At 39.4% G+C, this 135,550-nt stretch overlaps 10 protein-coding genes and 3 pseudogenes across 12 annotated transcripts in view; 9 read left to right on the plus strand and 4 right to left on the minus strand.

Annotated features, from left to right (window-relative positions):
* LOC143889501 (uncharacterized) overlaps window positions 1–1,294 on the plus strand; it is a 1,347-nt gene extending 53 nt beyond the window's left edge. Inside the window, exons 1-2 of the mRNA XM_077393744.1 lie at window positions 1–181; window positions 652–1,294. The exon at window positions 1–181 is cut by the window's left edge and continues 53 nt beyond it. Of these exons, the coding sequence (XP_077249859.1) occupies window positions 35–181; window positions 652–1,068 (564 nt within the window). The 5' untranslated portion in view covers window positions 1–34 and the 3' untranslated portion in view covers window positions 1,069–1,294. The remainder of the gene's footprint in view (window positions 182–651) is intronic.
* Window positions 1,295–2,546: 1,252 nt separating this feature from the next.
* LOC143890688 (Ran-binding protein in the microtubule-organising centre protein) lies at window positions 2,547–21,868 on the plus strand. Its single transcript, XM_077395370.1, has 12 exons — window positions 2,547–2,922; window positions 3,072–3,173; window positions 8,203–8,283; window positions 9,456–9,565; window positions 9,685–9,820; window positions 10,092–10,190; window positions 12,947–13,052; window positions 13,145–13,611; window positions 14,105–14,287; window positions 14,403–14,600; window positions 16,783–17,106; window positions 21,525–21,868. The coding sequence occupies exons 1-12, from the start codon at window positions 2,656–2,658 to the stop codon at window positions 21,615–21,617; spliced, it is 2,166 nt and encodes a 721-aa protein (XP_077251485.1). The 5' UTR covers window positions 2,547–2,655; the 3' UTR covers window positions 21,618–21,868.
* A 3,037-nt stretch (window positions 21,869–24,905) lies between these two features.
* LOC143890689 (putative carboxylesterase 2) lies at window positions 24,906–26,224 on the plus strand. Its single transcript, XM_077395371.1, has one exon. The coding sequence runs from the start codon at window positions 24,913–24,915 to the stop codon at window positions 26,023–26,025; it is 1,113 nt and encodes a 370-aa protein (XP_077251486.1). The 5' UTR covers window positions 24,906–24,912; the 3' UTR covers window positions 26,026–26,224.
* A 23,370-nt stretch (window positions 26,225–49,594) lies between these two features.
* On the plus strand, window positions 49,595–51,375 carry LOC143889503 (putative carboxylesterase 2 pseudogene; annotated as a pseudogene). The gene is made up of 2 exons (XR_013254845.1): window positions 49,595–49,611; window positions 50,141–51,375. The product of XR_013254845.1 is annotated as a putative carboxylesterase 2 pseudogene (transcript).
* A 3,273-nt stretch (window positions 51,376–54,648) lies between these two features.
* On the plus strand, window positions 54,649–55,599 carry LOC143890572 (putative carboxylesterase 2 pseudogene; annotated as a pseudogene).
* A 1,548-nt stretch (window positions 55,600–57,147) lies between these two features.
* On the plus strand, window positions 57,148–58,550 carry LOC143889504 (putative carboxylesterase 2 pseudogene; annotated as a pseudogene).
* Window positions 58,551–61,534: 2,984 nt separating this feature from the next.
* Window positions 61,535–65,625, minus strand: LOC143889505 (patatin-like protein 2). 2 transcript variants are annotated; one of them, XM_077393747.1, is made up of 7 exons: window positions 65,510–65,625; window positions 64,701–64,882; window positions 64,251–64,437; window positions 63,478–63,639; window positions 62,914–63,216; window positions 62,069–62,244; window positions 61,535–61,978 (listed from the first exon to the last, which is right to left on the minus strand). In XM_077393747.1, exons 2-7 carry the CDS (start codon window positions 64,799–64,801, stop codon window positions 61,900–61,902), a joined length of 1,008 nt encoding a protein of 335 aa, XP_077249862.1. In that variant the 5' UTR covers window positions 64,802–64,882; window positions 65,510–65,625; the 3' UTR covers window positions 61,535–61,899. The 2 variants fall into 2 exon arrangements, with proteins under 2 accessions (XP_077249862.1, XP_077249861.1); XM_077393746.1 differs by lacking the exon at window positions 65,510–65,625 and adding an exon at window positions 65,281–65,412.
* A 4,076-nt stretch (window positions 65,626–69,701) lies between these two features.
* On the minus strand, window positions 69,702–73,550 carry LOC143889506 (patatin-like protein 2). Its single transcript, XM_077393748.1, has 7 exons — window positions 73,332–73,550; window positions 72,753–72,934; window positions 72,302–72,488; window positions 71,523–71,684; window positions 70,959–71,261; window positions 70,203–70,390; window positions 69,702–70,112 (listed from the first exon to the last, which is right to left on the minus strand). The coding sequence occupies exons 1-7, from the start codon at window positions 73,461–73,463 to the stop codon at window positions 70,034–70,036; spliced, it is 1,233 nt and encodes a 410-aa protein (XP_077249863.1). The 5' UTR covers window positions 73,464–73,550; the 3' UTR covers window positions 69,702–70,033.
* Window positions 73,551–76,910: 3,360 nt separating this feature from the next.
* LOC143889507 (patatin-like protein 2) lies at window positions 76,911–81,238 on the minus strand. Its single transcript, XM_077393749.1, has 7 exons — window positions 80,813–81,238; window positions 80,216–80,397; window positions 79,766–79,952; window positions 79,002–79,163; window positions 78,439–78,741; window positions 77,602–77,777; window positions 76,911–77,511 (listed from the first exon to the last, which is right to left on the minus strand). Exons 1-7 carry the CDS (start codon window positions 80,942–80,944, stop codon window positions 77,433–77,435), a joined length of 1,221 nt encoding a protein of 406 aa, XP_077249864.1. The 5' UTR covers window positions 80,945–81,238; the 3' UTR covers window positions 76,911–77,432.
* A 5,792-nt stretch (window positions 81,239–87,030) lies between these two features.
* RBP47B (RNA-binding protein 47B) lies at window positions 87,031–96,309 on the plus strand. Its single transcript, XM_077393750.1, has 6 exons — window positions 87,031–87,389; window positions 91,545–92,019; window positions 94,443–94,510; window positions 94,602–94,732; window positions 94,852–94,948; window positions 95,941–96,309. The coding sequence occupies exons 1-6, from the start codon at window positions 87,132–87,134 to the stop codon at window positions 96,106–96,108; spliced, it is 1,197 nt and encodes a 398-aa protein (XP_077249865.1). The 5' UTR covers window positions 87,031–87,131; the 3' UTR covers window positions 96,109–96,309.
* Window positions 96,310–104,499: 8,190 nt separating this feature from the next.
* Window positions 104,500–105,730, plus strand: LOC143890690 (uncharacterized). Its single transcript, XM_077395372.1, has one exon. It carries the CDS (start codon window positions 104,581–104,583, stop codon window positions 105,568–105,570), a length of 990 nt encoding a protein of 329 aa, XP_077251487.1. The 5' UTR covers window positions 104,500–104,580; the 3' UTR covers window positions 105,571–105,730.
* A 14,698-nt stretch (window positions 105,731–120,428) lies between these two features.
* On the plus strand, window positions 120,429–122,097 carry LOC143889509 (PIF / Ping-Pong family of plant transposase). Its single transcript, XM_077393751.1, has one exon. The coding sequence runs from the start codon at window positions 120,564–120,566 to the stop codon at window positions 121,893–121,895; it is 1,332 nt and encodes a 443-aa protein (XP_077249866.1). The 5' UTR covers window positions 120,429–120,563; the 3' UTR covers window positions 121,896–122,097.
* A 10,881-nt stretch (window positions 122,098–132,978) lies between these two features.
* LOC143889510 (rosmarinate synthase-like) lies at window positions 132,979–134,722 on the minus strand. The gene has a single exon (XM_077393752.1). It carries the CDS (start codon window positions 134,545–134,547, stop codon window positions 133,183–133,185), a length of 1,365 nt encoding a protein of 454 aa, XP_077249867.1. The 5' UTR covers window positions 134,548–134,722; the 3' UTR covers window positions 132,979–133,182.
* Window positions 134,723–135,550: the final 828 nt, after the last annotated feature.

Consider the following 135,550-nt stretch of genomic DNA (forward strand, 5'->3'; position numbering starts at 1 on the left):
TACCATCTTCTTCTCTGAAAAAGATTCATTACTTATGAGTTATTTTGTTCATGAAGAGCATAAATCCCCTTCCATCCCTTGCAGATTGCTGCCTTCAGCTTTCAGGGATGCTTTTGCTCAATGCCGGTCTTCTCCGAGTGCAGATGATGAGAGTCCGGCCAGCGACATCGATGATCAACAAGTAGGGCCTCTTTCCTAAAAAATTATTTGCATGTAATCCTATTATGCATATGATGTTAGTTGTGTATAATATTTATCTGCAAATTATGATTATAGTAGTTCTATATCTTAGTTAATGACTTCCAAAGCGGCCTTGAAGTCCAATCTGCCAATAAGCTTATTTGCAAAGAGAAATTATATGATGCCGTCAAAATAAAGGGCGGAGAGAGACAAACCCTCTTCCCCTTGATTTTTAATCCAAGGGAAAGCACCGTTTTTTATTTTTCCTTGGTTTAAAAACCAAGGCAGGTTTTGTCTCCTTCCGCCCTTTACATTTTGATGGTCGGGCATCATATAATTTCTCATTTGCAAATAAGGACCAATTTTAGCGGTACCCAAGGAGGCCTGTAGTAGTCTTTCTTGTTTCTGCCTTGTTATATAATCTAATTTTTTGAAATTTTTACTTTTTGGCGTTTTATATATTTTTTTCAGGTGATTGTTTTGGCAATTCGACGTCGAGCGATCAAAGCGAAGCTTAAGCGTAAGGATCAGTTGATGGCAGAAAACCTCTGGGTTTGGTCTCCATCAAAAAGAGAAATGTTTATTGCTCCAAAGGGACTGCAATATGATGACGAGGAAGAGGAAGAGGAAGAGGAAGAGGAAGAGGAAGAAGATGAGGAAGAAGCCTTTTTCTCTGTAAGGAGTTGGCTTTCATGTTTGTCAAGCACGAGTGGAGTCGATTACGATTACGAGCATGCTCCGAGGCGCTCTGTGATTGAAGAGTTCTGTCATTGTGAGGGTTGGCCCTTTGGTCTATACCGGAAAGCCATGATGCTTCCACCATTACCATGCTCTCCATCCGAGTCTTGGTTGTGGTGCAGAAGGAATTCGATTGTTAAGATGTCTTAATATTGAGTTTTCTTTTCTTTTTTTCTTTTACTCCGTTTTACAAGGAATAAGGAACTTTCAACAGGCATAAATAGGTTGAAATAATAGTATGATGTTGATCTACATGGGTCATTAAGATCTTCTTGGAGGGTTAAAAAAATAATATTAAGAATGTATAGGGAATTTTCTGAATGAAGAGTGCAGGACATGTAGAATTCTAATGAAATTATTACGTGGTTTTGCTTCATCTTTTTAATTGAATGAAAAGCTGCAAAGTTCTGAACTTTATTTTGTTGAAATTTGAATATGGGTGATGGGTTTTGTTGGGTGGTTGTGAAGAAATGGGGACAAGTCATGGGTTCCAGGGGAATGAAATCATGGTTCCTACTTAATTTCCAATTAGATCTTATGTGGTCTCTTAGAGAATCATGACATAAAATCAAATATAAAAGAAAGGTAGGTGCAATGATGCCTTGTTCTGGTAATTACATTACTTTATCAAACCTTTCTATGAGTGGTTGTAATTAGAGTTGTAAAATGAAGAGATCAATGCCATCATTAGACCAAAGGATTCTAGATATCATCTTCTTAAGACTTGGTTCAGTTGCATTCGGTAGGTCCGAAAGCCCACCAAATGATGTGGCCAAAACAGAAGGAAAAAAGTAAAAATAAAGTTGTTGGAGAGAGAGAGAGAGAGAGAGAGAGAGAGAGAGAGAGAGAGAGAGAGAGAGACGTCAGGGTCACTTGAGTCTAACCTGTTATCAGTGGCCTTATCATGATCAGATAATCCTAGCCCTTCGATCAAGGTTGATAAGTGAATACGTCAATTGATCTAATTGGCCACCATGAGTCCAAGCTATTGTCATTGGCCTTATCATGATCAGATGATCCTATCCCTTGGATCAAGGGTGATAAGTGAATGAATAGGTCCATTGATCTAATGGGTCACGATGAGTCCAACCTATTGTCATTGGCCTTATCATCATGATCACATGATCCTAGCCCTTCGATCAAGGGTGATAACAATATTCTTTGTAGTCGTGGATTTTCTAAACGAGATCTCCCCTTTTAGAAAAGCACCCATTATCTCTCCACACAAATGTTGATCAAATCAACACACTCACATGTACTTCATCTCTGTCCATGTTCGTTGGGACAATTCTTGTACCCGAAAAAGAAGCCTTAGTACAAAAACATGTAGACATGGTGTAGGTCAAAAGCATTTAAAAAGGGCCAAATAATATATTCGCCCACTCTTTTTACTCGGGACAGCCCTCTCTACTGCAAATGGGTAGTCATAAATACACTAGAAAAGGCTGCCCCAAGTAAAAAAAGAGAGGAGACGAATATGTCAATTCCCTAAAAGGGAGGGCCTTTTTAGAAATAGACACCCCCCCTCCCCCCAATTCAAGGGGATTTGCCATGGTACGTACCACATCACACGTTTCACATATTGCCGCCTTCGGTGTATATAATACCGAAATCTCAGAAGGGGATTTTTATTTCTCCTCTTCTCTCATTTTTCCGCCTCTCTTTTTCCCCCTTCGATATCTCCCGTAAACAGTAATCGAGTAAAAAAAAATCCCATTTTTCTTTTTCCTGTGAGAAATGGAATCCATGCCTGTGAATTGGGAAGCACTTGATTCTCTGGTAATAGAATTCGTCAAGTCAGAAAATCTTGTGGAGGAATTTCAAAATTCGCCCCCCTCTCCTCCTCCTTCTCCATCTTCCTCCTCTTACCGCTCGCGTCTTCTCATCCGTCAGATCCGAAAATCTCTTGAGATCGGAGACGTTGATTTCGCCATCAATCTCCTTCGTATCCACGCCCCCTCCGTCCTCGAAGATCACCGCCTCCTCTTCCGATTGCAAAAACAGGCAATTCATTTTCCACTGTTTGGTTTGCAGGAATTTTCTGGAAATGTTTGGAAAAATTTTCCTTCCCTCATGAAATGTTTTTCTTCCAATCCAAACAGGGCCTTGTCTTAATTTTCTTTAGTTGGATTTTACCTTTTTTTTTTTTGCAGAAATTCATTGAGCTTTTAAGGAAAGGGACGAGCAGAGATCGAGATTGCGCGATCGAATGTTTGAGGACTGCTCTTGCCCCCTGTGCTCTCAACGCCTATCCGGTATTTTCGACGTTTTTCTATCTGTATGTAGGTTTTATGGGGTTTCTGTTGAATTTAATTATTTAGGGAATGTTAAAAGGATATGGAGATTTCGTAATTTGATGGAGAATAGTTTGTTGACAAAATAAGGCATTGGTACTGGTTACTGTATTCTTATTGTGGCTTTGGAAGTGAATTTATGTAATTTGAATAATGTAGGACACTTTAGATGGTTTGGGCATATCCAACATAGGCCTTTGGATGCTCCAGTGAGAAGAAGTGACTCATGCCAAGTTGATGGAGTAAAAAGAGGTAGGGACAGACCGAAGACAACTTGTGTAGGAATGCTGAGGAAAGACTTGATGGCTAGGAACATAACAGAGAATATGACCTTGGATAGGATAGAATGGAAGAAAATGATCCATGTAGACAAACCCAACTAGTGTCAGGATTAGACTTAGTCAATTTGAGCTGAGTAGATCCTTTCACCTTCTTCATGACAATTTTCTAAAGGATTCATTAGCCGACCCCAACTAGTTTGGGACAAAGGCTTAGTTGAGTTGAGTTGAGTATAATTTAGGACACTTTGAATTTATTACGGACATATGTGTCGTGTCGGATGCGCGTGTCCACATGCGTTGGCACTCCTTTCGGCACATTTAAATGTACTACTAGAAACGTCGGACTTAAATTGAGTGCGTGGGCACATTTTTGTACCTTTTCAAGTGTGACCTTCTATTTTATTACCAAATATTGTCTTTACATCTTTTATTATTAACTCTTCTTTTAGCTCTTCTTTATCTAATATTTGATGTTATATCCACTCCCCTAAACCTAAAACCCTAAACAAACTCTTATTCCAATATTATCTTCATTATATCCTATCGGTCCGTCTTTTTTCGCTGCATATTGGAGACTGAAGAGGACTATATTAAATTGATGAATGCGCTGTTATTTGATTATCTCATGTTTGTTTTAAATTATAGTTGATTAATTCTAAGATTTATTAGTTTATTAAATGAATATCGTATTTATATTGTTACACATTTCGATAGTAACCTATAATTTTACATGTATGTATGTGTATGGACGTGTCACAATTTCTTGATTTTTAGGGTTGTCATGTCAGACACCTCGTATCCATGTCGAAACTCAACAAACGAATCCATTTCCACAAATCAGGATTATATATACTTTCTTTTTTAGCCGTGTCCCGTTTCTAAATTTTTAGGATCTGCTGTGTCTGACACCCTATGTCCATGTCGACCCGCGACGCTCGTATCCGTGTCCAATAATCATTCTAATTTTTTTATTGTACTGTTTTAATGATATTTTTTTTTTGAAAATGTGTTTTAATGATATATTGTATTTGATTAGGATAATTTTGAGAAGCATATATTATGTCATAAGACCTATATTGTCTGAAGTTATGGATTCCGGCAATAATTTATGCAAAGGTGGTTGTCGACATGCTATGTCAGTCCAAGTGAGCTAAGCTGCCGAAGTAATTAAGTTTCTCTAGGCTGGACTTTTTCAATGCGAGCATAAAAATACTAAAGTGTTTAAAATAGTTACCTTGATGAAAATTTTCCACGCTGCTCTCGGTAGAAGTTTTATTCGTGGTGCTTCACATTGGACCTCTAACTTAACAATTAGAGTAATATTGCCCCCAGAGAGGATAGTGAAAATTTCGCCCTTCTTTTCTTAAGTAAAATATAAATCATAAAGGGTGGGAAACATATAACTAGAGTGCGCAAAAGAACTTTAGAAACTTTAGATGATGTAAATGAAGCCCTTATGTTAGATTTGGTCTCAAGGTTTCCTCATTAGAAAGATATGCAGCAACCTCATTTAATTCCATGTAGACATTGAATAGCAGTCAATTATAGGTTTTTCAATATGTCTAGCTGTCTATTAATCTCACGGAAATCTGTTAACAGAGGAAGCACATATTATTATTTTTCATTTGAATATTAGATATCACATATTGTAACATTAACAGATTTTCCTTCTGTTATAACTTATAAGAGTCTACGTTACATTGATTCTTCTGAGTGGGCGAAGAATCCGTGTCGGACACGTCTCAGATTCCAATACTTTTGGATGCATATAGACACTTCTCGGTCTCTTTTAATTGTTTTTTTTTCTTGAATATTGCTACGACAACCTTAAAATTACTGCTTGTTTTAAGTTTTATCCATCCTAAATAGTAAAATTTTAAATTTTCTATAAGAAAATAGTGACTTAATACCTATATGGAACCATGGTTTAAATTTCGACCGAAATCCGAAATTTCGGATTTCGGTGAGGAACAAAACGAAATGGTACCGAAACCGAAATTCCCGAAATATACCAAATTTCGTTCGAAATTTCGTTGAAACTTATAATAAAATAATACTTTTTTATTGCATTAAAGAATTTCAAACGAAATTACCGAAATTTCGGTTTCGGACAAGTCCAAAATTTTAGCCAAAACTGAAATTTAAAACCATGTATGGAACAACCTTGAAAATAGTGACTTAATACAACCTCGATCACAATTCTTAATTAATATTCTGAAATAACCTCCCCATTATGAGTTGGTAATCTCCTAGATTGAAATTTTTTTGGTATTGAGGTAGTCTCTACTCTCTACTTAAAATTTATAGATTCCCTATCCTTAGATATCTTGTTGGCGCTTATGTGAAATAAATACAATAAAGATCTGCTTGGGTCTAATGCCATCTGGACTGCATCACAAAAATAGAGGATCTTAATCGCACATGTTATTCAATACTGGGTTGCAGTTAGGTTTTTGGGTTGCATAGGAGTAATTGCTTCACTGTAATATTCATGATTGTTGGAACTTGGAAGTTGGAAGGCCATACTTATGAAAATGCTAATATCAGGGTGATGTTAAGAGTAAAGGCATGGCATGTGTAATTAGGCTTTGATTGATTCCATAATAGTTCACTTGAAGAGTTGCCATTCACGGGATATGTAGAATGAGTTTGATGATTTTAGGAGAAGCATTCTATTTGATATTCTTTATTTTTTCTTATTACTAGGTAAGGGTTGAAATCCCTTGTTGTTTGTTCTTTTATTGAAGTCTACATGCCTTTTTTTTTGAGTAGTGAAGTCTATTATATGCCTATGATTGCCATTTTTTCCCTTTTACTCCTGTCTTTTTTCTTTAGAAGTGTCCTTAGATGGTGATTGCTTCAATCATTGAAAAGATCCTTGGCCATCTTTCCTAGTTGTCTCTTTTCCATCTGTGTCAAATTTGTAGGAGGTGAACTTTAGCCTTTACCCTACTCGGTACCGGGTTGTGTCAACCCGGTTTTGAACCTGCCAAGTTTTTGACAAGCATCAAATTTGTAAAACTCATGGAGTCAAGGATTGATTCAGTACATACCACATTTCACATGTAATTCATATAAATATTTATACATAATACTACATTATTAAAACTAAGTGACATGCGTTGTCGTGTATGTCGCATGTCGCTCATGCCTAATAATTCAGTACATACCACATTTCACATGTAATTCATATAAGTATTAATGCATAATACTTACACCACATTTCACATGCAATTCATATAAAAATAATTATCTAACACATACTAGTATATTTTATCGTTAATACAGCTACGATTTTGGTTTCAGTATGTATTTTGTTTTCGATATGAATTGCGGTGGGGATGGAAACAAAAACATTTAGGTCGTTTCGTGTCAGTTTTGGTGGAAATTTAAAACCATGCCTTTTCATGATTGACTCAAGTCATGTTAGTCCATGTTGTTCAAGTCCAAGCTTTAGTCATGAAGTTCCAAAAAATTCATAAGGTTTACGAATCAAAACATATGTTTGGAGGAAGAGGAGAGACGAGATAGAGTCACAAGCTCACACTCCCTTATCTGAGTCTTTGATTCCAAGTACTATTGTTCTTCATCCTATTGTTTTTTATGATTCTAATATTTTTTATTTACACATTGCTTTATTTTTTTTAATAAAGAATTGACCTATTGCTTTATGTAAAGAAATAGATCCTGTAAGCTCATGCCATTAATCAGTTTGTTTCCTGTAAGTTCTTTCCTCTTATAAATCCTTTGTTGATGCGCTCTCCTCCCATAGTCCCCAAGATGATGTAAGATGCTCTATCTCAACCCCACTGGAAGAATATACTTAGTGCCATTAAAGGTAGGCCCAGTGCACACAGCCTTACCCCTGCTTTGCAGAGAGGCTGTTTCTGCGACTCGAACCCGTGATCACCAGGTCACAATGGAGCAACCTTACCGTTGCGCTAAGGCTCGTCCTCCATGACTTGGTGGATTTGTTTTTTCCCTTTGATCTCTTTCTCTTCTCCTTTTCTTCTTTCTACTTTATTACAACAAAGGCAACTCTCTTACAAACTTATCTTTATAAGGTATTGACCAGCTAGTAAGGTGTGGTTATATTTTATGGAAATATTAAAAAGCTAGACTAGCTTACAATTGGGGCAGTAAGTGGGTGGGTGAACTTGCCTTACTGTAAATGAGTAGATCTAATACAAGTTTTCATATACTTTTCTTGAACATAGCTACTTCTTATGTTTAATTCGGCCGATTCAATCGTTGACCAGACAGACTTGACTGGGAATGCCTTCTGCTGAGTTTAGCTCGAGATCGATTTTTCAAGCGTTGGTAAACCCCAAGTTACCTATTCAATTGAAAAGACGGAAAAGATAGCCATGGCAGGCAAACAAAGCGGTGTATTTATTGTTGATTGTATATTGCAATATAGTTCTTGATGATTTGGGCACAGCTTTGTCTGTTGTAATTTCTTCCTACATGAAGTACTTCCATTTCCTGATCTTGTTAATTCCTCCTAATAAATCAGTGAAATATTCTTAAATTCATCCATCTTTGCATCATACACTTCCATAAAATTTATGAATTGAGCTAGCATGCTTGACAGGTAAAAATAATTTATTCTCTATATTAGTAATACTTTATCAAATCGTTTTTTTGGGCTTACAATGTCGGTTTGTTCCGATGTAAGTTTTTGACATCCTCTTTTCTTTGTTCTTAAGGAAGCATATGAGGAGTTTAAGCATGTTCTTCTCGCATTTATATTTGACAAAGAAGATGAGACCTCTCCTGTGGCAAATGAGGTAGGCTTTTCTTTTGTTTGGCTAGATATCACTTGATAATATTATAGATTTTCTTATATATTATAGGATATCCATTGTTTAAATTTTTATAATCATGTTACACAGATTCTTCTGGATGGATGAATTGCCTGTGTCGGATCCCAATACTTCGGGACCTGTTATTATAGGATATCCCAATCATGTTACACAAATAGTTGTGTGGATCCTAATAGATCTCTTTTATCTGTTTTTTTCTAAATACTACTAGCACAACTTTACAATTACAACATGTTTTGGATTCTGTCCATCTTAGTAGTAAGTTCTTATATGAATATGAAGCATTATACCTAGTCAAAATGTCAATTTATACACATTATTATATAAAAAAAAATTAAAATTTAAGAATTGACTAAAATATTTTGGTGAATCCATGAATATTTCATTTTGAGGTTTACCCAAACTGACACTCGATATTCGTGTCATATTCTGACACATACCCGTACTGGTACAACATAAGCTTCATGTTGGAAGATGAAGGATCAGATATGAATTTGTACCCTATTAGAGAGATTTGTTTCAAATAGCTGTGTGGATCAAGTTTCTTGGAAATTTACTAGTTATTTATTACTCAATCAACCATGGGCAAAGTATCAAATTTGATTCTAATTTTTTTTCTTTTATGAAAATATTACAAAGAAAGAAGGGAAAGTTTGGTATTTTGGTTAGAAGAAAAATGATGTGCATTTTAAAAATCTGAAAGGGGTAATGATATGCGTTTGGAAAATGATGTGCATTAGATAAGTTCAATTTTGGGTAACTTCCTTGACTGAAGAAAAGGGAAACAAATCCCTATATAAAATAGTGACGCTGAAAATACAATTTGTGTGGCTTGGATGCCTCACACGATACATGGAATCAAGTTGCCAAGTGACGTTCAAAAAGCTCAAGAACTCACACTTAATAATGGCTTGAACCTAAGTTGAGAGAAGACTGGCCAAGTCGATTTGCTACTGGTTTGTAATTTTTATCAGCTTCTTAAATATATAACTGATCCTTGTTTTTATTTTAGCTGTTGTTTTGAAAAAAATTGAATTCATTGCTTTTGTTGTCACAAGTTTATGTTGTCATGACTTAAATATTCCCTACAAGTTGCCTTAGATATAAGACCTGCTGAGTTGACTATTGGATTTCAGTGGTCTGAAAGGCGGAGGTTTGATATTGCGGGGTTACTGTGTTCTGTTCTAAGGGCTCACCTACAAGCATACGACCCAGTATTTTCAATGACCTTGAGGTACTTGATAAGGTATTGATCAGCTTTTTGGTTGCTTCCTTTTTCAAATAATGTCTGGTCTACTTGTATATGCACACTTCTGTCAAGATTCCACCTGGTGAACTATTGCTGTTTCTTTCAATATTGTCCAGCATACACAAAGTATTTTGCTTTCGTCAAGGCATTACATCCCCCATTTCAGATCTTACTGAGAGGTTACTTCTTGAGGAACGTGATCATCCTGCAACTCCCCAGGAGAGTCTCTACGAGGCACCTCCATTTGATGAGGTAGGATATCAAGTGATTATGTTTATCTGTTGAGGAATGATAGAATGAAGGGTGCCCTTGCAAAAACCAGCTTCAAGGGCGCCCTTATTGGTCAATTTCAGCAAAAGTGGCTTCAGCAAAAGTGAAAGCCACTTTTGCTGAAATTGACCAATGAGGGTGCCCTTGAAGCTGGTTTTGCCAAGGGCGCCCTTCATTCTATCATTGCTCTTATCTGTTTGTACGATGTTGTCGTAGAAGTATTTCATCCCCTACATTTTGATTTCAAATTCAGGTTGATATACAAGCCCTTGCACATGCTGTGGAGCTAACTAGGCAAGGTGCAGTCGATAGCTTGAGATTTTCTAAAGGAGATCTTTTTCAGGCATTTCAGGTTCCTTTTCAAATTCTTACCACTGCAATCTTTAGTTCGAGTTCTTGTTGGAGACATTTTGCGAATTTTGGCCTTGATTTATCCACGGTGTGAAGTTCAAGATAAACCAGTGTGTTACAGTTTCCTTATAATGTCATAATGATTCATTAGTGTGTTGCAAATTCTATCAATAATAATGAACTTGCCAACAAATTATGACACATGGTTGCAAGTGTCTTTGAATTTGCGATACACATTTGTGTAATGTGTGCACAAAGGGTTATTCTGTTAATGTTAGTCCATTTTTCTTGCCAGCTTATTTAGTGCTTACAATTTGAGTACCTGTTATCTCAAGTCTCATTTACAAAAAGTCAAATGAGGGTGGTGTGGTTGTGAAGTTCATACCCCCTTTTTGTTACCCCTAGTTTGTGTTCTTACATATTATATGGGGGATTTGCTAGCATCCATCGCAGAAGGCATTTCACGGATGGTCTGTTGCATCTGACAGCAGCCACAGAGGCTCACTTTTCAGCAGATTTTGTCTTCATTCACGAGGTGGCTGCTGTCAGATGCAACAGACCATCCACGAAATCCTTTCTACGGTGGACGCTAGCAAATCTCATTATATAATGCTTAGGTGTTGACTTCTGTGTGCGTGCGTGTACGTGTGTGTGTGTGTGTGTGTGTGTGTGTGAGAGAGAGAGAGAGAGAGAGAGAGAGAGAGAGAGAGAGAGAGAGAGCAGTCCCTCTTACTGATATGAATATCTATGTGTGTGTGTGTGCAGAGATAGGGTTATACTCAGTATACCCTCAGCCTAATATAACTCATCTAACATTCCCCCTCAAGTTGGAGTGTATATGTCGTAGTGTCATACATTCCCAGCCTGTTACAAATATCAGCATGCTTCTAAGTTTCCACCCTCCCTCATTTGCTATTTGGAAAAGGAAATGAGTGTCTCTGAATGTCTTCTTCTTACAGCAACTTGTTTTTTCTTATTTTCGACATGTTATAATTTAATTGGAAAATGATTTTTCTTTTGCGCGGGGGGGGGGGGGGGGGGGGGCTGATCCTTCTAGAGGAAGGAGCGGCTTCTGTCATCTTCTCGATCATAGCCGAGGATATCATGGGTGATCCTTCTAGAGGAAGGAGCGGCTTTTGTCATCTTCTCGATCATAGCTGAGGTGATATCCCTCCTTTAAGTATGTTGTTGCTCTCCACTATGTAGAACAGTTTGCGTGCTCTTGCTGTGGAAGGACGCCAGACCATCTATAAAATTCAGCTTCACCCACCTGCCATCCCCATCCTCGGTAGTGCGGCTAGCCTGGATAAACAGAAAGAGAGGCACCTGCTTTTGCGACCTTAAAAAATAATATCTATTATAAAATGAATTTTGGGGGTTTTGGGTAGTGGGGGTGGGGGGTTGATCCTTCCAGAGTAAGGAGCGGCTTTTGTCATCTTCTCGATCATAGCCGAGGTGATATCCCTCCTGTAAGTATGTTGTTGCTCTCCACTATGTAGAACAGCTCGCGTGCTCTTGCTGCGGCAGGACGCCAGACCATCTATAAAATTCAGCTTCACCCACCTGTCATCCCCATCCTCGGTAGCGCAGCAAGCCTGGATAAAGAGAAAGAGAGGCACCTGCTTTTGTGACCTTAAAAAATAATATCTAAGATAAATACTGACCTGCTTTGACCTGATGTAAGATGGGTGGAAATTATGAAAAAGGGGGTCGAAATATCATTTCCCTATGCAAAAAAACCTTTTTCCTAAACCCTAAAATCTTATTTAGAGTACAGCCTTTTCTAGCAACATTAGACTTTCCGTATTCTTTTAGTCTCAACTCTTGATGTTCACGTTTTTCCATGTATGCCTACCTCAATCTCTTCCTTTTTTAATGATTATTCTCTTATTTGTATCATTTAATTGATTGGAAATAAAAAGTAAAAAGAGATTTCTGTTTTTGTTGAAAGAAAAGCGATGGGGAGAATAACTATCCCCGTGTCTCAAATTACAAATATATATTATAATACTATAAAGAATGAAAGGTGTAGCCTTATCTTGCATGTAAATATTTTTTTTTTCTTCGAATAAAAAAAGAAAAAAATAATCACAATCTAGTGTTAGAAATCAATTAAAAATTTGCCATACATCTCCTGAAACAGAAATAATTCTCCCTGTCTAAATTGACATACTCCTGGTGTTCGCTCACTACATCAGATATACAGTATTCAACTGAGCCAAAGTTGCTGTAAAATAGCAAAAATGCCCTTTCCTCATCTATTTAGCTTAGAGCTTAAATCAAATGTCCTTTGCACTCTGTCCACATTGTACTCTTCTCTGGATCATTTAGCCTAGATCTTAAATCAAATGCCCTTTGCACTCTGCCCACAGTTTTCTCTGGATCATTTAGCCTAGAGCTTAAATCAAATGCCCTTTGTACAATGCCCACATTTTAAACTTCTCGGGATCAATATTTATCATCCGCCCTTTTTCCACGTGTTTTCGATCCTGTGCATCATATTTTTTTCTTGCTAATCTAACCATTAAGAAGAGAAATTTAACCATGGGCCGCTTGTGGTATTTTGTTTGTGATCCTGAGGTTTTACAATGAATTTCCTATTTGAAATTACCTTATGAATTGTGGTCTTGAGCTTCTGCAATGAATTTTGCTATGTGAAATTACCTTAGATTTTGCAATTAATTTCCTATTTGAAATTATCACAGTGAATAGGTTTGTTTACGCTTACCATTTCTCTCTCATATTCTTTTGTCACAGAATGAATTGTGCCGGATGAAACTGGATCTTGCAATGCTTGATGAACTTGTTCACGAATATTGTATATATAGGGGAATTGTGGATGGTGCCCTTGTGTCACCATCAGGTGCATATTTATCATAATTATCTTTTTTGTCATCCTAATGCAATTTGTTGTTATTATTATTATTATTAATGCTTTTGTTCTGATTGCTCCAGCATCAGATGTGCATACCCCTAGCAGGTCTTCAAAAATAGGACAGCCAGATCTGGGATATAGTTCTTCTAGAGATTGCTCATGTCTCAACGTGAGTTGTGGAACCGGTAGACACTCAGATGGTGAGACATCTGTTAATAATGTTGACACAGACGGCCCTCGAGAAGTAAACACAGATAGTACAAACATACAAGGTACTGATGTTGAACTGAGATTATCATACGAGGTGACGAGCAACCGTGAAGATTGTAGTACCAGTGAAATACATGAGCCCAAAAATTGTTGTAGAAGGTTGCAGAGGAGCAGAAGTCATGCAAGTGGGCAAAGGAATAGACGCAAGAGATGGAAGGGGAGAGTTGAGACTGAGAGGCTACAAGTAGACCGTGATGTTTCCTTTATTGAAAGAAACAAAAGTCTACTTTTTCCTCTGTCTATGGATACCAGTGACACCTCATTGGAGGAGGAGCAGGTATCAAGGGTCTTGACTCTGCTAAATTTAGTGGCCGTTTCGATAACATCATTTTAAAATCTTGGATTGAAGAAATCTTGATTATTCAATCTAGGATTTTAAAATAGGCTGTTTGGATAACATACCATACTTTCCATGGTTTTGAAAAAGAGAGAGAGAGAGAGAGAGAGAGAGAGAGAGAGAGAGAGAGAGAGAGAGAGAGAGAGAGAGAGAGAGAGAGAGGTTTTTCCAATCGATAGGTTTTTCGAATCCCTGATTTAGAAATCTTGGGTTGATTTAGAGATCTCGGGTTCCGAGAGAGATTTTCAAACCCTGGTTTTCTTATGGTTTGTGGATTATAAAATCCAAGATTTTAGCTATCCAAACACAAATTTCAAGATAAAATCTGGATCTTATAATCCTAGATTCTAAAATCTGCATATCCAAATGGCCCCTTAGTTTTACTCTTTGTGATTCTATATCGAAATAATATTAAATATTTTCTGTTTTTCAGGTCTCCATAAAACGTTCCGCTTTAGAAAATGTTGATAGTGGGGAGGATCATAAGTTTGAGATTGTTCTAGAAATGAGGGAATTAGCTCGTAATGGAATGGCTGCGGAGGTTGTGGAGGAATTAAATGCTATAGATCCTAACTTTTTTGTGCAAAACCCTTTTCTTCTATTCCAACTTAAACAGGTAATGATTGCTGCAATTTTCATGATTTCATAAGCTCTCTAAAGAAATAGTTCTGACTGGTAGAATACCAATTGGTTAATTTTTTGTCACATTCTAACAATTGTATTGTTGTCAGGTTGAGTTTCTTAAACTAGTCAACTGTGGGGATCATGCTAGAGCTCTAAGAGTGGCGTGCTCCTATTTAGGTCCTCTGGCAGCGAGCCATCCAACTCTACTGAAGCCTTTGAAAGAGACTTTGTTGGCCTTGCTTAGGCCTAATGGGGATGCAATTGCAAAAGACGTACCCTTATCTGTTCTTGCAACTTCACTCCAGGTATGCTCTCGCTGGAAGCTGTTAAAATACTATGAATAATTGTACAGTTATTGTACTTTTTTCTGCTTTCTCTTTTTAATATGTACTGATTTTTCCCCCCAAGAAACTAAGCCAAATTCATGTTTCTTTTTTAATGGTTAAGCTGAGTTCATCTCTTCAAGTATTGCAGTTTCTTGACTCTGAAAAAACATTCATTAACATATTTTAGAAACACAAGCCTCGGATTTCCAACGTGAAAATGATTGTACTGTCAATTTTTCATGTGTCCAACGTGACAACTCCCACCCTCAATCATTGGGTTTTCTGTATTAGCTACTTTTATTCCAAATCAGTAAGAAAATCACCAGAAACATGCAGGAGTTTCGTATATTAGCTTTCGTATACAATCCCAATGGCTATAATGGCATTCACGTAATTTGTTTGAAAATAAATGCTTTTTTAACGAATTCTGGACGAAACAGGACATTCCGCCTGTTTGGTCTGCAATGCCGTTTTTTGCCGAAATTCCGGCCGGAACAAAATATATACCCAATTTGTTCCGGTTTCCGGACCGGAACAGAATTATCAGTCTGTTCTGGCCAGAATGAAACAAAATTTATTTTCTTCAGCATTTGCACTTTGTCCTCATTTGGCAAAGCATCGCATTCTCCCTCTTTTGAACATACGAAACCGAAAGAAATAGGAAAATATGAACAGCCTGAAACGACTCCACGTCGCTTTGAAAAAATCACACTTTTACCGTTCAAAAGGTAGTATTGGGAGAAACGGGTAACGTAGGTCAGGATTGCATAACACATTCTTCCCTAGTTTTTTCTTTTTGGTTTTTGTTCTCAGCACGAAAAAAGGGCAAAATCACTCTGGAGAATGGTTGTTGGACACTACCTTTCTCTTCTTTTTTTCACTAAAATTAGAAGTAGGTGGTGATTATTTCATTTTTTTATTTTTCAAAAAAAAATTATTTCATTTTTTTTAGCTGAGATTACAAGTAGGTGGGGACTGTGAGGTTTGAAGTTCTTTGTTTATTTTCTATGCTTACCCTTTTTTATGATAGCGACCGAATGTATGTTTACTATTATAAAATGTATATGCAGATAAATATTATCTTTGCAGGGTACTTTCTATTTTCCACCTATGGGGAACACATGTTCGTTTACGCACCCAGTCAAGCACGATGCATATTTTTTAGGGTATTTACTTACATCGAAGAGGGACACTGTGACACCCACTGGTATGTCAAGATACACATGAGTGTGGAACCTTGAGATACGAGTTGGGGCGTGTCAGACACAATGATAATGGAGACAACAATGACGACTTCATATTTGTCATTAGATCTTTGAGGTTTTGAGAATTGATATGAGCGCGTCTTTTATTATTTTTAAGATTGTTATCCAAGTTTGTTAGCAAGCAATTCGTATTATGATATTGAGTAACTAATCACGGTAACTTCTATTAATTAACGAATTTGAATGAAAATGAATAATATTTTTTAATTTATTTATAAATCTAAATGAATCTTATGATTCATGATACAACTTACGATCCAATACAATTTGACCTCTATTACAATTTACGATTCGATTCCGATTTTTATAATATTGTCAATATGAGTAACTAATCAGTCTGCAAATAATTGGAACTCCTCCAATTGGTAACAGCAAATTATGTAAATATAAAATAGTACCAAAAAGTACTGCAATTGGTAACAGCAAAATATATTATTATAATACAGTGCCAAAAATAATGGTCGAGTAGGATAAATGAAATGCTGAATAACACAACTCCAATAGGTGATTAAGAAGAAAAACTAAATCGAATGGGTAAGATGACTGAATCACATCAGTTCCCCCATATGAGAGGAAATAAAATGCCTTCCAAGGTGTACTTTTTTATTTTTATTTTCTTTGCATTTGGATTTTCCTTTTTTCCCCTTTTCCAACCATTTAAAAGGGATTTTATAAAATGCATCGCAAAGAATTAAAACATTTATTTGCTGGGAATCAGGTCTGTATCATGGCAGTCACTACTTCTACTTAATGTTTGGGATTATACACAATATTCCGAGCTTTCCCCTTCTGGAAACGATTTTTTTTTTTTTTTTTTTTCAAAAAGTGATTGAATGCCATTTTTGCTATTATTTAAAAAGTATTCTGAAACTTTGGATTACATTGATCTCATGTAGGTGGCAATGGGTAGGAGGCTGGGCATCGAAGAACCACAGCTGATGAAGATAATGAAAGCAACCCTTCACACTCATAGTGAGTGGTTTCGGCTTCAAATGTGTAATGACCGATTTGAAGGACTTCTGAAGATTGATTATTTGAAAGAAATCGATGCTCCCTTACTTATCGATTCTACAACCAAGACAAATGTGGATACATGCACCCATAGTTCTTCTCAAGTTACCATATCCTCAAGCAGTAGAATGCCAGAAGATGGTAGCAGTCCAAGTCAAGTATCTTCTAGGGATGTTGTTTGCGAGGAAGCTGCAATACTTAAAGTTATGGTGAGTTTATGCTTATGCTTTGCTCAATGCAGATGATCTTTTATTCTTTCATAATATCTGTTTACATTTAGAAATTAATTTCTTGTCACTGTTAACATGTTAGTTAATAATTACTATCCCCTTGCATGCACATTCTCGCATGCACACATCACAGTCTAGAGTAGATGCCTGACTGCCTAGTTGGTAACGCAGTAACCAATGCAGTGTTTTAGCAGGTTACTGCATGCTATCTATAGGGTAGTGTACTGATAATTATATAGTATAATTAGAAAAAAATAGACGTCAGTGATTCTTTAAACTATGTTTGGATGGCCTGGCTTTCGAAGTTGACTTAGTGAGCATATGGAGCTGCTTTTTAGTCAGCTCAATGGGTTTGGATACCTTATAATGGAACTGGCTGATGATGACCCTGCATTGAAAATCCTTTCTTTCATAAAAAAAACTCTCGCCTGTTTATGCACATGACCAGCTGTTATGAGATAGTGACTGGTCAAAGATCCAACTTCAGTAAATTGACCATGATGAGCATTTATGTAAGTGATTAGTAAAGGGACAGGTTTGCTTATTTGCTTGGATGTGGTTTGGGATAGTTTACTAACAGGCAGTGTTTCAAAACACGGACAAAGCAAATCCTAGTTGACTCGGCATCGTGCAATCAAGTACTCGGTTCACACGGCTGAGTACTCTATTGATACAATCCTAACTCCGGAGAGTTAAAAGGAGTTTTGATATACTTTGAAGGGCACAATGTGGACTCTGATAAGAATGTGGCCAAGGTCAAAGGGAGTTGACTTGTAGACGACGGCGCAGTGGAGTTTTGAAACTATGCTAACAGGTATCTGGCCTTCCCCTGTGGGACAAGAGACATATAAAATGGCTTTGGGACCATATCATAGGAAAAGTGGAGAACCGATTATCTTGCTGGATGATGAACATTCTTTCTGTAGGAGGTAGGAGGCAAGATCACATTGATCAATTTTGTTCTTCCTAACCTTCCCATTTATTACTTTTCCATGTTCAAATTCCCTGCTGAGGCCATCCAACACATAGAGTAGCTTCAGCATTAACTTTGTATTAACAGTTTCAATTTGTAGGAGGAAATTCCATCTTTTTAAGTGGGAGGAGGTTTGTTGGCCAAAGAAAGTTGGAGTCTTGGGCATTCAGATTCTTAAAGCCATTAATGGATCATTATTGGGTGAGTATGTTGTGGAGATTCAATGAAGAAAGATCTCAGCTTTGGATGAAGGTAATTGAAGGGAAATATAGGGTTAGCTTTGGCGTGTAGAATTCATTGACAATTACAGGAAACATTGTATCACAGTTTTGAGAGTGATCCTGAAAATTATGTTTCCTTTTCTGAGGAGAATTCGATTTAGTGTATCTAAAAGGGCGAGTGCAGTTCTAGTTTGACCCTTGGTGCAATGAGGTGCTCTTAAAAGTTTTGTTCCCCGATCTTTTTGTTGCGATGAATAAGAGAGATCAATGTCAAAGATTCTTTCAATCACGTTAATGGTAGGGTGAATTGGAAGATCGATTTTCGTAGGAACTTCTTCGATTGGCAGATTGAACGAATTTTCTAGTTTATGGAAATTATTGACTCGACTTATATCAGACGTGGGGGTTAGGATAAGAGGATTCGGATTGTGCTGATAATGGGTTATGCTTATTCAATTCTTTCTACCATCTTCTTATGCATGTTGCACACTATTCTGGCTCAGGAGTTGGAGGACACCTGCTGCACCTAGCTTGTGTGCTTTGAGATGGACCGCTTATTTTAACAAAAATTTGATGGTTCATCATTTGCGTAGTCGTAATGTTATTAAAGTTGATCATTGCGGTTTTTTCATTGAGGCGGAGGAGACCATCGACCATTTGTTCATCAATTACATGATGACCAGAGATATTTGAAATTTTATTTTAAATCTCTTTGGTATTGTTTTGGTTTTCCCAAATAAATCCGTTGAGTTTTTTGAAGGATGAAACTTTGCCCCTTGGCCTTTGAGCTGCAGGACTTTGTAGAACTTGGCCCTCCTTTCATTGATCTAGGCGATATAAAAAGAAAGTAATAGGTGGATCTTCAAAGGTTTGACCAAAGGCTCATATTCAATTTGCTAGCAGGTATTATTAATGATTGTTCTCTGGGTGAGTGTTCTTCCAGGTTTTAGCGAAAATTTTGAATCTACTATGAGAGGATACTGGATCGAAGTTTGTACTAGTAAGATTATGCTCAGTCCTCCTTCCCCTAAGTACTCCCCCGCTCCTTGCTACTGGGCTGGTGAAGTTGAACTTTGATTGTTGTAGCATTGGGGTTCCTTCCTTGCCCTTCTGGAGTTGGGGGTTTTCTTAGAGAGGAGAAAGGTGTTACTAAATCCATCAGTGTAAAAGATGCTAGTGAGGAGGAAGTGCAAGTGTTGTTGAATGCGGTTTGTTTGGTGGATTTTAGGGACCTTGATAACCTTGTAGTGAAAGGTGACTCGCTTAAACACAGTAAGTCTTTTCCCGTGAAGATTCACACTTACGGTTGAAGAGATCCTGGACTGGATCGAGGGTTATCCCTTCCTAGAGACGAAGGCTCAATTTGGAGATTTTTTTATTATTTATTTTTTCATTTTCTCCCTTGTGGCTGTTTTATTTTTATTTTTCTGCTTTTCTTGTTTTTGTTTTTATTTTGACGATCTCGTTCCCCAGGCTATTACCTCTTTTCTATTAAATCATTGCCATTCCTAAATGATAATTTATGCACATGACCATGTTATCTCTACCTCTAACATGAATTTGTGGAGCTTTGCTCACCACATGACACTTGTTATCCAATGATCCTACTGGAACAGAATGTACTTGATACCCAATGACCCTAATATAACAGAAATACTTGTTTCAATGTGCTATTTATTTAGAGAGATGATATATGCACCTCCTTGCTTTGATAATGACACTCCATTCTTTGCAAATTTTGGAATTGTGATAACCTATGTTGCATGAGTAAAGGTACGAGTGTTGGAATCCGACACAGATCCTAAGTATTGGATTCGGCTAACCTTAGAAAAAAGGATTCATGTATTTGCCAATATATTTTAATCAATTCTAATTTTATTTCTTTTACATGATGATATGGTTGTAATCAAGGTTTTAAATTTCGGTTTCGGTACCGATTTCGGACCCCACCGAAATCCGAAATTTGGTAACAGTTAAAAAATATTATTTAATTAATTTCTAAATTTCGGACCGAAATTTTGTAATCATTATTTAAAAAAAAATATGTATATACATTTTCTCGAAATTTCGGCCGAAATTAACGAAAATTTGAAATTTCAGCCGAAATTTGGTATTTCGCGAAATTCCAAATTTCGGTTTCGGTCCCAATCAAAATCTGAAATTTCGGATTTCGGCAGAAATTTAAAACCATGGTTGTAATAGGTGATATATTAGGAATTTCGGCAAGTTAGGTAAATGTAATGTTTTATTTCCATATAAAAATTTAGGGAAATGATACCAACACTAACATGTTTTAATAAGAGGCGCTCAAGTCTCTTGTCCTTTAGTATTTTAAGGGATGTCAGAAGTGTATTACAGTTTTCAAAAAGCTCTTTCAAGCCCTTTAAATACTAAACGACAAGAGACTTGAGCGCCTCTTAAAATAAAAATATATGAAACTCAAAACTTTTGATAATTGTAAATTTGTTATTGTAGTAGTTAGAAAAAAATAGATAAAAGAGATCTAGAAATGCCATAGTGAATCCTAGAGTATTGGAATCTGATGTGTCTGACACGGGTACATTGCCTATTCATTAGAATCCATGTAACATAGGTGATAACTAATATCTAATGTGAAAGGTGCGAAATAAAACCTGGGGAATGTGGACATCATTTCCCTTTTATTTATTACGTTTACATGCATGTTTCTGTGTTCATGCATATGCATCATGTGTTCATTGACATATATCGAAGTGCACATATGTTCATAGATCCGTGGTTTGGTTTGGTTGTTGATTACATTAGTTCTTTAATTACAATAAGTATTACATCACACTCTCGACAAAATTCATGCACGCTCATGCATATCTGAGCATATCGCACACAAACTAGTCATCTTGTATGGACCTTGCGTGATCTTTTCTTGTAAGGGGTGCTCTATGTCGTCCATATATAATATTAGCTGATATGCTAATCTTATTTATATTAAGATTTGTAACGAAGCTGATTTTATTTTACTATGATTTACATGATACACAGTTATGTACTTTTCTTTCTGTTTATCTGTTTGACTTATATTGAGGAATGACAACTAACAATACTCTTGGGCTTATCTCATGCAACTTTCTCTCTCTCTGTTGCCTATCTTTGATACTTTGTGGGTTTCTATTTTAGTACTCGAGTATCCAACATCATGCTTTGTTTGTTTTTCCAATTCGGTGCAGGAATTCCTTGCTTTGCCGAGGGCTGATGCAATCCATCTCCTTACACAGTACAATGGCAATGCAGAAACTGTGATCCAACAAATATTCGCATAGGTTTGCATATATGACAATAGTTTAGCTTTTATTTGTTTATTTATTCCAACATTTTTTTATTCAATTGTGCCATAGTAATACCCTTTTCTGTAGATATGGCTGATCCAGCACAGTACAATATCTTACTGCCTCTCCTTACCCACCACCCAATTCCTTATTTGTATAATTCCAAAAAATTATTTACTGTTAAGATCAAGCTTAATAAAACTGTATAATTATATGACAATCAATGTCTCTTTTCTTGTGTCTCAGTATATGAATGATGGATGTTGTAATTTTGAGGTGGTCACACATAAATACATGGGGTTAGATCAAACCCATTTTCTTGCCCAAGTTTCCGTCCAATCAGTGTCACAGAGATGTTATTTTCTGGTCCTTAGTGGGGCCTGCCTAGGTAAGGGGTGCAACTCGGGTCGAGGTCGGGTTGAGTTTTCCCAATACTGTCCGAGTTCAAGTCAGGTTCGGGTTGGGTTGGGTAAGTAAAGCTGAATGTCGTACAACGTGGTGCTGCCACACGGCAACCGCTCTTTCCAACCCCTCTTTCCGCCGTTTACTTTGAATATGAATTCCCCAACTTCCTTATTTGCACTAATCAATTTCCGAAAAAAACTAATTAGATATCTATAAATAAGTGGTACAATTATCAAAACGTAGCGGTAGAGATATAGTCCCAGTAAAAAAGGAATTTCCGAGAATAAAGTAGCTGATATTAATCTCCACTTCTATACTGTCTTATCGAAAATCAAATAATAACCGGAACGGATATTCGTACTACTAGATTTCGGAAATTGTCTCAATCAGAGGTATTTTTATATTGAGTTTAATAGACTGCTAAACTTTTGGTAAAAATAAAGTTTCGATTTTAATACAGAGCCCTCTCCGTCCGGTATTTTACTGTTCCCATATTCAATAGAACTCTTCTTCCTTTACCTTATAAATTTCCTTACTTAATCTTTCTCTAAAATCTCTCCCATCCTATTTTTGTTAATAGAATTCTACTCAAGTATAAAGAGGGATGAACACAAGTTACCTTCCACAGCCCTCATCTTTTTTGCAGGCTTTTGTACACGGCAGTTTTTTTTATTATATACGGGAGTGGAAGTAATCTAGATTTTTTCTTCTATTATTATTATTTTTTGGGAAATGTTATCAGCACTATTGTATTTTGATGAGGGCACTCCTCACTTTATTAAAAGTACGGTATGGCCCACACTATAGGATGATCCAAACCGTCCATTCGTCGGTTGTGCCTCAAAAATCATTTCCATGGGTTGATCTTAACCCTCCGATCTGAATGTTAGAGTGTGGATCCTAACCCTCTATAGATGGGAGAGTTAGGATCAACTTATGGAAATAATTTTTGGGGCACAACCTAATTAGGCTGTGGCCCATCTAATGGAAGGTTTGGATCATCTTATGGTGTGGGCCATACTGTACTTTTTAATAAAGTGAGAGTGACCTCAGTAGTGCTGATAACATTTCCCTAATTTTTAAATAATCAGTGAAGGTTATTTTCATGATTTTTCTTTTGTGTGGTAGTGTGAGGAGCTTATAATTTTACAAAATTAAAGAATAGAGATGGGTTTTGCTTCTTTGTTCATATTTATGATTTTTTGTGTAGCTCAACATGATTCTACAGCTGGAAATCGTAAGGCAAAAGAAGAAATGCTGAAAATTACAGGTTTATTAGATGTTGGTTGGGAATCATAAACATTGGTTTATGAAGATAATAAATGCGATTGTATGTTGGCTGGAGATGTTCCGTGACAGTATGTCTGCAACTAGTGATATGTGTGTAAGGGCCCACATCTTTCGTTCAATGTAGCATTTGAACACGTGGCATGTTCTCATTGGTGGGCTTTTAGGTCCCATTCTCATTTTCCTTCTTCAAAGAAGTTTTATTTCTATCAACGTGTCACACACGCAAAGCATTATACTAACACTTTCCCAATGACTCAGTCCAATAAATCAATCAATCAATCAGAAGAAGCCTTTGAAAACGAAATAGGCTATACGTTAAACAAAAATGATATAAAAAGACAAAAATACCCTTATTTTCAGGCTTAATTCTCAAAGTAATATTTCCCCTAGACTCAAATTTTTCCCGTCCAGTTTTTTCACCTATACATATTGGAGAAAAATAAAAAAATATTCAAAATTACAGGTCAATGCCACATTGCCACCCTCCTTATTTGTTCATTTTTTTTTGAACCAAACATTGGAATTGACCAGAATCAGAATAGGATGCCGATTCCAACACCTGATTCCCCAATTCAAACACCCACTTGGCGTAGAAAATAGCATTTCCATTCACTAGAAACTTTTTATGGGTATTTTTTCCGGAGTGCTAGAGTCAAAGGAGCCCTTGCAAAAAAACAGGGAGAGGGCACCCTCATTGGTCAAAACCAATTTAGGATAAGCAGAAAATCAAGGTCATAATTGCCATAAAGCAGTTTTGAGCAATGAGAGCGTCCTTTCCCTTATTTTTTTTGCAAGGGGCTCATGTCTAACATTCCTCTTTTTTCAAAATTTCTTTTTTCTACACTTTGGTCGTCATTTCGTTTGGTTGCTAGTAAAAAACAAAAATCCAATAAAAAGGAAGGTGGCATGAGCATTATTTTGGATTGGAAGTCTCCCATGTAATTTTCTAGAAAATGATGCTCTCTCTTTTTCTTCTTTCTCCACTCATAATAACACTTTAGTCTAATAAATGCTTGTACCTTTCCTTTTTCCACAAAAAATCAATGAAATTTTTTTTACTCGCAGCCAAATGAAGTTTTTTCAAAGAAAATTGAGAAATTCTACCACTCTCGTTTGCATAAGAAAGATCTAAAAATCTCCAACATACTCTTCAAAAATTGCCTAAACAATAGCATCTTCAACCTTATAAAAATTGCCTGAAAAACCTCCCACATATTCTCCAGAATCTCCAAGAAGATACGGCTAAAAAATATCTCCAACATAATCTCAAAAAGTCGCCTAAAAAATATAAAAATAACCTAAAAGTAGGAGGAGGGGGGGCGCATTTAGTCATTTTACAAGGACGGTTTCAACGTTCCTACCTTTACGACCTCATTAAATCACGGCGTTGACTATTAGCAGTTTGGCATTTCCATCAATCTCTACGTCATCAATCCAACGGCTATAATGATCCCATCAGCAATTTTCAGACCATCTACAACCTTCCACAAGGCTCACTCATTGATGGGTCCCACTTTTCCAAACATGTGCCCTATACTTACCAGTGAGTAGTGACGGCCCTTAAAAACAACCACTTTCGCCCGTAGTGGCATAAATGAGGGAAACAGAAAAACCCCACTACCTTCAATTCACTATAAAATTAAAACGCCTTTTGTCACCCACCACACCATTTAAGAACCTCACTTTCCTTCTCTCCCATCTCTTCATCTTTCTCTTCTTCTTTTCTTCTCTTCTCTTTTTCATGGATCCAAGCAAAGAAATTGCCCATGATTTCCCTTCTTTCCTTCGTGTGTACAAAGATGGGCGCATAGAGCGCCTCACAGGCACACAAGTAGTCCCACCGGGTCTCGATCCCAGAACCGGGGTCACGTCGAAAGACGTCGTCATTGTGCCGGAATCCGGTGTCTCGGCACGTCTCTACATCCCTAAACTTTCCGGGGAGACGCCGAAGAAAATCCCACTCCTAGTTTACTTCCACGGCGGAGGATTCATGATCGAAAGCCCTTTTTCACCACTTTACCACACTTACCTCAATTCCCTAGTGGCCGAGGCCAATGTTGTTGCGGTCTCGGTCGACTATAGGCTGTGCCCCGAGCACCCTATCACTACCGTCAATGACGACTCGTGGGCCACCCTCCTATGGGTGGCCTCCCACGGGCCTAGTGGACCCGGTGGGCCCGAGCCTTGGATCACCGATCATGCCGATTTTGATCGTGTCATGATTGCGGGAGATAGTGCGGGGGCCAACATTTCCCACCACATGGCAATGCGGGGCGGGCCCGATGGATTGGGCCATGGGGTGCACATTAAGGGTGCAATTGTGGTGAACCCGTACTTTTGGGGGTCCGACCCAATTGGGTCGGAAGGGGTCGACCCGTTGAAGAAGGAGAGTGTGGACGGCCTATGGTTATTTGTTTGCCCATCTAACTTAGGGTGCGATGATCCGTTGATCAACCCGGTCGCACCGGGTGCACCGAGCCTTTCGGGCTTGGGGTGCACCCGGGTCCTGATTTGCGTGGCGGAGAAAGACGTGTTGAAAGATAGAGGGCAGCTTTACCATGATGCTTTGAGGGAGAGTGGGTGGAGGGGGGAGGTGGAGTTTTTTGAGACGAAAGGGAAGGATCATGTGTTCCATCTTTTCAATCCGGATTGTGAGGAAGCTGGGGTGATGCTGAAACGTTTGGCTTCTTTCATGAATGATTTCTAAGTTGTTTGTTCCTTCATAGTTTGTAGTTTTATCATATATGTCCTTGTACTGTTTGGTGAAGGAGAGGTTGTTTTTTTACTTCTGTCTCTAATGCGCAGCTATGTGATGGTTCATTTTCATAGGATAGATACATATATATTTCAGTTGTCTTTTTGTAGCTACGTGGTTAAATTAAATTTAGTTTGTATTTTTGGTGGTATTTTCTCTCGGGTTTGGTACGGATCAAGTGGTCGGTTTTCTACCTTTCTTATAAGAGGAATGATAGAATGAAGGGTGCCCTTGCAAAAGTCAGATTCAAGGGTGCCCTTCAAACTGATTTTTTAAAGGGCGCCCTTTATTCTATCATTGCTCTTTCTTTTTTTATCATGCAAATAGTTTAAAAAAAAAAAAAAAAAAACAATGAGGATACTTGTTCTGTCTTTGTGCACAAAGGAGGATTGATCCTTCCCTTGAAGTGGTGATCTTCCCTCTAAGAATATCAATCGCGTTGCGAACCGATTTGGGTTCGTTACGCTAAGGCCCTGTTTGTTTGGGATTATGCACCATCCTATTGTAATTATATCAACCGATTGTTGACATCACCTGTTATTAATATAATCTATTATGCTATAATTACTTCCTGTTACAACATTTAATAATTGATTAATTACACATTCTATAATGACCAAAATGCCCTTTGATGCAAAAATTATTCCTTTACAAACAAGTGTTCAAGTGCAACTCCAAGTAGGAAAGGAAAAATACAACCACCGTTGGCATACCAAATCAAACTCCCCTTGACTACTTATATTGGCACTACCATTTTTTTTGTAACTGCACAAACTTAATTTGTCTTTTCTGTTTTATTTGGCAAAGGGAAAATACAACCATGGTTGGCATACCATGTCAAATACTCTTTGGCTACTGATATGTGCAATATCATTTTTGATAACTGCACAAACTTAATTTCTAGGGATGTTCATTCGGTTTAAACCGAATCGATTTACGCAAAAAAAAAACCGAACCGAAATATTTTGGTTACGTGAAAACATTAACTGAAACCGCAACCGAACTATTTGTTAACCAAAATTAACCGAAATGAAAATTCTATTCGGTTTTTCGGTTACTTCGGTTATAACCGAAAATTCAGAGAGAATACCCTAAGTTCAGAAATTTCAGAAGAATCAAACCTTAATTTCCTTTCATGTACAGCATACCTGGTATCTTCGGTTTGGTGGTATCGTCGGTTTGGAGCTCTGGAAAAAGGAGATTGACATATTACAGTAGGTCTTTGACTTTTGAGTGGAGATGAACTGATGAAGACACTAGATAGGAGTGAAGGACTAGTTGTCACGACAGACCGTGGTTGGGTCGGGTCGGAGATGGAGGTTAAATCACCGGAGAAGATGAAGTGGGTTTGCCGGTTTGGTGGGTTTGTCACTTTTTCTTGTGACAAGTGACAAGCCACTACCACTATTAGTTTATTACTATATTACAATTCTTTTACTCTTGACAAGTGACTAGTTGACCACACAGACTCAACTATTAGTCTATTACTAGTGACAGTGACAGGCTGACAACCCACTACCACTATTAGTTTATTACTATAATGCACATTGAGTCAGGGTTGACAAAGGGCCAAAGGGTAGTAAATATATCATTCACAACCGATGGATATTAGAAAACGAAACGGTGTTAAACGAGAAATTTTGGTTTTCAGGTAAACCGAAATTTGTGTTGTCGCTAATCGAAACCGAAAACCGAAATTTTGGTTCACCAAAAATCGAAACCGAAACCGAAATTTTGGTTCACCAAAAATCGAAACCGAAACCGAACCGAATTAACCATTTCGGTTATTTCGGTTTTACCCGATTAATGCACAGCCGTATTAATTTCTCTTTTCTATTTTATTTGGCTTTTGAGAGCCTAATTACAAGGGAAAGGAAAAATACAACCACTGTTGGCATACCATGTCAAATGCCCTTTGGCTGCTTATATTGGCACTACCATTTTTTTTTATAACTGCACAAACTTAATTTCTCTTGTCTGTTTTATTTGGCTTCTAAGAGCCTAGTTACAAGGGAAGGAAAAATACAGCCACCGTTGGCATGCCATGTCAAACACCTTTGGCCATTGATATTGGCACTACCATTTTTTGATATCTGCACGAACTTAATTTGTCTTTTATGTCTTTTCTTAGTACATGTCATATCCAATATAAGAATGAATTAAATTACAGTAAGGACGGGAAAGGGAACGGTACATGACTCCATAGTGGGACTTCACTCTTAACATGGTTTAAAGCAAACCTGCAAAATTGTTTGGTTTATCGGCTCACAATGTACTTCATTGGGCTCAAAAATAGGTGAGAAGATCGCAACTGGTAGAGACCCTGCAAGCCAATGAATCATCATGCATTTCTAGAGCTTAAGGATAGGCTGCTCGATGCAATAAAAGGGAACACCATAGATGAGCAAAATATGTGATCTTGTGATGTATAAAAAAATACAAATTGAATGGCACCCATTCCACAATCCTTTTACCAAGAGGAAAGAAGAAGCATAGAACCCGTCCAATGTCCTCTTTGCAACCTAAGGAAAGAAAATATTAAAAAGAGCAGAACCCTTGACATGAAACCTTTTACAATAAGGACAAAAGATCTGTAGAAAATTGTCCTAGTAATGGAAAGAGAAGGCTCCCTCCCACCCTCTTTCTAGGTTTTTGTTTGTGACCCCTAAAAAGAACAAAATATTGAGGAATCTGATCCACCTAAATGAATGATCCAATTCAATGAAAGAGACCACAATCCAAATTTTTAGTGGGTTGTGATCGTGCAACCAAGTTGTGGAGGCTGTCTTTTTGTGGTAACCATGGGGTAGTTGAATAGCAGGGTCAAAGTTTCATATTGTGTTACGGTCCTAAGTGGGGGCCCGCCTAGGTATGGGACTGGGTGGGACCCAGCCTGGTATGGGACAGGTTTAAAGGGCCTTTCCTAACGTGTTCCATCAGCTCTGGAGCTTTTGGCGTATCGGTAAGGTACCTAACATTTGGTATCATAGCAGCCACCACATCCCGTGTTCGAGTCACGGAAGGGGCGACCTGTGAAAAGGGCTACCTGGAAAAAAAGGCCAGAGTGAAAGCCGTCACAGAGTGGGCCGCCGAGGACAGCAAGTGCGGAGGCGTGATGGTATGTTACGGTCCTAAGTGGGGGCCCGCCTAGGTATGGGATTGGGTGGTACCCAACCTGGTATGAGACAGTTTAAAGGGCCTTGCCTAACGCGTTCCATCAGCTCTAGAGCTTTTGGCGTATCGGTAAGGTACCTAACATTATGATGTGGCCATATGTGTGGGCCCATATTCAAGCACGTAACATTGGGATGTTACGGTCCTAAGTGGGGGCCCGCCTAGGTATGGGACAAGGTGGGACTCAGCCTGGTATGGGACAGGTTTAAAGGGCCTTGCATAACGCGTTCCATTAGCTCTAGAGCCTTCGGCGTATCGGTAATGTACCTAACATTTGGTATAAGAGCAAGGCATGGATGATTCAAGGATCAGGACGGTTGGAAGCTGTGGTGCGTTCTCTTGCGATGGGACAAGAGAGAATGATTAAGGAGACGGAGGTGATGTTTTCTGCTATGAATGCTTGGTTTAACGAGATGGCGGCTACGTATACGTGCGGCCATGAGGAAAGCTCCAACAACCAAAATGGTAATGGTGGGGGTAGATCTTATGGCCTTTATGCGACATGCGTTTCGGGTTTAATGAATTCTTATCTTCCCAAGTACAAAAAAGAAAAAGAGAAAAAGCCGCAAAAGAAAGGTGTTTATCAGCGTTGCCAATTTCGACAAGGTCGTCGTCGGAAAATCCGTCGTTTTTCTCAACCTATCCAACGCCACCGAGAAGATCCTCATCCACAACCATCCGTGCGTAAACATTTCAATCATTTCGAAAAAGCACAACGATGGACTTTTGATGAACAACGTGGTTAGATTGGTTTGAAGATGGAGTTGCCTCATCTGTTGATGATGACATACTTGACTAATCCCAAGACGAAGAGGAGAAGAAAGGGGGTGCGAAAAAAAGAAGAGCAGAGGGAAGAATTTTGGAAGATCCTACGCAAGATCTCAGTTCCCACAACGCTTAATCTCCACCCTTGAGGACACGGGTCTTTTCTAGGGGGAAGGAATGTTACGTGCTTGAATATGGGCCCACATATATGGCCACATTATCACTAATAATTAGGAAAGGTTGGGTCTGCGTGGGTTGCCTTGTGTTTATCTTTTATTATTATGCTAGGATATTAATTAGAAGTTAAGATAGTTGATAGGAGTAATTGCTATTTAATAGGGATTTGATAAGGGAGATACCTATTTAATAAGTGAATTGCTTATTTTGGGGGGATTGCGCCTATTTTCATGGGAGTAACACAATTGTAAACAGTATTATTTCAATCTTGTAGAAGGCATTGAAAGGGAATGAATGAAGAAAATTATTTCTAAACGTGTCTTGTGCACAAAGGAGGATTGATCCTTCCCTCGAAGTGGATCAAGAGGCCGATCTTCCCTTAAGAAGATCAATCACGTTACGAACTGAATCGGTTTGTAACATATTGGCAACCTGTTTCCATGCTAGGAAGTAGTGAGACCTAACATGGATACATATCTCTCTCATTGACTATAATTTGTTGTAAAATAATCTTGTAGATTCAGTCCATATCTCTCTCATTCACTATACATCTCTAGGACTGTCAATCAGGCCGAGCTTGGGCGGGCCTGAGGTGCTCAAGCTCAGCCCATGTCTATACAACAGGCTATGAGCCGAGTTCGGGCTTGCCCAAACTCAGCCCAAACTCCACAATGGGCTTCGAGCCGAGTTTGGGCTTGCCCATCACCTCTTATTTTCTGCACGAGAAAAGACTACAAGGCAAGCACAGAGTAAGGAGACCAAGGACCAGCTAAAAGACAAGTTAACAACCAAAAACCTGTTGAACATTCCATCCCAAAAAAAACATGTTGAATGTATTCCTGTTTAAGTGTTGAACTAGAAAACCATTTAATATCATAAAGAGTAACATAGAATGTTTAAGTACCTATTTAATTAATATCTATTGTTATTTTTAAGGGCATAAAAAATCCTGAAAAATTATATAGTAAATATATTATCGGGCCCGGGCCTATAACGGGCTGGACGACCCTTGATCAAGCTCAGCCCAAATTGGCTTTTAGCGGGCCGAACGGGCGGGCTTTGAGCTTGCCCATCACAGTCCTATACATCTCTCATATTAGAAAAGCCAAAAAGGGAGCACAGAAAGATTGAAGAAGCCAAAAAGAAGATTCTACAAATATCTTAAAAATCTTTTAATGGGCGGTTTGCAAGTGAGGGAGAAATTCGTTTCTCTTCTTCTTTTTAAGCTGATGATGGGGAGAGAAAAGAGAGTAGAGATTTTTCTTTTTAAAATGCCGGTATGTGGCTAAGAATCAGCTGATGAATTGGATATTACGAAATTAATCCTGTGTTCTTCGATATTTTATTGGGAAAAACATCTTCTGTGAGGATACCACGTGGACTGTAATCTATTCCAAAGAAATTGTTGGCCGCCCATCACAAATGTGGGCTGTTGCATTAATAGGATGATTATTGGTTCTAGAGACCATTGAAAGCACTATGACAAAGGACGTCCTGAGAAGCACTATGACCATTGAAAGCACAAGTGGACCCACTAATATCATCTGATTGAAGACCTAAGATTAGATTCTAATCAACAAGTGTTCTCCACAACATTTGGCTGGACTTGTGGTCACCTGTTCGAATCGACAAACAAATCTGAATCATTTAGCCTAGAGCTTAAATCAAATGCCCTTTGCACTCTGTCCACAGTTTACTCTTCTCTGGATCATTTAGCCTAGAGCTTAAATCAAATGCCCTTTGTACTCTCTCCACATTTTAAACTTCTCTAAATCAATATTTATCATCCGCCCTTTTTCCACGTGTTTTTTATCCTGTGCATCATATTTTTTTCTTGCTAATCTAACCATTAAGAAGAGAAATTTAACCATGGGCCGCTTGTGGTATTTTGTTTGTGATCCTTAGGTTTTACAACGAATTTCCTATTTGAAATTACCTTAAGAATTGTGATCTTGAGCTTTTGCACTGAATTTTGCTATGTGAAATTACCTTAGGAAAGTTACCATTTTGACCGTACTCTTTGTCTTCGAATTTTGTACTAGAAAAGGAGAGTTGACTTTTTTTTTCTTTTTAGATTTGGGCCTTGAAACTATTTTTAATAAGAGAAATTATATGATGCACGACCGTCAAAATAAAAGGCGGAGAGAGACAAACCCTCTCTCCCTTGATTTTTAATTCAAGGGAAGGCACCGTTTTTTACTTTTCCTTGGTTCAAAAACCAAGGCAGCAGGTTTTTGTTTCCTTAATCCCTTTACAATTTCATGGTCGGGCATCATATAATTTCTCTTGTAATAAATCCAAATGGGGGGTATTCCGTTATTTACATGTAAATCTTAAGTAAATGACATTTACTTAAATGGTTTACATGTAAATACTAAGTACAGGAGAGGAGAGAGAAGAAGCAGGACGGGTTTATACCATATAAGAGAAGCAGGACATGTCGGGTGCGCGTGGGTGCGCACCCTAAATTACATTATCCTTTTGCTAGGGTTTCAAAAAACTTGCATCAAAGGGTATTTTAGTAATTTAATCAAACTTTAAAATGTAATATAATCAGTTGAAATGGTGTTAGTACAACGGCAGTTTTGTGATGATCGGCATAATCGGTTGCCATAATCACCATCAGTTGTTCCATAATCCCTAGGGTTGCAACTCGGGTCGGGCGGGTCGGGTTTTCAAGAACCCTACCCTACCCGAGGAACTATCCCGGGTCGGGTCGGGTCGGGGTTTTTTTTTGGAAAACCCATGATTCTTAAACCCGGCCCTACCCGATATAGTTTCTCGGGTCGGGTCGGGTTTTTTTACATTATCGCCTTTACCATGCTTGTAAATGTCATTTTCTCCATGAATGGGAATGAGAAGGCCACCAACCGTGAATTTATACAAATGGGAGCGGAAAGCACCTCAAACACTCAATCATCAACTTCAAAAATTGCTTAAGTAAAAGAAATGCTAAAATGTGAATTGAGACATGTGCGATGGTGCTTATGTACTCAAACATTAAAATTTAAAAAACATGTGGAAGAAAAATAAAAAGACCAATTTCAGAGAAGACAAAAGAAAAGAAAGAGTTTTTGATCCTCTTCTCTAACCCTCGTAGCTTTTTTTATCATCTTAATCAATGTTTACACTTCATGTATGTGGAAGGGATGTGACTTGTGAGGAGATGGTGCTTCATGAAGGGAAGTTGGGTTTTGGAACAATGCACTACCTTAGAAGGACGAATTTTAAGCCGACAAACATAATTTGGGGGAAAAGGTAGACAACGAGGAGAGCAACAGGTAGCAAGTTGTTTGGGGAAAAGGTAAAGTATGAGAGCGACAGCTAGCACTGTTGAGAGCTGACAGCTAGTATGATTTTTTTGACAGATATGTACGGGTAGGAAATGCAAGGAAATGGCGAAAGTAACCCAATCAAGTTGAAGAGGTGGGAAGAACAACCAAAACATTAACATGACGTGGGTGGAATTTGAGGACAAGATTGGAAAGAAATGTTTATTAACTTTAAAAAACAAAAAAGCGGGCAAGGAATGCGGGTCGGGTTTTTTCGCTTTGAACCCGGCCCTACCCGAGAATCATACGGGCTTTCAAAACTTAAACCCAGCCCTACCCGAGGCCCGACCATTTTGAACCCGACCCATGCCTTTTTCGGGCCGGGTAAAACCCGACCCAAGTTGCAACCCTAATAATCCCACACGAAAGCAATTATTAGTTATATTTGATGGCTTTTATTTTAAAATTTATTTGCTGAGATAGTTCCCCAATGAAAACTCATCCACATTCTACTAGTTCATGAGAACCACTTTGTTATTCCTTCATTTAAAGGAGACAATTGTTGGCCTTAACTGTTTGGATGCCCACTTTGCCCACCCTTGTGTTATTCAACTCCTATAAAAATTCAAGGGTTATTTTGAGTGGTAACATGCTATGTTTTTGCTTTTCCAATGGCAACGGCTCTGAGTAGTCAGGGTTTTGAAATTTTGTGAAAAAATTAAGTGTCACTAGGGTTCAATTCGATCTGCAAAACTTAAGATACTGATTTGTATTCTGTTATTGTCTTTGCAGAAAATTTAATGGTATTGGTGTTTTAAGTCGAAGGAGGTCAATTGTTTGCAGGAGGATTGCCCAGCACAGGTAATTTTGTGGTTTTCTGTTTTAGTTCTCTGAATTGAATGCTTTTAAAATTCATTGTGTGCAAATTTCAGTGTGGGTTGTGTTTGGAGTTTGGGATCTTATTGATTTCTCCATGTTGTTTATGCCATCTATACATGACGTATTTATCCTTGCTTGGTTAAATTGGTTTATGCCAGCTGCTTGATTTCATAGTGTTTTTACTCCATCTGTGTTTTGATACATGAAGTGCTTATCCTTGTTTGGTTAAACTGTTATTCGATCAATTTGTTTCTGCAAAGATTGCATGGTATCATTTTTGTAAGCTTTGTTTGTCGTTTGATGGTTCAGGCATCAAAGTATGGTGTTTGATTGTTGGACTGTCGAGAAGTTTGCTTTGATTGGGGTCTATAGTTACCTCTTTTGCTAACTTTGCTTTGATTGGGGCCTATGCTTACCTCTTTTGCCAAGTTACTCAATATTTAAAATGCGTGCTGCTAATTCTTCTGGACAAGATTCCAACCGATACCTTCTATCCGGTGGAATGGAAGGTGATAACAACCAATTGATTTGAAATCCCAAGTTGCTACACGGAATTGTTCATGGCCCAACAGTTCGTGGGCCCAGTTATTTCGATGATCCAAACCATTTGTTTTGTAATCCCCACCCTAGATAGGCCTTGGACAAAAAATAAATCTCATCAAACGGTCCTAAATACTTCTATAAAATGAATCACGTAGTGGGGCTCCTAAAATCAATGCAGTTGCTTCCTTTTGTTATCTTACTCATTTCAACCAAGTGCTTTGCATGTGTAAGCTACTGAATAAATTTTTTACTATGATAATGCCCTTTACCTCTATTATCACTTTCATGAGGTGTTGTCATTGTTGTGGATGTGCAAAGGTCAGTCTAATGACCTCACATTTGTCCTTCGATTTGTGCCAGTTCAGCTTCCAAGTATGCAGCTATTTCTTCTTTTGACTCATTATCCATCCTTTTGTAAGTCTTTGAAGTTTGTCTTCGACAATATGTGTCCTTCCATTCAAGTCAGGTATTTCTTAGTAAGATCAATTGGATTAGCTTCTATCTCTTCTTTAGGAAGGATAGTTCATCCATCCTAACTTGAGGCAATCACATTAGTAGTCTTGAATGAAAGAACCTCGGGGAGGAATAACTTCGCAGCAGGGGAAGGTAGATCTTGTTGAGCTTCGTACCGTCAGAGGATCCTTAGTGCCAGAGAGAAGGAGAAATGGTTTACCCATGACCATTGGATGCCCTCTCAACTCTGTTGAAGAGTATTTTGATCATTATGTATAGTGTTGAGGGTATTGCTGTCTTTACCCATGTAATCCTACTTTGGGCTCTATATATACATCATATTACATGTGAGCCCCTTCATTGGAGACTCATTGTCTTCTCCCTCACTATTCTCCTCCTTCTTCTCTACCTTGTCCATTCTAACGTGGTATCAGAGCCAATCTGATCCAAATAATAAAAAAAAAGGAAAGAAGGAGCCCCTCGCAATCTTCTCTCTCGCTGTCCCCTCGCCGCGTGGGCGAACCCTCCCGTACCCATATTTTTCTTCCCTTATGCCGTAACACACACACACACACACCCTTCTTTTATGTATTCTCGCGTGTCCCCTTCCTTTGGCGCATTGCGCATAGCACACCCCCGCTTTTCTCCCACCATTACTCAGTACCCCATTTCTCCCACCCTGACATCCCCTCTGTCCCTTTCCCTAACCCACGCCGTAACCTACCCTTCACCCTTGTTTGCTGTAAGCTCCCCCCCTTCCCATACGGCTTTTCCGTAAGCCCTCCATCCACACACACCTGCACTCCCTTGTTGACGTAAACTCCTCATTTTATCATCCATCTTTGGATTATCCCTCCACCCAAACCCCAAATGTCCATCCACAACCCCAAATCCCTAATCCCAAACCCTAATACCTCCGTAAGCAACTTGAATTGGTTTTTTCTCCCTTTTCCCTCTTAATTCATAACCTTTTTCCAAATTTCCAAACCCCAAATCTCCATTAAAAACCCCCCAAGCCCTAATCCCAAACCCTAAGCCCTTGCTGTGAATCCTCTAAGACCAGCCCTTTTGTAAGTACTATTTGTAAATCCATCCACCTAAAACAAAACAAAAAAACAAAAAAATCCCCTTACGTATATTCTTTTCCTTCTCTCCATCCATAATGTTCTTTCTTGTTCTATTTTTTTTTTCCAAATCCATAAATACTTAAACCATAAATCAATAATGTCCTTTCTTGTTCTAGTCTTTTTAGATCCCTAAACCCCCCTTTCTTTATGGTTTGAGCACCCCTTCCCCTCCACTCAATCCAAATCGTTGTGTTGATATGAAAAGTGCTCGCCGACTGCTTGATGGAATGTCTAAGAGAGATATGGTGCCTTGAAATTATTCTTTCTTATGCAAGTTGAAGGCATTAAGCCAAATGTAGTTTGAAGGATGGAGTGTTGTGTTGTTGTCGTCTCCGGGCTGATGTACAATCACCCTTTTTTGTCGGTGATCTGTTCGATGGTTGGTTGTTTCTTCTTGTTGTTAGTTGTTTCCTTCCGTTTTGTGTTATTGGTGGACTCGCTTTGCGAGTCGTGTTTATTGATGCTTCTATATGGTGAGTGTAGTTGCTTGGCGTAGTTTTACGCCTTTGCTGTAGTTGCAGTGGTTTGCATTGCAATCCACCTTGTTGGTGCTTCTACACGTATGTGTAGTTGCTTTGCGTAGTTTTACACATTCATTGTGGTTGTTGTAGTTTGCGTTGCAATAAACCTTGTTATTTGTTGGCTATATGCCCGATCTTTAGCTTTGATTTTGGCCTCATTGTTGTTTGACGCTATATGCTCGGTCGTCCGCCTTGCTTTCGGCCTTGTTGTTTGTGGCTATATGCCCGGTCGTCAGCGTTGCTTTCGGCCTTGTTGTTTGTCTATATGCCCGGTCGTTTGCCTTGCTTTTAGCCTTGTTGTTGTTCTCCCAGGCGACGTATTGTTTGGCCATCGTTGGTTGTTCTCCCAGGTGACTTGTTGTTTGGCCGTCATTGGTTGGCTGTTTCTCCCAGGTGACGTGATGTGGCCGTCGTTGGTTGTTGTGCCCCACTTTGATGTGCGTCCGTCTGTTGTGCGCTCTATTAGTTATTGCTTGTGTGCGCCCTTGGCGTGCTTATTTGTTGGTGGATCGTTGTTGTTTCTTTGCTCAGGCGCCTTTGTTCGTTTGTTATTGGTGTGCAGATTTCTTAGTCGTTGCTCTGATTCAGGGGGAGGCTTTATGGTGATTACTCTAGTGGTAGTGTTGATTCGGGGGGAGACCGTTGATATTATGGCCGTTGATCACGCCGTTGTACTTCCTGTGGTTATTTTCTCCTTTTGTAATGTTTTTCACTATGTATTCACCACACCAGCTTGAGGAGGGGGAGTGTTGTACCAAGCCGGTGTGTTTGGGATTATTGTTTTTTGTTGTTGTATGGGTATTGTAGTTGTTTGTTGTTGAAGCGTATTGTAGTTTTCTTTGTAACAAGCTGGAGTGTGGCGTTGTATGGTACATACATATACACTCCAGGTTGAAGGGGGAGTGTTGAAGAGTATTTTGGTCATTACGTATAGTGTTGAGGGTATTGTTGTCTTTACACATGTAACCGTACTTTGGGCTCTATATATACGTCATATTACATGTGAACTCCCTTCAGTGGAGACTCACCATCTTCTCCCTCACTCCTTTACTATCTTATCGATTCTAACAAACTCAGCGATCCAGACCATACTACCCATTCTCTAGCATCTTTGGCAGTATAGATGATATCTCTAAGACTTAACCACATCACAAAGGAAATTCCAATAACCTTCAACTTCTTCTTGAGCCACATCTACAAAAAGAAATGGATTGTTTCTAGTTTCTTTTCGACTTTACGATCACAAACATTTTAACACTTACGATCACAGGACAATTCACAATCATAAAACTTTATAAATGGAAACAAAAAGCGATTATCAAAGAGAAAATTGCAGATTGCATGAAAATTTAGGAAAATAACACAAATTACTTAATGTAGAAGAAACCGGCTCCCCTTGAAGGAAGATTGAGTTTACTTTGGAGTTTGGAATAGCGGTGAGTCCAGGGAAGGTCTCAGCAATATTTATTGGCACTAGATTGGCACCTTGTTGAACTTGCTCGATTGAAAGGAATAAACTTGGTCTTGAGTAGAAGGAATGAATCATGTGTAGACGCACAATCCAAGATTTTTTTGGCAACACCTTTGATATTCTCTATCCCATAGATCTCTGTGGAGATAATGTTTCTATCAACAGTTGGGCATCAATTTCTTTTTAATGATAAAAGGTGTAAGCTCTTTCCTTTGCACCTTGATGAGTTTGCTCAGCGATGCATGCTTTATTGACAGTTTGACGATTGGAACAGTGGTATGGATCTCCATTAATTGACAGAATTCCTTGTGAGGGCATACCTCTTCAACATTGAAATGAAAGGCATGAAGTTCTAGATCTCAGAAATTCTCAGGTGCTCTTAAGAGTTAAGAGTTCCCAATTTTCATCAATTGATGGGAGGAAGGGGATGATTTGGGGTCTCAGGCTTTCCATGCTGGCCACTTTCTACTTTATGCAATTAATTAATCCGATGGATGAGAGATTGATCAAAAGAGGAAGCAATTGATTGTCTTTTCCTTGTTGGTTTTTGTATAAGAGCCGGCACTAACACACAACAAATGTCTCATTTTTACGACCACTTCCTCTACTTTAAAAAAAAAAAACGACTGCTTCCTCCAACCTTGGGTTGCAAAATTCAGTTTTTGGCTAACCTATCCCCAATGTAGGATTTTCAAGACTGTAGAGTCACTGTAGGTAAGTATAGCGGGTTCTGGGTCACTCAGATAATGTCAGTACTCTTTAAGCAGGGATAGGGATTTTAGAGTGATTGTGGCTTTGAAGTCTTTAGTGGTTAAGAATAGGCATTGTAAAGTCGTAAAAAAAATTACATTCTAATTTTTCACTCCCTTATGTTCTGTTTGGTTGCTTGTAGATGGCTGGAGATTAGGAAGAGAAGAAGTCGAAGAGAATTAGACAAGCATGGAAGATGGGGAGAAGATTAGGAGGAAGATTTGAGATTAAATCTTGTTAATTAGTGTTTTAGACCTTTATTTTTACATTTCAACTGTGGTTCAAATGTAAAAATATGGGCTTAAACATATTGGTGATAAGTTCAACCCCCAATCGGGGGGTTCTAAGCCAATGAATGGGTCTAACTTTGGTTTGTAGAGGTTAAATTTATATTAAATGTTGTTAATTAGTGTTTTAAACCTCTATTTTTGCATTTCAACTGTGGTTTAAATGTAAAAATAGGGTTTTAAACATATTGATGATAGGTTCAACTCCCAAATAGGGTTTTAAGCCAATGAATGGGTATAACTTTGGTTTAAGGGGTTGAATTTCTGTTAATTGTTGTTAATTAGTGTTTTAAACCTCTATTTTGCATTTCAACTGTGGTTTAAATGTTAAAAGAAGGGGTTTAAACATATTGGTGATAGGTTCAACCCCCAAACAGGGTTCTAAGCTAATGAGTGGGTCTAACATTGGTCTGTAAGGGTTGAATTTATGTTAAATCTGGTTAATTAGTGCTTTAAACCTCTATTTTTGCATTTCAATTGGTTTAAATGCAAAAAATAGGAGTTTAAACATATTGATGATAGGTTCAACCCCAAAACAGGGTTCTAAGCCAATTAATCGGTCTAACATTGGTCTGTAGGGGTTGAATTTCTGTTAAATCTAGTTGATCAGTATTTTAAAGCTCTATTTTTGCATTCAACCGTGGTTCAAATGTAAAAATAGGGGTTTAAATTTATTGGTGATAGGTTCAACCTCAAAACAGGGTTCTAAGTTTGTTTATAGGTTGAACATTGGTCTGTAGGGGTTGTATTTCCGTTAAATCTGGCTAATTAGTATTTTAAACCTCAATTTTTGCATTTCAGCTGTGGTTCAAATATACAAATAGGGGTTTAAACATATTGGTGATAGAATCTGAACCATAAAACTATGTTAAATCGTATTTCGATTTAAATATATAAGGGCAGATGTATAAAAATCGATTTGAATTTCACCTTTTACAACTAATCGATCTTACTTGATCAATCACCACACCCAAAGGGCGGCTGGATGATTGTCCTTCACCATATCTGAAAGGAACAACCAGGAGTGAAGCGGATGTAGAGGGATTGGTTGCCATGATCTTTTCTCTTGTAGGTTTTCAAATCAAAACCTTTTTAAAAGCCTTTGTTCTGATACCAAGTCGAATCCCACTAGGCAACCCAAGAGGGGGTTGAATTTGGTCTAATCAAAATTAATGAGTGATTAGGCCTAAAATCAAAAGCAACTAGCCCTTGTTAATTTTGAAAGCTTGAATAAACAATCAACCACACAAGAAAAGGCAAAGAGAAAGGATTTGTACACAATATTTTTAAGCGGTTCGGAGCAAGACCTACGTCCACTCTCCACCTCCGCGTGTAGGTTCCACTATCAGGATCCTCCTTCAAAATGGCCAGATCGGAAAGCCGGAGGTACAAATACCCTGCTTTACCTCTCTCCCGGGCCAAAGCGTTAGACCCCAACCCAAGCGTAAAACCCTCTTTTGAATGATCAAAGGAAAGAAAAGAACTCTCTTAGCCTCTTAATTAGGCTTCATTGTACAATGAATGCTCTCAACTCTCCAAAAGATACAATTATAAGGCTATGGAGATCTTCTTCACAAGTAGAGAATGCAGAAGTTATGGCACTTGAAGAATGTAGTTGGAAACTTTGGACATTTAAAAGTTAAAGCTCAAAAACTTGAAGTTCAATTGTTCAAGATTATAAATGAAGTATTAGTTGTAGTATTTATAGTCTCCAACAAAATATGGCCGTTTGGAGGTAAAATGACAAGAAATAATAAGAACAGGTTAAAAAATCACGAGTCATTGTATGTTATATAAAAATCCAGATCACACCGGCTCAGTCGACTGCCAACTAGCCGTTGTGTGTCTGCTATGTGAATTATAACACATCGGCTTAGTCGACTGAGTCTAGGTCAGTTGAATGCCTCTTGGCAGCTTCAAGTGTATTTTTCCATAAGAGTTTAAGTCTCCATGGGGTCAGTCGGCCGACATATGTGAGTCGACTGAGGCGCTACAAGGTGGTTTTTCCAGCTTGTGAGCCCTCCTGGGTCATCCGATTAAGGAGGGTCAGTCGACTGCCCTGCACTTAAATTTCATGTAAATTTCAAATTCAAAATGCAATGATTTGGGGGCTTAGGCTTTGATTTTAAAGACAGTAAGGGACTTTTAAAAAATGCTTTCTTCAAAGAACATTTGGTCCAAATAGTGGTTTTAGAAATGGGTTTTTAAAACTCTTTGAAATGCAAAAACACTGGTAAATAGATCACAAATACAATCTTAGTATTCAAAAAGAAAAACCATGAGGCTCTTGATTGTCTTGGCTTGATCTCTATGACTTCTTGAACATCATTGGAATGCATGTGACTTCTCCATCTTGGATTCTTTGAGAAGATCATCAACATGAGTTCTCCCAACCTTGTCATTAGCACATTGCATGAGTGTTTGGCTTTTGATTGAACTTGTCTATCTCACAACACTAGCAAAGGCATTAGCTACATATAACCAATTTGGGTTTGTGGATCATCAAAACATAGGTAAGGTTAAACTCTCAGGGTTACAGGATTTATCCCTAAGACTCCTTTGTGAATAGAACACAGAGTGGAGAGAAGGGAAATAGAAAAGCTAACGATCTCTTAAAGTGGGTCACACACTAAAAATGCCAACAGTGTCGTCATAGAATCATTTATAGAATCAGGGGCATGGAATTATGATTTCCCTGTACATGAACGTATTTTAGGTTTTAAGTGTGACGATTCAGCTGTATAAAAGCTTAGAAGAAAAAACCCTTCTAGGAAGACATGCTTTCAAACATGTCTTTGTACAGTTTAATCAAGAAGATAAGAAGCTTTTCCTATCAAAGATTCTGCCTGATTCATTAGTGCCCAAAAAATAAAAATATGAAAGACTGTATAGGGTTGGCTATTAGACCCGCGAAAATGGGGATCTGCCCCGCCTCGCTCCGCACGGGGCCAAGATTCCTCAATTTAAGAGGGGACGGAATTAAAAAAATTCCTCAAAGTGGGGGCAGGGATGGGGATGGGGATGGCCCTGTCTTTCCCTGCCCCAATTCAATGCCTAATGTATAAGTGATTGCCACCCATAAGTGGTTGTCTTTTAGTGAACTCTTACATTTTAGTTTGAAGCTTTGGATTATTATTTAATAATTGTTTGAATTGTCAAAAAAAGTAAAAATTTGTTATCATAACAAGGATTAGATTTTCCCCTTCGGGGACGGGGAATTTTCCTTGGGGCAGGGACGGGGAATGCAACATCCGGCCCGCCCGGTTGCCAACCCTAAAAGAGAGGGCAAATCAAAACTTACCAAACCAATTTGAATCGCTGAGACGCAAGGCTACTTGTAAACTTAATTCTTTTTTTTAATACATTTGATTTCACACTAGAACAGGTAGTTGGAGGACACAGCTCGCTAAGCTACCCGTTTTCTATGGTCTGTTGGTGCATGAACACCACCATCCACGCTCATTGACATGAACTGCACTTCTGGCTACAAGTTTTTTTTCATGATAAACTAGCTATCTCCAAGTGGTGAGAGAGGGGAAGGGCAGGTGGAGTGGCTAAAAATCAGGAAACAAAAAACAAGAAACTAGTCTTCAAGTGATGACAAAGTGCTTTGCTAGCGACCATCGTAGAAGGCATTTCGCGGATGGCCAGTTACATGCCAGAGCAGCCACCTCATAAATGAAGACATAATCTACTGAAATGAGGACACAGTCGGCTGAAAAGTAAGCTCCGCGAAATGCCTTCTGCAATGGACGCTAGCAAATCCCAATGATAAATGGCTAAAAAACAAGAAACAGAAAACTATACTAAAAATAGGATGACTTTTTTTTTTTAGCTACTTCTCACTCTCTTCTCAGTCCTGCCCTCTCAGATCTATCTCCTCCCACCCGCTTAGCGCTCTCTCACCATTAGGAGACACTAATTTATCATGAAAATAAATTCGTAGCTGCCAGACACTGCGCTCTGCAGCAAGTGAATCAAATAGCCACTTTCCCAACAGGCAATAGTCGAGCGATTTTCTGTGCGAAATGATGCTATGTGGACTAATCATATCTGTCCATCCAACCTTGATTAGATTATTGCCAACCTAAAAATTGAACAAATTGAACAAGAACTCACATCATTGCTTGTAAACCTGCTAAGAAACTGAGATCCACAGTTCAAATACTCTGATTTGTCTGCGCAATTCCCAGACCATAATTCATCTCTAAAACATAATTTCAAGATATTTTCAAAAGAAAGTGTTTATAGAGCATTATATCCAGATTTGGATTTCTAGATCACTCCATCCCTTCAAAGAGGCCCTGGAAACAAGGGGATGGGGACTGGTAATGGCAGCCCAGCAGATCATACACTGATCACCGTAAAAGCACTCTCTGTACATCTTTGTTTATATGTCAAACGTGTGGGATTCTAACACCTCTGGATTTTTTGCTACTACATTTACAAATATTTCATCTAGTTTTTCCTATATGCTACTGCCAAAACTTTATAATTACCGAACGTTTTTGAGTTTTATTTACTCTAATAGTAAGTTTTTTAAATAATAAAAAATTAAATTTACTTATTAAAATTTTTAACATATAGAGTTTTATACTACTTATAATCAAATTATTAGTAAAAAATTAAAATTTGAGAATTGATTAAAATATTTTAGCAAATCTCTGAACCTTTTTACTTTTTTAAAATTTAATCTGACACTAAGTACCTGTACCTGTGGCAGATTCAAACGCCCGTACTGATGCAACATAAGTGCACAGTAAATCGATCATGCGACGCAAAATACTGTAAACATCAAGCATATTCCTAAAACAGTTTTTTTCTTTTTATGTTCATTACTGTAATGTAGCAGACATTATGCTGGCTAACAAATGTTATTACCTTTTACAATTAATATATCAACTTGTTGGTCCTTGACCTTTCCCTTGGTACACAGCTTCGATGCATTCCTTTGCCCCAGGAACCTTTGATTGAATGTAAAAACTCCCTTGCTTGGCATTCCTCTCAAACAATGTCTCATATTTCTGCACAGGCCTTGTATTCAAACATACACGGTCGAAAGACGTCGTCGTTGTACCGGAATCCGGTGTCTCGGCACGTCTCTACATCCAGGGGCGGAGCCAGGAATTTGCTTGAGGAGGGGCAGAACATGGGTGAGGGCCAGTACTCATTTACACTAGAGGGTTTCTCCCAAGTAAAAAAAGGGGGCTAGTATAACTTTTCCCTTACATTTCATGTAGTGGGGCCAAATTATATTACACATGTTTTGATGGGTTGGGCCCACTATTTAACACTCCTAGCATGGCATGGGTAATTTGTTTTGGGATGGTGAAAGTTCGTGTAGTCTGGTATCATTCAAAAAGTATTGTACAACTTACCATATGATGATCCAAACCGTTCATTTGATAGGCCACAATGTAAGGCAATGCCAGAAAACTCATTTCAATAGAATGATCCTAGCTCTATGAAAAGTCTCCATAATATGCAATTCCAATAAAGATCGCAGTACGATCTAGGATCATCCTATTGAAATGTGTTTTTGGGCCATGACCCTAACATTGGAAATACATTGCACCCCAAAAACCATTTTCATTGGGGTGCAATGTATTTACGATGTGGCCTAGGATCATCCTATTGAAATGAGTTTTTGGGCTATGACCCTAACATCGTAAATACATTGCACCCCAAAAACCATTTTCATTGGGGTGCAGTGTATTTACGATGTGGCCCATCAAATGGACAGCTTGGATCATCCTATGGTAAGTTATATAATACTTTTTAAAAAATAATTTGAACTATACGAGCTTACACCATATTATAACTGATATATTTTGAGCGTATCAGTGGAGATTTTATATGGTGTGTGTATGCGTGAATTCCAGTTTTCTTCTGGGTCCCACTTCAGAGGATGATCGAACCGTTCATTTGTGGGCCACAAATCCACAATGTCATAGGAGATTTTTAGTTCGCTGGAGAGAGAGAGAGAGAGAGAGAGAGAGAGAGAGAGAGAGAGAGAGAGAGAGAGAGTTGAAAAAAAAATTCTATGTTCTCATCCCAGAGAGAGAGAGAGAGGGAGGTATTAATTGCAAGGGTTAATTTCTGACAATTTTGTACACGGATTATTCGAAGTTGAAAAAAACGCTATGTTCTCATCCCAGAGAGAGAGAGAGAGAGAGAGAGATGTCAATTGCAAGAGTCAATTTCTAACAATTACAATTTTGGACACTTTTGTAGACAGATTATACGAAGTTGAAAACAATGTTATGTTCTCATCCCAGAGAGAGAGAGAGAGAGGTGTCAATTTCTGACAATTACAATTTTGGAAACTTTTGTAGACAGATTATTCGAAGTTGAAAGCAACGCTATGTTCTCATCCCAGAGAGAGAGAGAGATATTAATTGCAAGAGTCAATTTCTGACAATTACAATTTTGGATAATTTTGTACACATATTATTCGAAGTTGAAAAAAACGATATGTTCTCATCCCAGAGAGAGAGAGAGAGAGAGAGAGAGAGAGGTATTAATTGCAAGAGTCAATTTCTGACAATTACAATTTTGGACAATTTTGTACACAGATTATTCGAAGTTGAAAAAAACGCCTATGTTCTCATCCTAGAGAGAGAGAGAGAGAGAGAGAGAGAGAGAGGTATTAATTGCAAGAGTCAATTTCTGACAATTACAATTTTGTACACAGATTATCCGAAGTTGAAAACAACGCTATGTTCTCATCCCAGAGAGAGAGAGAGAGAGAGAGAGAGAGAGAGAGAGAGAGAGAGAGGGAGAGAGAGGGAGGTATTAATTGCAAGAGTCAATTTCTGACAATTACAATTTTGGACACAGATTATTCGATGTTGAAAAAAACACTATTTTCTCATCCCCTCACTTTGTCCATACTTCTATAGATCCTGAGAAATTGAGCCCCCCCCCCCCTCTGGCTCCGTCCCTGTCTACATCCCTAAACTTTCTGGGGAGACGCCGAAGAAAATCCCACTCCTAGTTTACTTCCATGGCGGAGGATTCGCGATCGAAAGCCCTTTTTCACACTTTACCATACTTACCTCAATTCCCTCACACTTTACTACACTTACCTCAATTCCCTAGTGGCCGAGGCCAATGTTGTTGCGGTCTTGGTTGACTATCGACTATAGACTGTGCCCCGAGCACCCTATCACTACCATCTATGACGACTCGTGGGCCACCCTCCCATAGGTGGCCTCCCACGGGCCTAGTGGACCCGGTGGGCCCAAGTCTTGGATCACGGATCACGTCGATTTTGATCGTGTCATGATTGCAAATAGACCTGGCAAAAAGTGACCCGGACCCGGACCCGCGGGTCCACCCGGCCCGCACGTAAATTTACGGGTCTGGGTCACCTGTTGGTGACCCGTTAGAAATTGACCCGCGGGTCCACCCGGCCCGTCAAAAGTGGGCCGGGTCGGGTGGACCCGCGGGTGCCCGCGGGTGCCCGTAAAAAAGTGCAAAAGACGGTTTTTTTACTTTTTTCCGTAGTTTTCTCGGTAATTGTCATATTTTATATGTAATTTTTTTACTTTTGACCTTTTTACGGTAATTTTTCATTTCAAACTTAGAAATTCTGAGAATATTTCAAAAATCCGTAATGATTACTTCTCTTTATTCTTTTGTTGCTAGCCACCTTTGGCCCAGACCGTACTTCACCCAATCTTTGCAGCAAAGGAGGGGCTACAAGCCGAAAAATAGCCCAGGAGAAGGTGGCTAGCAAATCCCTAAATAAAAAAAAAACTCTTAAAAAATACGTCAAAAATCCGGGTGACCCGCGGGTCGACCCGGCCCGTACGGGCCGGGTGCGGGTCCAATGTCAATGACCCGTAGAATTTTCCGGGTCACTTTGACCCGGCCCGTTTGACCCGGACCCGTACGGGCCGGGTCAAATCCGGCCCGGCCCGCCCGTTTGCCAGGTCTAATTGCAAAGGATAGTGCAGGGCCAACATTTCCCACCACATGGCGATGCGGGCCGGGCCCGATGGATTGGGCCATGGGGTGCACATTAAGGGTGCAATTATAGTGCAACCATACTTTTGGGGGTCCGACCCAATTGGGTCCGAAGGGGTCGACCCATTCAAGAAGGAAAGAGTGGACGGCCTATGGTTGTTTGTTTGCCCGTCTAACTTAGGGTGCGATGATCCGTTGATCAACCCGGTTGCACCGGGTGCACCGAGCCTGTTAGGCTTGGGGTGCACCCAGGTCCTGATTTGCGTGGCGGAGAAAGACGTATTGAAAGATAGAGGGCAGCTTTACTATGATGCTTTGAGGGCGAGTGGTGGAGTTCTTTGAGACAAAAGGGAAGGATCATGTGTTCCATCTTTTCTATCCGGATTGTGAGGAAGCTGGGGTGATGCTGAAACGTTTGGCTTCTTTCATGAATAATTTGTAAGATGTTTGTTCCTTCATTGTTGTAGTTTGATGTTCTTGTACTGTTTGGTGAAGGAGAGGCTGCTCTTTTTACTTTCTTTTTTGGGAAACTGAAACAGTTTAGCTGTCTTTAATAGTGGTCTTTAATGTGCAGCTATGTGATGGTTCATTTTCATAGAATGAATGCATATATTTCAGTTGTCTTTTTGTAGCTATGTGTTAGGTGCCTTAGATGGGTCCCACTTAGGTAGATTAAATTAGTTTATAACTTTATATTTGGTGGTAATCTCTCTCTGGTTGTTTGAATGAAGGGCGCCCTTGCAAAAATCAGATTCAAGGGCATCCCCATTGGTTAATTTCTCCAAAGTCAACACAGTTTCCACATTTTCTCCACATTTTCAGGCACCATCCTCTTTTTTCCCACAATCTTAAATGCACTTTTGGTGAAACTGACCAATGAGGGCACCCTTGAAACTGGTTTTTGCAAGGGCGCCCTTCATTCTATCGTTGCTCTTTCTATAAATAACATGCAAGTAGATTTTTTTTATCAAAAAGAGCAATGATAGATACAAGGGAGCCCTTGCATAAAGAGCCGCAAAAGGGCCCTTGATTGGATCCACGTCATTTTTAGTTGCATTTTAAAAGCAGTTGAAAATGTAAAATTAGTTACATTTTATGACGTGGATCCAATTAAGAGCCCTTCTATGGCTCTTTATGCAAGGACTCCCTTGTATCTATCATTCCTAAAAACAAAATTAAAAAAACAAAAAAAAACAATGAGGATACTTGTTCTGTCTCTGTGCACAAAGGAGGGTCGATCAGGCAAGAAGAGGGGCATGATTACTATAGAGCATTACTGCATCACTAGCATGATAACTTAGCCCATGCATTCCATTAATTCATCCAAAAAATGAAAAGAAAAAGGAAAAAAAAAAGGGTTGGGTAAACCCAAAACCGAACCGATCAAGTTCGGGTCTGGTTTGGTTTTGTTCGGTTCCAATGGTAAGTGGTTTGGTTTTGGCTCCAAATTCTAGGAACCAATAGCAATTGGTTCGGTTCTGGGTATACCCCATAACCGAGCTGGACCATGTCCACCCCTACTCTCCACTCCAAATTCTCCATGAAGATACGGCTAAAAATATCTCCAACATAATCTCAAAAAATTGGCTAAAATATTTCCAACATAAGCCTAAAAGATTTCAAAAAAATCATCTAAAAAACAACCTAAAGTAGAGGGGCATTTAGTCATTTTGCAAAGACGGTTCCAAGGTTGCTGCCTTTTACAGGATTCCAACAATCCAACTTCATTCAATCACGGCGTTGACTGTAAACAGTTGGCCCTTCCATCAATCCAACGGCTATAATGATCCCATCAGCAATTTTCAGACCATCTACAAGCTTCCACAAGGCTCACTCATTGATGGGTCCCACTTTTCCAAACATGTGCCCCATACTTGTCTCAGCCCTTAAAAATAATACTTTGGCCCATAGTGGCATAAATGAGGGAAACAGAAAAGCCCCACTAACTTCCATTCACCGAATCACTCTACATAAAGCGCAGTGATATACTGATATCTCCCCCTCCTGTTGTTTGCGTATAGTTTCAAAGCTCAAAGAAAACGTTAAAATCGGTGAATTTATGCTTCACGAAAAACGTTAAAAGGGGGGATTTTATCCATTCAGGGGGCGGGGATAGCACTCCCTATATCAAAACCAAAGACGAAAAGCCTTTTGTTTTTTTTGAAAAGGGCAACAGAATATATATATATATATATATATATATAGAGGAAAGTGAAGCTACACCGCCGGTGTAGCTAACTTAGCTACACCGCCGGCTTAAAATACAATGGGCCCACATTGTTTTGGTGATCCAAACCATTCATTTGATTGGCCCTCACATAGATAGGGTGTCCACCAAAAATCAGCTCCATAGGATCATCCCAACCCTTCAAACTGTGGAGGCAAAAATGGACAAATTTGTGAAGGTTTTTACACGTTCATTTTTGCCTCCACAAATCGTAGGGTTGGGATGATCCTATGGAGCTGATTTTTGGTGGACACCCTATCTATGTGAGGGCCAATCAAATGAATTCTTTGGATCACCAAAACAATGTGGGCCCATTGTATTTTAAGCAGGCGGTGTAGCTAAGTTAGCTACGCCGGCGGTGTAGCTTCACTTTCCTCATATATATATATATATATATGTAAAAACAGAACCGAGGTGGTCCTGAAGGAACAAAGATAATACAAAGATAGCCTTTTGTTACCCACACATAAGTTAACAACCTCACCTTCCTTATCCCCCATCTCTTCATCTTTCTCTTCTTCTTTTCTTCTCTTTTTCCATGGATCCAAGCAAAGAAATTGCCCATGAATTACCTTCTCTCCTTCGTGTGTACAAAGACGGGCGCATAGAGCGTCTCATCAGCACACAAGTAGTCCCACCGGGGCTCGATCCCAAAACCGGCGTCATGTCGAAAGACGTCCTCGTTGTTCCAGAATCCAGTGTCTCGGCACGTCTCTACATCCCTAAACCTTCCGGGGGGACGCCGAAGAAAATCCCACTCCTAGTTTACTTCCACGGCGGAAGATTCATGAAAGAAAGCCCTTTTTCACCCTTTTACCACACCTACCTCATTTCCCTAGTGGCCGAGGCCAACGTTGTTGCGGTCTCGGTCGACTATAGGCTGTGCCCCGAGCACCCTATAACTACCGTCTATGATGACTCGTGGGCCACCCTCCTATGGGTGGCCTCTTATGGTCCTAGTGGACCCGGTGGGCCCGAGTCTTGGATCACAGATCACGTCGATTTTGATCGTGTCATGATTGCGGGGGATAGTGCGGGGGCCAACATTTCCCACCACATGGCAATGAAGGCCCGGCCCGATGGATTGGGCAATGGGGTGCACATTAAGGGTGCAATTATAGTGCACCCATACTTTTGGGGGTCCGACCCGATTGGGTCCGAAGGGGTCGACCCATCGAAGAAGGAAATGGTGGACGGCCAATGGTTGTTTGTTTGCCCGTCTAACTTAGGGTGCGATGATCCGTTGATCAACCCGGTCGCACCGGGTGCACCGAGCCTGTCGGGCTTGGGGTGCACCCGGGTCCTGATTTGCGTGGCGGAGAAAGACGTATTTAAAGATAGAGGGCAGCTTTACTATGATGCTTTGAGGGCGAGTGGGTGGATGGGAAAGGTGGAGTTCTTTGAGACGAAATGGAAGGATCATGGGTTCCATCTTTTCAATCCGGATTGTGAGGAAGCTGGGGTGATGCTGAAACGTTTGGCTTCTTTCATGAATGATTTGTAAGTTGTTGTTCCTTCATAGTTGTAGTTTTATGTCCTTGTACTGTTTGGTGAAGGAGAGGTTGCTTTTTTTTTGTTTTTTTTTTGGGAAACTGAAAACAGTTTAGCTGTTTTTAATAGTGGTCTTTAATGTGCAGCTATGTGATGGTTCATTTTATAGAATGGATACATATATTTCAGTTGTATTTTTGTGGCTATGTGTTAGGTGCCTAGTAAGGCTGCAACTCGAGCCGGGTTTTACCCGACCCGCATCGACCTAACCCGAAAATAGCCTGGGTTGGGTTCAGGTTTCATGGGTTTCGGGTCGAGCCGGGTTGAGCATTCAAAAGCCCGCATGAATCTCGGGTCGAGCCGGGTTTGAAAGGGCCCGACCCGACCCGAGTAACATAAGTTACAGTATGTACATTTTTTTTCTATTGTTAGTTAAAAGTTAAAAGTGAAAACCCACGCACCCACTGTTATTGCGTGTGAGTGTAATTTTTGCTTCTATGAGTTGAGTTGATTGAAGTGTTTGATTCAGCATTGTTTGATTGTAATTACAGCATTGTTTGATTACAGCATTGTTTGATTCAAGTGTAATGTGATTGTAATTACATCGTTGTTTGATTCAAGTGTAATGTGAGTGTAATTTCTGCTTCTATGAGTTGAGTTGCCTTGCCAAACAAGAATTTTCCTTAAAAAATTGCGTCAACGTGAAAAAACTCGAACCGACCCGACCTGACCCGAGATTTATCATGGGTAGGGCCGGGTTTGGGAATCGTGGGTTTTCCGAAAAAAAACCCGACCCGACCCGACCCGAGATATTTCTCGGGTAGGGTTGGGTTCTCCAAAACCCGACCCGCCCGACCCGAGTTGCAGCCCTAGTGCCTAGATAGGTCCAACTAAGGTAGATTAAATTAGTTTATATTTGGTGGTATTTTTTCTATAGTTGTTTTAGTACGGAGGGTCAGTTTTCTTATAAGAGGAATGATAGAATGAAGGGCGCTATGTTTTTGCAAGGGCGCCCTTCATTCTATCATTGCTCTTTCTTATAAATAACATGCAAGTATAATTTAAAAATAAAAAATAAAAAATCAATGAGGATACTTTTTCTGTCTTTGTGCACAAAGGAGGGTTGATCCTTCCCTTGAAGTGGGTCAAGAGGCTGATCTTCAAACTAAGTTGATCGATCGTGTTGCTAACCGCTTTGGGTTCATAATAATAAGTATCTATAATGGAAAGAGCATTGATTGTATGGATATGATATTTCCACCCTGTTTCCCTTTATTTTCAGTTTCACCTTATGTAGATTTAAAAAGACTTCATTTCGAAGATAAAAAAAAACTGACAAAAAGAGGAAGAAATGCTTTCAAAGCCTCAAAGGAATCAAAATGCTGAAAAGTTGGGTAGAAATATAATTTCGTTTAGAAATTGTGGTTCGACACAATTCATGCCATTCCTACATAGCATTTTGATCTTTGAAATGCATTGGTAGGGACAGTGGCAGAGGAAAATTTTTTTTTTTTCCCAATTCAATAACAAATCTATGGCTTTAGGGAAAAATGAAAATGAAAGAATCCTAATCGTATTACCATGCTTTTTAATTTCTTGATTTCTACCTTTCATGTGACAGGGTAGAAATCAAGATCCACAAATCTGGTAGACTTGCATGGAAATCTTGTCTTGATGCACCAAAATTGATCATGATCCGATTCATTTGTGACATATGTGATTGGAGATCGGCCTAGCCGATCCAATGGGTCAAGATATAGTGCCAACAAAAGGCCATAAGATTGAGGTGTATAAAAAAATCAACAGCTTAAAGACATCTTCAAGATAACTTTCATCATGCTTGATCAAAGGTCTAGATTCATCTCAACAATCACCAGCTTAAAGACATCTTTAGGATGTCTTTTTCATCATGCTTGATCAACGGTCTAGAATCATCTCAACGAGGGTAGGATCAGGGGTAATAGGGCCGGATTTGTCATTGCCTACAATTTCATGGACCCAGTCACCGTATACATGGCTGAATGGTCATTTTCCTTAACAAAAACAATGCTCGTCTTAAAATATATTTCCCCACAAAAAAATAGTAAAAAATATAGGGAAATGATAATTGCGTCCCTTTTGATCACTAGGGACACTCAGCAGCAGTGTATCAATGACTGCAGAGGGGCTGATGTACTTCACGTACGAAGGATTCAACGGATTTGATTGCCACGTGCACTGTAGTTGGGTGTCCCGAGTGATGAAAAAGGGCGCATTTATCATTTCCCAAAATATAAAGACACGTTGAAAAAGAAACATTGAAAATGTTCTTTAATGACTGTTTTTTGTTTTTCACTAGTAATCAAAGGTACAGTCCATCAAATGGACAGCTTGGATCATCCTATGGTAAGTTATATAATACTTTTTAAAAAATAATTTGAACTATACGAGCTTACACCATATTATAACTGATATATTTTGAGCGTATCAGTGGAGATTTTATATGGTGTGTGTATGCGTGAATTCCAGTTTTCTTCTGGGTCCCACTTCAGAGGATGATCGAACCGTTCATTTGTGGGCCACAAATCCACAATGTCATAGGAGATTTTTAGTTCGCTGGAGAGAGAGATAGAGAGAGAGAGAGAGAGAGAGAGAGAGTTGAAAAAAAAATGCTATGTTCTCATCCCAGAGAGAGAGGTATTAATTGCAAGGGTTAATTTCTGACAATTACAATTTTGGACAACTTTGTACACAGATTATTCGAAGTTGAAAAAAACGCTATGTTCTCATCCCAGAGAGAGAGAGAGAGAGAGAGAGAGAGAGAGGTGTCAATTGCAAGAGTCAATTTCTGACAATTACAATTTTGGACACTTTTGTAGACAGATTATTCGAAGTTGAAAAAAACGCTATGTTCTCATCCCAGAGAGAGAGAGAGAGAGATATATATATATTAATTGCAAGAGTCAATTTCTGACAATTACAATTTTGGACAATTTTGTACACATATTATTCGAAGTTGAAAAAAACGATATGTTCTCATCCCAGAGAGAGAGAGAGAGAGAGAGAGAGAGAGGTATTAATTGCAAGAGCCAATTTCTGACAATTACAATTTTGGACAATTTTGTACACAGATTATTCGAAGTTGAAAAAAACGCCTATGTTCTCATCCTAGAGAGAGAGAGAGAGAGAGGTATTAATTGCAAGAGTCAATTTCTGACAATTACAATTTTGGACAATTTTGTACACAGATTATCCGAAGTTGAAAACAACGCTATGTTCTCATCCCAGAGAGAGAGAGAGAGAGAGAGAGAGAGATAGAGAGATAGAGAGAGAGGGAGAGAGAGGGAGGTATTAATTGCAAGAGTCAATTTCTGACAATTACAATTTTGGACACAGATTATTCGATGTTGAAAAAAACACTATTTTCTCATCCCCTCACTTTGTCCATACTTCTATAGATCCTGAGAAATTGAGCCCCCCCCCCCCCCCCCCCCTCTGGCTCCGTCCCTGTCTACATCCCTAAACTTTCCGGGGAGACGTCGAAGAAAATCCCACTCCTAGTTTACTTCCATGGCGGAGGATTCGCGATCGAAAGCCCTTTTTCACACTTTACCACACTTACCTCAATTCCCACACACTTTACCACACTTACCTCAATTCCCTAGTGGCCGAGGCCAATGTTGTTGCGGTCTTGGTCGACTATCGACTATAGACTGTGCCCCGAGCACCCTATCACTACCATCTATGACGACTCGTGGGCCACCCTCCTATGGGTGGCCTCCCACGGGCCTAGTGGACCCCGTGGGCCCAAGTCTTGGATCACGGATCACGTCGATTTTGATCATGTCATGATTGCGGAGGATAGTGCAGGGCCAACATTTCCCACCACATGGCGATGCGGGCCGGGCCCGATGGATTGGGCCATGGGGTGCACATTAAGGGTGCAATTATAGTGCAACCATACTTTTGGGGGTCCGACCCATCGAAGAAGGAAAGAGTGGACGGCCTATGGTTGTTTGTTTGCCCGTCTAACTTAGGGTGCGATGATCCGTTGATCAACCCGGTTGCACCGGGTGCACCGAGCCTGTTAGGCTTGGGGTGCACCCAGGTCCTGATTTGCGTGGCGGAGAAAGAGGTATTGAAAGATAGAGGGCAGCTTTACTATGATGCTTTGAGGGCGAGTGGGTGGACGGGAAAGATGGAGTTCTTTGAGACAAAAGGGAAGGATCATGTGTTCCATCTTTTCTATCCGGATTGTGAGGAAGCTGGGGTGATGCTGAAACGTTTGGCTTCTTTCATGAATAATTTGTAAGTTGTTTGTTCCTTCATTGTTGTAGTTTGATGTTCTTGTACTGTTTGGTGAAGGAGAGGCTGCTCTTTTTACTTTCTTTTTTGGGAAACTGAAACTGTTTAGCTGTCTTTAACAGTGGTCTTTAATATGCAGCTATGTGATGGTTCATTTTCATAGAATGAATGCATATATTTCAGTTGTCTTTTTGTAGCTATGTGTTAGGTGCCTTAGATGGGTCCCACTTAGGTAGATTAAATTAGTTTATAACTTTATATTTGGTGGTAATCTCTCTCTGGTTGTTTGAATGAAGGGCGCCCTTGCAAAAATCAGATTCAAGGGCGTCCCCATTGGTTAATTTCTCCAAAGTCAACACAGTTTCCACATTTTCTCCACATTTTCAGGCACCATCCTCTTTTTTCCCACAATCTTAAATGCACTTTTGGTGAAACTGACCAATGAGGGCACCCTTCATTCTATCGTTGCTCTTTCTATAATGCGGAAGTAGACACCCTTGCCAAGAAAGGAGTCTTTCGGGCCGCATTTGAGTGCTTTGACTATCTACCTCCTTGAATTATTGTACTGCTATCTTTGTTCCTTCAGGACCACCTCGGTTCTGTTTATATATATATATATATATATATATATATTCTATTGCCCTTTTCAAAAAAAAAGCATGCAAGTAGATTTTTTTTATCAAAAAGAGCAATGATAGATACAAGGGAGCCCTTGCATAAAGAGCCGCAAAAGGGCCCTTGATTGGATCCACGTCATTTTTAGTTACATTTTAAAAGCAGTTGAAAATGTAAAATTAGTTACATTTTATGACGTGGATCCAATTAAGAGCCCTTCTATGGCTCTTTATGCAAGGACTCCCTTGTATCTATCATTCCTAAAAAAAAATAAAAAAAAACAAAAAAAAACAATGAGGATACTTGTTCTGTCTCTGTGCACAAAGGAGGGTCAATCAGGCAAGAAGAGGGGCATGATTACTATAGAGCATTACTGCATCACTAGCATGATAACTGAGCCCATGCATTCTATTAATTCATCCAAAAAATGAAAAGAATAAGGAAAAAAAAGGGTTGGGTAAACCCAGAACCGAACCGATCAAGTTCGGGTCTGGTTTAGTTTTGTTCGGTTCCAATGGTAAGTGGTTCGGTTTTGGCTCCAAATTCTAGGAACCAATAGCAATTGGTATAGCCATAACCGAGCTGGACCATGTCCACCCCTACTCTCCACTCCAAAATCTCCATGAAGATACGGCTAAAAATATCTCCAACATAATCTCAAAAAATTGGCTAAAATATTTCCAACATAAGCCTAAAAGATTTCAAAAAAATCATCTAAAAAACAACCTAAAGTAGAGGGGCATTTAGTCATTTTGCAAAGACGGTTCCAAGGTTGCTGCCTTTTACAGGATTCCAACAATCCAACTTCATTCAATCACGGCGTTGACTGTAAACAGTTGGCCCTTCCATCAATCCAACGGCTATAATGATCCCATCAGCAATTTTCAGACCATCTACAAGCTTCCACAAGGCTCACTCATTGATGGGTCCCACTTTTCCAAACATGTGCCCCATACTTGTCTCAGCCCTTAAAGATAATACTTTGGCCCATAGTGGCATAAATGAGGGAAACAGAAAAGCCCCACTAACTTCCATTCACTGAATCACTCTACATAAAGCGCAGTGATATACTGATATCTCCCCCTCCTGTTGTTTGCATATAGTTTCAAAGCTCAAAGAAAACGTTAAAAGCGGTGAATTTATCTTTCACGAAAAACGTTAAAGGGGGGATTTTATCCATTCAGGGGGCGGGGATAGCACTCCCTATATCAAAACCAAAGACGAAAAGCCTTTTGTTTCCCACACATAAGTTAACAACCTCACCTTCCTTATCCCCCATCTCTTCATCTTTCTCTTCTTCTTTTCTTCTCTTTTTCCATGGATCCAAGCAAAGAAATTGCCCATGAATTCCCTTCTCTCCTTCGTGTGTACAAAGACGGGCGCATAGAGCGTCTCATCGGCACACAAGTAGTCCCACCGGGGCTCGATCCCAAAACCGGCGTCATGTCGAAAGACGTCCTCGTTGTTCCAGAATCCGGTGTCTCGGCACGTCTCTACATCCCTAAACTTTCCGGGGGGACACCGAAGAAAATCCCACTCCTAGTTTACTTCCACGGCGGAAGATTCATGAAAGAAAGCCCTTTTTCACCCTTTTACCACACCTACCTCATTTCCCTAGTGGCCGAGGCCAACGTTGTTGCTGTCTCGGTCGACTATAGGCTGTGCCCCGAGCACCCTATAACTGCCGTCTATGACGACTCGTGGGCCACCCTCCTATGGGTGGCCTCTTATGGTCCTAGTGGACCCGGTGGGCCCGAGTCTTGGATCACAGATCACGTCGATTTTGATCGTGTCATGATTGCGGGGGATAGTGCGGGGGCCAACATTACCCACCACATGGCAATGAAGGCCCGGCCCGATGGATTGGGCCATGGGGTGCACATTAAGGGTGCAATTATAGTGCACCCATACTTTTGGGGGTCCGACCCGATTGGATCCGAAGGGGTCGACCCATCGAAGAAGGAAATGGTGGACGGCCAATGGTTGTTTGTTTGCCCGTCTAACTTAGGGTGCGATGATCCGTTGATCAACCCGGTCGCACCGGGTGCACCTAGCCTGTCGGGCTTGGGGTGCACCCGGGTCCTGATTTGCGTGGCGGAGAAAGACGTATTTAAAGATAGAGGGCAGCTTTACTATGATGCTTTGAGGGCGAGTGGGTGGACGGGAAAGGTGGAGTTCTTTGAGACGAAATGGAAGGATCATGGGTTCCATCTTTTCAATCCGGATTGTGAGGAAGCTGGGGTGATGCTGAAACGTTTGGCTTCTTTCATGAATGATTTGTAAGTTGTTGTTCCTTCATAGTTGTAGTTTTATGTCCTTGTACTGTTTGGTGAAGCAGAGGTTGCTTTTTTTTTTTCTTTTTTTTTTTTTTGGGAAACTGAAAACAGTTTAGCTGTTTTTAATAGTGGTCTTTAATGTGCAGCTATGTGATGGTTCATTTTATAGAATGGATACATATATTTCAGTTGTATTTTTGTGGCTATGTGTTAGGTGCCTAGATAGGTCCAACTAAGGTAGATTAAATTAGTTTATAGTGCACAAAGGAGGGTTGACCGCTTTGGGTTCATAATAATAAGTATCTATAATAGAAAGAGCATTGATTGGATGGATATGATATTTCCACCCTATTTCCCTTTATTTTCAGTTTCACCTTATGTAGATTTAAAAAGACTTCATTTCGAAGATAAAAAAAACTGACAAAAAAGAGGAAGAAATGCTTTCAAAGCCTCAAAGGAGTCAAAATGCTGAAAAGTTGGGTAGAAATATAATTTCCTTGGACCACGGGATCAATTTAAACTGGCTCTAGTTCGTTTAGAAATTGTGGTTCGACACAATTCATGCCATTCCTACATAGCATTTTGATCTTTGAACTGCATTGGTAGCCTGGTAGGGACAGTGGCAGAGGAATTTTTTTTTTTTTTTTTTTTCCAATTCAATAACAAATCTATGGCTTTAGGGAAAACTGAAAATGAAAGAATCCTAATCGTATTACCATGCTTTTTAATTTCTTGATTTCTACCTTTCATGTGACAGGGTAGAAATCAAGATCCACAAATCTGGTAGACTTGCATGGAAATCTTGTCTTGATGCACCAAAATTGATCATGATCCGATTCATTTGTGACATATGTGATTGGAGATCGGCCTAGCCGATCCAATGGGTCAAGATATAGTGCCAACAAAAGGCCATAAGATTGAGGTGTATAAAAAAATCAACAGCTTAAACACATCTTCAGGATAACTTTCATCATGCTTGATCAAAGGTCTATATTCATCTCAACAATCACCAGCTTAAAGACATCTTTAGGATGTCTTTTTCATCATGCTTTATCAACGGTCTAGAATCATCTCAACGAGGGTAGGATCAGGGGTAATAGGGCCAGATTTGTCAATGCCTACAATTTCATGGACCCAGTCACCATATACATGGCTGAATGGTCATTTTCCTTAACAAAAACAATGCTCGTCTTAAAATATATTCCCCCACAAAAAAGTAGTAAAAAATATAGGGAAACGATAATTGCATCCCTTTTGATCACTAGGGACACCCAGCAGCAGTGTATCAATTACTGCAGAGGGGCTGATGACATATACTATCGGCCATGGTTTTAAATTTCGGTTTCGGTACCCGTTTCGGACCTCACCGAAACTGAAATTTCGTCCGAAATCCGAGGATATATTAAAAATAATATGTTATTTATTACAAAATTTCGGCCGCAATTACCAAAATTTCGGTAATTTCAGTCGAAAATTCAGGAAAAAAAAAAAAACGAGATTTTTTATGATATGACAACTTGGCTGAATATCTCTCCATAATCAAGCCATTCTCATTGCACGAACCCCTTAACAATTAAAGCATGCCTTGACACATATAATGGTATTGTCAGCACAATGTTTGATCTTTTAAATACATTTACACCTCGTAACATTCTTTTGATCAAGGGACAGGTTGCCATGTGTCATTCTTGAATAACACATTGAACGCTTCTTGCAATGTGAGATAGAAGAAGGACCTTCAATTTCTAGTCCCCATCCTTCGAATGAGTGTACATAATATGGGTATTAATTCGTGGTGATTTGTCGTAGATCAGGTGGAGGGTACCTCATAGGGGTGAGACAATGGAAGATTGGCCACAATAGCATAGGGACGAAGGGCCAATCAAAGTCGGCACTGGCTAATTTTCTTCTTGTTTTTGGCTATATTTGCGTATAATCAATAGTTCGATACTTCTCTTTTTTTTATGGGCAAGCTGGGGTTTAGCGGGGACCCCTACCGGTTTATTTGATAAAGAGAAAAGATGATACAATAAGAGCACAAAAACCAAACCCAACTCGGAAAAAGCGAGAGAGGAAGAACAAAAGCTCGGCACATATGAGCGACAAACACAAATCCTAAGATATCAGAAGCTCAATACTTGTGAAATACATAATCAGCTAATTTGGAAGGGGTATGTTGGGCTATTTGTGAGCGTTTTGACCTGGCCAAATTTTCTTGTGAACTTCCTCTTTGCCCACACATTCTTCATCGTCGTTCCTCTCTAACTCATCATCTTTGCTTTGCTTTCCCTCTGCCTCACCATCTTTATCCGGAGGCTTACTTGCCATGATTCGAGGACATAAACTTGGGGATTTAATGTTCTCCACCATGGCAGCTGACCATTTAGTCTCATCTTCCATGTGTTCACTTTCTACCTCTTCCATTTAGGGTTGAGAAGTACTTCCAGTTGGGGTCTTGAGTTCAATAGAGTCTGGTAAAGGAAGATCTTTTACTTCAATTTCAACACAGAAGTGACAATAATTCAGCCGAGATCCCTCAGCTGTAGGGGAATTCGCTATTCAATAGTTCAATACATAGTATGTACTAATTTACTTAAAAAGGCACCATATGAATTCGCTAATCCTCTATTCAATTCCCTTTACCAGTGTTTAAAAAACCCTTGACTCGGCAAGGAACATGCCCGAGTCAACTCCTTTTTATCTCGGCCGCGTTCCACGTTGCACCACATCCGTGTTCCGCATTTGGCCCTACATAGTCAATAAACTCCTTCGACTCTCCCGAGTTATGACCTTGTCAACCGTGTCAACAACGTTCTTGGCCGCGTCCGCGCCGAGTCGACAAGGATTTTTCTTGGCCGCATTCTGCGTCAAATCCGCATTTTTAAACACTGCCCTTTACACTTTAGACAAAGGTCTCTTACCAACGAAATTTATAAGAACCTAAAAACAAATTCTTGTTTGATTCACCCTCAGTAGAATTATCGAATAGAATAAAAACAATCACACAACAATTTAGAATACAGAGAATTACATATTTTGATCCAATCCTTTCTTGAATCAAGAAGAAAGATTGATCCTGAGAATGTTAGAATGGGAAAGAAGACAGAAAAGAAAGAGACAGAGCAGGAGAAACGAGAAACAGAGTAAGAGAAAAAGATTTTTCTTTATTCATTGCCTCAATCGTTAACTTCCTATCTAGTTATAGACTGAAAATTCAGTTTGGTACAACTGTCAATATCCTTTTTTGAAGAAGTACAACTGTCAATATCCTAACAAACTAATATTCTCTTTCTGGTAATTGTAAAAGACATCAGCTAAGAAGACTACTAAAGAACTGTATTCATATTACAACTAATTGCTAATGTAATCTTTCATCCATGCAGGTTGCTGTCTCATCCTTGGTTCCTTCTTTCTACCATGTTGTTCATCTTGACTTACCACTTCCTCTTCCAAGCTACCATCTTCTGTTACCTCATTGCTCTGGTTTATTACTTGCTCAATCTCAACTCTGTTGCTATCATATTTTTTGTTGACAAAATAATATCAAATATATTTGTCTTTTTTGGTGTGCGGCGATCTCATATCTCGAACTCTTTTTTCGTCTGAAAGTTGTTTTGCAAACCTGTAAATATTTTTTCAATACAAAGATTAGCGAAATAAATAAAATATAATTATAGTAATAGAAAGGCTTAGGAGGTATTTTTAATTTCACCTTATGAGAGCTTGTTCATTAGAGCCTAAATGCCCCACGGCTTCACAGAGTCCCTTCTCTAGGTTCACTCTCGAGACTGATTTCTTCAATAGTTCTTCACCAATCTTCACAAGATTCTCCATGTTTTCCTCAGTGGCAATATCAACTGATGAAGCAGGACTGCTTAATGTATCATCCTGTATTTTTGTTCAGGAGCGTTATCAATAATTCATTCAAGAGGTTGTTGTTTTAAGACCTAAGTGTGCCTTCATTGATTATGGGCCAATTGATTGTCTAGATTGAAGAAGAAGATTATAAGTAATTTTACCAGAAATACCCATAATCAAAGAGTGATTATAAGGTTAATCAGGTTATTAGTACATATCTTAATTAAATTAATGGATATGAGTAGATTAGGCCTTGTTTGTTTTGGATTTTGGAAATTGATTTTGAATCAAAAATTGAATATTTGATTCAAAATTGCATTTAATTTTGAGTCCAATAATCAATTCTGGACTGAAAATCAATCCTCAAAATCCAAAACAAACAGGTCCTTCACTTAGCCCAACCACATCCGGTTAAGGTAGTTAATTAATTAAGCTAAATGTGATTTGACAAGACGTTAGAGTTCTATAATGGGCATAACTATAAAATGGGATTTTCTATGTGTGCACCCGTGCGTGTGTGCCCTCTCAAGTCTCTCCTCCTTCCTACTTCTCAGCTCTTCTTTCACAATTGGACCCATGAATATTTCATAGAATAATTTTCCATGGATGCCAAAAATACCCCTCAAGTAATCAACATGATTATATGTGCCAGATATTATTATTCCTATCTAAGAAATTCAACAAAGTATGGAAACTTACTTCAATCCGGAGATAGTTAGATTCAGAATGAAGGGCTTGAAAAAGAACAGAAATGTGAATGTCAACCATATCTTCACTTGCTTTAGTGAACACATCCACTATAGGAGTGGAACCACCGCTAAGCAACCAGCCTAGAACACCCCACTTGCTTGCATGTTCTGCATCATATTGCTCTTCCTTCTTAGCCGAACCAGTTCCTAATGAGATGACTAAAAATCTGCCATAATCCATAGGTTTAATAGGGAAGAAATCTGGGTTCCCTCTGAATATCTCCTTTGTCACTTCACCCATTGCAACCAATGCCTGAAACCAGGATTCAAACAATTAAATATATTAAGAACCTGGTTTGGACTTCAGTCATTTGAGAAATTTTTAGAATTAACTGGACATTTTTTTCGAATTCCAAAAAGAAACTATCGCTTAGGCCAGTTCGTTTAAAATTATTACAACCAATTGTGAGTGCCAAACCGATTATTGGACTCAAAATTTAAATGTAATTTTGAGTCCCATAATAGGTCTCTCACTCATAATCTTAAACGAACAGGGCCTTAAAGAAGCACTTACTGGATTATTAGCAGCTACACCACCGTCTATGAGGTTGAAGTCCCTTGTTTTCCCTTTAGAATCTTTGGTTTGGAAATAATGTGCAGGAAAGTAAGTAGGAGCTGCAGATGTACTGATGCTGATATCTGAGAATAAAGCATCCAGGGTTGGGTCGGAATTTGCCTGTACTAAGAGAAAGTCATGGTTAGATTATTGAATATTGAACAGTAAACAAGATATTTATGTGCAGAAGTAAAAGATAATGTTACATTATAATAAGAGATTTGCTAGCGTTCATCGCATAGCGTCCATCGCAGCTGGTCTGTTGTTGCATGCCAGACCTGCCACACAGGCTCACTTTACAGCAGCTTTTGTCTTCATTCATGAGGTGGCTCATCTGGCATGCAACAGACCATCTGCGATGGACACTAGCAAATCCCTTATAATAAAATGAATTAATTAAGTTGACTATTATGTTATTTTAATTTAGGGATTTGAACGGATCCACCTCGGATAGGATCCATCTATGTCAAGGGAGAGAAAAAGAGAAAGGTAGACAAGATATTTATGTTTAGAATTAAAAGATAATGCGTTTTTTTTTTTATGGGTAAGCTGGGGTTAGGCAAGACCCCGACCAGAATTCATTAAGAGAAAAAAAAGATATACATGAGGATTGAAAACGAAACCCTATCACAAAGAGGATGTTCATGAACTAGGAATTGAATTGAAATTTGAAAATGGAAAATGGGAAAGAGAAGAAATGGATAATATATTTGTGAAAACGAGATAAGAACCTCATAGGAGGAGAAGATGGTCGGTTGAAGTCGCTTGATATCAAATGTTGGAATAGCGACATGAGTCAAAGCTTGGCTCAACTTGGTGTTTCCTAGTTTTTCCTTGACAAGGCTATGAAGATACTTTCCATTGTATTTAGGTCCAATTATTGCTTTTAAAATCTTCGTAACCGGAGCAAAGAGGCCTCTGCAATTACAAACAAAGAAAAGCGCATGTTAGATAATTACTAAAGGGGATCCATTGCTCAAACACAGTTTATTCATGGTTACTTGATATATTTTATCGGGGTGGAACTTGGGTCGATTTTTGGGAATTCGGGTTGAGCTTTTACCATAAAATTGGGTTGGTTCGGGTTGTTTCTAATTCATTTTATAGCAAAAGCTCAATCTGACCCGACCCAAATTGCACCACTAATGTTTTAGCACCAAATAAAATCCTCATGGTCTTACCCCGACTGTGGGAAGATTTTCGGGGAATGTTCGAGGTAGAAATCCTTGATATCTTTGGCCGCATATAGAGGACGATTATCTTCATTTGGTGCCGTTAACATGGCAACCACAAGGCCGCCCGTGCTTGTCCCTGCAATCACATCAAAATAGTCCACGATTCTTGCACTCTCACCATCCAGCTCCTGCTCCATAACACACCCAATTAAAACCAACAAGCAAAATTGTAAGAAACATACTATCGTATTATTGATTAGCTAGATTTAAGTTTGAAACTTGATGAATCCGGTGTTTCAAAATGTGGTTGCAGGCCAAAACACGGTCAAAGCAAATCCTTGTCAATTGGGTACAATGCTATCAATTACTCAGTTGATAGGGTCATAATTAACTCGAGTCAAAGGAGTTTTGATTAACTTTGTAAGGAGTTTTGATTGACTTTGTAGGGAAAACACGGACTTGGACAAGAACTCGGGTAAGGTGAAAGGGAGTCAACTTGGGCGAGTCGACAATGATGTAGGAAAGTTTTGAAACAATGGATGAAACTATGACAGAGCTCTGTGGCCGGGATTTGTTGAGTTATAACCTGAAGTTGTGACTCAAGGAAGCTAAGAATAGTTGCAGGGATGACACCTCTGATTCCTCCCCCATCGATGCTCAAAATAGTGATTAGGTTTCCATAAGTTGGAGGTTGGATTTGCGATGATGTTCGTTCCATGACCGTTTATGGCGAAAGTAAAGAATAAGATGGTGTATGGAAATAAAGAAGATGGGAGTTTAGAAATGTTAAAGATGTTTTAGGGATGAATGAGTACTTGTAGCGTGGAGCCGACGAAGGAAGATTCTATGATTCTTCATGCAAATCAGACGCCAACCCTGAAGTCCATCTTTGAATTGTTCATTTGTTTTTTTGACGAAAAATATTTCTAATTCAACTGCATAATTTAAGTTTCTAGAATAAGAATTATGGCCTTGAAACTGAGTTTGCGATTAATCCAAATTGTAATGAGGTCATTTGGTGAAGAAGGTTAGATGTCTTCATGTTTTGAAATGTAGTTGGGGACTGTTTAAGGAGTTAGGTGGTCTTCCATAATAGTACTAATTAATCATGAGTTCATTGAAATAGTATGATATTATTAAAATCAATCTAATCACACGTTGTAACTATAGGAATTTTTTTTGGTAACTCTTAGTTACATATGAACTGATTAGTATCATAGAAGCCCATACAGTGAATAAATAATAGTATATTGAGCATTTCTACAATTTATAGTGAAGAGAAGAGATACTTCTAGCCCCACATTTGTATGTCTTCTTTCTGAAATTGCATTTTCATGGGAAGAGAAACAAATGGGAGTCTGAATGCAGTCGTTTTAAAGAGAAGAACAAAGGGGTGGAAATATCATTTCCGGATTGATAGTTATACATGTGATTATTTTTAGAAAAAAATTCAAAATGGGTGTCAACATGAAATATTCAACAAGGGTGTGCGATTCAAGCATTTCAACCATGAAAGCAAAATATAATATTTAAATTGTCATCTCCAACATTAATCTTCTATATTTCATTTTGTTTTTCGAGATTTTACTCTTAATAACTTTATATGAAATTTCTTAATCTTATAACCTTTTAGATTACACCTGTTTAAATTTAAATTCCATAAGTTGATGTTTTCTTCTGTTCTCATCTACACATCATCAACTTGCCATGTGCCATTCTTGAATAACACATTGAACTATTCTTTCAATGTGAGATGCAAGAAGGACCTTCAATTTCTAGTCCCCATCCTTCGAATGAGTGCCCATAATATGGGTATTAATTCGTGGTGATTTGTCGTAGATCAGGTGGAGGGTACCTCATAGGGGTGAGACAATGGAAGATTGGCCACAATAGCATAGGGACGAAGGGCCAATCAAAGTCGGCACTGGCTAATTTCTTCTTGTTTTTGGCATATATTTGCGTATAATCAATAGTTCAATACTTTTTTTTATGGGTAAGCTGGGGTTTAGCGGGGACCCCTACCAGTTTATTTGATAAAGAGAAAAGATGGTACAATAAGAGCAGAAAAACCAAACCCAACTCTCAACAACCGAGAGAGGAAGAACAAAAGCTCGGCACATATGAGCAACAAAGACAAATCCTAAGAGATCAGAAGCTCAATACTTGTGAAATACATAATCAGGTAATTTGGAAGGGATATGTTGGGCTCTTTGTGAGCGTTTTGGCCAAATTTTCTTGTGAACTTCCTCTTTGCCCGCACATTCTTCATCGCCGTTGCCCTCTAACTCATCCTCTTCGCTTTGCTTTCCCTCTGCCTCACCATCTTTATCCTGAGGTTAACTTGCCATGATTCAAGGACATAAACTTGGGGATTTAATGTTCTCCACCATGGCAGCTGGCCATTCAGTCTCATCTTCCATGCGTTCACTTTCTCCCTCTTCCATTTCTTCTAGTAGAGTGAAGCTATTCTGAATCTTGAAGGTGTGTCCTCCGCACGAATTTGCCCGAGGGGGGGCAAACAACTCATCAAATTTGTGAACCTCAATTACAGTTCCCATGTAGGAGATTTCAGATATTTTAAGTTTTCAAGCTCATTGTTTTAGTTAGGCTCTGTTTCTTTCGAGTAAAATGGACGTAAAACAAATTTTATGCGTCGAAAGAAATGAAGCCTTAAGAATAGTTCCACACAATCACAACTTGCAGAACTGCTTAAGGACTAGAAAATTTTCCAGGCTCAAATGGTATTATATGATCCACCACAATCACAAAGATCCACGTTTAAAATTTTAGACAAAAATGGATCCAAAATCAGCACTGAAAATCAACTTTTATGTGATGTTTTCATATAAGACAAAAATGGAGTGTTGTTATTAAAATCAACACACCATTAATAAGTCTTTTATTTACATGGTGCTATTCTAAAAACATCATAGGTGTTTTTAAAGTGGAGTGCTGTTATCAAAATCAGCAAACCAATAATAAACCTTTTATTTAGGCAAATGTTATCAGCACTACTGTATTTTGATGATGGCACTCCTCACTTTATTAAAAGTACGGTATGGCCCTCACCATAGGATGATCCAAACCGTCCATTAGATGGGCCACAGCCTAAGTAGGTTGTGCCCCAAAAATCATTTCATAAGTTGATCTTAACCCTAAGATTAGGTGTTTTTTAAGACCTTAACAAGGTTTGTTGTTTGGCAAAGGGCTACTGACATTTCTAGAAAGATGAGATAAAGCAGGTGCAGCCTAGTTCCAAATATGCCGAAAACGACCTCTGCCCCTTTCTAAAGACTAAAATAATTGAAAAGTTAGTGAGTGGAAAGGGCATTTTTGGTAATTTCAAAACGTCTAGAAATTTTTCTCAAAATTTTCAGAGGGGGCAATTGCGCCTTCCCCCTCCCCGCCCCCCGCCCCCCCCCCCCCCTTGCGGCTCCATCCCTGAATACATAGTATGTACTAATTTACTTAAAAAGGCACCATATGAATTCGCTAATCCTCTATCCAATTCCCTTTACCGGTGTTTAAAAACTCCTTGACTCGGCAAGGAACTCCCCGAGTCGACTCCTTTTTATCTCGGCCGCGTTCCGCATTGCGTCACATCCGTGTTCCGCATTTTGCCCTACATAGTCAATAAACTCCTTTGACTCTCCCGAGTTATGACCTTGTCAACCGTGTCAATAGCGTTCTTGGCCGCGTCCGCGCCGAGTTGACAAGGATTTTTCTTGGCCGCATTCTGCGTCAAATCCGCATTTTTAAACACTGCCCTTTACACTTTAGATAAAGGTCTCTTACCAACGAAATTTATAAGAACCTAAAAACAAATTCTTGTTTGATTCACCCTCAGTAGAATTATCGAATAGAATAAAAACAATCACACTACAATTTAAAATACATATAATTACATATTTTGATCCAATCCTTTCTTGAATCAAGAAGAAAGATTGATACTGAGAATGTTACAATGGGAAAGAAGACAGAAAAGAAAGAGACAGAGCAGGAGAAAAGAGAAACAGAGTAAGAGAAAAAGATTTTTCTTTACTCAGTGCCTCAATCGTTAACTTCCTTTTTTTTTTTAAAAAGGGCAACAGAATATATATATATATATATATATATATATATATATATATATATATATATATATATATATATATATATATATATATATATATATGTAAAAACAGAACCGAGGTGGTCCTGAAGGAACAAAGATAATACAAAGATAGCAGTACAATAATTCAAGGAGGTAGATAGTCAAAGCACTCAAACGCGGCCCGAAAGACTCCTTTCTTGGCAAGGGTATCTGCTTCCGCATTGGCTGATCTCCTGACATGGCGAAAAACTATTGAGGAGCCCTTAACCCTGTCCTCTATTTCCTCTAAGAGAGGCAAAAATCGCCAAGGGGGAGAAGCGTTACCCGAAAGCCAGCGAATAACATTTAAGGAATCCCCTTCGACGATAATTTTGTCGCACTCTAGACGAGGCATCAAGAGAAGCCCGCTATGAACGGCTCGGACCTCTGCCTCGTTTGAGTCTGCCACTCCGATAGGCCCCGAGTAGGCCCAGAGGACTTCCCCTTTGTGGTTTCTACATAACCCCCCTACTCCTGCCATTCCTGGATTGCCGATAGATGATCCGTCAAAGTTAAGTTTCAGGGACCCCGGAGGAGGAGGAATCCAGGAGGGGAGGATTTTCACTTTGGTAGCCGATTCCAAGCATATGATTGACCATCCTTCCCAGAGGTCGAAAGCTGAAACAAAACGAAACAGAGGAAGGCTTCGAGCCCAGGATATGACCGCAGCTATCAACTGAATATAAATCCAATAGGGAGATCTAGCCTTCCCTTCAAAGATACGAGCATTCCTCTCTTTCCACAAGAACCACCATGAGGCCAGGAGACACATCTTCCACAGCGTTCTGCCTTTCCTTTTCCAAGGAGTCCAGGCCCAACTCTGAATGAATTCAGCCATAGAGTTGGAGGGGACCCAACTGATTATAGACTGAAAATTCAATCGTTAACTTCCTATCTAGTTATAGACTGAAAATTCAGTTTGGTACAACTGTCAATATCCTAACAAACTAATATTCTCTTTCTGGTAATTGTAAAAGACATCAGCTAAGAAGACTACTAAAGTATTCATATTACAACTAATTGCTAAGTAATCTTTCATCCATGCAGGTTGCTGTCTCATCCTTGGTTCCTTCTTTCTGCCCTGTTGTTCATCTTGACTTACCACTTCTTCTTCCAAGCTACCATCTTCTGTTACCTCATTGCTCTGGTTTATTACTTGCTCAATCTCAACTCTGTTGCTATCATATTTTTTGTTGACAAAATAATATCAAATATATTTGTCTTTTTTGGTGTGCGGCGATCTCATATCTCGAACTCTTTTTTCATCTGAAAGTTGTTTTGCAAACCTGTAAATATTTTTTCAATACAAAGATTAGCGAAATAAATAAAATATAATTATAGTAATAGAAAGGCTTAGGAGGTATTTTTAATTTCACCTTATGAGAGCTTGTTCATTAGAGCCTAAATTCCCCACGGCTTCACAGAGTCCCTTCTCTAGGTTCACTCTCGAGACTGATTTCTTCAATAGTTCTTCACCAATCTTCACAAGATTCTCCATGTTTTCCTTAGTGGCAATATCAACTGATGAAGAAGAAGAAGTTGTTGTTTTAAGACCTAAGTGGGCCTTCATTGATTATGGGCCAATTGATTGTCTAGATTGAAGAAGAAGATTATAAGTAATTTTACCAGAAATACCCATAATCAAAGAGTGATTATAAGGTTAATCAGGTTATTAGTACATATCTTAATTAAATTAATGAATATGAGTAGATTAGGCCTTGTTTGTTTTGGATTTTGGAAATTGATTTTGAATCAAAAATTGATTATTTGATTCAAAATTGCATTTAATTTTGAGTCCAATAATCAATTCTGGACTGAAAATCAATCCTCAAAATCCAAAACAAACAGGTCCTTCACTTAACCCAACCACATCCGGTTAAGGTAGTTAATTAATTAAGCTAAATGTGATTTGATAAGATGTTAGAGTCCTATAATGGGCATAACTATAAAATGGGATTTTCAAGTCTCTCCTCCTTCCTACTTCTCAGCTCCTCTTTCACAATAGGACCCATGAATATTTCAAAGAATAATTTTCCATGGATGCCAAAAATACCCGTAAGTAATCAACATGATTATATGTGCCAGATATGATTTTTCCTCTCTACGAAATTAAAAAAAGTATGGAAGCTTACGTCAATCCGGAGATAGTTAGATTCAGAATGAAGGGCTTGAAAAAGAACAGAAATGTGAATGTGAACCATATCTTCACTTGCTTGAGTGAACACATCCACTATAGGAGTGGAACCGCCGCTAAGCAACCAGCCTAGAACACCCCACTTGCTTGCATGTTCTGCATCATATCTCTCTTCCTTCTTAGCCGAACCAGTTCCTAATGAGATGACTAAAAATCTGCCATAATCCATAGATTTAATAGGGAAGAAATCTGGGTTCCCTCTGAATATCTCCTTTGTCACTTCACCCTTTGCAACCAATGCCTGAAACCAGGATTCAAACAATTAAATATATTAAGAACCTTGTTTGGGCTTCAGTCATTTGAGAAATTTTTAGAATTAACTGGACATTTTTTTTGAATTCCAAAAAGAAACTATCGCTTAGGCCGGTTCATTTAAAATTATTACAACCAATTGTGAGTGCCAAACCGATTATTGGACTCAAAATTTAAACGTAAATTTGAGTCCGATAATAGGTCTCTCACTCATAATCTTCAACGAACAGGGCCTTAAAGAAGCACTTACTGGATTATTAGCAGCTACACCGCCGTCTATGAGGTTGAAGTCCCTTGTTTTCCCTTTAGAATCTTTGGTTTGGAAATAATGGGCAGGAAAGTAAGTAGGAGCTGCAGATGTACTGATGCTGATATCTGAGAATAACGCATCCAGGGTTGGGTCGGAATTTGCCTATACTAAGAGAAAGTCATGGTTAGATTATTGAATATTGAACAGTAAACAAGATATTTATGTTCAGAACTAAAAGATAATGTTACATTATAATAAGAGATTTGCTAGCGTTCATAACATAGCGTCCATCGCAGATGGTGTGTTGTTGCATGCCAGACCTGCCACACAGGCTCACTTTACAGCAGCTTTTGTCTGCATTCATGAGGTGGCTCATCTGGCATGCAACAGACCATCTGCGATGGACACTAGCAAATCCCTTATAATAAAATGAATTAATTAAGTTGACTATTATGTTATTTTAATTTAGGGATGTGAACGGATCCACTTCAGATAGGATCCATCTATGTCAAGGGAGAGAAAAAGAGAAAGGTAGACAAGATATTTATGTCTAGAATTAAAAGATAATGCGTTTTTTTTTATGGGTAAGCTGGGGTTAGGCAAGACCCCGACCAGAATTCATTAAGAGAAAAAAAAGATATACATGAGGATTGAAAACAAAACCCTATCAGTCTATCACAAAGAGGATGTTCATGAACTAGGAATTGAATTGAAATTTGAAAATGGAAAATGGGAAAGAGAAGAAATGGATAATATATTTGTGAAAACGAGATAAGAACCTCATAGGAGGAGAAGATGGTCGGTTGAAGTCGCTTGATATCAAATGTTGGAATAGCTACATGAGTCAAAGCTTGGCTCAACTTGGTGTTTCCTAGTTTTTCCTTGACAAGGCTATGAAGATACTTTCCATTGTATTTAGGTCCATTTATTGCTTTTAAAATCTTCGTAACCGGAGCAAAGAGGCCTCTGCAATTACAAACAAAGAAAAGCGCAGGTTAGACAATTACTAAAGGGGATCCATTGCTCACACACAGTTTATTCATGGTTACTTCATATATTTTATAGGGGTGCAACTCGGGTCGATTTTTGGGAATTCGGGTTGAGCTTTTACCATAAAATTGGGTTGGTTCGGGTTGTTCCTAATTCATTTTTTAGCGAAAGCTCAATCTGACCTGACCCAAACTGCACCACTAATGTTATAGCATCAAATAAAGTCCTCATGGTCTTTACCCCGACTGTGGGAAGATTTTCGGGGAATGTTCGAGGTAGAAATCCTTGATATCTTTGGCCGCATATAGAGGACGATTATCTTCATTTGGTGCCGTTAACATGGCAACCACAAGGCCGCCCGTGCTTGTCCCTGCAATCACATCAAAATAGTCCACGATTCTTGCACTCTCACCATCCAGCTCCTGCTCCATAACACACCCAGTTAAAACCAACAAGCAAAATTGTAAGAAACATACTATCGTATTATTGATTAGCTAGATTTAAGTTTGAAACTTGATGAACCCGGTGTTTCAAAATGTGGATGAGGCCAAAACACGGTCAAAGCAAATCCTAGTCAATTGGGTACAATGCTATCAATTACTCAGTTGATAGGGTCATAATTAACTCGAGTCATAGGAGTTTTGATTAACTTTGTAAGGAGTATTGATTGACTTTGTAGGGAAAACACGGACTTGGACAAGAACTCGGCTAAGGTAAAAGGGAGTCGACTTGGGCGAGTCGACAAGGATGTAGGAAAGTTTTGAAACGATGGATGAAACTATGACAGAGCTCTGTGGCCGGGATTTGTTGAGTTATAACCTGAAGTTGTGACTCAAGGAAGCTAAGAATAGTTGCAGGGATGACACCTCTGATTCCTCCCCCATCGATGCTCAAAATAGTGATTAGGTTTCCATAAGTTGGAGGTTGGATCTGCGATGATGTTCGTTCCATGACCGTTTGTGGCGAAAGTAAAGAATAAGATGGTGTATGGAAATAAAGAAGATGGGAGTTTAGAAATGTTAAAGATGTTTTAGGGATGAATGAGTACTTGTAGCGTGGAACCGACGAAGGAAGATTCTATGATTCTTCATGCAAATCAGACGCCAACGATGAAGTCCATCTTTGAATTGTTCAATTGTTTTTTTGACGAAAAATATTTCTAATTCAACTGCATAATTTAAGTTTCTAGAATAAGAATTATGGCCTTGAAACTGAGTTTGCGATTAATCCAAACTGTAATGAGGTCATTTGGTGAAGAAGGTTAGAGGTCTTCATGTTTTGAATTGTAGTTGGGGACTGTTTAAGGAGTTAGGTGGTCTTCCATAATAGTACTAATTAATCATGAGTTCATTGAAAACTTAGTTATATATGAACTGATTAGTATCATAGAAGCCCATACAGTGAATAAATAATAGTATATTGACCATTTCTACAATTTATAGTGAAGAGAAGAGATACGTCTAGCCCCACATTTGTATGTCTTCTTTCTGAAATTGCATTTTCATGGGAAGAGAAACAAATGGGAGTCTGAATGCAGTCGTTTTAAAGAGAAGAAAAAAGGGGTGTAAATATCATTTCCGGATTGATAGTTATACGTGTGATTATTTTTAGAAAAAAATTCAAAATGGGTGTCAACATGAAATATTCAACAAGGGTGTGCGATTCAAGCATTTCAACCATGAAAGCAAAATATAATATTTATATTGTCACCTCCAACATTAATCTTCTATATTTCATTTTGTTTTTCGAGATTTTACTCTTAATAACTTTATATGAAATTTCTTAATCTTATAACCTTTTAGATTACACCTGTTTAAAATTCTACACATCATCAACTTGCCATGTGCCATTCTTGAATAACACACTGAACGCTTCTTGCAATGTGAGATGCAAGAAGGACCTTTAATTTCTAGTCCCCATCCTTCGAATGAGTGCCCATAATATGGGTATTAATTCGTGGTGATTTGTCGTAGATCAGGTGGAGGGTACCTCATAGGGGTGAGACAATGGAAGATTGGCCACAATAGCATAGGGACGAAGGGCCAATCAAAGTCGGCACTGGCTAATTTCTTCTTGTTTTTGGCATATATTTGCGTATAATCAATAGTTCAATACCTTTTTTTTATGGGGAAGCTGGGGTTTAGCGGGGACCCCTACCAGTTTATTTGATAAAGAGAAAAGATGGTACAATAAGAGCAGAAAAACCAAACCCAACTCTCAACAACCGAGAGAGGAAGAACAAAAGCTCGGCACATATGAGCGACAAAGACAAATCCTAAGAGATCAGAAGCTCAATACTTGTGAAATACATAATCAGCTAATTTGGAAGGGATATGTTGGGCTCTTTGTGAGCGTTTTGGCCAAATTTTCTTGTGAACTTCCTCTTTGCCTGCACATTCTTCATCGCCGTTGCCCTCTAACTCATCCTCTTCGCTTTGCTTTCCCTCTGCCTCACCATCTTTATCCTGAGGTTAACTTGCCATGATTCAAGGACATAAACTTGGGGATTTAATGTTCTCCACCATGGCAGCTGGCCATTCAGTCTCCTCTTCCATGTGTTCACTTTCTCCCTCTTCCATTTCTTCTAGTAGAGTGAAGCTATTCTGAATCTTGAAGGTGTGTCCTCCGCACGAATCAAATCATTTACTCTTGACATTTTGTAATTTGTCTCTAACTTCGAACTAGGCTCTGGTTCAGATGAGTTGCTAGGAATGGCTTCAGTTTGGTTTTGTGCCGAACATTTCTGCTCCACAAGTTTTGGTTTCCATTCCTGCTTAGTTCTTTTGCTCTGCTGGTTGGAGCTTTAAGGACAAGTGACATTTGTGTGGCTAAAATCTTTGCAGGCAAGACAAGCACTTGGACGCCAACCATATTCTATAGGGTTGAGAAGTACTTCCAGTTGGGGTCTTGAGTTCAATAGAGTCTGGTAAAGGAAGATCTTTTACTTGAATTTCAACACAGAAACGAGATTTCAGTTCCCATGTAGGAGATTTCAGATATTTTAAGTTTTCGAGCTCATTTTTTTAGTTAGGCTCCGTTTCTTTCGAGTAAAATGGACGTAAAACAAATTTTATGCGTCGAAAGAAATGAAGCCTTAAGAATAGTTCCACACAATCACAACTTGCAGAACTGCTTAAGGACTAGAAAAATTTCCAGGCTCAAATGATATTATATGATCCACCACAATCACAAAGATCCACGTTTAAAATTTTAGACAAAAATGGATCCAAAGTCAGCACTGAAAATCAACTTTTATGTGATGTTTTCATATAAGAGAAAAATGGAGTGTTGTTATTAAAATCAACACACCATTAATAAGTCTTTTATTTACATGGTGCTGTTCTAAAAACAGCATAGCTGTTTTTTAAGATTTTAAAAACTCCCCTTTTTTAAAACCCATGACCATGAGTAAGGTCAATTTTGACAGAATAACAAGGTGTTACTGACTTACTGTCAAAAACTGAGTGTGTTGAATTTAGCAAAAGTGGAGTGCTGTTATCAAAATCAGAAAACCAATAATAAACCTTTTATTTAGGCAAATGTTATCAGCACTACTGTATTTTGATGATGGCACTCCTCACTTTATTAAAAGTACGGTATGGCCCTCACCATAGGATGATCCAAACCGTCCATTAGATGGGCCACAGCCTAAATAGGTTGTGCCCCAAAAATCATTTCATAAGTTGATCTTAACCCTACGATTAGGTGTTTTTTAAGACCTTAACAAGGTTTGTTGTTTGGCAAAGGGCTACTGACATTTCTAGAAAGATGAGATAAAGCAGGTGCAGCCTAGTTCCAAATATGCCCTCCGGAAAACGACCTCTGCCCCTTTCTAAAGACTAAAATAATTGAAAAGTTAGTAAGTGGAAAGGGCATTTTTGGTAATTTCAAAATGTCTAGAAATTTTTCTCAAAATTTTCAGAGGGGGCAATTGCGCCTCCCCCCCCCCCCCCCCCGCCCCCCCTTGCGGCTCCATCCCTGAATACATAGTATGTACTAATTTACTTAAAAAGGCACCATATGAATTCGCTAATCCTCTATCCAATTCCCTTTACCGGTGTTTAAAAACTCCTTGACTCGGCAAGGAACTCGCCCGAGTCGACTCCTTTTTATCTCGGCCGCGTTCCGCATTGCGTCACATCCGTGTTCCGCATTTTGCCCTACATAGTCAATAAACTCCTTTGACTCTCCCGAGTTATGACCTTGTCAACCGTGTCAATAGCGTTCTTGGCCGCGTCCGCGCCGAGTTGACAAGGATTTTTCTTGGCCGCATTCTGCGTCAAATCCGCATTTTTAAACACTGCCCTTTACACTTTAGAGAAAGGTCTCTTACCAACGAAATTTATAAGAACCTAAAAACAAATTCTTGTTTGATTCACCCTCAGTAGAATTATCGAATAGAATAAAAACAATCACACTACAATTTAGAATACAGATAATTACATATTTTGATCCAATCCTTTCTTGAATCAAGAAGAAAGATTGATACTGAGAATGTTACAATGGGAAAGAAGACAGAAAAGAAAGAGACAGAGCAGGAGAAAAGAGAAACAGAGTAAGAGAAAAAGATTTTTCTTTACTCAGTGCCTCAATCGTTAACTTCCTATCTAGTTATAGACTGAAAATTCAGTTTGGTACAACTGTCAATATCCTAACAAACTAATATTCTCTTTTAATTGTAAAAGACATCAGCTAAGAAAACTACTAAAGAACTGTATTCATATTACAACTAATTGCTAAGTAATCTTTCATCCATGCAGGTTGCTGTCTCATCCTTGGTTCCTTCTTTCTGCCCTGTTGTTCATCTTGACTTACCACTTCTTCTTCCAAGCTACCATCTTCTGTTACTTCATTGCTCTGGTTTATTACTTGCTCAATCTCAACTCTGTTGCTATCATATTTTTTGTTGACAAAATAATATCAAATATATTTGTCTTTTTTGGTGTGCGGCGATCTCATATCTCTAACTCTTTTTTCGTCTGAAAGTTGTTTTGCAAACCTGTAAATATTTTTTCGATACAATGATTAGCGAAATAAATAAAATATAATTATAGTAATAGAAAGGCTTAGGAGGTATTTTTAATTTCACCTTATGAGAGCTTGTTCATTAGAGCCTGAATTTTCCACGGGTTCAAAGACTCCTTTCTCTAGGTTCACTCTCGAGACTGATTTCTTCAATAGTTCTTCACCTATCTTCACAAGATTCTCCATGTTTTCCTTAGTGGCAATATCAACTGATGAAGCGGGACTGCTTAATGTATCATCCTGGTTTTTTGTTCAGGAGCGTTATCAATAATTCATTCAAGAGGTTGTTGTTTTAAGACCTAAGTGGGCCTTCATTGATTATTGGCCAATTGATTGTCTAGATTGAAGAAGAAGATTATAAGTAATTTTACCAGAAATACCCATAATCAAATAAGGATTATAAGGTTAATCAGGTTACTTTACATATATTAATTAAATTAATGGATATGAGTAGATTAGGCCATGTTTGCTTTGGATTTTGGAAATTGATTTTGAATCAAAAATTGATTATTTGATTCAAAATTGCATTTAATTTTGAGTCCAATAATCCATCTCGACTGAAAAATCAGTCCTCAATATCCAAAACAAACAGGTCCTTCAAGTAGGCCAACTACATCCGGTTAAGCTAGTTAATTAGTTAAGCTAAATATGATTTGATAAGATGTTAGAGTTCTATAATGGGCATAACTATAAAAGGTGATTTTCTGTGTGCGCGTTTGTGTGCCCTCTCAAGTCTCTCCTCCTTCCTACTTCTCAGCTCTTCTTTCACAATTGGACCCATGAATATTTCATAGAATAATTTTCCATGGATGCCAAAAATACCCCTGAAGTAATCAACATGATTATATGTGCCAGATATGATTATTCCTATCTAAGAAATTCAACAAGTATGGAAACTTACTTCAATCCGGAGATAGTTAGATTCAGAATGAAGGGCTTGAAAAAGAACAGAAATGTGAATGTCAACCATATCTTCACTTGCTTTCGTGAACACATCCACTATAGGAGTGGAACCGCCGCTAAGCAACCAGCCTAGAACACCCCACTTGCTTGCATGTTCTGCATCATATTGCTCTTCCTTCTTAGCCGAACCAGTTCCTAATGAGATGACTAAAAATCTGCCATAATCCATAGGTTTAATAGGGAAGAAATCTGGGTTCCCTCTGAATATCTCCTTTGTCACTTCACCCATTGCAACCAATGCCTGAAACCAGGATTCAAACAATTAAATATATTAAGAACCTTGTTTGGGCTTCAGTCATTTGAGAAATTTATAGAATTAACTGGACATTTTTTTCGAATTCCAAAAAGAAACTATCGCTTAGGCCGGTTCGTTTAAAATTATTACAACCAATTGTGAGTGCCAAACCGATTATTGGACTCAAATTTAAACGTAATTTTGAGTCCCATAATGGGTCTCTCACTCATAATCTTAAACGAACAGGGCCTTAAAGAAGCACTTACAGGATTATTAGCAGCTACACCACCGTCTATGAGGTTGAAGTCCCTTGTTTTCCCTTTAGAATCTTTGGTTTGGAAATAATGTGCAGGAAAGTAAGTAGGAGCTGCAGATGTACTGATGCTGATATCTGAGAATAAAGCATCCAGGGTTGGGTCGGAATTTGCCTGTACTAAGAGAAAGTCATGGTTAGATTATTGAATATTGAACAGCAAACAAGATATTTATGTTCAGAACTAAAAGATAATGTTACATTATAATAAGAGATTTGCTAGCGTTCATCGCATAGCGTCCATCGCAGATGGTCTGTTGTTGCATGCCAGACCTGCCACAAGACTCACTTTACAGCAGCTTTTGTCTTCATTCATGAGGTGGCTCATCTGGCATGCAACAGGCCATCTGTGATGGACACTACCAAATCCCTTATAATAAAATGAATTAATTAAGTTGACTATTATGTTATTTTCATTTAGGGATGTGAACGGATCCATCTATGTCAAGGGAGAGAAAAAGAGAAAGGTAGACAAGATATTTATGTTTAGAATGAAAAGAAAATGCGTTTTTTTTTTTATGGGTAAGCTGGGGTTAGGCAAGACCCCGACCAGAATTCATTAAGAGAAAAAAAAGATATACATGAGGATTGAAAACAAAACCCTATCAGTCTATCACAAAGTGGATGTTCATGAACTAGGAATTGAATTGAAATTTGAAAATGGAAAATGGGAAAGAGAAGAAATGGATAATATATTTGTGAAAACGAGATAGGAACCTCATAGGAGGAGAAGATGGTCGGTTGAAGTCGCTTGATATCAAATGTTGGAATAGCTACATGAGTCAAAGCTTGGCTCAACTTGGTGTTTCCTAGTTTTTCCTTGACAAGGCTATGAAGATACTTTCCATTGTATTTCGGTCCATTTATTGCTTTTAAAATCTTCGTAACCGGAGCAAAGAGGCCTCTGCAATTACAAACAAAGAAAAGTGCATGTTACACAATTACTAAAGGGGGTCCATTGCTCAGACACAGTTTATTCATGGTTACTTGATATATTTTATAGGGGTGCAACTCGGGTCGATTTTTGGGAATTCGGGTTGAGCGCTTACCATAAAATTGGGTTGGTTCGGGTTGTTTCTAATTCATTTTTTAGCAAAAGCTCAATCTGATCCGACCCAAATTGCACCACTAATGTTTTAGCATCAAATAAAATCCTCATGGTCTTACCCCGACTGTGGGAAGATTTTCGGGGAATGTTCGAGGTAGAAATCCTTGATATCTTTGGCCGCATATAGAGGACGATTATCTTCATTTGGTGCCGTTAACATGGCAACCACAAGGCCGCCCGTGCTTGTCCCTGCAATCACATCAAAATAGTCCACGATTCTTGCACTCTCACCATCCAGTTCCTGCTCCATACCGCACCCAATTAAAACCAACAAGCAACAAGCAACAAGCAAAATTGTAAGAAATTAACATACTATCATAATATTGATTCGGTAAATTTAAGTTTGAAACATGATGAACCCAGTGTTTCAAAATGTGGATGCAGGCCAAAAAACGGTCAAAGCAAATCCTAGCCAAAGGGGTACAACGCTATCAATTACTCGGTTGATACGGTCATAATTAACTCGAATCATTGGAGTTTTGATTGACTTTGTAAGGAGTTTTGATTGATTTTGTAGGGAAAACACGGACTTGACAAGAACTTGGCAAAGATAAAAGGGAGTCGACTTGGGCGAGTCGATAATGATGTAGGAAAGTTTTGAAACTGTGGATGAAACTATGACAAAGCTCTGTGGTTGGGATTTGTTGAGTTATAACCTGAAGTTGTGACTCAAGGAAGCTAAGAATAGTTGCAGGGATGACACCTCTGATTCCTCCCCCATCGATGCTCAAAATAGTAATTAGGTTTCCATAAGTTGGAGGTTGGATCTGCGATGATGTTCGTTCCATGACCGTTTGTGGCGAAAGTAAAGAATAAGATGGTGTATGGAAATAAAGAAGATGGGAGTTTAGAAATGTTAAAGATGTTTTAGGGATGAATGAGTATTTGTAGCGTGGAGCCGACGAAGGAAGATTCTATGATTCTTCATGCAAATCAGACGCCAACGATGAAGTCTATCTTTGAATTGTTCAATTGTTTTTTTGACGAAAAATATTTCTAATTCAACTGCATAATTTAAGTTTCTATAAGAATTATGGCCTTGAAACTGAGTTTGCGATTAATCCAAACTGTAATGAGGTCATTTGGTGAAGAAGGTTAGAGGTCTTCATGTTTTGAATTGTAGTTGGGGACTGTTTAAGGAGTTAGGTGGTCTTCTATAATAGTACTAATTAATCATGAGTTCATTGAAATAGTATGATATTATTAAAATCAATCTAATCGCAAGTTGTAACTATAGGAATTTTTGTTGGTAACTCTTAGTTATATATGAACTGATTAGTATCATAGAAGCCCATACAGTGAATAAATAATAGTATATTGAGCATTTCTACAATTTATAGTGAAGAGAAGAGATACGTCTAGCCCCACATTTGTATGTCTTCTTTCTGAAATTGCATTTTCATGGGAAGAGAAACAAATGGGGTCTGAATGCAGTGGTTTTAAAGAGAAGAAAAAAGGGGTGGAAATATCATTTCCGGATCGATAGTTATATATGTGATTATTTTTAGAAAAAAATTCAAAATGGGTGTCAAGATGAAATATTCAACAAGGGTGTGCGATTCAAGCATTTCAACCATGAAAGCAAAATATAATATTTAAATTGTCACCTCCAACATTAATCTTCTATATTTCATTTTGTTTTTCGAAATTCTACTCTAAATAACTTTATATGAAATTTCTTAATCTTTAGAACTTTTTAGATTACACCTGTTTAAATTTAAATTACGTAAGTTGATGTTTTCTTCTGTTCTTATCTACACATCACAACTTGATAGTTATTTTTCTGTACAAAATAAAAGACCCCTTTGGCTTGAAAACTTTTTGGGAGAATCACAGACTTTTCTATATGGCAGATGAAAAATCAATGGCGTCAGTCTTTGATATGCTTTTTCCTGGTTAGGGTCTGAGTTCCCACGTTGGCTGTATGGGCCCACCAATCGCCATAGCTGAGTCGACTCAATTGTAACTCATAAGCCTAGTGTCACAGGGACGTAGTTAGCATTATGAACAAGAAGTGGCCTTGTCACGTTGCGCCTTCAAAAGTATGTTGGGAGAGAACATTTGATGGCACTTGGGTTGGCCTTAGGACATTAGTCACTAAAATTTTATAGGTAAAGGATTAAGAGGTTTCTATACTCGTAAAGGGTTTGTGAGATTACGTAGGTGAGCAATCGCCCGAGCTGAGTAAACTCGGTGTAACTCAGAAGCAGTGTTAATGAATGAAAGTTTTGACTCGACAGGTGGTGCATGCACTGCAGCAGTGGCAAAGGATTAATGTAAGATTCGCACGCTTAAATCTTGTATTTATTTTTCTATCTTTGAAAAAACGTGTTTCCATTTTGTATTTCCAGTAAAGAAAGGTCTCTTGCCCAACTGAGTTCGGTTGTTTTTTTTTTGTACTCTACTAAAAAGAGATATAGGGATTGTTCTCCCACGTCATGCAACAGCGGCCTAAGGCGCTTATCTACAACCGCCTCTTTTTACTTTTAAAAGGAGCATCTCTCTGATAATTACCTCCTAAGCTTAGTTGGGTTGCTTGTAATTACCATGTAAGTAGTGGTGAATTAAAACTTAGGAAGTCAACTGTGTTGAAGTATAAATGCTTAAATAACACCAACTCTAATCGCTGTTTGGTTGGTTGTTGATGGCTGGGAGAATAGGAGAAAAATAAGTCAAAGAGAATTAGACGAGAATGGAAGATGGGGAGAATATTTGGAGGGAGATTTCCGAGTAGTGTTTGGTTGCGTGAGGAAATTAGCGGAAGATGTAGGGTGTCATTATCAAATATAGGTGGAAGAGAGAGAAAAGTAAGAGAGAGAATGAGAGAAAAAGAATAAGACAAAAATTTCTCCCAATTCTCCCAACAAATTTCTCCATTTTGGTGAAAAAGGGGGAGAAGATTAGGGGGGGGGGCATCTCCGCCACGTAGGCGCCACCTAGGATAGAAACCAATAATGATGTCTAGAAGTTGTCTAGTGGTCAAAGGCGTAAATGACAACCAAACATGCTTTGGGGAGATCTCTGGGAGATCTCATGCATTTGAAACTCCTACAATCCCCCCAAAACAAGCAACCAAACAAAGCATAAGTAATTGGTTGGTTCAAATGGTATTAGAGCTATTGCCACACACTACTGTTTAAATTTCTACGGTTCAAAATCCTACAACTGCTTAATATTAGAAGTCCACATGTACAGCCAACTCAAAAGAAGGGCCACCAGGTGTACGACCAACCGCTCGATAGGACTTCCCGTAACCCTTTCTTTCGGGTTGGTTCTTCCCATACCCCTCTAAGGCAGTGCTCTTCATCGGCAAATCCGAATGTCTCGATCCCCAAAAAAAAAGAGGGGCCGCTGGTGAGGGGGAGGAGCAAGTCAAGTAGTCTCCTCGTAGTCACCTTGGTTCCCATCCTCCTAGAGTAGTGGTAGGCGGCGTCATTACCAATACAGTGAGAGAGAGGAGATAAAGAGGAAAAGCATCAATCCCAAGATTCTAAAACCACCTTTGCTAGTAGTTTGTTGTTATGCTACGTCACAAGATAAGGAGGAGACAAGCCCAAGTAGTCTCCTAGTACTATGAAACATTGAAACTCTACATGCAACCAAAAATAGTTTTTTGTTCACGTGGCACTCAGAAAACTACAGAAAACCGTTACAAAACCCGTGATATTGTGCAGCCAAACAGACCCTAGAATTTCTCTGCCAGGTTATATTTCCTTTTTTTTCCTGGAGGGTTTGTATTCCTCCCCATAATAATATTCCTTATTGTACATTGATCTTTTTTTCTCACTAGGTGTTATTTCCGACATTAGCAATTTAAAATTATACGTTGATCTTTGGCTCCCATTATGTGTTATTTCCCATATAAGCTACTTGACTAAAGTACCAGACAAGGTAATGGAATGTGTAGCTGTGATGCCACGGAGAGATTACGAATCTAAGGAGAAGATCGTGAAATCAATGGCTGTTGGACCCGTGTGCAAATACAGTAGTGGGTTTTCTTTAATAAAGCCCATCGATGCAATGATTAGCTAGTAATCCTTCCTTTTGGTAATCTTCCTTGATAAGAAATTAAACTACAGACAAAACACAAGTTAATGGACCAAAGATTAGTCCAAGGTTTTGTAGGGTTCTAAGAGGAGTGCTTATTTTAAATTTGAAGTTTTAGATGAGGACACAGACAAACCCTGGTGGGTGGAATTACAAAATAGGCAAGGTGGCCATGCTCAAGGCCACTCTCCCAAATGAGATTGCATTTTGTATGGCTTGTTGGCTTTGGAATATCATAAGATATCCCTTAAGAAGAGAGGGTGAGTTTGTTCTATATATACTGCACTAGGCTAGGCCATGTGTTCCATCTCTTGGCCTTTTCCCCCTGTATCTTGCATTTTTTTCACAACATGGCTAGGAAGGTGTCACTGATTGTAGTTCTCTTTCTCACTTTAATGGTTGTTTCCATGGCTCTTCAGTCTCATGAGTATAGGAGAGGCCCGAGAGGGGGAAGGAGGGGTAGAGGGGTGCCGTTAACAACTGAGAGAATAGGTGGAAAGAAGGTGTGGAGTGGGAAGCAGTATTACTACAAGGATGCAGAGACAGTCCCGAATGCTCCTGGTCATAGCCCAGGTGATGGCCATGTTAGAATTCATGGCTAGGAAGAGCTAACATAATACATTGTACATTAAGGGTAGTTCCAACTTTTAGCAAGAAAAGGTTAAAGAATGTAATGGCATGCCTAGTGGCTTTGTAATGTTTTAAAGAATGTAATGGCATGCCTAGTGGCTTTGTAATGTTTTAGCTCTCTCTCTCTCTCTCTAAGTCACTCTTTTAGGGGGTGAAATCTAAGTCACTCTTTTAGGGGGTGAAATCCTTCTCCTACGCGTACTCTAAGCCCCCCACACGGACCTAGTCATAACCCAAATCCTAATACAAGCGATTCGCATTGAATTGGAAGTGAATTAGGACATTCAAAAGCAAGTTTTTCGCTTGAAAAAGTTGGTTGCCATGATGTTGGGGCAATCACCCTTCCTGAGGTGTGAGAGCCTTTTGCTCATGGGATTCACCTATTTGGTATCTTGAATTGGAAATCAATCATTTAGGCCCAGTTGGGCCAAGACGGAAGTTTTTTTTCATGGAATATTTTTTGTTTTATTAAGAGGTGGGAGTAGAGCAAGGAAGTGTGTGTGTGTGTGTGAGAGAGAGAGAGAGAGAGAGAGGCCATGAATGATAAGAGGGTGAGGAAGTTGCTGAAAAACAATCATTAATTAGATGAATAATATTTGTTGGATCATTGTTATTTTTGTGTGATAGCCCATCACAAATAGTTCATCTGATCCTATAATCATACATCCACATCACAGTGTTAGTTTGTTACCCAAGAATGGAACCTCAAAAAGCAGTTTGGATCTTGGTAAAAGAAAATCTATAAAAATAAAATAAAAAGATATTCCATGGAAAAAGAAATTTTAGGGATACAATATCAACAACTTTTTTTCTAGAATACATGACGGATAAAAATCCCCCCCTCCCGTCATTCATTAAGTTTTGAAGGCGAAGAAAAACATTAAAGGAGGTGAATTTATCCTTGAGCAGTTAATCAGTTAAGGGGGGGGGGGGGGTTATCATTTCCCTAAATGAGTTACCCAAGTACTTCAATTTCTACTGATTTTTTCCCAAGAAAATTTTCCATCATTGGATGATACTAGATCTTTGATCAAAGCTTGGTGAAAAAGATATCTTTTCAGATTTTTTAAGCCGTTTGTTCTTTTGCATTCCTCAATCTTGCGAGTGGCACACCTGGGGCTGTTTGGATACATGGATTTTAGATTGTAAAATCCTGGTTTTTACATGCTAAAACCTTGATTTTATAAGCTTAAATTTGGATTTTACCATCCTAAAATACAAGTTTTAGCTTGTAATATCCAGGATTTTACCATGCTGGATTATAAAATCCTTGTATTCAAACAAACTAAGGGTAGATTTGTGATACACAACAATACCCATGACCAGTGTTTTTAATATGGTGTAAGCCCTAATAGTCCTGTATATTTCAAAAGTAGTGTAGACTCCACTATAGGAATATCCAAACTGCCATGAAAAATCATTTCTACATGGATCCCAACCCTCCGATCTATAGAGGAACCGCATATTATGGAAACCTATATAGATCGGAGGGCTAGGATCATCCTATAGAAATAATTTTTGGCGGCACAACCTATTTACGCTGTGTTCCCTCACATGGACAGTTTGGATCATCCTATAGTGGGTCAAGGTGGCAAACGGGTTGTGCCGTGCCGGCAAGGCACGAAACTTCACGGCCCGATGTGGCCCATGGGCCAGGCACGGCACGGCATGTTTCATCCACGGGCCGGCACGGAAAAGTTGAAAGTTAGGCACGGCACGGCCCGTGGCCCGTATTGTGCCGGCCCGGGAAAATAGCCCTAAATACTCACTTTTACACTGATTTTACGGGGTGCTGGGCCGCTTGTCATGCCGTGCCGCAGGCCTAAACCCCACAGTCCGGCACGGCCCGCGTCACTGTACGTGGCGTGCCGGGCCTTGCCGGGCCGCGGGCCGTGCCGGCCCGTTAGCCACCTTGAATAGTGGAGTCCGTACAGTACTTTTAAAAAAAAACGGGACTATAAGGGCTTGCAGCATATAAAATCTAAAAAAAATATCACAGTAAACGTGGCAAATGATCTGGTCGTACGATAACTGAGTAAAACAAAGATTTTCCCAATCTAGTCTAGTAATAATAATAATGTAAACGAAGAAGTCCCGATCTCTCCCATCAACGGTAGAGAAAGAAGATTCAATTTTAATCCAACGGTTGGAAACAAACAAACTTGAGTACCTCTCTATTAATCCCCTCGTAAGCCCTTCATTGAATCCTCTTTCTAACCCTGGTTCTGCTTCCCTCACACCAGGCTCAGGTTCTTTGTTGAATTCTTCTTCTCTGTTCTATAATAAAAGACGAGGAAGATGATGCAATCGACGGCCGGTGGAGATCCACATCAGCAGCAGCTGCAACAGCAATGGACGGCGGGGATGCAGTTCCCGGCAGGGACGATGATGATGATGCCACAACACTATCCTCAGCATTTCATGCCCTATCATCATCAACAGAATCAGCAAATTTTAATCTCATCTTCGGAAGAGAATAAGACGATCTGGATCGGAGATCTTCATTACTGGATGGATGAGAATTATCTCCATACCTGTTTTGCTCATACTGGAGAGGTTAGGTTTTCGATTTTTTTATTTGTTATCTGCTTTTTTTAGTTTGTTTTGAATCGATCTATTTATCTTTGTGCTTTCTTGATTTGCCTAGAATTTGTGTTAGATGTTATTTTTTTTAGGTTTTATTGAACGTTCTGCCTAGGATTTTCCACAAGATCTCTCTCTCTCTCTCTCTCTCTCTCTCTCTCTGTTTGATTTATTTTCTTTGTTTCTTCATTTTACTGTGTAACGATAAAAATTGTGTTACATGTTGTCTTGTTTAGGTTTTAGGTTTGGATTGCGAGAATTTTGTGGAAAAGTTTGGAAAGGAAAAGGATTTCTATTATTTCTTATATTTTCTACACACACGCAAAAAAAAAAAAAAAGAACCAACCAACATCATTCAATTTTTACTTAGAGGACCCTTCAATTTATGATAATATCCTTTTAAATCAGCGATAATCATATCAATTTCCTCTAAATTGTGGAAAAGAAAAAATTTCTGTAAGAAATATTTTTCTTGTAGTCCAAACAGGTTGTTGGAACGATCTTGTCCAAAGTGATTGTGTTTTTTGAATGCTATGTATTTCTTTTATTATCTTGTAAAGTGGAGGTGTTTGATAGGTTAGATTTTTGCGTTCTTAAGCAAGCTGGATTCTTTATCTCGTCAAAGACCTATCACGGGGGCAAGAAATCAAACAAATTTAAATCCTGCTTATGAACTCCATCCCTAGCAAGCTTGTCAACAATCCCATTTGCAGATCTCCACACATGCACAAAAACGATGGAGGAGCCTGCTGATTTGTCCTTTATCTCGTCAAAGAAATGAGCAAATCTCTAAGGAGGGACCAAGGAGCCCTTAAGCCACCTAATGACGTTGAGAGAGTCTCCTTCCACAATAGTTTGGTTCATTCTTACCTTGTCCAAAAGCATAAGACCTCGATGCACCGACCTCACCTCATCTTCACTAGCATCTGCTGATCCAATAGGACCAGAGAAGGCTCATAAAACCTCCCCTGATGAATCCCTTAACACACCCCCAATACCTGCGGGCCCTGGATTGCCAAGGCTAGAACCATCGAAATTTAACTTCAAAAGCCCAGCGGGAGGAGGTTGCCAATGTTGTGCAACCAAAGGACGGATTTCCTTGCTATTACAAATCACTCTCTATCCCTCCCACAACTCAAAGGCCGAGACAAAGCGGAATAGAGGGAGTGACTTTGCCCAAGCAATAGTTAGCACTAATACTTTAATGAATAGCCAGTAGGGTGATTTGGCTACTCCTTCAAAAACTCCATCATTTCTTTCCATAATACCCACATGCTTTTTCCTCCATGGAACCAATGACCAACCTTCGAATAAATCTTGAAGGCTAGAAGGGAAGACCCAATCAATACCAAACCTGGACAATATACTGCACCATACCTACCTGGCGACTCTGTAATGTATGAAGATATGGTCCACAGATTCTCCTGCCTCGATGCACAAGGCACAATGATTAACAATTAACATTTTTCTCTCCATGAGAAAGTCCATTGTCTGAATCCGACTACAAAGTGCTGCCCAACTGAAAGTGCATACCCTTGTAGGTGCTTGTATCTTCCATACTTTTGCTTCAATTGGAGGCGCAGGACAAGGAACCCATTTATTATAAAAAGACTTAACCGTAAAAACCCCGATAGAATCCCAGATCCACACTCAAATGGGCTGAGTGTTGTTGGTCTTGAATTATGTTATAAACTTCTGAATTGTAATTTCCAGTGATTCGTGGAAATTTTTGGAGAAGAGACAAACAAGTTGAGAACTTCGTGTTTTACTTTATAAAAAAAATTGTGGAGAAGAGACAAACAAATTGAGAACTTTACATTGCACTTGGCATAGTCCATAGTTTCATCAAAGAAATCTCAGTTCTGAGGTCAAATTTTACAATTGTACAACTCATTCCATTGCTGGTCTTGAATTATGTTATAAACTTCTGAATTGTAATTTCCAGTGATTCGTGGAAATTTTTGGAGAAGAGACAAACAAGGTGAGAACTTCGTGTTTTACTTTATAAAAAAATTGTGGAGAAGAGACAAACAAATTGAGAACTCTACATTGCACTTGACATAGTCCATAGTTTCATCAAAGAAATCTCAGTTCTGAGGTCAAATTTTACAATTGTACAACTCATTCCATTGCTGGATGATCTGGGCAAGAAAAACCTTGCGTTGCTTGTGTTGAACAAAGAGCCCATTTCCTGGCTTCCCAATGAAGCAGAGCAGGGGAATTTAGAAAATGAGAACTTTTGAGGAGCGGTGAAGGTCCTGATGGAAAAATGTATGTTATAAATTAGCAAGTGTTGGGTCATAACTCTTAAGTTTGAAGGGTCGAAAACATTTGGACCCCCCTTAATTCATTTAAAATTTTAAGCGAATTAAAACATATGTGGGCCCTCTAGACTTAAATGACTTAATAATAAAAGACTAAACTGCCTTTACAATAAAAGAAGAGACAAATGCTTCCCTATCGCTAGAGATTCTCGCACGTGGGCCCCCCCTATTTGTCTCATTTCAAATGAGGATTGGGGCTTTGGAGTTGGGTCTTCTCTGATACCTTTACTAGCTGCCTTGGATACCTATCAGTAAGAAACTTATATTTAAGAATGGGGTGATTTATGTAAATCATGGGTGCAAATTGGATGTCAAGGCTTAAAAGAACAAAACAAAACGAACTTTTCCAATTTGCATTTTGCAAAAAACCCAAAATCAAACAAAAGCCGAGAGGAAAGGATGTGACACATACCTGGTTCGTGATGTGAGGAGAGGAAGAGGACAGACATTAGGAAGAAGAGGATACACATTGATACTACCGATACTGGGTCATATATATATATATATATATATATATATATATATATATATATATATATATATATATATGTGTAGAAAACGGTTTCTACACACATGTGTAGATAAGTTATCTACACACTACCTTAAAATACAGTGGAGGCCCACATTGTTTGGGTGATCCAAACCATTCATTTGATTGGCTCTCGCATAGATAGGGTGTCCACAAAAAATCAGCTCCATAGGATCATCCTAACCCTTCGAACCGTGGAGGCAAAAAATGGACAGATATTTGAAGGTTTATACATGTCCATTTTACCTCCACAAATCATAGGGTTTGGATGATCCTATGGAGCTGATTTTTTATGGACACCCTATGTGAGGGCCAATCAAATGAATGGTTTGGATCACCCAAACAATATGCCCTCCACTGTATTTTAAGGTAGTGTGTAGAAACCGTTCTCTGTCTCTCTCTCTCTCTCTCTCTCTCTCTCTCTCTCTCTCTCTCTCTCTCTCTCTCTCTCTCTCTATATATATATATATATATATATATATATATATATATATATATATATATAATGGTTATATGGAACCGACATATGTGCTATTTTAACGTCACTGATATCAGGTTGAATATGGTATCAGCCTCAACCAAAACAGATATGTATCAGCCGATATGGCATATATAATACCAATATTTTGATCCATGGGTGTATGTATTTATGAGTCTTGTTAATTCTCATGTTCTCTTCCATTTCTTGTTCTAAAACTCGTGAATACGATACTGAAAGAACTGTGGCATTGAATTGTGTTGGCAAAGCTGAACCAATGCAGGTGTACTTTCATCTTCAGTTAGCGGAGATCGGTTATTTTGTATATGAGAAGTTGAAAAAGAGCATATTCCCATTTATTTATTTTAGCCATTTGGGAAAACTCATTAGTCAGACTGTCAGAGACTACAAAGACCTAAATTGAACAATCTTTATATGAAGGTATCTTGCACTGTTTAGGGTTTCCGTTGCGTGCTTGGAGTTTTGTTCCAATGTCTGTAATTTTGTGAAGTAAACGAATATCATTGTGTCAAGCTGTTGATGAGGGCAGGACTCTATCCTCACGTATGCTTTGATACAGTTCTTTTTTATTGCTTCTGCTAAATGTATCAGTAGTCATAATAACCAAGTTGTTACACAAGGCTATAGTATACCTGGATTACAAATAAAGAAACACCGACTTTTAATTTTGGTGTCTATTTCTTGAGTTATTCTCTGTATAATAGCCATTTTAGCTACTCACTCTCCATTGAATATATTCTTGGTTGCTAACATTTTTAACATCATGATCTACACAGGTCATTTCCATCAAAGTTATTCGCAATAAGCAGACTGGTCAGTCAGAAGGCTACGGATTTGTGGAATTTCTTTCACATGCAGCAGCAGAAAAAGTTCTGCAGAGCTACAATGGAACTGCAATGCCTAACACAGATCAACCCTTTCGGCTGAATTGGGCATCATTTAGCATGGGTGATAGGCGTTCAGATGTTGGCTCAGATCGCTCCATATTTGTAGGTGATCTGGCTCCTGATGTCACCGATTCCATATTGCAAGAAACTTTTACCGGTAGGTATCCATCTGTAAAAGGCGCAAAAGTTGTCATTGATGCAAATACTGGCCGTTCGAAAGGTTATGGATTTGTGAGGTTCAGCGATGACAATGAGAGATCACGAGCCATGACTGAAATGAATGGTGCATATTGTTCCAGTAGGCCCATGCGCATTGGCGTTGCAACCCCCAGGAAGTCATCTCAACAATCTTATTCTTCTCAAGGTATGTGGCAATGCTGTTTATTTCTGCGTACAAGAATGTTGAACTTCAGATATTTTATATCAAGTGTTTGAATGATTCTTGTAAATTAGTGAAAGTAGTTGTTATTTGTGTCGCACTGGTTATGATTTCTCAATAAGACTTTAAACTGTGTGAATTAGTCGCTATGCTGATCACTAGATATTTCAATCTAAACACCAATGAAGGCTCAGCTTATTGTTATCTACGAAAGGAGCCAGTACATACCCTGATTTCTGTTTTGTGTTCCCTTGGCATACTGTTGATTTGTCATCATTTTTTAGTTCCCTTTGTGTGTAGCCCTTTTTTAGTGCGCTAAGTTTCTTGCTTTCTTTGAATAATGTCGTTACATTGAGATGGAATTACAATTGTAGCTCCGTAGTAGAAATGAGGTGTAGCTTGGGTTGGGTCAAACCTGAACTCAACTAACCCAAATTGATTTTTGTTCAGATTTGCCCTGGTCATCAACCTTGGGAGGCTTGAAATTTCTTCACCCTATAAAAGATTGGTTGGGTTTGGGGGGTTAAATCTTTAATATTTTACGTCTTTACTGTAGGAAGTATTGAAATTTTTTGCTATGTACTTGTTGTCATGTTGTGTGTGAAACTCTATTAGTGTAATGACTGATGACGAATACAATTGTAAAATATACATAGTTTATTAAAATCTATGACTTTTTTATGGCAACAAATTTATTAAACATAAGTGACCGAGATGGTAGAGGGCGAGCCTTGGTGCAACGGGGTAAGGTTGCTCCATCCTGACCTGGTGGTCACGTGTTCAAGTCACGGAAACAGCCTCTCTGCAAAGCAGGGGTAAGGCTGCGTACATCTAGCCCTCCCCAGACCCTGCAATGGCAGGAGCCTCATGCACTGGGCCGCCCTTTTTTTTTAAGTGACCGGGAGCCTCGTGCACTGGGCCTCCTCATTTCAAAGTAGAAACTCTAGAAGCTTCAAGCGGTCCCATTTTATTTAGAACATGTATTTTCTAAACCCAACAAAATATTCCAAAAATTCAAATAAATTTAGAAAACCTATGAAAATTTCTTTCATCAAAGGCCACCCCTCCAATTTTTAGTTTGAAGGACCTATGGATTTGCTCTACATCAATTCCCTCCCAGTTGGAAAAAATTTGACTTCAGAGTAAGGATAATCATACAAGATTCTCTCCAAGTTTGGAATGATGATTTTGTACTAGAGCTCCATACGTTTCTTCCCAAATCTTCCACAAATATACCTTAAAAGTTCTTGTTTATTTATTTTCTACGCGGGCATATCTTCTTTGTGATGAAAGTCTAATGGATCATTGTGATTAATCACTGAAAACCTTTCTTTGAGAAAACTATTTAATATTGAAGCCTTAAGTTATTGACTTTGTGCATAACCCCCAAAATTATTGATGAGACTCGATCATCAGCACAGTCTTCATTACCTTTCAAGGACTCATCAATGTCGGAATAAATTATGGTCAAATTTCGGGAATTTGGTCGGAAATAATGACGTGGAAGGAATTTATTGAGATTTCGTTTCGGTGGGGATGGAAACGAAAACATTTCGGTCGTTTCAGGGAAATTTTGGGAAAAATTTAAAACCATGAGCATGACCCAAATAAATAGAAAACGACCCATGCCAACCAACAATCTCCATTTGAAATCAACATGGAAAGCAACATGTCTTTATTTGAAATCAACATGGAAAGCAACCTGTCTATATTTCTATCAGGCAATTGTGGGGTGTGGGAGCCATTGCTGCTTGTTAAACCAAGAGTGTGAAGAGGCACCTTGATAGAGGAACTGCGGGTTATTGTCCTCCGAGCAGAATGCATTTCCCTATTTGACACATTTTCAAAACTCCTTTGCATCATCGTGGACTCTCCCGAGTCGACTCATTTTTACCTTAGCCACATTCTAGTCTAAGTCCGCATTTTGCCCGACAAAGTTAACCAAAACTTCTTTCTTGCAAAGAGCCTAGTTGTACTACCAGCAGCCTAATTCCCATCTCCGTTCTATCAAAGGCATGAAGTAAAGGAGGTTACTGCGGTTATTCCGCCAAAAGCTAGGCCAAGAAGCCCAAGGTGAGACAGCCCTGCTAACTCGTACTCTTCTTTTACCTAGGATCGGATTCAATAGAAGCTGAGTCAATAGCTGGGGATTCCTTCTCCCTCAAAGCCTATTCTGATTGACTTTTGCCCTCGGGATTCTTTTTGGCATCAAGCCTACCCTCACATGCAGGGGATTCGATAGCAGTAGCAGCAACTCTTGTGTTATAACCACATCAACCAAGTCATATTGACAAAGTCATATTGCTTTCCGATTTAAGTAACCAAGCTTGTAAAACTAGTGAATTTTTTGCATGCAACTTGCATGCTTTAACAAGAAATCTCTCTTTAACCAGCTTTGCTATCTCCAGGTGGCTTTGCATCTAATGGCACCTCTGCCCATGGCTTCCAATCTGATGGTGATTCGAGTAATACAACTGTAAGTGCTGATATTTTCTATCATTTATGGTTCCCCAAGACACCTTATATTATTGTTTAACCGATTTCTTATGGCCCATTTCTATTGGAAGATATTTGTTGGAGGACTTGACCCTAATACCAGCGATGAGTATCTCAAGCAGGCTTTTTCTCAGTACGGTGACATTGTCTCTGTGAAAATACCAGTTGGGAAAGGATGTGGGTTCGTGCAGTTTGCTCAGCGGTACATTTTCTGTTCGTGATTTGATTACAAACATGCAAAAACACTAAATCATCAACCACAATTTCATTTTCTGCTAATTATGTTATTTATCAATTTGTTCTCTTTATAATTGTTGGCAGGAGCGATGCGGAGGAGGCGTTGCAGGGGTTGAACGGGACAGTCATTGGGAAGCAGACTATTCGTCTTTCATGGGGCCGCAACCCCGCAAACAGACAGGTAATATAGCTCATTTGTAGCGTAAAAAACCTTATAGGCAACTTTATGAGGCAAACGTTTTAGTTGCCACATTTTTGTCAGAGCTGTGCCTACATCTAAACCCCCATCATTAACAACCACCAAATCTTCCTTTGTTAGCCAATTTGTTGGCGTGTCTGCTTTCTGTACTTGGCCGTCTCTGCAGCCCAAATTAGGGCCCTTGCTTCAGCCTCGTTTGCATCTCATACCCCAGCCGGACCTGAAAATGATAGTAAAGTTCAGCCGAAAGATCCCACCAATTCCTGCACGCCCTGTTTTCCTTTTCAAGCTTCCGTCAAATTTGAACTTGACCCACTCAACAAATTTGACCTTGACCCACTCATATGGGGTGGCCTCCATCTGGGTTTGGCTTTCATCACGTTTCCTTTCTCTTTGATAATAACCCTCCAATTGTCTGCTTAATATTCGACTATCTACCGAGCAAAAAAATACTATTAAACTATCTTAGTTGCACCCAATGAGCAGATCTTCACATTCAACAAGCAAAATCCATCCAATTGTCTGGTTAATATCAGCCTGCTCTTTTAGTTTGCTACCTTAGCCCATGTAAAGCCCCCACCAAATCAATCCTACACTCTGAGGCCCTGTTCGTTTGAGATTGTGACAACCGATTGTGAGCCCTCAAACCGATTATTGGACTCGAAATTAGATGTATTTTTTATTCCAATAATCAGTCTGGGGGCTCACAATTGGTTGTCATAATCTCAAACGAACAGGGCCTCAGTTTCCTATGTTAGCCCATTTAAAGGCCCCCACCAGATCAACGGTTTGCTCATCATACGTAAGTGCTGATTGTTTGGCGGAGCTCGGAACCATACCTTAATAGTAGAGTTTTGTTTTCATGAAACTACTTGAGCTTCTAGCATGTGTTTGAAATCTCAATATCTGAATTGTTTACTTGTTTCAATCTTCATTTCACGTATTCATCAGTTCTCTGCTTCTGCATTTTACAGCCGAGGGCAGATCCTGGTAATCAATGGAACGGCGGGGCATACTATGGAGGGCAGGTTTACGATGGATCATATGGTTATGCTGTGGCACCTCAAGATCCAAATATGTATGCTGCTGCCGCATACGGGGCTTATCCTGTATACGGAAACCCCCAACAGCAGGTAAGCTAAACGATTTTGATTTGCGGAATCAGTTTAGCTTAGTTAAGAGTAGTTAAGACTGGTCACACTAGATTGGACACGATGGCAGTGTATCATCATCCACTTGCTGAACTAGAATTGATTTGAGCTCTCAAATTTGTTTTTTTAGATTCTATTACATTCTCTTTCAAATTGAGAGGTATGAGGATTAAAAAAAAAAACTTTTTTTTTCAATGCTTTGTGTTTCATGAATTTATCTATGATAATGGGGGTAATTTTATTTTGTTTGAGTAATCTAACGATCCAGATTGGTCGATGTGGGCATGATTGCAACTATGGCCCATCTAGCCTAGGGTTTCATCACCAAATTAGGGTTTGTTGAACATTGATGAGAAGAAGAAATTAGGTGTGCAGCTTTTGTTGACTTGGGTTGAACTTTTATTCAAAATTGAATTGACCTGAATCCAGTCCACTTTTAGGGCCCGTTTGGATACCTAATATATTGTATTTGGATTTGGAATTGAGTTTTAAATACATCCGGCAGCTCATGTTGAGAGGGAGAGAGAGGGGGAAGGGGGTACTTCCTAATGGAGGGGAGAGGTTGAGGAGCAAAGAGGGTGAAAGAGGGTGAAGGAAACTGCCAGATCCATGGATTTCCAATTTCTTATTTGCACAGCTTATTTGGAAATCTGATTTTTTTTCACCATCAGTTGCTCAATTGGAAATCCAAGAATTTGATCGGATCCAAATTACAATGCAAAAAGGGCTGCAAATGTGAGAATTCCAAATCAAAATCTTCTCTGCATCCAAACAGGCTCTTAAGGTAAATGTCAAAACCAAATTCCCAAAAATCATGAGTTGTGCATCGTTGGAATAAGGAGGTTGTTATCTTTACACCCTTGTTTTGATAATGCCACTCCTTTCTGTTTCACACTTATTTAATAAGCTTTTAAAGGTTTTGTAATTCCTAAAAAGCTACCAATGGAGAGTATTTGTGAACGAACGGTCTGAAATTATTTCGGATTGTGACCCACATGTAGCCACAAAATTCAAATTGAGCTTCATAGATCCGAATGGTGAGCGCCAATGTACGAAATTACCCTTCATAGTTTTGTTTTGTTATCATTTAAAACACTACTAAAAAAAGGTTAATGACATTTTATTTTGGGAAATGATATCAGCACAACCATGTTTTAATAGTTTTCTTTTTTAATCGGGTTGTGACAGCTTTTTGGGAACTGTAATCACCATTTGACAGCTCCTTAAATACAAAGGCCTTGTTCGTTTAAGATTATAATAACAACAGATTGCGAGTGCCTGACCGATTATTGGAGTCAGATTTTAATGTAATTTTCCAATAATCGGTTTGGTACTCACGATCGGTTGTCATAATCTTAAACGAACAAGGCCAAAAAGACAAGATGCTCTAGCAGAAATATCAAAACATGGTAGTGCTGATATCATTTCCCTTTATTTTCTCACCTTTCGTTTTTTCTCAAGGGTCCGGCTGACAAGGGATCCGAATGGTTGGATCTTCAAAACAAGGTGTGCTAGAATGTATTTTTTAAAATAAAATAAAATGTGCACATGCGAACACCGGGTTGAGGCAAAATGTAGCCACAAAATCCAATAGAGCCTGATAGATCGGAATGGTGTGCACCAATGTATGAAATAGGGGTGCAACTCCTGTCAGGTTGAGCCCAACCCAACCCGAGGAATCCATTTTTCCAACCCAACCCGAGTTCCAACCCGGTGGGGTTCAACCCGAGCAACATTTTCCTCAACCTGACCTGATTTCCATATTGAATTGTGTTTAGACCATCTAAATATGTTGGCCCCACTTGTACTTTTGCCGCTAGTATTTTTCCTCAGAAAATATGGATGGATGTCGTATAATCATCTAATTAAGACACTAATAGATCCAATATAGAAAGTAAAAAATGAAGGGTGAATGATATAGTGATGTACTAGTTTCTAGTTAAGACACTAATGGATCCAATATAAAAAGTCAGAAATGATGTGCATAAATGTAGATTGAACACTACCAAAAATATTACTAAAATTTGAAAATATAAAAATAAAATAAAAACTTACCAGAAAATGGTCGGACTACAATTCGGGTCAGGTTGCCCAACCTGACCCAACCTGATTTTTAGCCGGGTTATAAATTCGCAACCCACAACCCAACCCAACCCGAAAAAATTCAACTCAACCCGCCCAAAATTCTGGTTGAAGCCAACCCAAGTTGCACCCCTAGTACTGCAAAATTACCCTTCATAGTTTTGTTTTGTTAACATACACTACTAATCCTTATACTATGTATAAAGCGTGAATCGGGGGTTAAAGTCATCCTCACTTTTTCGTTATTTTCGTTCCTGTCCCACAACTCAACACAATACCTTTTGCATTGACATTTCTGATTTTCTTTAGGGGTATTCTCGGCATTCATGTTGGGCAATAAATACCCTCGCACAAGGTCCAAAATAATAATGCCACCTCAAACTCAATCCTTTAACTTTTTCTTTTACCATTAACCCCTTTGCTGATCTCTAGCATCTATCCTTATGAGAAATTATTTGAGGGTAAAATCGTAATCTACATACAAAAGTACCGAAACAGGGTACCTGCCTATGACAATTACGGCAAAAAACTACCAAGAAGAGGTAAAGACATATGACAATGACGAAAGAATTACCTTTTATTACTCATGCAGGACACTTGCAAAATATTGACGGATTCCGGGCACCTGAAGAGAAACAACAATTATGGAAACCTCTATTGATTGGAAGGCTAGGATCAACCTATGGAAATGATTTTACGGGCACAACCGATTGATGTTCTGTTCCATCTATTCTTTGGGATCCTTCCTTTCTTCAAACGGAACGAACAGAGATAGAATCAGATCGATTCCCGAAATGCCTTTCTGGATATTCCTCAATGTCCCGGCTATTCACGGAAAGTGAGAAGCAGATGAATAATCATCTGCTTCAGGAAGAAATCGACGAATTTCTTGGGAATCCTACAAGATCAATTCGTTCTTTTTTCTCTGACAGCGGGTCAGAACTTAATCTGGGTTCGAATCCTACTGAGAGGTCCACTAGAGATCAGAAATTGTTGAAGAAACAACAAGATGTTTCTTTTGTCCGATCCAGGGCGGGCTAAGATTCCATTCGAAGTCACGTAACAGGATTCGATTATGCATCATCTTCAAAAGCGGGATCCGGAGCCCTACCCTACCCTACCCTACCCCTACCTCAGAACTACACGGGTCGATACGCACAGCGCCTAGTATCCATCGTTTACGGCTGGGACTACTGGGGTATCTAATCCCATTCGCTCCCCTAGGTTTCGTCTCTCAGTGTCAGTGTTCATTTTTAAACCATATCCGTACTAACGTAGTGGTAGAAAGAGTACCATGTTGTGCCTGGACTTCAAACGGTTTAGCTTTAACCATGTTAATGGTCCCACATTATTGGTTGATAGAGAATCAAAGTCGATTTACCAATGAGTCACGAAATGCTATGGTTCTTACATATGATTTCTGAATTTATTCAGAGGGGGTACTTATGATATTTCGGCTTGGGACGCATTTTATTTGGCAGTTTTCTGGATGTTAAATACCATAGGATGGGTTACTTTTTATTGGCATTGGAAGCACATCACACTATGGCAGGGTAACATCACTTGTTGTTCAATGGCTCGTTCATTCACTTGCTCATGAACTCGCTGCTTCGCCAGAGGCGACTAGTAGCCTTCATGCCCTTTTGAATAGAGTGATATGCTTCGATTTAGGTGAAAGCAAGAAGGATTTATTTGTAGCCATCCCTAGAAGGGGATAGGTCTAAGCGGAGCGAAAAGGGTTTTCCATGAGATGGGAAAGGAGAACTATTAGCCCCACACGAGGTTTGTGAATAAGTGCCAACGGCAACTACTCCGGGAGGGCTGGGGGAAGCACTCTGATCACTTTCAATGACTAAGAAAGAGGAAGCCCCTTAACCACCTTCTCAACTTCTCAATCCTCGTTGGACGGTAGATCGCTTGCTTTCTCCTGCTCGCTCCCACCAAGCTTTCCCTTTTAGCTGTCTCTTTCTTTTGTGTAGCTCCCTTCCGGCAAGCTTGAGATGATCCGTATGACTGTGAGTCTCTTCATCTGGGAAAGTTGGAACCTAATCCTCTACGATTGAGTGGTTCAGGTGTTACACGCTGCTTAGACTCCAAAGGCATCCCCCTTCCTTCCTTCCGAATAAGTATTCTTCTCTTCAGTCTCTTTCCGGGTCGGGTCGGCTTGAGAACCTACCCAAGATCTGGAACATGGACGGTTTGGATCAACCTATAACCCTCTATAGATCGGAGGGTTCAGATCAACCTATGAAAATTATTTTTGGGGCAAAACCTATGTAGGCAGTGGCCCATCTAATGGACGGTTTTGATCATCCTATGGTACGGGCCATACCGTACATTTGTCTCCGCCTTGCTCAATTTTGCAGGGGTATATTTGTCATCCCGGTCACTTTGCCCCTGGAGAACATCCAAAAGTTATCGCTTTCGTTCCCAACTTTTGCTTAAATTCTTTCTACATCCCATTGTATTTTAGAAAAAGTTCCCTGTGTATCCAATTTCTGATGGCTACTTTTGTCAATTCCAATGCCAATGACCCTTACATGTCCGTCCAAAAAACTACCACGAAAAAAAAAGACATATGACAATGACGAAAGAACTACTTTTTATTACTCATGCAGGACACTTGCAAAATATTGACGGATTCCGAGCACCTGAAGAGGAACAACAATTATGGAAACCTCTATCGATTGGAGGGCTAGGATCAACATATGGAAATGATTTTACGGGTACAACCGATTGATGTTCTGTTCCATCACATTGACGGTTTGGATCAACCTATAACCCTTCATAGATCGAAGGGTTCGGATCAACCTATGAAAATTATTTTTAGGGCACAACCTATGTAGGCAGTGGCCCATCTAATGGACGGTTTGGATCATCCTATGGTACGGGCCATACCGTACATTTGTCTCCGCTCTGCTCAATTTTGCAAGGGTATATTTGTCATCCCGGTCACTTACTTTGCCCCTAGAGAACATCCAAAAGTTATCGCTTTCGTTCCCAACTTTTGCTTAAATTCTTTCTACATCCCATTGTATTTTAGGAAAAGTTCCCTGTGTATCCAATTTCTGATGGCTACTTTTGTCAATTCCAATGCCAATGACCCTTACATGTCCGTCCAAAGACTCCAAACAAAACCCTGTTATCTGCCCGTTTGGCATTCGCTGGATTCCCTTCCTGAAAACTCCACTGCTCTCAACCGCCTCCTTCTCACCGCCTCTCCTCTCAAAGTCTCCTCACATGCTTTTGTTTTTGCTTCTCTTCTATGTCCTGCTCTAGGTATCGTTTTCTCTTTGAACATAAATTCTACGTAGTTAATGATTAAGTGTGCATATTTGTTTCTAAAGTACACTATAACCCAACTTGTTTGAAAATCCAAACCATCCACTTGTTTGGCCTCAATTTAAATAGGTTGTGCCCAAATAATCATCTCTATAGGATGATCCTAACCATCTAGTCTTTAGACCATCTCTATAGGTTGTAAGTAGTAAAGTCATGTATTTTTATATGAAATATTTTCCGAATTTTTCAAACACTTGCCAAATTATTCTCAAATCCAGACTTTGTAACTATGGTTTTACATTACCTAAAAAAAAGTCAAGAGAAGCGGTATAAGATTAACTATGGGTCACACGTTCGGGTCCCATTTATTAATCCACAAAATGAATATTTCTCATCCCCTTCTGTTTGTCTCTTCCAGAACATTGACAGGAAAAGACAAACAAAAAGTGGGGCGAAGATGCAGGGAAAGGGGTTGGAAATATCATTTCCTTGTCTTTTATATGCTTAATTAAATTAGAGAGAATCGTCCATTCGGTCATAAAGACGGAGAGAGAGATTAGATTTATATCATTTGTTGAACTCATATTTAAATAATTTCTTTAGTCTATGATGTTTACTCATGACAAAAACGAGCAATTTTAATAAAATACGCCAACGAGAGGAGACCTGGCCAAAGTTTCTAGAGAAAGGAGTGCGATTAATCGGATTAGAGGCCTAAACTCGTTTTGTGAATGGGTTTAACATGATGTGGGACTGGGACCTACTCTTAATCGGGGATAGCATTACCCAGAAACTTGCAGTAATAATAAGGCAAAAAAAAAAAAAAAGGGATAATTTATTGAAAAAAGAAAACTCCACAAATCGACCGGATTAGGATCATCTAACGGCCTATCTACAGCGGAGACGAAAAAATGAACAGTTTGGATCACCCAGTCATGTGGGGGGCCAGCACGGTTCCACAGTAATGATGATTCAAAGAGATGAACCGTTGATATGCTAAGATAAATATGGCCCATGTGATCAAACGCTCCGGTATGTGCCGTATATATTTGATCCGGCTCCTTGAATCAGTCTAAGGACAAAAGTCAAGCCCATTGCCACTGGCCCCACCTTAATCAGATAATTCTAGCCCTTGATCAGTACCGCATGAGATGAGATCAAGATGTGAGTTCTCCTTGTGATGGTCCATCAGATCAATGTTTCCAATTACTCTTCAATCAATAGAAAAAGAAGAGTTCTCTCTCAGCGATTTCCAAGAGAAATTATATGATGAAGGGCCGTTTGAACACGTAAAGGTCGTACGTATGATAAGGGTACCCCACCCTTGATATTTGATCCAACAGCAGCTCCTCAAAAAGTGAGTGATTGTTGGATCAAATATCAAGCATGGGATGTTGAGTACGTGTTCATAGGTCCCTTCATCGTATAAATTCTCCGATTTCCAGTTCTTTATCCTTTTCACAATTACAGTTCACTGCACGCCTGACTAATAAGGGCTTTGAAGCCTGCTGAAAAACGTAAGTGCCTAGCACACCTGGGCTTTGAAACCCGCTGAAAAACGTAAGTGCCTAGCACACCTGGGCTTTGAAACCCGCTGAAAAACGTAAGTGCCTAGCACACCTGGGCTTTGAAACCCGCTGAAAAACGTAAGCGCCTAGCACACCTAATTATGAAGTCGTTGCTTGCTTCAAAAATGCATAAGCGGATATAATATACGTCTTTTGGGAATTCAATAAGATGAATGATATTTTCAACCCCTGTTTGCATGTCTTTTCCATGAAAATGACTGCATTTCCAACCTTTCGGCGTGATTTTGGATCACCCGGAAGGGTGTGGCTCTTTGGCGTAAAGTCATGGGTTTGCTCCCGATGTGCGTGGTTTCCGGGTGATTGTGCGCATCCGTAGGGAAATAGTCCTACCTTGTTACCAAAAAAAACAAAAAAACAAAATAAAAGATGAATGATATTTTCAACCCCTGTTTGCATGTCTTTTCCATGAAAATGACTGCATTTCCAACCTTTCGGCGTGATTTTGGATATAGGGAAAATTTTATTTAGAAAAAACCATGGATAAGTCCATGGTCCAGTAGGTTTGTTATTTTCTTTGAAAACGGGGAAAATTTTCGATTTGGAAGAAATTATGCATGAAAATGAGTTTAGCAAATGCTGAAGAATACATTTTCCTTGGAAAGAAATCTGCAATAAAAAATTTTCCTTAAAGATAATCAGTTTTAGAAAATGACGAACAAAAGTGGCATAAATTCAGATAAAGGAGGATGGGCCAAACAATAGAATTTAAAATTTCAAGGAATTAATGGATGTGACCAAACAATAAAAAGAGAAAAAAACAGGAAAACAACCAATAAAATATTTTCAAGGAAAATATTATTTTCCCTTGATCCAAACAAGCCGTAGTAAATGCTACATTATAGATTGCACCTCATCGTCAATACAATGTGGCACCCGACACAACCCAGTGAGCCCCACCTTTGATTAATCTAAACCGTTCATTTACTGTTAATCTTCAACAACAAAATTTCCATATTAGTTTTGACTATTCATCTTCAATGACAAAACTTCCATATAGAGTAAACGGCTCGGATCATTCAAAGGTGGGGCCCACTATATAGTGAAGGATCCAAAATCTACTTCAATATCGTATTTCGATTTTCTTGGGCTATACGAAATCCAAACTATATACTACGAGATACGGAGGCGTGTATTTTATTTGCCGTTGCAAATTGACTCTATCATTCCTCGGTCAACAACGTTCCTTTTAAAATTCAAATAAAGAAAAAATGCACGTAAGAGAGAGAAAGAAGCCAGTTCATAATAAATTCGCACCCCTGTAGGATGATTCACATCCCTATGACGTTATCCTTTTTTAAAACGGAGCGAATTATCTTACACCAGGTGCGAATTTACCATTTCCTAACAAGTTGTCGAGGGCGGCTGGCTGATTACCGAACCTTCTCGGCTCTTTCCTCTCTTCCCTCTTATAAAAGCCCTCCTACCCATCCTCATTTCCTATCTCTCAATCCAAAACACAGGAAAAAAAAATCAAACAAACAGAAAAAGAGGGAAAAAAATTTTCCGAAAAATGGAGGTGGTGATTCCAAAAGGCGATTTTGATTTCACGAAGAGTTCTTCTTCATACATGAGCGCTCCATCCACACCGAAACGTTTCGGTGAGTTTTTTTATTTCAGTGCTCCATCAAGCCCTACTCACTCCTCTGATATCTATAAAGAATTCAATACCCTCTCAATTGATAACTCCACCACGGAAAAGAATCTCAGATCTGATGAAAAAACAAGTTCGGATTTCAAAGAAGAAGATGAAGATTACGATTTCGAATTCAATTTCGGTGGTCAGTTAGAGAAACCGGATCTGATCGCTGCAGAAGAACTGTTCGAGAAAGGTAAAATCCGTCCTTTAAATCAAAAAGAAGCTTTACCTAAATCTCCGAGATCTAAGATGTTTGGAGGAGCTTTTTCGCCTAGAGGAAAGAAAGATCAAGATCTGTTTGAATCAGAAGAGAACAGAGAGAATAGAGGCAGAGAAAGGAGATCTAACTCGAATATATCGAGTTCGAGTCGTAGATCAGCTAGATCTCTCTCACCATATCGCGTATCAGATTTCAGCTGGGAAGAAAAACAACAAGAACAAGAACAAGAACATCAACAACAGATAACAAATGCTTCTCTTCCGAATAATTCGAGTAATTCGAAACCTCTTATTTCTTCTTCTTCATCTGGAAACAGCAAAAAATGGAGATTAAAAGATCTACTTTTATTCCGAAGCGCGTCCGAAGGTAGTTCTACAGCTAAAGATCCTCTTAGAAAATACAGAGTGATGAATAAAAAAACAGAGGATCTGAAAAACTCGAGTTTCCGATCTATTGATGGTAACTCCGGTTCGAACCGAGGGAGAAAAGGACCGGTTTCGGCTCACGAGTTGCATTATACTGCGAACCGGGCGGCTTCTGAGGGGATGAGGAAAAAGACTTTTTTGCCCTACAGGCAGGGTCTTTTGGGTTTCTTGGGATTTAATCCAACGGTCCCTGTTCATGCTAAGGGCTTTCGTGTATGATCCATATTTGTTTTTAGTCTCTGTATAATTGGGTTTTTTTCTTCTTCTCTTTCCTTTTCTTTGTAAGTGAAAGCCAAAAGGCAGAAATTCATTTTCTTCTTTGAATTTTTCTTCTGTCATGCATGACTAATGATGTCAATATAATTTTCTTTTTCTGTCATTCTCATGTTGTTGTAATTTTTGACTTTTAATACATGGTGGCCTATTCCAAAAATGATTAAATAACACTATCTCTAACTCTAACCGCTTAATAAATGGTGGCCACCCTGTTCGTTTGAGATTATGACCACCGATTGTGAGCCCCCCAACCAATTACTGGAGTCAAAATTACATTAATTTTGAGTCAAATAATCAGCTAGGAGGCATACAATCGGTTGTCACAATCTCAAACGAACAGGGCCTAAACCGATTAAGCTTTTGGAGTAATTGGTTGTTTTGCAAAAGATTGGGGTATTTTTCAAGAATATAAAGTGCATAATCTAACCCAGTGGGGGTGATTTTGTAAGAAATGGTGTAAATTCGTAAACTTGTAATGTAAAAGATAGGGGAATTTTTGGAATAAGTGGTATGAAATCAAACTACAAATAACCAAGTAGCCAAAGAAGAGAAAAGGAACATGGGTGTTTCTAATGATAACTTTGAATTGGGAAAATCTTCCATTAGAGATGACAAAGTCCCCTCCCCTTGTTTTAATATTTGCACCCCTTTTCAATTTTTCTTTAAACTTTCTGTAGTGATATCCTTTGCTTTCTTGGACAAAAAAAGGGAAAAATGAAAAGGAACACTAGAAAGTAGAAAGCTGCAATCATCTTTTATCCCTGTGGTTTTAACTTTTCAACTTTGAAGAAAGATCCGAATGGGCTTGGATTTGAATTTGGATATGGAATTATTACATAAATAGATATTTGATTTTACGTCTCTTTTAAGTTGAAAAAAAGAAGCGCCACCCAATCATATGGAAGGCTTTTCAAGGCAGGCCATGTCAAATTTAATAAATCGGGAAACCTGGGTTGATAGGAAAAGGGGTGGAAATAACATTATATTCAATCAATACATGATCACCATCTGCCTTTTTTTAGTACCTGGGTTGATAGGAAAAGGGGTGGAAATAACATTATATTCAATCATAGTGGCATGTATTACAATTCTATATGCTTTGGATTGAGCTTTCATTGTATATATATATATATATATATATATATACATATGAGAAAAGTTTTTCTAGCCTGCCGACTAGTCCGGTGACAAAAAACACTTGGGTCCCACATTTTTTGTGGTGGTCTAAAGCATTCATTTGATAGGCCCCATCATAAATAGGGTGTCCACAAAAAATCAGCTTTATAGGATCACCTTAACCTTTCCATTTGTTGAGCTAAAAAATAGACAGATTTGTGCCGATTTATAGTCGTCCATTTTAAACTCCACAAATCACAGGGATTGGGATGATCCTATGAAGCTGATTTTTTGTGTACACCCTCTCTATGTCAGGGCCGATCAAATGAATGCTTTGCATCACCCAAATAAGATGGGACCCATGTTTTTTGGTCGTCGGACTAGAGAATAATCTCTAGTCGGCAGACTAGAAATACTTCTATATATATATATATATATATATATATATATATATATATATATAGAGAGAGAGAGAGAGAGAGAGAGAGAGAGAGAGGAATATGTTCGTGCGCTCAAGCTCTAATAAGGAATGGTGCGCTTGAGTGCACCAATCACATGGGTCCCACAATTTCTGTGAGGATCCAAACCATTCATTTGCAAGGGCCTATTATAGATAGGGTGTGTACCAAAAATCAGCTCCATTAAATCATCCTAACCCCTCCAAAAGTGGAGGGCAAAAATGGGCAGATTTGTGGTATGTCCATTTTGACCTCCACAAATGGATGGGTTAGGATGATTCTATGGAGCTGATTTTTTGTACACACCCTATCTATGTAAGGCCCTTTCTAGTGAATGCTTTGGATCATCCTAACAATGTGGGCCTCAATGGTTTTTGAGCTCAAGCTCACGAATATGTTCCAACGCTCAAGCTCACAATCCTTTTCCTCATATATATATATATATATATATATATATATATATATATATATATATATATATATAGGGAACTGTTGGTGCGCTTAAGCTCACCAAGCGTATGGTGCACTTAAGCGCACAATCACATGGGGGCCCACTTTGTTAGGATGATCCAAAGTATTCATTTGAAAGGCTCTATCTTATTTGGGCCTTATATATATATATATATATATATATATATATATATATATAGAGAGAGAGAGAGAGAGAGATATTTATTAAGGGTCTCTTTCAATAAATTGCAGTCTTATGTGTTTAACCCTTTCAGACAGTGGTTGCACGGATGTTGATGGTGATGTTTACGTAATTTTTAGCTGTGTGAGACTGTGTGTGTGAGAGAGAGAGAGAGAGAGAGGAATCAACCATGGGTCCCACATGTTACACGACCTGTTTGATTAGGATCACTTGCATGACATCACATTGATCAAGGCCCTTCTTCTTGAAGGTCCCACACAGTCTGAAACACTATCATCAACGGCCTGTTACCAATCCATATTCAAGTTCTGTGATCGAATGGTTAAATTGATTGAATAGTAAATTGTTGGGTCGAATGCCTTCCCAAAAACACAAAAAATGGCAAGTAGGTCCCACCACTCCCCACCAACCAAGAAGGCCAACGAACATAAGGGGGATAAATCGAATCGCACCGACATTTTTTTGTTTAATTAATTGGGAACATAAGGGGGATAAATTGGACACCCCTGTCATTTTCCTTATTTTATAGTTTATACGGCGGACGGCTGCGGAAAGTGTAGCCAAAAACAATGTAAAGAGGGGCTGATATTATTGGGTGATCTGAAGGAAGTGATATATTCGGCCCTTTTTCTTTCTCGAGCCACCTCTTCTAGTGTATTTTTTTTATGGTAGGTAAGCGGGGATTGAACCTCAACCTCTAGGTTGAGATACAAGCCTCAACCATTGAACTACAAGCCCAACCCCTTTTTAAGTACGTTTTTTTGGTAGGTAAGCTGTGATTGAACCTCTGACCTCTAAGGTTGCAGAACAAAGTCACCAATTAAGCTAGAAGCTCAACTACCTCTCCTGTCTACAAGGGTACTTTAGTAGGGAAGAAAGGGGGCGAATATATCATTTCCCTGATAATTTATTTGTCGGCCCGGCATAGATGGATCCCTAGATTGATTGTGCTCTGAAAATCTTTTCCAAGAGATGATCACAACCCATCGATTTGTTGAGTTTTAACATTAATGGCCCCATATAGAGATACCCATGTATTAGAGGATTAGGATCCTCGAATAGTGTGGGCCTCACTGTATTATTATTTTTATTTTTATGATACACTTGCTTGCAGGTCGTCCAGGCTATAAAAACTCATTTATGACAAGGGAATAATAATATTAAACCTATTTCCAGGTCTTTCAGAGTAACAAACAACTTGATGCAACTAGAACAAGGCTTTATTATTAACTTCTAAAAAATGAAATTATACAGAGTCGACCTTGGATTTGAATAGAATATAAAGAAAATACAAGGAGATGACATCGGCTTATTTTACACTTATTATCAGAAGTTTAAGATGAGGAGAGACGTGATATCAAACATGGGAGTGGAGGTATAGCAAATAGTATAAAGTTGACAAAGTTTTTAAAGAAATTCCCACCTAATGGATAGAATTTGAGCACAAGAGTTAGTTTCTATTTGTCCATTTCTTCCATACCCTAAGGTTCAAAATTGTTTTGGATCGCGACCGACATTGCCAGAAAACCAGATGGAGCATCCTATATCTAAATGAAGGGCCCTAATGTACAAACAAAAGCACTATATTTTCATTCATTTATGTCTATTCACGTGGGGCTACTTGTTAACATGAAAAAATCCTATTCAAAACGACAAACAAAATTTCATTTTTGATCTTGCTTGAGGATTCTCCTCTCTATTTTGAGTTTCTTCCCACTTTCTTCCTCAAACCCTAAGCCCTAACTATGTAAAACATAAGTAGGACCTAGGAGTCTTCCCTCTTCCTTCGTCTAACCATAAGCCTTAACTGTGTACAACGTAAGTAGACCTAGGAGGGTCTGATCATTCCGATTCGAATGGGTTCGTGACTCAAACTCACAAAGTAGGATCTAAAAAGCACTACGAAACAGATCATAAGATAAGGGATTCGAATGGATAGTGACCAAGCTATATGTGAATTTGATCCGAAGTGGATCCATTGACACCCCTAATTTTTTAGGTTTAACTTACCCTTTTTAAAAACCCTTCGTTCATCTTCCTCTTCTTTCTTGTGTGCTTACTCTATCTACGTTTTTTCACTTTGTTGGATCTACAGTGACCCAAAACTAATGGAAATCAGGCAGCCATCAATGGCCTAAAACACATAATAATCATACACACAGTACCATTAATCTAGACTCATACTATCCCCAAAGGATACACACAACCTTGTTAGGAGACAAAGTATCAACGTCATATACGTAATTCTCAGTACCAAGGATGCACGCTACCCTGAAAGGAAATACGCACTTCTTATATAGTCATTGATCTTTCTTTACGATGTGGGCCAACAAATGAATGATTTAGATGATCCAAATATGTGGGCTTTACTTGTACTTTTGCGGCTAGTATTTTTTCTTCGAAAAATATGCTCTGGCATCAGATAATCCCCCAGCCGAGACAAACATTACGGCGCATTTAGTGGGCCCGCTGGTGGTCCTAAGTCCTAACACACCCAATAATGAAGAATTCATGAGTTCTGTAATTAAGGCTTAAGACAATTTCCTCTAACCATTATTTTCCATCATTATTCTGAATCATACTTATGCTTGGGCTCATCATTAATCTTAATCATAGTTATGTTTGGGGATCATCATTAATCACAATTACGCTTGGGATTAACATGAATCAAACAGATCGTTGAACCCCACCTTTCCATATCATGAGAGAGAGAGAGAGTCACTTCCATCACATTCACTACAGCTAAACTCACCAAATCAGCCTCGCAGTTTTCTTTGACTTGCGATAGGAGTCCATTTGGAGATTGGTAGGCTCTTTCATTGTCCTATACAGCAAATCACATGCTCGATAATCTCTCCCCACCCCCCTCTTTTTATACCAACACCCCCGGCTCCTACTGTTATATATTCACGTGAGAACCACTAAGCAGAAATTCAGTTTTACGATCAATGATAAAAGTTATCTGTTGGGTTCTAGGGAGAACATGTATTTGAAATCAAGACAGTTTAACATGTAAAACTATGAGGTGTGTTACGGTCCTGAGTGAGGGCCGGCCTAGGTATGGGACTGGGTGGGACCCAGCCTGGTATATGACAAGTTTAAAGGGCCTTGCCTAACATGTTCCATCAGCTCTCTGGAACTTTTGGCGTATTGGTGAGGTACCTAACATATATAGCAGCCACGCAGCCACTACGTCTTGTGTTGGAGTCACGGAAGGCGTGACCTATGGAGAAGACTACCTAGAAAGGGCTACCTAGTAAAATCCAAAGTTAAAGCCGCTAGAGTGATGTTGCCACATAGTGGCCATCACGGAAGGGGCAGCCTGTGGAAAGGGTTGCCTAAAAAAAAAAAAAAAAAGGAGGCCAGATCTGGTGAAAGCCATTACAGATCAGGGCACCAAGGACGACCGATGTGGAAGCGTGGTGGTATGTTACGGCCTTCAGTGGGGGCTTGATTGCCTAGGTATGGGTAGGATGCAGTCTGGTATGGGACATGTTTCAAGGGTTGTACCTAATGTGTTCCATCAGCTCTGGAGCCTTTGGCGTACTCGTAAGGTACCTAACATGGTCTTGGTCCCATCTCAAACAGAATTCCTATGAATGAGATAAAGACTACAATAATTGACCACTTAGCTTTTCTTGATTGAACCCTAAACAAGGCTTGTTGGATCAAAGGCTTGGGATCATCCAATGAAGGTGTTCTCAAGAGCAATTTGGCTAGCCTTAGCACTCTTCTCATTTTTTTTCAGGGAAGGGTGCTAAAAAAGAAAAGAAATGCTACAGTCCTTTCTTAAAGACACTTATTAGACCCAACTCCTCCCATATGCCACATCCAATGATCTAGGCCCTTGATCCATCAAGCCTCGGTTAGCGTTCCTCAAGAAAAGATAACTATTAGTTTCCTTAGGCTCTGTTCACTCGTTTTTCCGAGAAAGGAAAAGAAAAGGTTTCCCAGGATTCTAACGTGGCATTAGGAAAAGAAATCCAGGAAAACTGTGTAGGAAAAGGTTTCTCGCGCCTGTTCACGTGCGCAGGATCTATGCAGGAAAATGTTTCCCGAGAAACTGCTTGCCCACCTTTTATCACTAGTTTTCCCGGGAAAGCAAAATAATGGGATTTGGTTTCCCACACTAGTGAGAAAAGAGACATTTCCACGTCATTTTTGGCAATTCCATGTCATTATTTGACATATTCCACCCAGGCTTGTTATTTTCTCAGGAAAGCAAGTGAACACCAGAATTATGTCTTGTCAAAGTCTTATCAAGAAAAAAGGAGTGTTTCCAGGGATTTGCTTTCCCGGGAACGCAAGTGAACAGAGCCTTAGTCCCTTATCTAACACATGGGAAGTCTGTTCAGAAACGGGAAAAAGACCATGTAAGCCGCCTCGTGGTGTTCTACAAAATCAACCGTCTTGATTTGTTGCGTTTTACCATTCTCTCGAAAGTGACTTTCTGTTATAGTCATTGTCTCAGATACATTGAAGCAATCCATTGATCCATAACTCCTTCCTAATAAAAGACAATTAGTGGGCCCTACTCAATGTTCATTGAGAACACCTTTTTCCGGAGACTGTAAAAGTGACTTTCTGTGTAGGCGTTCTCTTTCTTCATATGTGTGCATCCGATGTGAAATTATCAAGGAAAAGACAATAAAGGAGTGGTGACCTTGTAGAGAAGAGAGGCTATTCATCTCTACTTCGGGCCAAGAATTGGAATGGACTGCTAACATTCTTTTTTTCTTCTTTTTTAACCCGGAATTTACCATTTTCCTTCGTAAAGAAAAATTAAAGCCTCTAACTCATAAAATTGAGATATGGTGTGGATAATTTGGTGAAGTTAAACATGATAGGATCTTTGATTATTTACATTGTACTAGGTACTTTATGCTACTAGGATTTTACAAAGGGACTCTTTTCTTATATACTTTCAGACTAAGATCATATGGAACAAGAAAAAGAGAATTAAGAAGCTTCCTTGGCTAAAACAATAGATTCATATGCTTATGCCTTTCGAGAGATCTATAAGCTAAGTCATGTCTTTTGAAATAAAATATGAACACAAAGGTCACTCCACTGTTGTGTTGCATGAATTCGGATTCGTGTGTTGGGATCCGACAGGGATTGGAGGTGTTGGATTCAACAAATCTCAAAAAATAGGATTCGTGGATTCAGTAATTTTTATTAAACAAGATAAAAAAAATTTATATATATAGGGGAAATGTTTTCTACACGATACTTCAGATAAGTTATCTGAGCAAGAGCTCAAAAAAACATATGGGCCCACATTGTTTGGATGATCCAAAGAATTCATTTGGATAGTCCAAAGATAGATAGAGTGTGCACAAAAAATCTGGTCCACAGGATTATCCTAACCCTTCGATTTGTGGAGGTTAAAGTGGATGGGTATAAACCTCCACAAATCTGTCAATTTTTAACCTCTAAAAATCGAAGGGTTAGGATGATCCTATGGAGCTGATTTTTTGGGCACACCCTATCTTTGTAAGGGCCTATCAAATAAATGCTTTGGATCATCCAAACAATGTGGGCTCACATGATTTTTGAGCTCTTGCTCAGATAACTTATCTGAGGTATCGCTCAGAAAATGTTTCCCCATATATATATATATATATATAGAGGGTGAGATTTCTGAGCTCTAGCTTAGCCTGAGCTAGAGCTCTATAAATACACCTTCTCCATGTTGTTTGACTCATCCAACCCATACATTTCATAGAACCTAACATAGATACGGTGTTCCTAAGAAACCATCTCCATACTATCATCCTAATCATTCAATCTATGGAAGCCCATTTTCCAGCCATCCATTTTAAACCTCTACAAATCAACAGTTACCATGATCCTATGGAGATGATTCCTCGAGGACACCCTACCTACGTAAGGTTCTATGGAATGAATGAGTTGGATGAGTCGAACAACTATGGGAGATGGTGTTTATGAGCTCTAGCTCAAGCTTGGCTCAAGCTCATAAACTTTTTCCTAATATATATGAGAGAACAGTTCCTACACATATGTGTAGAGAGTTCTCTACACACTAGCTTAAAATACAGTGGGGGCCCACATTGTTTGGGTGATCCAAGCCATCCATTTTAAAGGCCCTCACATAGATAGGGTGTCTACAAAAAATTAGATCCATAGGATCATCCCAACCCTACGATTTGTGGAGGTTAAATGGATGTCTTTAAACCTTCACAAATTAGTCCATTTTTTGCCTCCACAGTTAGAATGGTTAGGATGATCCAATGGATTTGATTTTTTGTAGACACCCTATCTATGTGAGGGCCTTAAAAATTAATGGTTTGGATCACCCAAATAATGTGGCCCCCACTCTATTTTAAGCTAGTGTGTAGATAACTTATCTACACATGTGTGTAGGAACCGTTTTCTATATATATATATATATATATATATATATATATAGAGAGAGAGAGAGAGAGAGAGAGAGAGAGAGAGAACATTTCCTACACACTTGTGTAAGTAAGTTACCTACACACTAGCTTAAAATACAGTGGGGGCCCACATTGTTTGGGTGATCCAAACAATTCATTTGAATGATCCTCACATGGATAGGGTGTTCACAAAAAATCACATCCATAAGATCATCCTAACCATTCAAACTATGGAGGCAAAAAATGGACTAATTTGTGAAGGTTTATACACGTCCATTTTACCTCCACAAATCGTAGGGTTGGGATGATCCTATGGATCTGATTTTTTGTGGACACCCTATCTATGTGAGGACCATTCAAATGAATTGTTTGGATCACCCAAACAATATGGGCCCCCACTTATTTTAAGCTAGTGTGTAGCTAACTTACCTACACAAGTGTGTAGGAACCGTTCTCTCTCTCTCTCTCTCTCTCTCTCTCTCTCTCTCTCTCTCTCTCTGTATATATATATATATATATATATATATATATATATATATATATATATATATATATATATATATATATATATATATATATATATATATATATGAGAGAACATTTCCTACACACTTGTGTAGATAAGTTATCTACACCCCAGGTTAAAATACAATGGGGGCCACTTTATTTGGGTGATCCAAACCATTCATTTCTAAGGCCCTCACATAGATAGGGTGTCCACAAAAAATCAGATCCATAGGATCCATAGGTTACGTCTGTAATCGTTCATGGTCATCCAGATCTTTAGTTGTATTTCATTTTTGTTTTGGACCTTATGCATGGTCATTGTTTGCCTTGGGGGATGGCTTGTCCCCTTGTATCGATCGTGATTTATGCAATATAATGTCACCGTTTTCAAAAAAAAAAAAGAGAAGTGGCCCACGCAGGGGGAGGAGTGGGTTTGTCGATGTTCGAGAGTGGAAGGTCATGGCGTTAGGCCTTTATTGAGATAGGATGGTTGTGCTTTTATAAAACAGAAGTTATGAAGAAAATGTCTCTAAAAGGAAAATATAAAGGATTCTCATTTTAAAAGAGACAATGATGTGTCGAATTTGCTTGAAAAATAGGATTCGTGGATGACACATCTACAACAAGAATCTAGATCATATATGAATCCATGTCTGATTCACATGTCAAAATGTGTCGATACGGATTCAGCATAGAGGGACGAAGAATCCATGCAACACAGTAGTTCCACCATAATAAATGTTTACAAATCTCTACCCGACACCATATCCTAAGAGAAAGAACAACAATGAGGATAGCCCTGTGGGACAACATGTTATTTGCTTTAACAATGAATCATGTGCTATCTACCAGTATTGGACACTTGATCTCCCACTTTTGATCGTGGTTGCTGTAAGAAATTGAAGGCATTTTAAATCAATGACGCCGCAGTGAACTCCTTTAGAAATAGTGGCAACATCAACCGATGGCTCAAGCATAAAATGTGCCTTTAGTCTGTTCGCCCTGCAGCGCAAGAGTAATAGTTCCTGCTCTTAAGATCAAGCACAAACGATCCCTCATGCCATGTTACACCCTCTATCTTGAACCTCCATCCGATAGATATTATGTGATCGTGTGCATGCTGTCTTTGGTTGTTTTGTTACGTCTCTACAGCATAATAAGCATCAAGTCGAAACTGAAGGGAGCCCTTGCAACAAAGACGTGAAAGGGCTCCCCCATTGGCTGCACATCACCATCATGTTTGATCTTGGGCAATTAGGAGAGCTCTTTCACGCCGATAGTAATGCATGATGGTGATGTGTAGCCAATTGGAGAGCCCTTTCACGTCTTTTTTCAAAGGCTCCCTTCAGTCTAGAATTCCTCATATAATTGATCTTGGGCAATTAGAATTTTAAATAATTCGGTTTTGTAACAAAAACCTTAGTAATGGATTTTTGTTCATGTCAGTCACCATGTAAAAATTATGAGTCTTCTCTATTCGTTTGGTGCCGTTTCAGTGAGTAAAATCCCAATTTATACGAAATAGCCACCCAAGCATAGAAAAACATTGCACTATCTAAAATCCTCAATTTATCATCCTTTACTCCTTCCTTCTGATCCCGGTGTTATGATATGCTATTGATTGTGCAATTCCCTAGTGGCGGTCCAGAATGATTTGGATTGCCCATGTATGGGCCAGGCAAACGGGTGGGCCGGGCCGGGATTTACCCAACCTGTATGGGTCCGAGTGGTATGGGCAGGGTAACAAATGACCCGGAAACTTACGGGTCACTATTTTGTGAACACAAACCCCAGCCATATGGGCCGGGTGGACCCATGAGTTACCTCTTTTTTTTAATGTTTATATTCCCGCACTATAGGATGATCCAAACCGTCCATATGATGGGCCATAATGTAAATAGGTTGGGCCCAAAAAATCGCTTCCATAGGATGATCCTAGCGCTCTGATCTATGGAGAAATTACATATTATTATTTATGGAAACCTCTATAGATTGGAAGACTAGGATCATCCTATGGAAATGATTTTTGGGGCACAGCATATTTGCATTGTGTTCGATCACATGGACGGTTTAGATCATCCTATGATGTGGTCCGTACATTTTGAAAAATACGGGACTTTTAAGGGCTGACACCATATAAAATCTTGATCATTTGGGTTTTTACGGGCACCCATGGGCACCCGCGGGTTTACCCAGCCCCGCCCAGTTTTGATGGGACCCATACGAACCGGGTCAAATTCAACGGGTCACTAATCTAGTGACCTAAACCTGTAAATTACGGGCGAGCCGGGTGGACCTGCAGGTCCGGGTCACTTTTTGCCAAGCCTGCCGATGTAGGAACGCCCATTGAACGTACTAAACTGGAGCTTGAAATCTGGTAAGTTGCCAGAGAGATCATTGAATGAGACATTGAACTCAGAGAGAGGGCAAGAGGCTAAAGCAATCGGAAAAATAAAAATTTAAGATCTCAACTAGGTTTGGAGATAGGGATGTCAATGGATCCACTTCGGATCGGATCCACTTCGGATCGGATCCACCTATGTCTGAGTCACGATCCATTCAAATCCCTTATCGGTCGGATCGGATTCGGAGTGTTCTTCGGATCCTACTTCCTATGTCCTGGTCACGATCCATTTCAAATCGGACCGTCCATCGGAGTGTCCTAGTAGGTCATACTTACAAAACAACAAAAAATCTCAGCGTTCTTCATTTGAAATGAACTCCAAAACTTCCTCAATTCAGAAAAGAATTAGTCACTATATCTAATAATAACCCATGATTTTGATGAAGAATAGGATTTATTGTTGAAAAGAACTCCAATGTCTGAGGGTGCGCGATGATAAAACTTTTAAGTAACTAGTTGAAGGTAAGTGGCAAGTTTACAGGAAGGAAAATCGATTGAGGATAGGAAGAGAAAAAGATGCCCAGAAAACGGGGGGAAGTGGAAAGTTGTAAGCTAAGTAATATTTAGTTCATTTTTATGAAAATACCCCTCCTTTAAGTATTAATATAAGAAATATTTTGACGGTATTTTAGTAAAAGGATTTCGGATCGTGACTATCCATCGGATTTTTTTGCCATGTCTTGATCAAGATCCAAAAATTTTCAGATCTTGCGAAGAGGATCCATAATATGTCCATGGATCCTTCTCATGTGCCCAGATCCCGTTTATTAAGGTTCGAATTCGGATTGTCCATCGGACCGTCTGGGTCCATTGACACCCCTATTTGGAGATGAGTTAAAATCTAAAATTTATGTGGCAAATGTGGAAGAAATTTCATGAAAGGGACTAATTTAAAAGAAATTTCGGGACAAAAATATCAAAAACAAGGATTTGGAAATTTATTCTTAACAGACTATGAATAAAAAATGAGATCTATGGGTAGATATTAAAGAACATTAAAGAAGGACAATGCTGAGAATATTGGATAGAAATTCTCAATATCGGAAATGGAAATTACATATTCCATGTGATCTTGCACTCAACAAGGTATCTCACGTGAAGGTGTCGGATCACGCACTCGACAGGATGAACTGACGATTCGAAGAGGTAATGCACATCACTCCACGACTATACAAATCTCTAACGGATGAAACCTACATCTTCTCTCTTAGAACATCTCCAACCTCTCTCCAAACTCCAAAATCTCTAAAAATTATATTTTCAAAAACTCTAAATTAAACTCTAGCCCAACCCTCTATTTATAAATATTTCAGCTCCTTTCATTGACCCATATATTAACTATCCACACACTTGCTCATTCACACATTTACATTTGTAAATACAGAATTATACATATCCACCACTACGAGACCACATCATAACTTCATTGTCCAAGTCAAATTATAGGCTCTTCTCCTCTAAGCCATGCCCTTTCCTGTCTTCAAGCTTGAATTGTTTAGATGGAGGCCATGCCCTACAGCAGGAATATGTCTGGTTAGCTTATAATTATGAGAGAGATCCAAACTCTCAATACTCTCTAAATTTTAAAAGGATTCAGGAATAAAACTGGTTATGTGGTTGTGGGACAAGTTAAACGAGCGAAGTGACCTCAAATGCCCCATTTATGATGGAATGATGTCTTTCAATCAGTTCATAGACAAATCAATTCCCATCTTTACTGGACCACATGTGGTATTTGAAACCCCATTGGAAGAGGTGCTTGAAGTACCTCCTTAGTAAAGGGAGGTTTATTGTTGAACAGCCGTCAATCAGATGGATGCCTCTCCTTGATGAACTCTCCCAACTGACGGTCCATCTCCTCAATCTTCTTTTGTATCCTTGACATTCTACACTTCGGCTTAGCAGCTGGACTGGGCGCGTTCGTCTAAAGGGGGCTTGAGGCAGAGTCCGATTGGCTCCCCTAGTTTCTTTTGGAACGACGTCAGTGCTTAGGTGAGTGCTGAGATTCACTTCAATGAAGGAGGCGGTGATCTGGAGACGTCGAGCGCTCTCTACAACGTTGGGGGTGATGATCAGAGGATACCGAACGGCGCTTCAATGATGAGGGTCCAAATTCGATGAGACAAAGGGGTATTCTCGTCTCGAAGCCCTTTCCTCTCGATCCGATCCGTCTTTCGGTTGGGCCCTAGCCGTCGGTTTTTCAGCGAAGTTTTTGAACTGATCAGCTAGGGCTGCAACCTGCTGGACTAATGCATTGAATTGTTCAACTGTGGGTGTGACTATCTATGGTTCAGGGCCTTGTGGAGGTGCTGGTTGATCCTCAAGTAGTGGGGGAGGAAAGACGACCTGTGAAGCGATACATTGTCCCTTGTGACTATTTCTGGGAGGTTGATCATGCCCCCCGAGCAGAGCTCGAACGAGCGCTCTTCCTAGCAGCCATGCTCAGATCTCTCAAGGCTTTTCGCGTCAGGTCCCACTGATGGCGCCAATCTGTTGCGGCCAAAATGGGTGATTTGCTGAGTTGGCTTCAAAAGAGGTGAAGAACTGCTTATGAGCACGAACAAACAATCAGAAGACAACCTGGAGATTGTTCTTCTGGAAGGCCCTCCAATGCTTAAGTCAGTGACCGGCAACAAATAATTAAGTACAATGAAATAACTTTGGATTTCGATCCCTCGCCTTGGAGCTCTCGGAGGGGTTTATATAGACGGAGGGCCTTGGCTTTGGGATTCTGCATTAGGGTTTCTTGGGATGGAATTATCATATTACCCCTTCGCGCGTGTAGACTTGTGATTGGGCTGTTAATTACTCTAGAGCTATCCATACAGGGTGGAATTACCCCATTACCCTTGCATGCGCGTCAACCCGTGATTGGGCCCAATTTTTACCCCATCATAATTATTCTAATCGTATCTTTGTGATGGCCCATCAGATTAACGGTCCAGATCACAACAAGAAATGTATACCCGTGTATACCAAGTTATGGTTGTTTTCGTTCTTCCACAACCTCAAATGTATTAACAGAGATTTTGTATGATGTGTGACAATATGAAATTATGAACCCATATTTTTCAAAAGTTATAAGGCTCACTCCATAGGATGATCCAAACCGTCCATTTGTTGGGCCACAACATAAATAGGTTGTGCCCCAAAAATCATTTCCAAAGGATGATCTTACGGCGTAGCCCAACAAATGAACGGTTTGGATCATCCCATGGAGTTCCCGTACCGAGTTCATACATCCGGGCAAAGGCACAAGAGGCACTGCATCAAAGACTCAAAGTAGCCTCTTTTCTGCCCTAGTTCTCCTCCTTCCTCTTCACCTTTAACCTCTCTCAAGAGCCAATGTAACCATTTATTCATTTCAAGCAGAAGAGAGACAGTGAGAGTTCACAAAGATGGAGCCATCTCTCCTTCTAATGCTATCAAACCTCCTCCACCTCCAAAACCAATTAGACCCAACAACCTCCCTCCTCTCCGACTCCCCCTCCTCCCTCTCCTCCTCTTCCTCCGCTGCTCCTCTCCTCTTCTTCACCATCGCCTCCGTCCTCTCTTACGCCTCCACCCTCCACCGCCCCTCTCCCTCTTCCCCCCCCTCCTCCTCCTCCTCCCCCAACACAAACCACAAAAACAACAACAAAACCAACCCTACCTCAGACCAAACCCTCTCCGCCTTTCGCGCCCTCTCCACCTCCCACATCTGGTCCATGGAACCCCTCGCTCGGGACGCCCAATGGCGTTCCTCCTATGGTCTCTCCTACCCAGTTTTCGCCTCCCTCTTAGACCAACTCAAACCCCATATCCTCCGTTCAAATCTCTCCCTCCCACCTGATTACGCCCTCTCAATCCTCCTCTCTCGTCTCTCCCACGCTCACTCCGCTAAAACCCTCTCAACCCATTACTCCCTCCCTCCTTTCCTCATCTCCAAAATCACCAACATGCTTACTCGCCTCCTCGCCACCAAACTCTATCCTGATTACATCAAAATCCCCTCCGGTCACCGCCTTTTACAAACAATTCACTCTTTCAAAGACCTCACCAATCTCCCTAACATCTCTGGCGCCATTGATTCCACCCCAATTCGCCTCTCCCACCTCCCCACCGATAACCCATCTGCATTCCGGTCCCGCCTTAATTTCCCGGCCGTCCTCCTCCAAGTAGTCTCCGATCACCGGAATATCTTCTGGGATGTCTGCGTCAAAGCCCCCGGAGCCACTGATGATGCGACCCACTTTCGAGATAGTCTACTCTATGCTCGCCTCACCTCCGCCAAGATCCTTCGTGACTCCACTGTCACGGTCCGCGGCCACCACGTCCGCCCTTACATTGTGGGAGACTGGTGTTACCCTTTACTCTCCTTTCTCCTCACTCCTTTTTCTTCCAATGCTACTGGTACCCCTGCGCAGAATGCCTTTGATGCAGCATTAATGAAGGCGCGTTCTCCGGTGGAGCACGCAATTGGGTTGTTGAAGGGGAGGTGGAGGATATTGCAGGATTTGAATGTGGGTCTGAATCACGCGCCGCAGACGATTGTTGCATGTTGTGTGTTGCATAATATATGCCAGATTGCAGGGGAGCCGGAGCCGACTTTGTATAAGGATCCAAAGGAGAGTGGACCTCCGGCGAGGGCGCTTGAGAATGAGAAGTCATTTTATTATTTTGGGGAGAGTTTGAGGCAGGCTATGGCAGATGATCTTCAAGAGAGGCATCAACGGCTTTTGACGAGGTAAGAATTTCCTCTTCTTTTGTTTATTTTTTGGTTGGAGAGGGAGTTCTTAGAGGATTTCTTAACACCATGTAATCTCATCTTACCTTCAGCTTACTTTACTTTAGATGCTTGTTATGTTCTCTTACCGCTTGTACATGGCGTTTTTAGTCATTTTCGTATCAATGAACATGTAGACTGTATCTAATTCGGCGTGTCTTCTTCCATGTCTTTCATTTTCTGCTATTTGTTTTCATCTTTTCTATCTTTTCTTTATTGACAAGGAAATTGCCGGTGAAGAAGTGTAGAACCATGGTAGAAGGATTGATCTTTAGTTTAAAGGCGTATTCAATAGTCGAAGGAATGTGTTATATTGGGTTGGTTGCAATGCACATCCTGACCTACACCACTATTCTTTTCTTTTTTTCAATCAAACTACAATCAAGCTTTTCCAATTTGTAGCAAACATTTATCAAGTGATGTTAGACGTGAGTACACCTCCCCATAGTTAGCAAGGTGGAAATGAATTCTGGAAGCGAAACGTGCGACGGAAACAGGAAACAGAGGGAAAAAATAGATGGGAAACGAGGAACGAAAAAAGGATAGAAAATCATATGACAAATGCATTGGGAAATGTCTTAGGAAATGCATTAGAAATGTTTCATAAACGACAGAGAAACGTCAGTGAAAACATATGGAAGACAAGGAAAACACGAAATAAATGGTTTTGTAGATTTAAATTTTGTTAATTTCAAGTTTCTATTTGAATTTTTTTATTTTTTTTATTACAATATATGCAATTATTTTTCTTTTTAATATATATTCTGCAATTTTTGGTGTGTTTCTTTTTCAAAACGATTTTCGTAAGTTTCACATGTGTTTCCCACACGTTTCGATACATTTTCTATGAGTTTTCTATATGTTTTTCACATATGTTTCACTTAAGTTTCTCATATGTTTTTTTTTTGGAATGGAACGGAATTGCATTAAAAGGAAATGGAAACCCCGCAACCGAGATGATCAATACAAGGATAGAGGCAGTACTAGAATAGAAGAAAAGAACTGTCACAACCAAAATAGCCCTAAAGGGGGGAGAAAGTCGAAAATCTCCAAGCTCACTCTAGCCACTCATCTAGCAAGCTTATTGGCCTCGCTATTCGTCGATCGTCGCACGTGATGGAAAGAAATTGATCTCCCTTCTATTCGGTCCATGATCTCGTCTACCCAATGTGCAAATCTCCACGAAGGTGTTGTTCTTCCCTTCAGTCATTGAATTACATTAAATGAATCGCCTTCCACCATGACCGAGTCCATGAGGGCCGGCTCCAATATCCTCAACCCTTGGAGGATCGGTCTTAGCTCCGCTTCATTGGAGTCCGACGTTCCAATAGGACCAGAGAAACGCCACTTCGTCCTCCTGCTATCATCTCTAAGGATACCACCTATGATTGACGTCCCCAGATTCCCAAGCCTAGATCCATCAAAGTTAAGCTTTAGTTGCCCTGCCTCAAGAGGACTCCACACTTGGTATATGTCAACTCTTTGCTCGCTTCCCCAACTCATAGTCTGAGATAAACCTGAAAGAAGGAAGAATTCGGACCCGAGTCGTTAAGGCAAGAATTTTTGAGAAGATGAATTGGGAGCTTTTTACCAAACCCCCGAAGACCCTTGCATTTCTCTCTTTCCACAGAGTCCAAATTGTGGCTATCATAATAACCTTCCATAAAATTTTGCCTTTTTTCGCCAAGGTGCTAGAGGCCAACAATCTTGAAGCTCACCCAAAGTTTGGGAGAAAACGAAGAACAACCCAAACCTGACTAGGATCCTGCTCTAAATAAATCTAGCCAACTTGCAATGGAGAAACATATGGTGTAGCGACTCTCCCGACTCCACGCCAAGGGTACAATGATCAACGATTAACATTTGACGATTGCGAAGGTAGTCCACAGTGAGAATCTTATCGGGCAGGGCAATCCAACCAAAGGCACATACCCTCGGCAGCTCTCGAATGTACCACACCCTAGCCAGTTGCACAAGAGCAGAGAAAGAATCAAGTTGCTGATAGAAGGACTTGACATTGAACGCATCTGAGGAGCTCCAGATCCAAACCCTAGTGTCATCACTTGTCCTCTTGATATAACTAGAGTGAAGAAGCTGCATGAAACTTGCCACTTTGTCCATTTTCCTGTCAAAGAAGTTTCTTCTAAAATTAATCCTCTGGGATAAATTAGCACCATCTCTGACCAAGCAATCCTTTACGAAGGCCTCCTTATCCTTGCTACCATGAATAAGTTTCTCCTGTCTCCCATGCATTTCGGAAACATCTAGGAAACATTTCCCCTTTTTAATCATGTTTTAGAAACGTTTCCAAAACATGTTTTAGGGGTGGCAAATTTCCCACCGCCCATGGATTTCCGGCTACTATGCACATCCCGAGTCTTCTGGGACTGCTGTCACGTGCAGGGCATCTTGCAGCATGTCTCCTGCCCTCAGGCTTTCTCAGAATGGCATTTTTGAGTGCGATCATATTCACATCAGCAAGACTGGCCTCTCCTTGGTGTCCTATCAGGTGCCCAATAACATCTATGGACTGAGGTTTTTCATTCCTCTGAACTTGTCATTAGTATGCATTTTCATCAATTGTCGGACAACAAACTCCTACTTATGCTCTCACTAGATGCTATCCAAACTACTATTACCTCCAATCATGGGCTAGGGTAAGAAACTCCACCCCATTTCTGTGAAATCCTTCTTTATACATTCGTGTTTCTTCCTCTTACGGTTGTAAACTCTCTCCCAAAGCTGTGACATTCATCTTTGTACTTTGCCTTGTGCCTTCGCTTGTATCCAGAGTGTGGAGCATTCCAACGCCGCTCTGAGTACGCGCATTTGCTTGGAATACCTTCCCTCGCAAGATATTGACAGTGGACCGCCTATGTAACTGGCACATGTTGATGATTACTAACCATTGCACATTACGTATTGAGGTTGATGAACCAGTGGACCATATGTTCATCCATTGTCCATGAGCTAAGGAAGTTTGGAGTAGGATTTTATGTAGATTTGGCATGTCTTGCGTGTCCCTAGCCAGGCTCATTTATCTTATTGAGAGCTGGTCTACAATTACTTGGGAAAAGAAAGGAAAGATCTTGTGGAGGGTGACACTAATAGCCACGGTATGAGCCCTTTGGAAGGGAAGGAATACCTGCGTCTTCAGAGGTTGGGTCTAGAGCTTCCTATATGTATTCACTAAGGCAATAGGATTAACCATCACTTGGGTGGGGATATTACCTAGTGTAAGATTTGTTTTAGTATTTTACCTTTGGTATGGTTGGAAGGGGATTTGCGTGAGCTTGGAATAGGCTAGTACCCCTATCTAGGAATGGGAGCCTTCTGAGTATGGTTATTTAAAGCTAAACTTTGACGGATCCAGAATGGGGAATCTTAAGCCAGCCGGGACTGGCAGACTTCTTAGAGACAACAACGGGTCTACGAGATGGGCATATTCAGGTCCCATTGGCACCCCAGACTCTAATGAAAAGTTAGGGTAGTGCTCCATGGTGTCATGATGATATAGAAAAGTGTTCTGGACCAAATAATAGTGGAAAGAGACTCCCTTAATGCAATAAGATGGTTCAAGGGGTCTCATGCTTTCCCATGGAGGTCAGTTCCGTGCTTTAATGAGACCTAAGATAGAGTGGCCAACTCCTACATTTCTTTTCAACATTTTAGGAGGTTGGCAAATAGCAAAGCTGACAGGCTTCATAGGGCAGAGGTGGCCAGGGAGTCCTTAGAGATGTTTGACTATCATCCACCCTGAGGGTCCTATATTTATGTTTATGCTTTTGTCTGTGCTATTGATTTCTTCTCTTTTCGATTTGTGTTGACCATCTCTGTCTCGTGATTTCCCATTTTTCTTTCTTCCCTAAAAAAATTCCCTGCCATGCAAAAAAAAAATTTTTACATATAGCGTATAGATGTTGTTCTTTATCCTCTCAAGAAATTCTAATCTCATGGCGTGAGATTAAGGGGGAGACTCCATCTGATCCTATTTTTGCAATTCCAAATAAGACTTCACCCTCTACAGTTGACGGTATCCACAAATTAGGTATTATGCAACTATATGAAAAGTTTTTAACTCATCCAGAATAGACACAAGAAAGCCTTAGCTGCTTAAATATTGAACTTTCGTTCACCTTCATCCTTCTTAGAGGTAGTCATAAGTGATAAGTGGGTAAAAGCTATGCGAGATGAGATGAGTTCTTTGTACAAGAAGGATGCTTCTCAGGAAATTGTTCTCCTACCAGTAGGTAAGAATGTTTTTGGGTGCAAATTGGTGCTTGAGTCTTGTAGTTAAGGGGTGCAACCCAACAACGTGGGCTAAGATTATGATGAAACATTTATAACATATTTGGCTGGACATATGGGTGGTTAAATGAAGAAGTATATATGGAACAACTAGAGGGGTTTGAAAATGCTGACTGAAGATAAAATATATGCAAGTTGAAGAAGGCCATATATGCAGTTCAGCAGGTGTCTACTGGCCAGGTGCCTCGTGCATTGCTTTGATAGGCTTCATTAGGCACTTTAAGAGAAGGGAATATAAAAGAAGTCAGACTATTGTCTCGTCATTAGACACACCCATTCAGTTGTGTTAGTATTTTGGTTTATGTTGATGGCATCATAATAACCGGGAGTGATACCAGTGGAATTCAAAAGATGAAGATTTGTTTAGGTTAATTACATTACTTCCTTGGTATTGACATTGTGTGAACTAAAAGGAAGGAATGACTCTAACTCAAAGGAAGTAGTCATTAATAAAACGATGAGTGAGAAGGTGAGAGTAAAGAACTCCCTATCCTATCGCAACATGCTAGGTAAGAACTCTATCGTACCTCACATTTATCAAGGTTGCCATTACTTGTGTAGTAAATTAGGTTTTTAACATCTCAATTGTGAAACAACCAATTACTCCAAAAGCTTAAGCTGTTGCAGATGGTGTTATTTAATCTTTTATACCTTAACACTCCCCCTTACATGTGGCCCATCTTTTTAGGATTGGCCTACCCTTGGCACATGTGGTCCCTCTTTGGGTTGGCCAATATCAAGGAGTTTTGAACCCAATACCATGTGAAACAATCAATTACTCCAAAAGCTTAAGCTGTTGGAGATGGTGTTATTTAATATTTTATACTTTAACATCCATGATCCTAGATAGGAGTGCTTGCAGGCTGAAAAGAGAATCACAGGATAAATCAAGGGCACTATTAATCATGGTCTAGTTTATGGGGCACACTGGGGAGAAACATTAAGGTTGAAGCATACAGTGATGCAGATTGAGCATGCTATCATGATACTACGAGATCAAGAAACATAATTATTGTTTTGGTAAATAGATGTGTAATCTTGTGGAGTAGTTTAAATTAATGCGTTATGGCTAGATGTAGTGTAGAGGCAAAGTATATGACTGCTATTGACTACAATAGAGCTCTACTAGGATTGCACATCGACTACAAGAGCTACATCTCAGATCCGATACTCATACTCATACTCTCTCTCTCTCTCTCTCTCTCTCTCTCTCTCTCTCTCTCTCTCTCTCTCTCTCTCTCTCTCTCTCTCTCTTACCAATCAGTGTAGTGTTAAAGTGTCACGAATATGTTATTTTGTTTCGTGCCAGAACTAGGCGTATTGAGATACACCTTGGTGGGTTTTAGGCTTTTAGCTATCCGAGCGAGACATGTAGATATGTGTTACAGTCTTGCGCATTGACTCAGTGCAGCTGTGCCTCGATAGCGCCAAGTCAGAGGACTTAGCGGAACAGAGCATGGTTAAATGAATCTAGTCTGGCCTCCTGTTGGCTTTAGCTATCATGTGGGACCTTTGGTCTTTTAGGTTTAGTTCATGGCATGGGTCTGCCTGATGTGGACTAAAATTGGCCTAGGAGTGAGGGTTTCACTTTAGCTTAGGATAGAAGTACTTTACTCGTATAATTCCATAGGGGAAATGTGAGTTTATGTTGTGCTTGGTGTGTTGTAGTGAATTTGGGGAACGTACATGTGAGGTATGTGAATGGGTAGTAGTGTGTGGATGGCATGGGGTAAGAGGATAGGTAAGGGTACTCTTGTCATTAGTGCATGTAGTGAGGCTGTTGTATTGGGGGATGACGAATTGGTGCTCACAAATAGGGGACAACACATACCAAGTGGCAGCCACTTATTTGTGGAGGAATTTTGGGACCACATGGTCTACCATATCAAGGAGACATGTGTCAACAAATGGTAGTGTGGGACCACCCATTTATAACCACCTACCCTACACTATCACCCATGGGTGTCTCTTGGGCGGCCATTTGGAATGCCACATCAGCAAGGGGACCACTGGTGCTAGCTGGCCATGTGACTACAAGCTTCCTCTTCCTCTATAAATAGAAGAGAAGGTCCATATTTCAGCAGCTTGGATTTCAAGAAAATTTTCTTTTCTTTTTGGTTTTGGAGGGAATTTTGAGAGTGGTGGAAGTTAGAGAAGGGAGTCGAGCAAGGAGATTGTAAGAGGGTTTCTTTGAAGAGTAAGAACTCCTACTTTACTTCTTCTTCAGCCCTCTGAATTCACGTTGAACGATTCATCTTCCTCTATTATCATTACTGTTTCTATGCTCAACTCAACTCAACTCAACTAAGACTTTGTCCTAACTAGTTGGGGTTGGCTAATGAATCCTTTAGAAAATTTTCATGAAGAAGGTGAAAGAATCTACCCGGCTCAAAATGATCAAGTCTAATCCAGACACTAGTTGGGTCCGTCCTGTTTCTATGCTATACTCTTAAAATTATTCATTTTTGCAATCCATTTTACATAACAGTTAGCTTCTGATTTTAAACTCAATTCAAATTTGATTCTTTTGCAACAATGTCGCTAGTGCCTCCATTCCAGTTGAGAGTTCTTTTTCATCTCACGGTATCGACCTTATATACTGCCCTTCCATCATTTCTTGAGTGAGTTCTTTCTATTGCTTACTGTTTTCTTTCTTGCAAACCAAATACATCTTGTAGTATTTTTATTCTCTTCCTGCTATCACATAGCAAAATTTACAAATGGTTGTGAAGATCTCTCGCTTCCATTCTTGCAATATGTTTGTTTGGTGTTTTTTTTTTTTTTTTTGGATTGTGAACCCTATATTTTCATCTGATTTCTGTGTCTTGTCATTTCCTATTTTTAAAATGAATACCTGAAAACTAGTTAGGAATGGCATTCGAAAGACAGAGATTGAGATATCTTGGATTCTGATCCTAAAATTACTTTTCTTTTTCTTTTTTTTTTGAAATGGCAAGATGAATTCATTAAAAAGGAAGGGGACCGAGGTGGGCCTCAACCAAAATTACAAGAAAATAAAACAACAATAACAAGAAAGACAAATCTCAGGGAGGAAGGAAGTCAAACCACTCCAACTCCAACCTCCTAACCCCACTTCTAGCCAAGGAGTCCGCCTCCCCATTAGCAGATCGCCGAACATGATTGAAAACAATAGATGAGCCCGCAATTAAATCATCTATTTCATCAAAAATAGAAGAAAATCTCCAAGGAGGCGACACCAACCCCCTCAACCATTTAATCACATTCAAAGAATCTCCCTCCACAATAGTGATCTCCATGCTATCTCTCTCAAGCCTTTTTATGCCATGATAAACCGCCCTCACTTCGGCCTCCGAGGCATCACAAACTCCAAGAGGGCCGGCAAAAGCCCATATAACTTCACCACAAGCATCCCGACACAACCCACCAACACCGGCCGGGCCCGGGTTCCCAATACTCGACCCATCAAAGTTAATTTTGAACATTTCAATAGGCGGAGCCTCCCATCTCTGAACAATCGGATGCCGGATCTTCCTACTAGAGCAAACAATCCTCCAACCCTCCCATAAGTCAAAGGCCGATACAAAACGGAAAGCCGGTAAACTTCTCGCCCATGAAATAGTGAGCGCAATAATTTTCATATATATCCAATACGGAGATTTTGCAACCCCTTTAAAGACACGGGAGTTTCTCTCTTTCCATATCATCCACCATGTTGCAAGAAGACATAAATTCCACAATACTTTGCCCTTCTTCTTCCATGGCACAAAGGTCCAAAGAAGAATCACGGTCTCACAGCATCTACATATTTTATGATGTATACACAAAATCTTAAATGATGAAATATGATGTGATGAAGAGAGGAGAAAAGGGGAAATGGAGAGATTGTGTGTTATATACATGAATATACACAAAAAACATAAATGTTCTCAAGGGTGTTCGACCCTTTCTACCCCCCACCGCCACAGCACACACATCTGATCTCACCATCTCATCAAGATTGGGCGGTGATGATAAGTGGTCCCTCTTTGGTTGAATTACTGTTCTGATCGGATGATTCTAACAGTTACTTCGGAGTCTTCTCTTCTTGGCTAAGAGTAGTAGGCTACCGCTTGGGATACGTATGAGACAGGGTCCCACTGCAATGTTGGGATCAATCCTAACAATCAATTTTTGGGTCTCACTAATAGGCTGCAATCGTGGCCCTTGATCTTGTTGACCATCATGCGGCAACCCACATCCCACCTCCTTTCTCCTATGCAGAACGGACATGGCATTCCAAAAGGGGCTGTTCGGCACTGGGTTTGCTATCCCAGGATTGCGATTTCAGCAGCCGGCATTGCCATCTCCAGTATCCCTGTTTTTATCTGCTAACAACCACAACCGGTCATTTAGGGCTGCAACTTGGATCAGGTAAAACCCGACCCGCATTGACCTGACCCGGAAATAACTTGGGTCGGGTTTAAAAAGGGTCAGGTTTTAAATTGGAAAACCCAATTACCCAACTCAATCTTGGGTAGGGCCGGGTTTAAAGAAAAAAAAAAAAAAACCCGAAACCCGACCTGACTCATTGATTTATTGTGACTTTTTTAAATATCTCTTGAATAGCGTAGCAAATTATTTTCCAATGAATTAATACAATTGCTTTCATTGAGGTCTTATGTGAAAATAGTGTCCTTAAATTTATACACTTGATAGTATAAATTTAGAGATTTTTGGTGTGAAGATTTGTTTTTTGTTTTCCTACAATCTTTAAAATTAGTCACTATCCTACGTTAAAAATGAAAACCCGTCCCAACCCGAGAAACTACCTTGGGTAGGGTCTGGTTTACGAATCTCTGGTTTTCTTGTAAAAAATTAGACCCGACCTGACCCGAGATAATTCTCAGGACCACGTAATGCCATTCCGTTCCGGCAGGGGCTAAGCGCGTCAGGTTGTTGAATTACTTAATAGGGGTGAGCGCTCAGGTAGGTGCATCTATGCCATTCGAAAGCCCAAAACTCCAGAGTCATGATGGGGCCATCTCTCTCTTTCACTCATCACATCGTATTATCGGCATCCACACGGCAACCCTCACACAAGACTTTTGCAGCCCATCCTCACCTGACTTCTCCATTTCTATCAACAAGGAGGATTCCATTGTCAACAGGCAAAGCAACGGTCATGTTTGGCAACCATGAAAAACTATTCCATGTCACTATTAGTGGGCCCAATGCCCTTCTCTAACAATTGGCCCCATTTATATTCCATGGAATATTATTGTTTTCATGGTTGCCAAACATGGCCTAAACCTCTCTATGAATTAAATTTATTTGTCTAGGCGTATTATTATTGTTATTTTGATAAGTTAGTTAATGCAAATATTTACAAATACTATAGCCGGTTAATTTAAATAAGGAGAGTGATAAATCGACTCCCAAATATGATAAATCGACTCCCCATGTGTCTTTCTCTCTCCTCTGGGTTAGAGGGAGCAAGAGGAGAGAGATATAGACACATGGGGAGTCGATTTAACATTTCGGGGGGTCGATTTATCACTGCCCTTTAAATAAATCTAATTAGATAAAGGGAAATCTTATCAGCCACTCCTCACTATATTAAAAGTACGGTATGGACCGCACAACAGGATGATCCAAACCGTCCATTGGATTGGACACAGCCTAAATAGGTTGTGCTCCAAAAATAATTTCCGTAGGTTGGTCCTAACCCTCCGATTTGAATGTCAGAGAGTTGATCCTAACCCTCCTATGGAAATAACTTTTGGGGCACAACCTATTTAGGCTGCACCCCATCTAATGAACGGTTTGGATTATCCTATAGTGCGGGCCATACTGTACTTTTAATAAAGTGAGAGTGCCCTCATCAAAATACAGTAGTGCTGATAGCATTTTCCTTTTTCATCTCATCTGTCAAATAGATAAATCAAGTCCAAGTCATAGTCATAGATGCACGAATTGGAGCAAGGAAAATGACGTCGGAAAAAATTAATCAATTGTGGTGGCTTTGGGACACATCAAATCAATGAAGGAAAGAGACCCCAAGTTGGACTATTAATCTATTGGACACCTCAAAAAAGAAATCAGGACTTGATACATCTCAATCGGTATCTGGGTCCCACACCAAAACAAAGAGATAGAAGGTATCCATTATCCATTTCAAACAGTCTCATAGTTTTATTATCTATTTCAATATACCCTTGTTTCCTATAGACCACGATACGCGGATTTTAGAATCCAGGTTTTTAGTTTGAAAACAGTGTAAATGAGGGTTCATGATCAAGTTGATGCATGTTGTCCTGGCAGCGTTTCTTGGATTTTAAGTGAGAAATTCATGTTTTAAAAATCTCTCCTGCATCCTAAGATTTCTAAAAGCTGGAGGATCTGCTACCCTCTTGTTGATGGAAAGAAGGGCGAGAAGTCGAGTAAAAAATGACGGCTGGTCCGCTTCTTCTCTTGTCTTTTAGCTACAATTTTGAAGAAATCCCGGATTCTAAAATCCGTATATCCAAACGGCCCTTAATTTTTTGGGATTTGCTAGTGTCCATCGCAAAAGGCATTTCGCGGATGGTCTGTTGCATGTGAGAGCAGTCACCTAGTGAATGAAGACAAAATCTGCTGAAAAGTGAACCTGTGTGGCTGCTCTCACGTGCAACAGACCATCTGCAAAATACCTTTCGCAATCAATGCTAGCAAATCACTAATTTTTTTAGCATTAAAATTTTAATAAATGGATCTTTTTTTGGACTTTTTATATAGAAAAGTACAAAAGTACTTTTACTTAAAAGGAAGCATTACAAGTACACATGAGGAGGTAAAGAAGACCCCCTCAAGAAAGAAATCACTAGGATCTTTTACCAGACTCACAACAATCACAGAGACTCTCTATAGAAACCTACTAACCATGAAATATTGAAAACATTTCACATTCATTTATTCAACATTTCCATCCGATCCAACGGCGTAGATCATCCATGGATGTGGGCACTCAACTCCTCATCCTTCTCCACACTTTCCATATGCTCATCTGGTAGAGTGAGGACCAGCTCAATTCCGGCCGGTTTCTGAGGCGGGGCATAGAACATAACAACCACACCATTCTGTTGGCTAAGTGGCTTCACCGCGCTCGGTTTACCCCAACCAAAATCCAATTCATAAACAAGTGGAAACATAAGGCTAGCCACACGAAATTCGTCCGCCGCCCCCTCAGAACGGATCGAAATCGAATCGAAGGGAGTTTGATCCTGACTCTCTAGCCAATTCACTTCCGACATGGCCGCCTCCTTGTCGGCTTTTCCCAATGCTTCCCCTATCTTTTCCACCACCTCCCATAAAGCTCCCTCCGCGACTTCCCCAGCTTTCATTCGTGCTCGAACTTCAGTAAAGCAATTACCACAAAATGTGAGAGGTTTGATTGAGAAGAACTTCCTACAATTCACTAGCATAATAAGTGTAATCTCTTTTGAAGGATCGAATTTTCGTGCCCGGGTCACACTTCGCCATAGAAGTGCAACTAGGCATTGAAAGGTAGTTGCGGGGAGTGTTGGTTTCTGGGCTTTCACTTCATTTTTTAGTGCTTCAGCTCTCTCTTTAGTAATTTCAAGTAGCACAGTCTTCAGTTGGATGATATCATGGTCTGTTTGTGGATCATCAATGTGTTTTAAATTCGAATTACGAATCGGGTTGTCGTTTGGGAGTAGGAAAGTCCGATCAAAGATCGGGGATTTTGCTTTGATTGGGTTGGCATGATCGTCTCGGTTTCGGACAAGATCGGCCCAACGGCTAAGAAAGATGAGCATTCCTTCTAAGTCTACAAGAGAATGATTGGCACTTGCAGCTAAGACAACTCCTCCACATTCGAATGAATTGATTTGGCAACGAAAGATCGGACCCTCCCACGGCTTGAGCTCGGCGGACTTGGGTGGGAGGAGGGGAGAGAAGTCAGGTTGGACGGATTCGAGTAGGAGGTCTGATAATCGACATTCGACTTTGGTGATTGTGAATTCGACGCCTTCGTCGTTGCACTCTACATGTAGGCGGTTTCGTGGGCCGGTCGGGACTAACTTTCCGGCGAAGGGGTAGAATTCAGAAAGAAGTTTGGAGAGAGCTGGTTTTAAGAGGTTGGGGTCCATGAATTGAGAGTGGAGAGTGTTATTGTTGAAAAAGAAGAGCAGACCCAATTCATGGTTGAAGAGAATTTGGTCTATGTTGGAGAGATCAAGGCGAGATGGATGGGGAGAATCATTAGATGAGGGAGTAATGCGTGTAATAGTTTCAATGCTTACTAAATTCACTTTCAATGAAGGCTTTGAGCAAGCTCCCATCTCTTCCATTTGGACGAGAGCTTCTTTCCTCCTCTTCCTCCTCTTTCTTCTCTCTATTTATCTCTCTTCTGTAAGCTTCTCTAGTGATGAGTGTTTCTTATATGTAGTCATCTGATAGTTGGCCAAGTGAATTTTCTATATTTCTTTTTTCTTAATGTTGCCGAAGTTTCAACCATGAGCTGCTTATCTTTGGCAAATGTCTTTTGTCTATTGTTTTGATTCTTTTAGAATATGGGATTCAAAGAAAATGGCTGGAATAAAAAAAGAACCGTGCTCTGACTTCTAACAACCTCTCCACTGTCAGCATGTGTGTGGTGATCTTGACCATTGATTTTTTGAGCACCCACTTGGGTGGGCCCGTAATTTGAAAATCACAGCCATTGAATTAACTTAGCCACAATCAGAGGGCCACTAGTGGATGGCCGGAGAGGAATTCAGTAAGGAATGAGCAGTTGGAAACATCCAACGGCGAAATTTACACTGATCAGGTCGTTCGGATTGCAGTTTTAGACGTCCATCAGGTGGCCCATCGGATCAACGGCTGTGATCACTATACACCTGGCGGTTGTGTATTTGAAACACCCAATTGCTAGAAAAGATTAAGCTGTTAGGAGTTGGTGTTGTATAATAATTTTTACTTCAACATGCCCCCTCACGTGAACAACCAAATACTCCAGAAGCTTAAGCTGTTGGAGTGTGTTATTTAATTATTTTTACTTCGACAGTATACAGGGGAATAACATTCCATGAAACTCCATGCCATGTAAAAGGCAGTGTTGCACTTACAAACAAGAGTAAAAATCCGAAGGGAACTGAATATTGGTTAAAAGGTGGTATTAGGTGAAGTGGAGCGAGTAGGATTCCCAAATGGAAACCCACCCATGTGCTACACACGAAGTCATTTACTGGATACTTCCTGCAATTTCCTTTGATCTCAACCAGTGGATTGGAGTTATGAGACTTTAATTATCAAACGGGCACCATCCATGCCATTTAGCAGACCTGTACATAT

The sequence above is a fragment of the Tasmannia lanceolata genome, unplaced genomic scaffold (genome assembly GCF_043159265.1).
Source record: "Tasmannia lanceolata isolate RefF3 unplaced genomic scaffold, GAP_Taslan_0.1 ptg000013l, whole genome shotgun sequence".
In the NCBI taxonomy this organism is placed as follows: domain Eukaryota; kingdom Viridiplantae; phylum Streptophyta; class Magnoliopsida; order Canellales; family Winteraceae; genus Tasmannia; species Tasmannia lanceolata.

What these genes read in the sequence shown, in the direction of transcription:
- LOC143890689 (XM_077395371.1), top strand. Translation starts at nt 24,913, where the DNA reads ATGAGGGAAACAGAAAAACCCCACTACCTTCAATTCACTATAAAATTA.
- LOC143889506 (XM_077393748.1), bottom strand. Translation starts at nt 73,463, where the DNA reads ATGGAACGAACATCATCGCAGATCCAACCTCCAACTTATGGAAACCTA. An exon ending in GTGTAGCTGCTAATAATCCA is followed by an intron (nt 71,262 to 71,522) that starts GTAAGTGCTTCT and finishes TCCTGGTTTCAG; the next exon opens with GCATTGGTTGCAAAGGGTGA. An exon ending in CTAACTATCTCCGGATTGAC is followed by an intron (nt 70,391 to 70,958) that starts GTAAGCTTCCAT and finishes TAATCAATGAAG; the next exon opens with GCCCACTTAGGTCTTAAAAC.
- LOC143889510 (XM_077393752.1), bottom strand. Translation starts at nt 134,547, where the DNA reads ATGGAAGAGATGGGAGCTTGCTCAAAGCCTTCATTGAAAGTGAATTTA.
- LOC143889505 (XM_077393746.1), bottom strand. Translation starts at nt 65,412, where the DNA reads ATGGAACGAACATCATCGCAAATCCAACCTCCAACTTATGGAAACCTA. An exon ending in CCATCTTCTCCTCCTATGAG is followed by an intron (nt 63,640 to 64,250) that starts GTTCTTATCTCG and finishes CTCTTAGTACAG; the next exon opens with GCAAATTCCGACCCAACCCT. An exon ending in CTAACTATCTCCGGATTGAA is followed by an intron (nt 62,245 to 62,913) that starts GTAAGTTTCCAT and finishes ACAAAAATACAG; the next exon opens with GATGATACATTAAGCAGTCC.
- LOC143890688 (XM_077395370.1), top strand. Translation starts at nt 2,656, where the DNA reads ATGGAATCCATGCCTGTGAATTGGGAAGCACTTGATTCTCTGGTAATA. An exon ending in ATCTTTTTCAGGCATTTCAG is followed by an intron (nt 10,191 to 12,946) that starts GTTCCTTTTCAA and finishes CTTTTGTCACAG; the next exon opens with AATGAATTGTGCCGGATGAA. An exon ending in TTCTATTCCAACTTAAACAG is followed by an intron (nt 14,288 to 14,402) that starts GTAATGATTGCT and finishes TATTGTTGTCAG; the next exon opens with GTTGAGTTTCTTAAACTAGT.
- LOC143889509 (XM_077393751.1), top strand. Translation starts at nt 120,564, where the DNA reads ATGGAGCCATCTCTCCTTCTAATGCTATCAAACCTCCTCCACCTCCAA.
- LOC143890690 (XM_077395372.1), top strand. Translation starts at nt 104,581, where the DNA reads ATGGAGGTGGTGATTCCAAAAGGCGATTTTGATTTCACGAAGAGTTCT.
- LOC143889507 (XM_077393749.1), bottom strand. Translation starts at nt 80,944, where the DNA reads ATGGAACGAACATCATCGCAGATCCAACCTCCAACTTATGGAAACCTA. An exon ending in TCCTTGAGTCACAACTTCAG is followed by an intron (nt 80,398 to 80,812) that starts GTTATAACTCAA and finishes GGTATGGAGCAG; the next exon opens with GAACTGGATGGTGAGAGTGC. An exon ending in CCATCTTCTCCTCCTATGAG is followed by an intron (nt 79,164 to 79,765) that starts GTTCCTATCTCG and finishes CTCTTAGTACAG; the next exon opens with GCAAATTCCGACCCAACCCT.
- RBP47B (XM_077393750.1), top strand. Translation starts at nt 87,132, where the DNA reads ATGATGCAATCGACGGCCGGTGGAGATCCACATCAGCAGCAGCTGCAA. An exon ending in GTGATTCGAGTAATACAACT is followed by an intron (nt 94,511 to 94,601) that starts GTAAGTGCTGAT and finishes TTCTATTGGAAG; the next exon opens with ATATTTGTTGGAGGACTTGA. An exon ending in TTCGTGCAGTTTGCTCAGCG is followed by an intron (nt 94,733 to 94,851) that starts GTACATTTTCTG and finishes AATTGTTGGCAG; the next exon opens with GAGCGATGCGGAGGAGGCGT.